The 140,606-nt window shown below is 50.6% G+C and overlaps 5 protein-coding genes across 7 annotated transcripts in view; 3 read left to right on the forward strand and 2 right to left on the reverse strand.

Annotated features, from left to right (window-relative positions):
* The first annotated feature begins 18,457 nt into the window (after nt 1-18,457).
* Nucleotides 18,458-31,285, forward strand: EEF2KMT (eukaryotic elongation factor 2 lysine methyltransferase). Its single transcript, XM_010353874.2, has 8 exons — nt 18,458-18,615; nt 20,739-20,801; nt 22,661-22,741; nt 24,338-24,439; nt 25,507-25,640; nt 25,723-25,988; nt 26,816-26,965; nt 30,276-31,285. The coding sequence occupies exons 1-8, from the start codon at nt 18,520-18,522 to the stop codon at nt 30,374-30,376; spliced, it is 993 nt and encodes a 330-aa protein (XP_010352176.2). The 5' UTR covers nt 18,458-18,519; the 3' UTR covers nt 30,377-31,285.
* ALG1 (ALG1 chitobiosyldiphosphodolichol beta-mannosyltransferase) lies at nt 28,632-43,606 on the reverse strand. Of its 2 annotated transcripts, XM_010353873.2 has the most exons (13): nt 43,364-43,606; nt 42,400-42,477; nt 42,171-42,274; nt 40,230-40,378; nt 38,568-38,657; nt 38,073-38,183; nt 37,215-37,336; nt 36,991-37,029; nt 36,285-36,344; nt 35,029-35,139; nt 33,359-33,473; nt 32,271-32,346; nt 28,632-31,253 (listed from the first exon to the last, which is right to left on the reverse strand). In XM_010353873.2, exons 1-13 carry the CDS (start codon nt 43,569-43,571, stop codon nt 31,122-31,124), a joined length of 1,395 nt encoding a protein of 464 aa, XP_010352175.2. In that variant the 5' UTR covers nt 43,572-43,606; the 3' UTR covers nt 28,632-31,121. The 2 variants fall into 2 exon arrangements, with proteins under 2 accessions (XP_010352175.2, XP_030780527.1); XM_030924667.1 differs by lacking the exon at nt 32,271-32,346 and having other exon boundaries at nt 31,145-31,253.
* A 3,900-nt stretch (nt 43,607-47,506) lies between these two features.
* C20H16orf89 (chromosome 20 C16orf89 homolog) lies at nt 47,507-70,992 on the forward strand. The gene is made up of 8 exons (XM_010353875.2): nt 47,507-47,951; nt 50,118-50,267; nt 52,282-52,432; nt 54,093-54,210; nt 56,845-56,980; nt 57,652-57,756; nt 66,839-66,925; nt 70,641-70,992. The coding sequence occupies exons 1-8, from the start codon at nt 47,744-47,746 to the stop codon at nt 70,769-70,771; spliced, it is 1,086 nt and encodes a 361-aa protein (XP_010352177.2). The 5' UTR covers nt 47,507-47,743; the 3' UTR covers nt 70,772-70,992.
* A 9,762-nt stretch (nt 70,993-80,754) lies between these two features.
* NAGPA (N-acetylglucosamine-1-phosphodiester alpha-N-acetylglucosaminidase) lies at nt 80,755-89,694 on the forward strand. The gene is made up of 10 exons (XM_010353876.2): nt 80,755-80,861; nt 80,962-81,417; nt 82,335-82,474; nt 84,060-84,168; nt 85,529-85,657; nt 86,360-86,565; nt 86,652-86,699; nt 87,138-87,239; nt 87,320-87,383; nt 88,832-89,694. Exons 1-10 carry the CDS (start codon nt 80,776-80,778, stop codon nt 89,037-89,039), a joined length of 1,548 nt encoding a protein of 515 aa, XP_010352178.2. The 5' UTR covers nt 80,755-80,775; the 3' UTR covers nt 89,040-89,694.
* Nucleotides 89,695-95,831: 6,137 nt separating this feature from the next.
* SEC14L5 (SEC14 like lipid binding 5) overlaps nt 95,832-140,606 on the reverse strand; it is a 63,189-nt gene continuing 18,414 nt past the window's right edge. Inside the window, exons 3-16 of one of the 2 annotated variants that reach the window (XM_030925296.1) lie at nt 127,535-127,684; nt 126,948-127,079; nt 124,317-124,445; nt 123,204-123,396; nt 118,369-118,481; nt 117,766-117,955; nt 114,357-114,445; nt 114,177-114,247; nt 111,634-111,805; nt 109,126-109,257; nt 107,710-107,844; nt 106,640-106,867; nt 104,037-104,215; nt 95,832-100,137 (exon numbers count right to left, since the gene is read on the reverse strand). In XM_030925296.1, coding sequence (XP_030781156.1) covers nt 100,026-100,137; nt 104,037-104,215; nt 106,640-106,867; nt 107,710-107,844; nt 109,126-109,257; nt 111,634-111,805; nt 114,177-114,247; nt 114,357-114,445; nt 117,766-117,955; nt 118,369-118,481; nt 123,204-123,396; nt 124,317-124,445; nt 126,948-127,079; nt 127,535-127,684 — 2,025 coding nt within the window. In that variant the 3' untranslated portion in view covers nt 95,832-100,025. Of the gene's footprint in view, nt 100,138-104,036; nt 104,216-106,639; nt 106,868-107,709; nt 107,845-109,122; nt 109,258-111,633; nt 111,806-114,176; nt 114,248-114,356; nt 114,446-117,765; nt 117,956-118,368; nt 118,482-123,203; nt 123,397-124,316; nt 124,446-126,947; nt 127,080-127,534; nt 127,685-140,606 lie in introns of both variants that reach the window. The other variant, XM_010353877.2, reaches the window with a different exon arrangement.

Here is a 140,606-nt window from a genome sequence, read left to right on the forward strand (position 1 = left end):
AGCGGGAGGATCACAAGGTCAGGAGTTCGAGACCAGCCTAACCAACATGGTGAAGCCCCATCTCTACTAAAAATACAAAAAAATTAGTCGGGCGTGGTGGCACGTGCCTGTAATCCCAGCTGCGCAGAAGCTGAGGCAGGAGAATTGCTTTAACCCAGGAGGCGGAAGTTGCAGAGCTGAGATCGCACCACTGCACTCCAGCCTGGGTGACAGATCATGGATCCGTCTTGAAAAAAAAAGAAAGAAAGAAAGTTAATCAGGAGTGAGAGTAGGATGAGTTTTTCACCCACAAAAGGAGATGAGATTCATGCATTCATTCCACATGCATCCCATCAATGGTGAGCACCTGCTCTGAGCTAGGCCTGTTCTAGGTCCCAGGAAATGGGTGATCAACTAGACATGGCCCCTGATTTGGAGCTCACATTTTACAGCAGCTAAATGGACAATAAACAAGTAAGCAAATTAGGATCATCTTAAATTGGGGGAAGTTCTTTAGAGAAGCACTTCCACAAAGTTGAATCGCATCATAGAATATGACTGACAGGTGGTAGGGAAGGTAATATCTCACCTGCCTGTGGATAGCAGAGCCTCTGAGGCCTTGCAAAGTATTTAGTATTAAGATTTCTGCCCGGGCGCGGTGGCTCAAGCCTGTAATCCCAGCACTTTGGGAGGCCGAGACAGGCGGATCACGAGGCCAGGAGATCGAGACCATCCTGTCTAACATGGTGAAACCCCGTCTCAACTAAAAAAATACAAAAAAACTAGCCGGGCATGGTGGCAGGCACCTGTAGTTCCAGCTACTCAGGAGGCTGAGGCAGGAGAATGGCGTGAACCCAGGAGGCAGAGCTTGCAGTGAGCGGAGATCCGGCCACTACACTCCAGCCTGGGCGACAGAGCGAGACTCTATCTCAAAAAAAAAAAAAAAAAAGATTTTTGTCTTAGGTCAAGTTCCCTAAAAGCAGAGCCTGAGGCAGGGATTGAGTGCAGGTAATTCATTCAGGAAGAACTCTCAGGAGACAGGAGTAAGGAAAACAGTATATGGTAGGGAAGGAGCTAAGTGAGATGTGGTCTCAGCTGGAGACCAGCTCCAGTCGGATCCCACAGGGAGCTCCAGAAGATGAACTGAACCCCCGTGTTATCCCAGCCTAAGGTCTTTTGTCTTCCTGTGTCAGCCAGTCCCTGGCCAAGGGCTGCAGACTCTCTAGGGGCCCCATCAGCCTGGAGGAGAAGGAGCATGGTCTGTGGTCTGCTCTTTGGTGCACACCCACCCACCTCTTCCCCAGCTGACACTGCTGGAGGAGAAAGAGAGGGAAGAGATGTCATCTCCTCCTATGGCAACCTGTGGGATGGCAATGGCCCTTTTCCTGTTGGGTGTAATCTGCTGCCATCTCTTGCTGTCTGCAGCCTGACACAGAAGGGTGAAGGTCACCAGGTTCTACTGACAGGGGTCTTTGTCTCAAGCAGCAACCCTAGGACCATGGGTCCCTTGCCAGATTCAGCCACATTTCATGACTGTCTGCAACACACCTCATGCCTCTGATGGAAGGAACCCAATGCCCCATGCTGCAGCCATTTCTGCCAGGACTGGGGTCCCTGATCTCAATTTCCCTCTGCAGTCCCCAACTCTGGGGTCTGCAGACACATTTCAGATCCATCCTTAGTACCTCCCAGGAGGCAGACGACAGAGGAAATAATCCTTGACCCAATGCACCTGACCATGCCACCTCACTCCATGCTCTTTCTCCCTCTCCAGGAAAAATAAAGCTTGTTGAATACTTACCAATGTGCCCACATGCATTTGGTCCTCACAACCACTTCATGGGGTAGCATTATCATCCTCAAGTTACAGACGAGGAAACTGAGGAGAGCATTTATATAACATGCATCTAAGTGGTGGACAAAGGATCTAACCAGCGAGTGCGGCACCAGAGCACACTTTTTTGTTGTTTAATTAGAGAGATGGGGTCTCTGTCACGCAAACTGGAGTACAGTGGCCCGATCACAGCTCACTGCAGCCTTGAACTCCTGGGCTCCAGCAGTCTTCTCACCTCAGCCTCCCAACTAGTTGGGACTACAGGCATTCACCACCAACCCAGCTACTTTTTTTTTAATAAGGAAAAGAGGTTTAATTGGCTTATGGTTCTGTAGGCTGTACAAGCATGGTGCCAGCACCTGCTCACTTTCTAGGGGGGCTTCAGGGAGCTTTTACTCATGGTGGAAAACAAAGCGGGAGTGGTCATGTCACATGGTGAAAGTAGGAGCAAAAGAGAGAAGGGGAGGCGCCACACACTCGTAACCAGATCTTGTGAAGACTCACTACCGCAAAACAGTACCAAGAGGATGGTGCGGAACCATTCATGTGAAATCCACCCTGGTGATACAATCACCTGCCATGAGGCCCCCAACTTTCACATGAGTGATTACATTTCCACAGGAGACCTGGGCAGCTAATTTTTAAAAAACATTTTTATAGAGATAGGGTCTGGTTCCAAACTCCTGACTTCAAGCAATCCTCCTGCCTCAACCTCTGAAAGTGCTGGGATGACGGTCGTGAGCCCCCGTGCCCAGCCCAGAGCATACTTTTAACCACCATATCATTCTGCCTCCGGGTAGGTTAGTCAAGCTCTGTAGCTGATCAGATGTCTGTAGAGAGAATGAGACGTCGGTCTCCCCTTCTTCCAAACACCCCCAAATTTTACGAGTGGTTTTCTCAGGTCCCTCAGCATCAGGAATGGGGATGAGCAGGGCAGCCTGCTCTTTCCAACAACCCAGATGGACCAGGGGATCTCGTTGACATCGGGTCTCTGCTTCACGGTGGTCATCCCATGGTGTCCTGTGATGATGACGTTGAGGTGCTCTGTCAGGCTGTGCTTCTCAGTGGCGCCCACCAGGTACCCGATGGTCCTGTCCATTTGCTGAATCATCAACTTCCTGTTCTCTGCCTCAGGCCCAAATAGATATCCCTTTCCAACAACCCAGCAGGTATCTCAAGATCACATCTCATTGGCTCTGACTAGGACATGAGCCCAAAGATGAGCCAGTTGCTGCCATGGGACGCGGCATCCTCAGTCCTCTGGCCAGGCCAGAGCCACATCGCACCTCTGGATCTTCAGGGGAGTCAGTACATCGTGAACCAGGAGTGGGCTGAAGCTCCAGGGGAGTCAGAGTGTGACCCAGCCCACCAGGAAGTGAGTGCTGAGCAGGCAAGCATTCATCACCCACTGCACACACCCGGGAAGCCTTGTGGTAGCTCAGTCCTGTCTGGGGTCTAAGAAAAGAGTGCCTGCTGCATGCCAAAATGTGATGCCCAACACTTTATTTTAAAGCTAGCTGGCTTTGTAATCCCAGCTACTTGGGAGGCTGAGGCAGGAGAATCACTTGAATCCAGGAGGCGGAGGTTGCAGTAAGCCAAGATCTCACCATTGCATTCCAGTCTGGGTGACAAGAGCGAAATTCTGCCTCTAATAGAAAAAAGAGGAAAAAAAAAAGCTAGCCAGCTTAATCCTCACAAAGATGCCATCTACTTTTTGTCATTCTACAGGTAGAAACACTGAGACATTAGGAGATTTTAAAACTCACCACTAGCAGGGTGTGGTGGCTCAAGCCTGTAATCCCAGCACTTTGAGAGGCTGAGGCAGGAGAATCGCTTGAACACAGGGGTTCAAGACCAGCCTAGGTAACAAAGCAAGATCTCATCTCTACAAATATTAAAAAAAAAAAAAAAATTAGGGCTAGGCACAGTGGCTCACACCTGTAATCCCAGCACTTTGGGAGGCCAAGGCAGGTGGATCACTTCAGCCCAGTAGTTTGAAACCAGCCTGGCCAACACGACAAAACTCTATCTCCACTAAAGATACAAAACTTAGCTGGGCATAGTGGCACGTGTCTATAATCCCAGCTACTTGGGAGGCTGAGGCATGAGAATTGCTTGAACCCAGGAGGCAGAAGTTGCAGTGAGTTGAGATCGTGCCACCACACTCCAGCCTAGGTGACAGAGTGAGACCCTATCTCAAAAAAAAAAAAAAGTCAGGTATGGTGGCACATGCCTGTGGCCCCAGCTACTCAAGAGGCTGAGGTGGGAGGCTCGCTTAAGCCCAGGAGTTCAAGGGTGCAATGAGCTATGACTGTACCACTGTACCTGTATGTATATATGTGTATATATACATATATATTTATATGTGTGTGTATATACATATATATATACACACAAAACACACACACACACAGACTCACCACCAACAACTCAGAAATTACCATATCCCTCTATTCTAAGGAATTATTTTTCATTTTGCCATCTCTGAAGTTGGAATACACCTTACAACCACTGGAATGTCACGGTCTTGTTGGAAGCATTTTTCTGCTTAGTAGCCCATAAAATAACAGCACATCTTGTAACTAACAGTGTTGTAGATGCTATGAAATCCTGGGGAAGCCCAGAATCTAACTCCACCCTGTCTGACTCCAAAGACCACATATTTTCTATGCCTTCAGACTGGAGCACAGATGTAGACAACTGGAGCTTTGCTGATTGTGAGAAAGGGATGAGAAAAGGCCCTGATGGAATTTTCTTCTTGCACTTGCAGGGGAAAAAAGCGGCATCGTTCCACTACCCCAGGGGAGGTGCTAAATACAAGGGTGAGGGTGTCCAGCGGTCCCTGGTGGAGCCCTACACTCACCCAAACAGCAACGAGACAGAGCAGAGGGAGAACATAGACACCGTCATGAACTGGTTCACCAAGGAAGACTCTGACTTTGTGACTCTGTACTACGGCAGCCAGATAACATGGGACATCGATTTGGGCCAGACGCAGAGAACAAGAAGTTGATGATTCAGCAAATGGACAGGACCATCGGGTACCTGGTGGGAGCCACTGAGAAGCACAGCCTGACAGAGCACCTCAACGTCATCATCACAGGACACCATGGGATGACCACCGTGAAGCAGAGACCCGATGTCAACGAGATCCCCTTGTCCCTCTACATCAAGTTCAGGGACTTGGTCAAGGTTGATATTGTGGACTGCGGTGGCTTTGGGATACCCCTGACCAAACTGGGGCAAGAGGAGGAAGCCCTTCACCAGGCACTGAAGAATGCATACTCTCACCTCCACGTCTACAAGAAGGAGGAGTTTCCAGAACACTTCCATCTTGCTAAACACGACCGGGTTCTGCCAATCGTGCTGTATGCCAACTCTGGTTATGGTATCAATGGGGTCAGTTCATTCTAAAATGAATAAAGTCACCTTGGATCTAGGAGACAACCACTAGGGAAGGGTGGTTCTGCAAAAATCAAACATAAGCGCACAGCCGGGCATGGTGGCTCACGCCCATAATCCCAGCACTTTGGGGAGGCCGAGGTAGGTGGATCATCTGAGGTTGGGAATTTGAGACCAGCCTGGCCAACATGGTGAAACCCCATCTGTACTAAATATACAAAAATTACCCCGGGTGTGGTAGCGTGCATCTGTAGTTCCAGCTACTCTGGAGGCTGAGGCATGAGAATCACTTGAACCTGGGAGGCGGAGGTTGCAGTGAGCCAAGATCGCGCCACTGCACTCCAGTCTGGGCAACAGAGTGAGACCCTGACTCAGAAAAATAAAATAAAATAAAACAAAACAAAATGAAATAAGTGCACACACTATGAGTAGCAGCACACAGGGTCCTAAATGTTCCCCACCCCCTGCCCAACCAATGCTGCCCCAAATTACCGTTATACAAGAATAATGACCAATTCAACTTGTCAAGGCTGATTTAAAAATAAAAATAAAGCTGGGCATGGTGGCTCACATCTGTAATCTCAGTAATTTGGGAGGCCAAGAGAAGAGGATTGCTTAAGGCCAGGAGTTCAAGACCAGCCCTGGCAACATAAGGAGACCCCCATCTCTACCAAAAAAAGAAAAACAAATAAATAAACAAATAGCCAGAAGTGGGGATGCATGCCTGTAGTCCCAGCTACTCAGGAGGCTGAGGTGGGAGGATCTCTTGAGCCCAGGAGGTCAAGGTTGCAGCAAGCTGTGATTGCACCACTGCACTCCAGCTTGAGCAACAGAGCAAGACCCAGTCTCTAAAAAATAAACAAATAATAAAAAAGAATAAACACCAATTTCATTACTCAAAATTGTGCCTAGCGCTTCACTAAACATTGAATAACAGTTCTTTCATTTTTGCCTTCCAACAACCCTATAAAATAGATGCTCTTAGTTCCACTATTTTAAAGAAGAAACCAAAACCTAGAGAGAAGTGACTTGAGATTAAAAATGTAAGGTTGGGCTGAGTGCAGTGGCTCACACCTGTAATCTCAGCACTTTAGAAGGGTGAGGTAGGTAGATTGCTTGAGCCCAGGAGTTTGAGACCACGCTGGGCAGCATAGTGAAACCCCATTTCTACAAAAAATGCAAAAAAAAACGTAGCTGGGCGTAGTGGCACGTGCCTGTGGTCTCAGCAACTCAGGAGGCTGAGGTGGGAGGATTGCTTGAGCCCGGGTGGGGGTTGAGGCTGCAGTGAGCCATGATCACACCACTGTGAGATAGGAGACAGGACCTGACTCCAGAGGCAGGGCTTCAACACCAGACCAAATTGAGGACTAGCTAAAACAGGGCTGGGGCGGAAGCAGCTTTCCATCAGACATGCCCCCAAGTGTGCCATGTGAGTTTACCATTGCCATGGCAACACCCAGGAGTTACTGCCCCTTTCCATGGTGATGACCCAGTGACTCAAAAGTTACTACCCATTTTCTAGAAATTCCTGCATAAACTGCCCTTTAATCTGGATGCAATTAAAAGTGGGTAGAAATGTGATTGCAAACTCTCTGCCGCTACCCTCTGCCTCCAGGGTAGCCCTGACTTGCAGGAGCGGTCACACGGCTCTAACACTGCCTCCTCAATAAAGCTGTTTTCTTCTACACCTCCGGCTTGCCCTTGAATTCTTCCCTGGGCAAAGCCAAGAACCCTCAGGTGCTATGCTACACATCGGGGCTCCCCTGCCCTGTGTCAACTGCACTCTGGCCTGGGTGGCAGAGAGAGACCCTATCTTAAAAAAAAAAGGAAAGAAATGTAAAGTTAAGGGCTGCCCCCAAGCCTGCTGACTGATCATTATACACAATATACACAGATCACCAAAAAATTCACCACAAAGGCCCCCCACCACTGGTTCTCATTTGCCCATATCAAAAAATATGCAAGCCTATTCATACAAAGACACACAGATGCTCGTAGCAAAATTATTCATAATTGTCAAAAGGTGGCAACAAATGCTCATCAACAAGTCTGGTCTACCCGTGTGACGGAACATTAATCAACCAGAATATGGAGAGAAAGGCTGATTCCTGCTACAACCTGGACACACCTTGAGACCATTAGGCTAAATGAAAGACGCCAGACGCCAAAGGACAAATACTAGATGATTCTATTTATATATAAATGCCCAGAATATGAAAATCCAAAGAAACAGAAAGTAGATGAGTGGTTGCCAGGAGCCGGGGTGGGGGTAGTCAGGGGGAAATGAGGGGTGACTGCTGATGGATACAGGATTTCTTTCGGGGTAACGAAAATTTCTAAAATTGGTGGTGGTGATGGCTGCACAACTCTGTGAATATATTAAAAACCACTGAATTATACAGTTTATTTATTTATTTATTTATTTATTTATTTATTTATTTAGAGACAGGGACTGGTTCTGTTGCCCAGGCTGGAGTGCAGTGGCACAATGTCAACTCACTGCACCCTCCACCTCCTGGGCTCAAACCATCCTCCCACTTCAGCCTCCTGAGGAGCTGGGACTACAGACATACACCACTATGCCCAGCTAATTTTTTTGTATTTTTGGTCGAGACAGGGTTTTGCCATGTTGCTGGTCTCAAACACTTGGGTTCAAGCAATCCTCCCACCTCAGCCTCCCAAAGTGCTGGGATTACAAGTATGAGCCACCACGCCGGACCAAACTGTACAATTTCAATGCGTAAATTTATGGTATGTGAATCAGCTTTCAATAAAAGCTGTTATTAAAAAGCAACTTTAAGGGCCAGGCATAAGGGCCATGTCTGTAATCCCAGTACTTTGAGAGGCCAAGGCAGAAGGATCACTTGAGCCCAGGAGTTCAAGACCCGCCTAGACAACATGGCAAAACGCGGTCTCAACAAAAAATTTAAAAATTAGGCTTGGTGTGGTGGCTCACGCCTGTAATCCCAGCAGTTTGGGAGGTCAAGGTGGGTGGATCACTTGAGGTCAGGAGTTCAAGACCAGCCTGGCCAACATGGTGAAACCCTGTCGCTACTAAAAATATTTTTAAAACCTTAGGCGGGCACGGGGGTGGGTGCCGAGGCTGAGGCAGGAGAATCGCTTGAACCTGAGAGGTGGAGGTTGCAGTGAGTCGAGATTACGCCACTGCACTCCAACCTGCTGGGCGACAGAGTGAAATTCCAACTCAAAAAAAGAAAATTAATTAATTACAAAATTAAAACTTAGCCAGCTGTGGTGGCTCGTGTTTGCAGTCCCAGCCACTGAGGAGGCTAAAGTGGGAGGACTGCTTGAGCCCAGGAGGTTGAGGCTGCAGTGAGCCAAGACTATATCACTGCACTCTGGCCTGAGCAACAGAACAAGATCCTGTTTCACAATTTTAAAATCAATTTAAAAAGAAGCATAAGAAAACACAAAAACCAACGCTAACTGTGAGACATAAATGAGGTGGTCTATTTTTTGTTAACTACCAACTAACAATTCATGGCAGAAACAAAGTTTAAATGATGCTACAGCCGGGCGCAGTGGCTCACGCCAGTAATCCCAACACTTTGGGAGGCCGAGGCGGGTGAATTACCTGAGGTCAGGAGTTTGAGACCAGCCTGGTCAACATTGTGAAACCCCATCTCTACTTAAAAAGCCAGGCATGGTGGCGGGTGCCTGTAATCCCAGCTACTCGGGAGGCTGAGGCAGGAGAATTGCTTGAACCCGGCAGGTGGAGGTTGCAGTGAGTCAAGATCGCGCCATTGCACTCCAGCGTCGGCGACAGAGCAAAACTCCATCTCAAAAAATAAATGAATAAATAATTAAATAAATGACATTATGAACCTCGTGTGAGGGCAAACTGCCCCAGGTACAGCCTGAAGAACGCTTGCTGTGAACAGGAGCCATATGTGATAATTATGTTTGCAACTTGCTTCACCTTAGCTTGTTGCAACTCCACAGTGTAACAGGTATGAGAAAACTCATGGGGTTACTGTTTAATGTTGGTGGAAATATTCACAATAAACTATAACAATTTATCACCTAAGGTATATTTTATCCCTCAAGTGGCCCAGAACACTGTAATTAACGCAGACCAATCGCACGCCCACAGCTAAGGCCTTGCCAAGGAGAAATTCCACAGTCACCTGGCCTATTTGTAAACCTGGTTTATGACCTTTTGTAACAGGACAGCTTAACAGTAGCATGAGGACATTTAATGAGACAAGAACATTCCCCACTGACCAACCAGATAGTTTCAGGGAACAGGATGCTGTGCTCAGTTTAATTTTCTGCTGAACCGACCATTAGGCAGAAAATCCTTTGGGTCAGTGCCTCTCACTGAATCCACTTCTCAGATTTCTGTGTACCTGTCTGCTTTGCAGTGCAGAGTAAAGTGAGCCTTCCTTGTCTCTCTTCAGGGACCGAGGTGCTTGAGGCCATCATGAGGACATGCATTCTTTTTTTTTTTTTTTTTTTTTTTTCTGAGATAGTCTCACTCTTTCGCCCAGGCTGGAATGCAGCGGTGCAATCTCCGATCACTGCAACCTCCACCTACCCAGTTCAAGCGAGTCTCCCACCTCAGCCTCCCGAGTAGCTGGGATTACAGGCACGTGCCCAGCTAATTTTTCTATTTCTTGTAGAGACAGGGTTTCACCATGTTGGCCATGCTGGTCTCAAACTCCTGACCTCAAGCGATCTGCCTGCCTCAGTCTCCTACAGTGCTGGGATCACAGGTGTGAGCCACCGTGCCTGGCCGAGGGCATTCATTCTTGACGGACTGCCCCACAGCCTCAGAGACAGTCGGACTGGTTTCTTCAACCAGAGCTGAGCAGACAGGCAATTTCTGTATCCACCAGGGCAAATATTAGACCAACTCTTCAATGTACAGAGAGCATCACATTTCTTATATGCTAGAATATCTGTTGGTCTAAAATATAAATAAATAGTACTGTAGCTGGCCACAGTGGCTCACGCCTATGATCTCAGAGCTCTGTGGGGCTGAGGCAGGAGGTTCACTTGAGGTCAAGAGTTCGAGATCAGCCCGGGCAACATAGCGAGACCCCCACCACCACCTGCCATCTCTACAAAAAAATAAAATAACTCACTGAGCAGAGTAGTGCAGGCCTGTACTCCCAACTACTTGGGAGGCTGATATAGGTGGATTGCTTGAGCCCAGGAGTTTGAGGCTGCAGTGAGCTATGACTATATCACTGTACTCCAGCCAGACATTGGCTCTTAAAAAAAAAAAAAAAAAGTGTTGCAATTGACATTACTTTATCACTTGAAAAGAGGGACAGACAAGAAAGGTATTTGGCATTTACCAAGCAATTACCCAGAATCCTCATCCCATCCTACCCCCATTCTCCCCCTAAAAATGTATGTATATCTTTTTATACCATAAAAATGCATCTATTTGGCTCTGGAACAACATTACCTGCATTGTTACCTGATCTAGCATTTGTTCCCGATGACTCAGTGCAGACAAGCTCTGTGACTCAGTTTCCCCAGCTGCAAAATGAGGAATGGCGCCCTTACTGGGCTGCCATGAGGGTAAAGGAGTTCACATATATTTATAAAGCATTCAGAACAATTCATGATACATAGTAAGCTCTATATGTTTGAGCTTATTATTACTGTCAGTACAATTATCATCATCTTGCTGTTTCCAATGGGTACACTTTCTACATTCTCTTTCTTAAAGACCTTTAAATCCTTGGTATTCTCTCCACCACCACAGAGAGCAGTGTCTTTGTAGTTTAAATTTTCAAAGACTTCCTGGATCCAACAAGCATGGTATTAACTAAGGACAGTTTTCTTTCAGGGAATTGGAATCTAAAATGGCTTTTTTATTGTTATTATTTTTCAGAGAATGTATTTCAACAAAGGCAGCCATGGCTTTGATAATGTCCTCATGGATATGAAGACCATATTCAGAATTGTCGGGCCAGATTTCAAGAAGAAACGCCTGGCCAAGCCTTTTAACAGCATCCACATCTACCCATTCATGTGTAAGCTCCTGGGAGTCACCCCCAAACCCACAACGGCTCCCTGGCGGTCACCCAGGAAATGCTTGTGAACTCTTACAACCAGCAGCCAGGTGAGATACAGAAGCAACCACCAGAAAACTGTCAGCATAGTCTGCTCTGTCCTGAGATAGAAAATAATCAAAAAGGGGTCTCCTGGTGGGCAGGAGGGAATTCAAGCAGAACAATCCTGTTTACCAGCAGCTTTGGAGCCCCAGGAACAAGAAGCCAACAGCTCCAGACAGCAGCGGAGGTAGGGAATCCCTCAACCTGCTGGTAACATTTTACATAGCGCCTTTTAGGCAAAGGGAAGGCGCTCTATAGAGAAAGTCGGGCTGTAATCCTTCCGGTCCTCAGAAAATCACTGTGTACAATCTGCCCCCAAGACGCCCCTTTCAGATACAGAAACCAGCCCTCCTTCAGTAGCACAGAAAGCTGTTCACAGGGGAGGAGCAAAACCCTGCTGTTCAACTTGATGCTGAAAAAAGGAGAGGGGAAAGTCTGAAACGAGACTGCAAATTCTTAAGACTTCAAACCCTTTCAATCTGGGTGATATAAAGGAGAATAAAATCATCTCTGAGAATTTGCTGTTGCCTTCTTTTGTGGGTTGTTTACAAACACTGGCTATCTTTCCTTTTGCCAGGAGAGGCTTGGATACTGTCTGGTGATCTAACCAGTGCTTAAAGCAATTACATACAAAAAGGTGTAATGGGCTGGGCACAGCGGCTCATACTTATAATCCCAGGACTTTGGGAAGACGAGGTAGGAGGATCACTTGGGGCCAGGAGCTTGAGGCCAGCCTGGACAACACAATGAGACCCTGTCTCTACAAAAAATTAGCTGGGTGTAGTGTCACACGCCTGTAGTCCCAGCTACTGGGGAGGCTGGGGCGGGAGGATCGCTTGAACCCAGGAGTTTGAGGCTGTAGTGAGCTATGATTGCACTATTGCACTCCAATTCCTGCCTCTAAAAAACAAAGGAAAAGAGAGGAGGGCAGGGGTGACATTCATCCTTTCTCTTCTTGTAAGCCACTGCCCATGATCTCCTTGTGAACATACAGGAAGCAGTCCCTTTTGTAGAAAACTAATTAAATGAATGACCAATTCACCCAATTATGGAGGATTTTTCTTCTTTTTAGGTTTTGGAGTTTTGCCACAACTGTTTTGTAGCCCCTCCCCTGTCCCACATCCCATTGGGAGCCTGGGACAAGCTGCGTCTGACTGTCAGTTACTGATAAGCAGGACATCCCACAAACCGATTTTCAGCGAATTGGCTTTTAGCAAATTGATCATTTGGCAAAGTGGTCATTAGGCAAATGGGTCATTTGGCGAAGCGGTCATTTAGTAAATCGGCTTTCAACGACTTGCCCTATGAGATTTCTCTACAGTGTGCATTTTCTTGGTTTAAATGTACATTTCATTTCCATAATTAATACACACTAGCGGCTAGATGGGAAACTTCCCAGGGAACCAGGAGCAGCCAGAACAGCTTCTTAATAATCAGGCAATTAAAAACCTTCTGGTTTCTCAACAGGGGCGGAAGTATTGAGGGCATCTGCTCTGCAAGGCACAGTGATCGGGCTCAGCATTATCACAGGAGCTCTTGCGGTTCTGTTTGTCGCTAGTGTGACATACACAGTCATTCGTCGGAAAAAGGAGTGAGTGGTCTCTTTGGATCTCCTGTAGTTGATCATCATATGTCGTGATAACCCATGACAACTCCTTTCCACATGCCACGGGAGGTCCAGCACTCCAAGAACCCAGCAGCCAGGGCCGGCTTCATGGGCTTACAACCTGGACAGTCCCACAAGGATGCAGAAGAGTCCTCATTGTGGTTTAATAATCTGCCATTGCCATCTTGAAATTCTTTATTTTTTAACAAGGGTTGCCAGGGATAGTGGCTCATGCCTATAATCCTAGCACTTTGGGACGCCAAGGCGGGCAGATGACTTGAGCCCAAGGAGTTTGAGACCAGGCTGGGCAACATAGCAAGACCCCATCTCTACAGAAAATATAAAAATTAGCCAAGCATGTAGTCCCAGTTACTCGGGAGGCTGAGATGGGAAAATCACCTGACCCCAAGGAGGTCAAGGCTGCAGGAGCTGAGACTGTACCACTGCACTCCAGCCTGGATGACAGAGAGGGATCTTGTCTAAAAAAATAACCACAAGGCTGGGCACGGTGGCTCACACCTGTAATCCTAGCACTTTGGGAGGCCGGTGGGCGGGCGGTTGGATCACTTGAGGTCAGGAGTTTGAGACCAGCCCAGCCAACATGGTGAAACTCCACCTCTACCAAAAATACAAAAATTAGGGTGAGGTGGTACATGCCTGTAATCCCAGCTACTCCAGAGGCTGAGGCAGAAGAATCGCTTGAACCTAGGAGGCAGAGGTTGTAGTGAGCCGAGATAGCCGTCGCACTCCAGCCTGGGGGACAAGAGTGAAACTCCATCTCCAAAAAAAAAAAAAAAAAAAAAAACCAACCACAACAACAGCAACAAGGGCCCCGCATGTGGCTGAAAACAACAGAAATGTGTTGTCTTGCAGGCCTGGATGCTGCAAAGTCCAAAATCAAGGTGTCGGCCAGACTTCGCTCCGGATGAAACATGTAAGAGAGAATCCTTCCTTGCCTCTTCTGGCTTCCGGTGGCGCCGGGCAATGCTTGGTGTTTCTTGTAAATGCAGCACTCCAATCTCTCTTCCCTCATCACATGGCTGCCTTCTCCCTGTGTCTCTGTCTTCACCTGACATTCTCCTCTTTTATTTTTTTGGAGATGGACTTTCCCTCTGTCACCCAGGCTGGAGTGCAGTGGCACAATCTTGGCTCACTGCAACCTCCGCTTCCCAGGTTCAAGTGATTCTCCCACCTCAGCCTCCCGAGTAGCTGGGATTACAGGTGCCCACCACCATGCCTGGCTAATTTTGTATTTTTAGTAGAGATGGAGTTTCACCACGTTGGCCAGGCTGGTCTCGAACTCCTGACCTCAAGTGATCTGCCTGCCTCAGCCTCCCAAAGTGCTGGGATTACAGGCATGAGCCACCATGCCCGGCCCTCATTCTCTTCTTTTATCAGGACACCAGTCATTGCATTTGTCCCCTCACCAGCCCCCAATCCAGTACGACCCATCATTACTTGATGACATCTACAAAGACCCTATTTCCAAATAAGGTCATATTCCTAGGTATCGAGGATCAAGATTTCCAATTTATGTTTTTAGAGGATACACTTTTTTTTGAGTCAGGGCCTCACTCTGTCACGCAGGCTGCAGTACAGTAAGTGATTATTGCTCACTGCAGCCTCAAACTCCTGGGCTCAAGGGATCCCCTGACCTCAGCCTCCCAAGTGGCTGAGACTACAGGCACACACCAGTATGCCCAACTAATTTTTTTAATTTTTTTTTTTTTTTTTTTTTTTTTTTTTTTTTTCACAGATGAGGTCTCACTCTGTTGACCAGGCTGGTCTCCTGACCTCAAGCGATCCTCTTGCCTTGGCCTCCCAAAGCACTGGGATTACAGGCATTATCCCACGCCTGGCCCTGTTTCTACATCTCAATCACTGTGTGATTAGCCTGAGCTGCCCGTATTTCTTATTCCGCCCATTCCTGACCAATCTCCTCCTTGAACATAGCTTCCATCTCGATATCATGGGGCCTGCTAGCCACTGCAAACAGCCTAAGGAAAGTGGAAACTTTACTTAACCTTAAATTCTATTACAAAGTCCACATTGAACGTAATTTATATTTGAACTATAAAAATTTTCTGTAAGTTGAAACATGACCTATAAAGGTCTTTACACCCTGAAGCAACGTTTTAGAAAGAAATCAATTGGTCCTTTTCTGCAGAAACCATTAACCATAAGAGAGACAAAGGAAAAACTTCAATGTGCTGATTGAACTGCCATGCCCACAGCTTAATTTCTAAAGGCAACCATTCCATACTGTTCCAATGCCTTAGGTTATTCTTACTATTATTAAAGAGAGCCTCAGAGCCAGAAGTTGGATCTTGACTGTAGTTCTGGCACGTACACACATACTCTTGCAACAGAAACCACTCAGATTGTCCTAATGCTGCTCTCCATAGCAACACCACCTGGAATTTTACTTTTGGTTTTAAGCATCAGTCCTAATCCTCACTTGCACCTGAACACACCACACCTGTGAGATCCACGTGACATTAAAAATCCCTTCAGTGAGGCCGGGCGTGGTGGCTCAAGCCTGTATTCCCAGTACTTTGGGAAACCAAGGCAGGCAGATCATGAGGTCAAGAGATCGAGACCATCCTGGCCAACATGGTAAAACGCCCATCTCTACTAAAAATACAAAACTTAGCTGAGCATGGTGATGCGTGCCTGTAGTCCCAGTTACTCAGGAGGCTGAGGCTGGAGAATCGCTGGGGAGCCTGGGAGGCAGAGGTTGCAGTGAGCTGAGATCGTGCCGCTGAGATCGTGCCACTGCCCTCCAGCCTGGCAACAGAGGGAGACTCTGTCTCAAACAAACAAAAAAATCCCTTCAGTGCCTTGATCCTTCCAGATTCAGATCCAAGATAGATGACATTTGTACCTCACCACAGCCCACACACCAAGATAAAGATTTCTTCTGGCCAGGCGCGGTGGCTTACACCTGTAATCCCAGCACTTTGGGAAGCCAAGGCGGGCAGATCACCTGAGGTCAGGAATTTGAGACCAGCCTGGCCAATATGTTAAAATCCCGTCTTTACCAAAAATACAAAAATGGCCCAGCATGGTGGCTCACGCCTGTAATCCCAGTCACTCAGGAGGCTGAGGCAAGAAAATTGCTTGAACGTGGGAGGTGGAGGTTGCAGTGAGCCGAGATCGCGCCATTGCACTCCAGCCTGGGCAACAAGAGCGAAACTCCGTCTCAAAAAAAAAAAGAGAGATGTCTTCTGTGTGCATGGCTCAGCTCTGTGGTCCGCTAGAGTCCTTCCTCAATCTGCTTCCAACCTATCGAATCAGGAAAGACTGAACCAACCTAGATTTATTAATAGTTTAGTATAACATAATACAGTGTTACTTACTATGGCATTGACCGTATATCCCCTTTTGCTCCTTGGAGGAAAGGCAATTAATAGCTATTATGTGAGTTAATAAAATAAGCCCAGGATTTATGAGTGTAACTAATCTGTTCCTGTTGGTTTTCTTTGTCTCCTGCAGACGGAGAGCTGATCAAAACAGCAAAGCAGTGCCCCTCGCCCACTTCCGAAGCCAACTTTCCTGAATCGCCCAGACCCATCCCTGGTTAGGACTTGCTGTGGATTCTCAGGGGACTCCATCTCAGGATACAGGGATTGAGAGGGTGTATGCAACAACATCTCAGACCCAGAAACCGTTAATTTTGTCTAAAACCACGGCAATAACCACATCCCACCCTCTTGATTTAAATGAAAGTGTTTGGAGGAATAAAAGATGAACCTTTTTTTTTTTTTGTCAGATCTTGCGCTCATTTGGTTCTGGTGGGGAACAACAGCCATGAGAGAACACGTGTATTCAATTAGAATTAATTCCCCTCTCATTCTCATAGCTGAGCAGGGCTCAAGTGCCTCTCATCTGAAAGTGGTAATAAGATTTAATCTGTCTCCTCATCTACCTTCTGCAAGCATACTTAACAAATTAGCTCTCGGGACTCTTCCCAATGGAGTTTTATGAGGGATTTGCTAAGGTAAATGTTTCAGACTTTGAACACAGTTCAGATTTCAGGGGCAGTACTGAAATTTGAACTGTGTTGCTAACTGCCCTGCCTTTCATCTCAAGACACAATAACTTTGAACTAAAATAATTATGTTTTTCTTGTTGTTTTCCACTCTGTCCCCACGTCTATATCACCATTACCCCCATCCCACGCCGCGGGGGTTAACTCCTCCTTCCTGTCCCTGCAAGATCAAAACTCCTCCTGGAAGCCCCGCTAGCTCTGTGTGCTCGCCTCCGTGGCAGATATCGCTATTGTACTTTTATACTTATTTGTATGATAGTTACTTCAATGTCCACTTCTTCCACGAGCCCCTGATCTCCTAGAGGGCCTGGACCACACCTAGTTTTTCTCACTGTTACATCTCCCTTGCCAGGCACATCGTAGGCGCGTAATAAGTATTTGGTGAACGAATGGCTTGTTCGGTGACAGTCCAAAGGCTGGGGGACAGGGGAAAAGCTCCTTCCTGCCGGGGCCCAGAGGGGTGGCGCTGATGGAAAAGAGGGTAGGAATAAGGCCTCCCGGAACGAAGCGCGCACCCGTAAGGCCCCTGCCAAAAAGACCTTCCTGAAGGCGCCGGAACTGCGAGAGCGCCAATGTTGGCCCAAGGCCTGACCTGACGATCCCAGGGACCCTCGCCCTAACCGGCCCCGCCTCCTGGGCCCCAACCCCAGACTCGGCCCCGCCCGAAGCTCCGAAACCTGGAGCCGGCCCCTGGCCCCGCCTCGGCCGACCATGGCCCCGCTCCTGGGCCTGCCTCAAACCCTCCCCAGGTAACGCCTCCCGAACTTAAGCCACATTCCGACCCCGTCCTCAAACTCCTCCCCGCTGCCCACACCCTGAACCCCTCGCTCCGTCTCGGGTTCGCCCCAAGCCCAGCTCCGTCTTGGCGCCTGAGCCTGGCCCTGACCCGCCTCCCAAGCCCTGGCTCCCTCCCCATACCGGCCCCTCCCTAAGCTCCGCCTCCCAGGGCCCGAGCAGCGCCTGGCCACGCCCCAGGGCCCGCCTCCTGAGCGCAGCCCACAATCGGGACTCGGCACCGCCTCCCGGAACCCGGGCCCTGGCGATGTACTACGACAGAGTCAACGCCCCGTCCCGGCCCCGCCTCCGGAGTCCTTCTCTTGGTCTGGCCTTAGCCCCGCCCTAAGACCTGTCCACTGGGCTCTGCTCCGAGTCCCACCTCCTGAACCCAATCATCGTTTAGCCCCGCCCTAATGCCCGCCTTCAGGACTCATCCTGCCCCCACGCAAGGCCCCGCCTCCAGGGCGCCACCAACCTGGACGCTTCCGAAGCCCCGCTTCCAGGATCGCCCTATCCTGGCCCCGCCCCAGGACCTGCCCCAGCGACGCTTATCCTAGCCCTACCCCAGGCCTCGCCCTCTTGGCACTCATCCGGGCCCCGCCCTCATAACGCTCATGTTGGCCCCGCCCCGGGGTCCGCCCCCACCGACGCTCCTCCTGGCCCTACCCCGGGCCTCGCCCCCTCTCTGCCCCGACGCACTGCCTCGGGCCTGCCCCTTCTTCAGTCCAGGCCCGGCTTCCGCCGGGTCTCCCGGCGACACTGCGGCCCCGCCCACGTCATGGCGCCGGAGGAGGATGCGGGGACCGAACTCTTGCTGCAGAGTTTCGAGCGCCGCTTCCTGGCGGCGCGCGCGCTGCGTTCCTTCCCCTGGCAGGTGGGCGGCGGGGAGCGCGGAGAGGCCCACGGGGCGCGGGGGAGTCCAGGGGCAGACGGGACGGGTCTCCGTGCTGAAGCCCCCGGCGCTCCCGCCACGTGAGTGCCTGGGCTCCCGACAGTCAGGGCCGCGCGTCCCGGTCCCCGTCCCCGGGGCCTGGCCAGAGTCGCTCGCACCCCTCCTGCCCCGCAGGCTAGCGGCGGAGGCTGGGGGCGGCTCCACGGTCTGCTGGGGGCCGACGCGCGCTGGGTGTGGGGTACAGTTCACGATCGTTTTCACGACTTTTTAAAGGCAGTAATCGTTCTGGTCGCTGGGACACAGCTGCCCTCGCCCATTCTAAAAAGTCAGCGCCCTCAGGACCGCGGGTAACCACGTTCTCCCGAGCGCGGTGACCAGGTCACAGGCTGTCCCTCGTGGCTCAGTGTTCTCATCTGTACATCGAGCAGTGCACAGAATCGGCTCATGCGCTGAGGCTCTCACGCCTGTGATGGAAGAGACAGAGAAGGGAGGAGGTGGCCTCTCGTCGCCCTGGGGACCTGCCATCCACAGCACAGGCGCATGGCAGGCAGCAACCTCCCTTCTGCCAGCAGAGGGGCTTCATGCACCCGGCCCCATTTGTAATTCATGTGTGGTGAGCTCACTGGGATGAGGCAGTTTGGATATCTATTCCTCCCTGAGTCTGCCCCATTTTATGGGTTGGTGCTTAATCATTTGCGTTATTCCATTGACATAAAATATTTAGCACTCAGAGATCATTTCTGGTCTGGAGAAATTTGTGCATTTTTAACCCAAAATAGAAACCTTCATAAAAGCATCATAGGTCTCCATTCAGTATTGACTATAATTGTTCACATGCCCATGCTGAATGCTAATGGGCTCACCCTGAACACCCACGAGGTGGGTACTATTATTATCATTCACATTTGACCAGAGGGATTGTTTGATTCCGGTGCAGTAGTTGAGAGTTCAGACCCAGGAGACAGCCTGCCTGCTTCGAATCCCAGCCGAATCCCTGGCCCTGTGTGACCTTGGGCAAGTGACTGCATCTCTCTGTGCTATTGTTTTCTTATTAATAAAATGGGGGATATCATGACACTACCTCTCAGGGTTGAGTACAAAAGCCTGTGGAGCAGTGCCTAGCTCATGGGAAATGCATGCTGGTGTTAACTAGTGTTTTTATTCAGTCTCCAAATGTCTAATAAATGCCTTCCGTGAGCCAGGCACCATGGATCAGCAGTACCCATGACAGATGAGGCTCTGCTGGCATGGGAGAGCCAGAGAATAAACAAATAAATGAATAAACAAGACAAGACCAGAAGTGGCTTTAAAGCCAATAAAACAGGGAAATGGTGAATGGAGCAACTGGGGAGAAGAGTCACCAAAGGGCATCAGGGAAGCCTTCCCCAAAGAGGTGGCATTTGAACTGGGGCCTGAGTGGTGAAGCAGCCAGGCATGGGAAGGGTTTGGGGAACAGGATATGCAAAGGCCCTGCAAGCCAGCGGTGGTTGAGGAACAACAGCGAGGCAGCCAGTGTGGCTGGAGTGGAGTGAGCAGGGTGGGCCAGGGGTGAGGGAGAACAGGCCAGAGAGAGGGATTAGGACCAGGTCTTGTAGGGCCTTTTACAGCATGGAAGGAGCTCTGAAGCAATGAAGTACCTTGCCCTGTGTCACATATGAGCCAAGACAGTCTGCCTAACTCGGGAGCCAAAGCTGACTGCTGGGCTTGAGGCCGCTGTTAAGAGGACAACATAATCCAGGCTGATATAGGCACATTCTGCATTTCCACTTTAACTCAGGTGGCAAGCCCATCGAACCTTGGTGCCATGGCTGCCCTGGTAATTCCTGGCCGACCCGTGCAACCAGGGAGGTGGCCCATGACCCAGGTGGCAGCTAAGTAGCTAGGACTAATGTGGCCAAGAGTCAGTCTTCTAGCCTTCTTCCTGTGACTCATCCATGTGCACCCTGTGACATCTGAAGGTCAGGCTTTCAGCCACTGTGGCTTCCACTTTCAACTGGCTCCACGTCCCCAGGGAGAGATCACACAACGCTTTGCCAACACATTCTATTGCGTGTTTAATGTTCCTATGAATGCGCCCTTGAGATTTCTCTCTCCGCTCCACACAGAGCTTAGAAGCAAAGCTAAGAGACTCATCAGATTCTGAGCTGCTGCGGGATATTTTGCAGAAGGTAAGAATCCCAGAGTCCCTGGGACTCATGACCCTGCCTCCTGAATCTCTCCGGAAGACCTGATAGAAGAACCACAGGTATGCTTGTACCCTTTAAAAACACCTCTGTTCAAAGAACAAAACCATTGAGTCACCACTGCAGGTGGGTGTCAGCACCTCCGACAGCTCTAGCTCTTTCGTTTTCTAAGACTTAGACATCAGAATATACAAAAATCTGCATGAGAGGGGGGAATCTAGGGAATGTTTTTTAAACTATACACAGCAAAAACAGAGATGACAGGTGCAAAACAGCTTCTAGCATTTGGGAGATGCTCAGAGACTTTCTTTTTTTGCATACATGAGACCTGTCCTGCCCACTCCTGTCTCTTCTAGACATAAATGGGCCCTTGCTTTACCCAGGGTGGGGTTTGGACTCAAGTGCATCTGCATGCAGGTGAGAGGCAGGATCACCACCTGGCCCAGCCACAGCCTGACCCTGGCCTTGTGAGCCAAGTGCAGATCACCCTGCATCCTGGGTCTTCACCTTCGAAGGGCCATGAGCCCTTCTGAAAAGACGAAGCAATAGACTCCCTCCCAGAAAGAAGCTCACCAGAAGAATACGTTTTCCGTACAAACTCAGGGGAGGCAGACATCCTCCACCCCCACCCGCCCAGCCCATCCTGGGAGCCCTGGTTAAGAATTCCTGTGCTAGAAGTGAACCAAGATCAGCCACATGGAAAAGATACAGCCACAGCAGGGAAGACTTTCAGAGCGATACAGGCACCCTGCTCTGAGTTTCACCCTGAACCTCACCCTCGTAGGTGGTGAAGCATGAAATGCAGGGAGAGCTGCTTTAAAACCCAGCAAAAGGCTGGGCACAGTGGCTCACACCTGTAATCCCAGCACTTTGGGAGGCTGAGGTGGACAGATCACCTAAGGTCAGGAGTTCGAGACCACCCTGGCCAACATGGCAAAAGCCTATCTCTACTAAAAATACAAAAATTAGCTGGGTGTGGTGGTGCACGCCTATAGTCCCAGCTACTGGGGAAGCTGAGGCAGGAGAATCACTTGAACCCGGGAGGCAGAGGCTGCAGTGAGCCAAGATCGTGCCACTGCACTCCAGCCTGCGCAACAGAGCAAGACTCTGTGTCAAAAAAAAAAAAAAAAAAAAAATGAAAAACCAGCACCAGCCTGAAGGGCCTGTGTGTTGTGTGGGGTACTTTGCTGCCCTTGGGCAGAATCTGCGTCCCTCCCAGCCAGCAGGCACTTTGGACCATCTCCTCCCTCCCTGCAGGCTCCTGTTTTCCTACCATCCCCACTCCTGCTGCACCAGTCCCTCTGCCCTCCTTCCCAAGTGCCAGGCCATGGCCACCTCGGAGCTTGCACCGGCTATTCCCACTGCCTGGAACTTGCTCGTCCTGCACTTGGCTTCTCTTGGATTTAGGTGGAGTGTCACCCTGAGAGTCCCCTCTCCCTCCATCCTGTCCCCAGGGACACACGCTCCAAGAGAGCAGGTGCTGAGTGGGCCTTCCCGCCTCTTTCATAGAGCCAGACAGTTGGCGATTGTCCTTACTGCAAACCCTGGTTCACATTGGCTCCCCTGGGAGGGAGGTGGTTAGGGCCCACATGCCCTGTGTTCCTGCTCAGAATGGGTATTAGAACCAGGCCATGGCCTGTGCTACTGCAGCAGGAGCATTTTTAGGAAACGGCTTATATCTTAAGACAAACTTAAGATGCATGGGGCCAGAACGGTGTGTCCATTTACATCTTTGCTGAGGGATTGGGTAGCCCAGAGTTTGCCCTCTGCTGTGTTGGCTTGAAGCTCATAGGAGACTTAAGACGGGGTCTCCCCAGCAACCAATGTTCTGTCCTTTGCTGTAGACTGTGAAGCATCCTGTGTGTGTGAAGCACCCGCCGTCAGTCAAGTATGTCCGGTGCTTTCTCTCAGAACTCATCAAAAAGGTCAGTTATTGGCAGTGTCCGCCCAGTAGCCCGACAGCATAGCCACCTGCGTGCTGGAGTCCCCATCCTTCCTGGGCCCTAGGCCTGCTTTGCAGACCCCAGCATGGCAGGCGCCTCCCAGGCAACCGGCTGCAGCTGGGTGTGACCCATGGGAGACAGTGCAGGGTGGGAATAAGGGGAGACCAGCGTCTCTCCCTCACTCTGCTTCCTGGCGTCTCCGCAGCAGCTGCTTCTCTGGGGCCCCAGCTCCTAGCATATGGATTCTCATTCCTACCAGGCTGGCCCAGCCCACAGCACTGGAACCCTCGCCCACACCCTCTGTCCTGCCCGCAGAAGGGTTTGGAGTTTCCTGTTCTTGTCCATCTCTGGGCTGCGCCACGGGCCCCTGTTGGAAGGCTTAGCTCGTCATACCTTTGGAACTAGTTCCCCTGGTGAATTATCCGCAATGATCCTGCTGGAATCAGCTCTTTCCTGACTGATACAGGATGGATTTTATTTTTTACGTATTTATTTATTTATTTATTTGAGACAGAGCCCCACAGTGTTGCCAGGGCTGGAGTACCGAGGCACAATCTTGGCTTACTGAAACCTCTGCCTCCTGGGTTCAAGCAATTCTCGTGCCTAGCCTCCCAAGAAGCTGGGACTACAGGCACATGCCACCACGCCTGGCTAATTTTTGTATTTTTAGTAGAGACAGAGCTTCAACCGTGTTGACTAGGCTGGTCTCGAACTCCTGACCTCAAGTGATCCGCCCACCTCGGCCTCCCAAAGTACAGCGATTACAGGCATGAGCCACTGCGCCTGGCCTAGGATGGATTTTAAAGATGGGCCCGAACATGCAGGGTTTGACATGAGGGAGGATGTCAGAGAGGCCATTCCTCAGTAGGCAGTAGCAGACCTGCTGAGTAAAAGGGCCACACTTTTGGCAAATAAACAATCCCCTGCTTCTCCAATACCCGCTTTCTCCCTAATCCTTCCCAAGGGTACATCTGTGGTCACCAGCAGGTCTGCCCTGTGCCACCAGCAGAGGGCAGCAGTCACCCAGTGTACCCTGCTGCTGCCCTGTGAATCCTAGGCTGGGGCCAGCCGTGGAGAAGCCGCCTGCTGACAGCCACAGCCTGCAGCATGGGCCGCCCTCCCACCTCTGCCTGGGCGCACTTAACAGCACCTTTGGTATTCCTCCTCTCTGTGTTTGATCCAAACACAGAGCTCTGTCATGGTCACACGACAGCTCTCACAGAATCCTTGTCTCCTGCCCTACACTACCCTAACCCTACCCTCTCAACACCTCTTGCTGAAGGCCCTTCCATCCAGGTTTCCCTACCTAGTGAATTATTTTTTTTTAGAGACAAGGTCTCTGTTGCTCAAGCTGTCCTCAAACTCCTGGGCTCAAGCAGTCCTCCCATGTCAGCCTCTAGAGTAGCTGGGACTATCGGCACACACCACCACACCCAGCAAAGTGAATATTTTATATGCCACCTGGCCAGTATTACACCATTCCGTCCCAAATCTCCCCTCCAAACTTGGTGAAAATCATCTGGCCATTTTTACAGATTAGAACGAAAGCAAACAAGCTCTCCCTCTGTCTGCCCCCAGCACGAGGCTGTCCACACGGAGCCTTTGGACGAGCTGTACGAGGCGCTGGCGGAGACCCTGATGGCCAAGGAGTCCACCCAGGGCCACCGGAGCTATTTGCTGGTATGAGAAGGGTACCCGCCTCCCCCTCACAGCCCAGATACCCTTTCTGCACAAAATGAAAACACGGGTGTGGGTTCAAATCCTGACTCACCCATTCTGCAGTCTTAGACATGAGGTCTGTTAACCTCCTTTCCTCAGTTTCCCTGTCTGTAAATCAAGCACTTCAACAACAGCATGGGGTTGTTGGGCATTTGTCCAGTAGGTAACACACACTACCTGCTTCACAAGGACCTGATGCCCAGTCCTCAAAGAATACTTGACAGGGCCGGGCACGGTGGCTCATGCCTGTAATCCCAGCACTTTGGGAGGCCAAGGCGGGTGGATCACCTGACGTCAGGAGTTCGAGACCAGCCTGCCCAAAATGGTGAAACCCTGTCTCTACTAAAAATAGAAAAATTAGGCCGGCGCGGTGGCTCATGCCTGTAATCCCAGCACTTTGGGAGGCTGAGGCGGGCAGATCACCTGAGGTCAGGAGTTTTGAGACCACCCTGGTCAACATGGTGAAACTCCATCTCTACTAAAAATACAAAAATTAGCAGGGCATGGTAGCAGGTGCCTGTAATCCCAGCTACTTGGGAAGCTGAGGCAGGAGAATTGCTTGAACCCAGCAGGCAGAGTTTGCAGTGAGCCAAGATCGTGCCACTGACTGCAGCCTGGGTGACAGATCGAGAATCCATCTCAAAAAAAAATAAGATAAAACATAGATACAGAAAACCACAAAGGAAAAACATAGCACACTGAATCATCACAAGGCAGCCGCCCCTTCATAGCCATACCTGGCCCCTCCCTGGCCACCACTGACCTGTGCTCCATCACCAGAATTCCATCGTCTCAGGAATGTTCGATGAATGGAATCCTGTGTGGCCTGAGATGAGCATCTTTCACGCCACGTGATACCCTTGAGGCCTGTGCAAGCTGTTGGCATGTCAACAATTAGCTGCTTCTCATTGCTGAGTGGTGATTGGTCCTGTCATGGTTTATTCAGTCATGGGGTGGATGGCTACTTGTCTTCTAAGCCCCTTGTCCTCTGATCGCTAGACTGATTCTCTCGCCCTCTCTCGGCGCAGCCCTCGGGAGGCTCGGTCACGCTCTCCGAGAGCACAGCCATCATCTCCCACGGCACCACGGGCCTGGTCACATGGGACGCTGCCCTCTACCTTGCAGAATGGGCCATTGAGAACCCGGAAGCCTTCACTGACAGGTGACCTCGGGGCACAGGGCGGGGCACCGAGGCAGGCTTACCCTGGTGCAGTCGCAGACATGGTCCGCTTTCCTTCTTCCAGGACTGTCCTAGAGCTTGGCAGTGGCGCCGGCCTCACAGGTCTGGCCATCTGCAAGATGTGCCACCCCCGGGCATACATCTTCAGCGATTGTCACAGCCGGGTCCTCAAGCAGCTCCGAGGGAATGTCCTTCTCAATGGCCTCTCGTTAGAGGCAGACATCACTGCCAACTTAGACAGTCCCAGGGTGACAGTGGCCCAGCTGGACTGGGACGTCGCGACAGTCTGTCAGCTCTCTGCCTTCCAGCCAGATGTTGTCATCGCGGCAGGTAATGCCCAGCCCCGGGCACCCTGCGCAGGCGGTGTCCTTGCAGCTCCACCCAGCTCTTAGCTCTGGGAGAAGGGAACAAGGGACGCTGTCGGGCATGGACATGATGGGGCTTCCAGAAGAGTTACTCTGGGCCTCCAGGGTGACAACAAAGGACAGGGGTGCCTCTTAAGGTGACCTTGAAGCCACAGCCCTCTTGTTGGGGACAGGCATACTCCCGTTACAGTCATCACCACATGGCTGTGTCCCAGAGCCATGCCCTGTGTCCTTCAGAGACCACAGGAGGAAAACAGCCACTTCTGGGACAAGGACAGGGCCCTTGAGAGAAGGTGGTGTTTGGCTGGGCCATCGGAAACCCCTCGCCCCTGCCGGCACACTCAGTCCCCTCTCTGGTCGAACAGAGCTCTGCCTGTGATCCTGGGTCCCAGCCCTGAAAACCACAGGCCCAGCGGTGGCCAGGGACACAGGCCCCCCGCTGCAAGCCAGCAAACAAATCGGCAGACGCCTGAAACAACGAGTTCACACGAGGGTCATGCTTTGTGTCATTCAAAGCCCTCTAGACAGGCTGAGAACCAGAGCTGTTTTTCCAAGGAGCGCCAGTGAGTCTGGAGACTTTTTTCTTTTGCTTTGGTCTTTTGCAGCTTTCTCTACTAAGGGTTCTCCTTTTTCACCCGAGTAATTGCGTTTCCATCTAATGGCACAAATGGTCAAATGGCATCTAATAGTCTCATATGACCGCTGCCTCTCTGGCCTCGCCCTGCTGCTGAGGTCAGCGTGACCTGGAACTTTCCGCTGGTCCCTTTCAGTAACCTGAAGCTTTCACTGTAGATGTGCTGTATTGTCCAGAAGCCATCATGTCGCTGGTCGGGGTCCTGCGGAGGCTGGCTGCCTGCCGGGAGCACCAGCGGGCTCCTGAGGTCTACGTGGCCTTCACCGTCCGCAACCCAGGGACATGCCAGCTGTTCACCACCGAACTAGGTGAGCCCCCACGCCCTCATGGGCCTGCAGGGTCCCCACGCTGTCCCTGCAAGACTCCAGTGGAAGTGAAAGAACTTGGCACCAGGGAAAAGCTAGGATGCCCCACACCCCCACGCCATGCGGGGAACTTGGGCAGAGGCTGGCGAGCAGAGTGGGCTCAGGGCATGGAGGCGCTTGGGGCAGGAGGAGGGCAGCTCAGCACAGGGAGGGAGGGTCTGAGCCCAGCAGCCCTACTGTGTGCTTCGGAGCAGCGTTCCCTAAGCCTTTGGGCCTCGGTTTCCTCATCTATAAAATGGAGGTGGCGGGAGAGGCAGTCGGGGTCAGGGCTGGACACAGCTGTGGCCTGCAGGACACTGGAGCACAGGCTATACAGGCAGATCCACCACGCCACTGTCCTGAGCACCCAGTCAGTGGAGGACGAGCAGGGTGACTATAGAGAAGGGGAACTGGCCCCACAGTGGAGCAGCCCCCAGCACCTGTGAGGGTGTGCTGTCATTGTCCCATCTCTCTAACAAAGACACTAGGGCACACGGAGGCCAAGCGACCCCCGAGCTCCCGCAGACTGCAGCCCAGCCGCCTGGCTCTCGCACCTCCACACTACACCCATGACCCCCAGTGCCACCAGCCTTTGCCCCAGCTCCCTCTGAGCAGAGCCCCTCCTGGCAACCGTGTGCACAGATGCACCCGCAGCAGCCTCTGCCTGCACACAGAGACACAGACGACCCAATGCCTGTCCACATGGGGCAGCCTGTTAACTACAGAGCCAACAAACAAGCCAGCACACGAAGGCACACTGGGTTCCATGAGAGTCCCGCACAACCTCGCACAGGAGGCTGGCCAGGCACAGGGCTCAGGCCTGTCATCCCAGCACTTTAGGAGGCTAAGGCAGGAGGACTACCTGGACCCCAGGAGTTCAAGACCAACCTGGGCAACATAGTGGGACCCCATCTCCACAAAACATACCAAAACTAGCCGGGCATGGTTGCACACGCCTGTGGTCCCAGCTACTCGGGAGGCTGAGGTGAGAGGGTGGCTTGAGCCCGGGAGGTGGAGGCTGCAGTGAGCCGTGATCTCACCACTGCACTCCAGCCTGGGCAACAGAGCAACACCCTGTCTCAAAAAAGCAAAAAAAAGGAAGTCTTTCTTCAGATACTTACGTGAAAAAATACCTGCAATATAGTGAAAAAAGCAGTGCCAAACAGCACATATAGTATAAGCCCCCACTCACCTTTTTTTTTTTTTTGAGACAGAGTCTGGCTTTGTATTGCCCAGGCTAGAGTGCAGTGGTGCCATCTCGGCCCACTGGAACCTCCCACCTCCCAGGTACAAGCTATCCTCCCATCTCAGCCTCCTAAGCAGCTGGGACTACAGGCGCGTGCTACCACGCCCAGCTAATTTTTGTATTTTTTTGTAGAGTCGAGGTTTTGCCATGTTGGCCAGGCTGGTCTCGAACTCTTGACCTCAAGTGATCTGCCACCTCAGCCTCCCAAAGTGTTAGGATTACAGGCATGAGCCACTGCGCCCAGCCCCATATTTGTTTAAAAAAATAATAATGATCACCCACACATGGTTGTGAGTACCTATATTCCCAACTACTCAGGAGGCTGAGGCAGGAGGATGGCTTAAGCCCAGGAGTTTGTGGCCACCTTGAGCAACATAGCAAGACTTCATCTCGACAAAACATTTATCATAATAATCATTTTCACATTAGTAGGCCTATAGGGGAAAACCTAGAATATATATATAGCAGGCTTGTCCAACCTGCAGCCCAAAACAAATCTGTAATCTTTCTTAAAACAGTATGAGGTTTTTTTGTGATTTTTTTTTTTCTTTTAGTTCATTAGCTATTGCTAGCGTTAGTGTATTTCACGTGTGGCCCAAGGCAATTCTTCGTCTTCCAGTGTGGCCCAGGGAGGCCAAAAGATTGGACATCCCTGATCTACACGTTAACATCCTTGGATGGCAGGATGATAGAGACTTCTACACGTTCATGTCTGTACTACTTTATTTTTATAAATACACATTTTCCACTCGTAACAAAAAACTGTAAATGAAAATCATCCCGGGTCACAGCGTCTCACGCCTGTAATCCCAACACTGTAAGAGGCTGAGGCTTTGGGAGGCTGAGGTGGGCGGATCACCTGAGGTCAAGAGTTCAAGACCAGCCTGCCCAACACAGTGAAACCCCATCTCTACTAAAAACACAAAAATTAGCCAGGCATGGTGGCGCACGCCTATAATCCCAGCTACTCAGGAGGCTGAGGCAGGAGAATCACTTGAACCTGGGAGGCGGAGGTTGCAGTGAGCTGAGATTGCGCCACTGCACTCCAGCCTGGGGAACAGAGTAAAACTCCGTCTCAAAAAAATAAAAGAGGCTGAGGCAGGAGCATCACTTGTGGCCATGCGTTCAGGACCCCATCTCTACAAACTAAAAAAACTACTGGCATGGCAGCACGCACCTGTCATCCCAGCTACTTGGGAGGTGGGAGGATTGCTAGAGCCCAGGAGTCGAGGCTGTGGTGAGCGATGACCGTGCCACTGCACTCCGGCCTGGGTGACAGAACAAGATCGTATCACTCTGGCTAACGGCTCTTCAGGCATCTGTGCTTATCAGAACACCAGCCCCTTCTAAGCGTTTTGTGTGTGTGTGTGTGGTTTTGTGTTTGGGGTTGTTTGTTTGTTTTTTTGTTTTCTTGAGATGGAGGCTCGCTCTGTCACTCAGGTTGGAGAGCAGTGGCACAATCTCGGCTCACTGCAACCTCCGCCTCCTGGGTTCAAGTGATTCTCCCGCCTCAGCCTCCTGAGTAACTGGGATTGCAGGCACCCGCCATCGTACCTGGCTGATTTTTGTATTTTTGTAGATGGGGTTTCACCATGTTGGCCAGGCTGGTCTCGAACTCCTGACCTCAAGTGATCCACCTGCCTCAGCCTCCCAAAGTGTTGAGATTACAGGCGTGAGCCACTGTGCCCGGCTGCTTTGTAAGCTTTGTGAAGAGTGGATTGACTGAGCAGCCAGGTAGATGTGGATTCAGATCTCTGCTTCTGTCTCACTGTGCCAAGTGCTGGAGCAGACACGGGCAGAGCGTGGAGAGCGGCACGGTGCCTGCTGCTAGCCACTTCTATGCAAAACCAGATTTCTGGTCCCATCCTGGAGGCCAATTCTAGGTACCTGGATGGGCCTGGGAACTTGTGAACCAAGTAAACTGACTTGGACACCCCCCCGCCCTGCCAGGCCTGTCCTAGCAGCCCCACACAATAAGCTAATGTCCCCAAACACCGCCATCCTGAAACACATGTGCTCTGTTTCCAGGCCGGGCTGGGATCAAATGGGAAGCCGAACCTCGTCATGACCAGAAACTGTTTCCCTACGAAGAGCACTTGGAAATGGCAATTCTGAACCTCACACTGTAGGCCTCACACACGCCTTCCAACATGACTGTGAGAATCAAGTCATTATCGTGGGAAGAATTTTTATATGGGAAAGCGGATAAAACTTTCATTGGACTAGAATGTTTGAAGAATGTTAAATTCCAAACCAGGAACCAGAAACTGCCCTCTAATAAGACATTGGCCGTCTAAGCGTGGGGGTGCCCCCTTTCTGCCAGCAGTTCTAGTTCTTAAGAAAATCACCATAAATCAGACATGAAAATTCTGGCTCCAAAAATAGCATTTTCTTTGCGCAAATAAAAACGTGTGTATCAAATATGCTGTTCCCCCAACGTGGACACACTCGGTTCCTCACAAAGCCAAGCCCGCTGCAGCTGCCACATACCTGGGCTTACGATGCAGCAGGTGCTGTTTTTCAAGACAGGAATCAAAACGTTAGGAACACGGCAGAAAGGCGACACCTGGAGTAAGGACACAGGCTAAGGAGTCCTGCAGAGGTCATGGGGAAGTCACAGGACAGTAATATGCTAGCAGGGGCATGGGGCGTGAAGAACAGAAGAGAGGAAATGTTTCTGAGCCTCCAAAGAAGAAATCAGGGCCAACCACAGCTTCCGGGGTCCCAACCAATTCATTCCCCAGGCGGCACCACTGCCGTCATTTCAGCTACTGGCCACTGGGAGGCGCTGCTTGAAAGGGTTTGCCCTGAGACTTCCAAGAAGCTGTAGGGAGGGCAGCAGGGGTCCTGGGGTTTTAGCCTCTGGCCCAGGAGTCATGTGTCCATAACCAAAGGGAGCACAGTCTGCACCCAGCTCTCATCCCATCGGAGCTGCTCCGACTCCCGCAGGTTCTTCCGGAACTGGTTTAGCTTGCCCGCAGGATCGGGAAAGTTTGAGAAAAGCGTCTGGGAAAAAATAAAGAGCAGAGCTTACCTCATTGCCTGTCCCCACCCCATCCCAGGTCCCTGACCCAGCAACACCCCTTCCCAAGTCCCTAACTCCCTCACTTGGACTCGAGAGCCTTCACGCCCCAGCAGCGCTTTGCCTCCCACTTGACATCACGCTTTCTGGAAACTTCCCTACATATCCCACTTTCCCACACTTGGTGCCCTGGAGCACCTCCTGGCCTCTACATGCTGTGCCTTCCCCTGGAGCACCCTCCTCTCGGTCTCTGGCCAACACAGTCCCACGCATCTGTGCGTAACAAGGGGGTGTCGGTGTTCTTTTCAGCCTTGCTAAACTGTCTGAATCCAGCCCACAGCCTGTTTGTAAGTCAAGTTTTATTGGAACAAAGCCACACCCCTTCATCTACAGATGATCTGTGGCTACTTTCACACCACAGCACCAGCCTGTTTGTAAGTCAAGTTTTATTGGAACAAAGCCACACCCCTTCATCTACAGATGATCTGTGGCTACTTTCACACCACAGCAGAGTCCCATGGTTCTGACAGAGACTGGGAGACCCAGTCTAAATGACTTCCGACCTAGACCTTTACTGAAAATCCTGCCAATCATTCTGTTGGCAAGAATGATGTGTTACTTTTTGCAACAAGAAACAAGTAACCTTTGCAGAACTCCACTCATCTTTCAAGGCTGGTCCTAGAAGCTCCCTTTACCCGCCTACCTGATCCTGATCACTTCCTGAACTGCAGCCCGGCCCACCGGCTCCAGCATCATTTGTGGAGTGTCAGCTCCATAAATCCAGAGGGCAGGTGGGGGTATGTCCTAACTTTCCCCAGCCGGGACGTACCGAAACGGGATAGCAGAGTAGGCCGGCCTCTGTGACCGCTGCTCCCTCCCTAGCTTTTCCGCCAGACCCCACATGGTCCCACCCTGGCTGTGGGTGGCAGGAATCAGGGAGCGGGGCTCGGTGCCAGTCTCCAGAACCCTCCCCGCCCTGTCGTGGTGGCAGACGTGGCTACCTGCAGCTGAGCTGCCAGTTCCTCTGAGTCCTCAAAGACTAGGCCGTTTTCTTCATGTTTCACCAGCTCATGTAAACTGCAGGGAGAACCAAGGGAGCCTCAGAGCTGCCTGGAGGAGACACCAGACCCCTGGGGTGCCCACCTAGGCTACCACCCAGGCTACCACCCCACCCCATGCTCAGGCCAGGCTGGCGTTGTGGCTTCCAGGAGCTAGTTCTGAGATTTGGCATCCGAAGGGTAAAAAGACCTGGGAGGGTTGCACATCAAAATGGCCAAACCGATTTAAGGAGGGAGCCGTAAGGAGGGTTTGTACCTTCTGTGCTGGATGCTCTTCACGGACTGAAGAATTATTTTTGCCTGCTTTTCTTAACTCCATGGCCATGGAACAAGTAAAGGCAACCCCCTGGGGACTGGCTCAGCACGTAAAAGATGACTTTTCTAGGGCACCAGCTATGATCCCCACATTTCCCTGAGCTCAGCTTACACGAGGGGCGCATATCCCTGAATCCCACCGAGAGGCCGGCTCCTGAGCAGGGGCCAAGGACTCAGCTTACGCCGGGGCTACTACTTCTAGAATCTCTTCTAATGCCGCCCTTCCAAACACCCGTCTGTGCTGGTGGAGTGAGGCCAGAGCATGACACTCATTTAGCTGATTCAAACCCACCATGAGCTTGGCCAAAAGGGACATGGCGGAAGAGAAAGGAACAAAGAAAACCATGTAAGCCTGCAGGCAATTCCTGCCAATTCTACTCTACTCTAGGAGCAAAAGCCCCAAATGGAGTTCTAGTATTTAAGATGCTTTTTTTTCATATTAGGTTGGTGCAAAAGTAATTGCCATTTTTAGTGGCAAAAACCGTGATTACTTTTGCATCAACCTAAATGTAACACGAGCTCTAAATGGAAGCCACTGACTTCAGGGAGGCTCAAGCCCAGCCACAGTAACCTCAGGGCTCCTCCTAGTGGCCTCCAGTGTGTGCTGGACTGACCGAGGGGCAGGGCCTCACTGTGGGCAGCTCGCTCTGCACTGCGTCCCCCTCAGCGGTGGATCTGCGAAGCTATCCCCAGAAAGATTCAGGTTCTGCTCCTACCACTTGAAGTTCACGGCACACACAGGCAAACAGCACCCGAACATGTCCACCACCTTCATGGGCAGGTCCAGGCCACTGGAGGACGTGTGCAGACAGACACCCAGGTCTGCCGACCCTGCTAGGCAAGAGGGGTGCGGTCAGAGCGCTGGCCTCTGCCCTGGGAACACAGATCCTCCCAGCACAGTGAGGCAGCACCCCCCAAGGGGAGTGAAAAACGGAAAAGGCCCCCGACAGCCCCAAACACAAGTGGCTTAAGCTGGCCAAGCAGCCACACGGCCCGGCTGGGACATCTGAAAATGGAAGTTGACACTTTTTCTACGTAACCACAATTTGGTTTTTTTGTTGTTGTTTTGTTTTGTTTTGAGACAGTCTCACTCTGTCACCCAGGCTGGAGTGCAGTGGCCCTATCTCGGCTCACTGCAACCTCCACCTCCCAGGTTCACCTCCCACCTGTAATCCCAGCATTTTGGGAGGCCAAGGCGGGCAGATCACCTGAGGTCAGGAGTACAAGACCAGCCTGGCCAACATGGTGAAACCCCATCTCTACTAAAAAAAACACAAAATTAGCCGAGCGTCGTGGCAGGTGCCTGTAATCCCAGCTACTCGGGAGGCTGAGGCAGGAGAATCACTTGAACCCGGGAAGGCGGAGGTAGAGATGAGCCAAGATCGCACCATTGCACTCCAGCCTGGGCTATGACAGTGAAACTCCGTCTCAAAATAATAATAATAATAATAATAATAATAATAAACCACAGCACACCCACCACAAACCAGCTGTCACCGTGAAAATAAAGCAAAATAGCTTAACATTTCTAAAGACGAGCCAGGGCCAGGCGTGATGGGTCACGCCTGGAATCCCAGCACTTAGGGAGGCCAAGGCAGGAGGATCACTTGAGGTCAGGAGTTCGAGACCAGTGTGGCCAACATGGTGAAACCCTGTCTCGACTAAAAATACAAAAATAAGCCAGGTGTTGTGGCAGGCTCCTGTAATCCTATAATCTACTCAGGAGGCTGAGTTGGGAGAATCGCTTGAACCCAGGAGGCGGAGGTTGCATGAACTGAGATCGTGCACTCCAGCATAGGCGACGGAGCGAATCTGTCTAAAAAAGAGACTAGCTAGAGAGTCCTGCCAGGAAAAGGCCCTCAGCCTCCAACTGCTCAGCTCACTCGCTCACTCAAGGCTGGCAGATGCGGCTCTAGAGACACACCAAGACCAAGCCGACTCCCCACTTGGAGAAATCAACGGGAAAGAGACGGAGGCGAGGGAGAACCATCTCACTGGCAGAGGCGACGCTGTTTGACACGTCGTCCCTGTACCTCCCAAAGCCACTGCCCTCCCACACCTGGGCAACAGTGGCCCCAACCCCAGGCCCAGCCCTCCTGCGGGAAGGAAGAGGACTGAATGGAGGGCGTGGCAGGCTGAAAGGACGTGGCCTCCTCAAACCCCTTAGTAAACAGCCTCTGGGGTCACCTAGCAGGGAGGGGCTGGCACACCAGGAAGCAGCCTCCTCCTGGGAGTTCAGCCAGAGGTGTCGGCAGCAGGCCAGGCCCTGTCCCTTTTGTCCCCAAGTGGCCTCCAGAGCCACCTTTTCAGAAAAATTCCATTCCACCCACCTGTTTCCCCCACTGAAGGCCCCGCGTCCTCCCTGAGCCTCCTGCCAGCCTCTCACCTAGAAGGAGGGGGTAGTCCTCAGCCTCCAGCCAGGGTGTGCAGACCTGGACGTGCTGGAAACACTTCTGCTGGATGAGGCGGCTGTAATACTCCCTCAGAGGCCCTTTGCCTTCACAGAGAAGAGCAGACACTGCCATGGACCCATCTCTGTCCCTGTCACATGGCCCCAGGCCCAAGACTCCCCCCTAGGAGGGATCCCTTTTCCAGAAGCCCCACCCCTCGGCAGCTCCAGCCAGGCCCCATCCGGGTCGTTCCAGAAGCAACCCAGGCGCCCCAAGCCCTGCAGGGGTGTGCACCCTGACCCGAGGCACAGCCCTGCACCTGCAGCCAGCTGCCTCGGGCTGCAAACACAGCGGGGTAAGCACTGGCCTGGCACCTGACCGCCCACTAGATGGACCCAGCCTTTTGTCTGTGTTGTGCACAGGGGACACGAGGACTCTCCCTGCCCTGCCACAGCCCCCAGAGCTCATAGCGTGGGTTCCAAGCTACTCCTGGGAGCCTAGAGGTCAGAGGAGGGAGGAGAGCAGGACCAGTAGCTGGCCCGGACCCTGCCTCTTCCCACACCGCTTCTGCTTTTCTCCTTCTTCACTGAATCACCTCGAAAGTGCTCAGAAGCAGTAACTGTGGGACAGGGGCTCTTCCGTTTGAAAAATTAAAAGAGGCTTGGTTAAGGCACCAGTGACGAGGCCGGGCACTGGTTCGTGCCTGTAATTCCAGCACTTTGGGAGGCCAAGGCGGGTGGATCACCTGAGGTCAGGAGTCCGAGGCCAGCCTGGCCAACTTGGTGAAACCTCGTCTCTACTAAAAATACAAAAATTAGCCGGGTGTGGTGGAGGGCGCCTGTAATCCCAGCTACTCGGGAGGCTGAGGCAGGAGAATTGCTGGAACACGGGAGGCGGAGGTTGCAGTGAGCCGAGATTGCGCCACTGCACTCCAGCCTGGGCGACAGAGACTCTGTCTCAAAAAAAAAAAAAAAAAAAGACACCAGTGATGTAACAACGACAACAAAGAGATGCTTGAAAACTACTGAGAGTAAAAGCCTGGCATCTGCAGATTCAAATCTGGGCTCCCTGCCTGGCGATGAAACCCTCTGAGCCTCAGTTTCCCCCATGCCAAGCGGTATAAGACCCTATGGCAGAGAGCTGCAGCGAGGATTACGGAGACAAGATCATGGGAAGCACAGGATAAAGGCTGCATGCCCCTCCCCCTCCGCCATCCCCCAGCCAAACAGACACCCAGGGCCCCAGGCGGTACCTGTTATCACACAGACGAGAGAAGGAAGGTTGTGTCCATCAAGAATCAGTTGTTCAAACTCTGTGTTTAAAAAAAGAAACAAGTCTACATGGAATTTGTGATAGAATTTTTTTTTTTTTTCTGACAGAGTCTCGCTCTGTCACCTAGGCGGGAATGCAGTAGCACGATCCCAGCTCACTGCAACCTCTGCCTCCCGAGTTCAAGTAATTCTCCTGCCTCAGCCTCCCGAGTAGCTGGGATTACAGGCGCCCGCCACCATACCTGGCTAATTTTTGTATTTTCAGTAGAGACAGGGTTTCGCCATGTTGGCCAGGTTGGTCTCGAACGCCTGACCTCGGGTGATCTGCCTGCCTCGGCCTCCCAGAGTTCTAGGATTACAGGTGTGAGCCACCACGCCCATTCAGAAAAAAATTTTTAAATAAACAATAGCCAGAGTCACCTGGTCAGGCAGAGAAAGGGCACTGCTCCGGCGGGGAGGCCACCAGGCTCTGTGAGACACTCTCCTGGAGGGGGCATTTCAGCCTGAGAGCCTGGTCACTCAGTGACCCAATGGGGATTCATAGCAGCCCACCTCCAGCACCCCTGCTGTCCCCAGGCTGCCCCACCCAGTGGACAGGGACAGGAACGTGCTGCAGGCAAGGCAAGCAGCTCACAGCCCAGGGGCCCCCAACAAAGCCAGAGCTCCTCACCGCAGCCACACACCTACTTTCTAAAGCTGCCAGCAGGATGGAGAAGTCTTCATCCTCTACAAGAAGAGAACTGAATGTCAGGGGCCTGTTTCTAGACACCCCTCTTCCAGCTCACATGCCCTCCCCTTCTCACTGAGACCGTGGTGGGATGGGGGCATGCAGGACTGGCAGGGGTGAGGAGAACACAGGTTGGCCAGGTGCCCGTCACACCAACCCCAAGTGCCCCAGGGGTCGTGCAGACCTGTCCAGCTTGTGCTGCTGACCAGCAGGGCTGGCCGCTCACGGAGACGCGTCACCAGCCCGCTCCCAGCGTACCGCTCCGTGAAGGCCGACCGTTCCGTGGCTGGGTCCTCAGGTTCTAAGCTGAAGAAGCAGAAAAAAAGCCTGTGAGAGGCCACAGAGCAGGCCCAGGACCCAGGATGGGCATCTCCTGCTGTGGTGAGGCCTGCAGGCTCCGAAAGGTTGGGGTGCCCGGCCGCATCAGCTGTACCAGGCCACCCCTGCCATCCGAGGCCTGGGCTTGCTTTCTCTAATATTGATGCTGGGTGCTAAGGTTACAACAGCAAACAAGACTAACTCATTCCTTTCCTCCACGGGACTTACTGTCTTATCCCCTGGACTCAAGATGAGGGTGCTAGGGTGCCCTCCCACACCACCCCAGCTTACCGAGGGCACACCTCAGGGTGTGTGGACCTGCACAAAGATTCCCTCCTCAGCCCCATGAGACACCCCAAGGGACACACAGGTCCACAGATCCTGCCACAGGCCTGGGAACCCACCAGCAGGAGAGTAAGACAGCACTGGGGTCCACAAACATTTCTTAAAGGGCCAGAGAGTAAATACTTCAGGCTTTGTGGGCCACAGGTTCTCTGTTGCAAAACACAGTTCTGCTGCTGTAGTTCAAAGGCGGCAGCAGACAACTCAGAAGGGAATGAGTGTGTTGTGTCCCAGTGAAACTTGATTTACAAAAGCAGGAGACTGGCCTGTGGCCTTAGTTTGCCAACCCCTGGATGAGTGGGTTCCCAGGTCTTCAGTGAGAAGGGGAGAGGCCAGGGCAGTAGCAAGCAGGAGAGAAGGCAGCTGAGGATGGGAGACCTACCGGGCCCTGAACGGAGAGTGCATGCCGCCCAGCTTCATGAAGAGCCGGTGCTGCATATCCAGAGGTGTCTCTTTAAAGAAAGATGCCGGCTTGTCGTAGACAGTCACAGCCCTGCAATGAAATCATGGCAGGGCTATTGGGAGGGCTGAAGAAAGGCCTCAGGAATAGAGGACTCAGAGGCTCTAGGAAAAGAAGGATGCTTGGGGAATCCAAGTCTCAGACGATGACAAGAAGCCTTCCAATTACTTGGGAATGCACAGAGATGTCCTAGGACCAAAACTGCCTGGACCCCCTGGCTGGATGGGAAAGAAACTCTGCCCCTTCCTCCCCCGGCTTCCCCAAACCAGGGACCACCTCCCAGGCCCTCAGTATTTCAAACTGCCTCGCCAGCACGGCCACAGCAGGCAAGGCAGCTCTCATTGCAGCCAATCAGGGGCCCTGTGCCTCTCACAGGCCACGGTAGTCCCAGGCCGCCGTAGTCCCAGGCCTTGGTACCTGATGCGCCAGTTCTCCGCCAGGTCTTCCCGCATGGCATTGGTAACACATAGGTTCAGGTGGGACAGGCGCCCAAAGAACCTCTCATACCTGAAAAGACGGATTAGCAGTCAGCAGAGCCCTAGACAGGCCTCCGCTACCACCACCACGTGACTCGACATCCCTCAGCAGAGAAAAGGCCGCAGAGCTGGGAAAGTCCATACTCCCTGAGCCCCACCTTTGCCAGTGCTCTTTCTTTATGCTGTACACACCTTTCTTTATGTTGTGTCATTTGTTGGCTTAAATGCAATCACTTTGAAAGGAAACTGCGCTCCAACCTGGGCAGCAGAGTGAGACTCTGCCTCAAATAAATACATACAAATTAAAAAAATCAATAAAAGGACACTGTGTATCACTGCCAAGGTGGACATCCTCTCTCTTGCTATAAAAGGCCTCACTAGCAGATCTCAGCCACCCTGTGCTACCACTGCAAAGGCTGTAAGGCCACGGCTTGCTCTCAACGTGGGGAAAAGGGATTCAGTGAATGCTGTACACGTTCTCTCCTAATGGAGACTGAGCCCTGATCACAGGGGAGAGCCGGAACAGGGCATGAGCGATATCGCCGCCAGGGTATCATGGCCTGTTCCTCTCTCAAGATGCAGAGAAAGCTCGGAAATGGGGTTGCCTGGGACGACATTTTGGTCCTCACACTTAGCTGTGTGGCAAGAGGGTAATTGTTCTGAGCCTCAGTTTCCTAACTTGTAAAAGGTACACCCTCCTGAGGTGCATGGAGATTGAACGAGGTAAAATACAAAAAGGTCTTGGCCGGAGGACTGGCATGCAGCAGGTGCTCACCATTAAGCATTTTGCTCAGTTTGCTCAATTGAGCTGTTTGCTGCTGCTGTCACCACTGGCAGTGAACAAACTCATCAGGGCAAAGGTCACAGCCAGCCAGTGGCCCAAGGCTGGAAGTACACACAGAGGCTGGACGTGCACACAGAGGCTGGATGTGCACATGAAGGCTGGCTGTGCAGAGTGTAACAGACATGTTATAGTCAGGCTCAGAGTACAGCAGACGACCTTCCCAGGTCCACGTCCCACTGCTACCACTGGTCCTTCTTCCCTCCCTGTCTCATCAGCTACAGCAACTATGGCCCACTTCTCCAGCTCCCAACAGCAGCCCTGGATTTCAGTTTGGGAATCTGTCCTCACACACCCTCTGTCCATGGGATATGGATGCTCCTGAGACCCAGCTCTTCTGCTGGAGCACTTGCCCCCTGGCCTCAATAGGCAGATCAGAGGAAGGCAGGTAACCAACATGAGCCAATCAGAGAGGGCTGCCCTCCCCACAGAGCCTAGGTGGGGACGAGAGCTAGGAGAGCGCCGGGAACCACCACCAGAAGGGCGTGTGGAGACAGACAGGAGCTGGGTCCCAGTGACACTGCTGAGCTCGAAACCAACCATTTCCCCAGACACTTCCATTTCATGGGCCAAAAAATGTGGTCCTTTGCTGAGGGCTGTTCCTATCACTTGGAACCAGCATTTGGCCTGATTCACCAGCCTCACCCCGCCTCCTGCAGAGCACACAGGGAACCAGCTTCCAGAGGCCCACCATGGCCCTTCTTCTCACTCATCCTTGAGTGGTTTGGGGCACGGTATTTTACCCTCTTCCCAGACTCTCACCACTTGGCCAGCAGAACGAGGGGGTGGTTGGGGCCATGCACCAGACCCATGATGGAGTAGCCATAGTTGTGCCAGTCAATGACGAGCTTGCTTCCACAAAGGCAGCCCACGAACCAGCAGACAGCAATGCTAGGCAGACCTGGGGGGTTCTAGGGAAGATAGAGACTTGAAGAGGAGGAAACCCAAACTATGCTCGGCAATAAACCAAGTAAAAATAGTCACAACACACATGGTGATGAGTCTATTTCCTTCACAGAGCTCTTGATAATAAGCAGAAGAAAGACCCTCTCCACCACCAAAATAGGTGTAAAAACTCATAAAAGAAACAGAATGGGCCAGGTGCAGTGGTTGATGCCTGTAATCCCAACACTTTGGGAGGCCAGGGCATGAGGATCATTTGAGCCCAGGAGTTCAAGACCGGCCTAGGAAACACAGTGAGACCCCATCTCTACAAAAAATTTAAAAATTAGCCAGGTGTGGTGGGACACGCCTGTAGCCCCAACTACTCAGGAGGCTGAGGAGGTAGGATCACTTGAGCCCAGGAGGATGAGGCTACAGTTAAGCTATGATTATGCCATGGCACTCCAGCCTGGGCAACAGAGCTAGACTCTGTCTCTAAAACAAACAAACAAATAAAGCCAAACAAACAGAACCAACATGAAAAGTCCAAGATCATCAATAATCAAGGAGGCAAAAAACAGAACAAAGAGATGGCATTTTTCACCTGTCAGAATGCAAATTCTAAAAAAGTCTAACAACAGCTGGTGACGGTAAGCATGGGGGAGAAGAAGCACCTCCAACTCAGCAGTGGTCAAACTGGCCCAACCTTACTCTAAAGCTATCCAGTAACATACACATCTTTAAAATGCATCAACTTTGACTACACAATTCCATTACTAGGAATTTATCCTAAGAAAGAAACTGGACTTATGCAAAAGGCATATGCTCACTGTGCTTGGAGCTGCACTATTTGTAAAAGTAAAAACAAAATCAGGAAAAATCTGAGTATCCATTAACATGAGACTAAATACATGTAGTATGGTACATCACATATTGGAATTCAAGGCTGCCTATTAAAAGAGGAAGGTGTGGGGCGCAGTGGTTCATGCCTGTAATTCCAGCACTCTGGGAGGCTGAGGCAGGTGGACCACCTGGGGTCAGGAGTTCAAGACCAGCCTGGCCAACATGGCGACACTCCATCTCTACTAAAAATACAAAAATTAGCTGGGCGTGGTGGTGGACACCTGTAATCCCAGCTACTCAGGAGGCTGAGGCAGGAGAATAGCTTGAACCCAGGAGGCGGAGGTTGCAGTAAGCCGAGATCACGCCACTGCACTCCAGCCTGGGCGACAAGAGTGAAACTCTGTCTCAAAAAAATATATGTGTGTGTGTGTGTATGTGTCTGTGTATACATATATGTGTGTATATATATATACTACAGAACCAGACTGACTACCTACGTTCAAATCCCCTGATTCCACCACTTCCTAGCTGTATGGCGATGGCCTACTTACAGAGTCTTTCTGGGTCTAGGTTTTCTCACCTAAATGAGAACAACCTTAAGAAACAGGTTCTTATATTACCTAAATATAATACTTCTTAGGGTTACTGTGAGGACTAAATGAGTTAATACATGGAAAACACTTAGATACACAGTCAGTACAATGTAAGACTATCTGTAATGACACAGCATGGATAGGTGCCATAAATAGACACATACCATAGGCTCCTACTCATGTCTTTAAACGCCTATACACACAACACACACACACATATGAATATGCAATTTATTACCAATTTGTGCATGTTTAAAGACTCACATCTTTAAACTTTTATACACACAACACACACACATATGAATATGCAATATATTACTAATTTGTGCTGGAAAATAAACTGTTAACATGGTTCTCACAGAGGGAGGCAGAGGCTGATACACACCTGGAGAAAGATATAGTCACCTGGCTCCCTCCACATCAACTTCCACAGCAAGTACATAGCCTGAAATACAACTTTGACTCCGTACTGGAAAACTCGGGGCCCAACTGCAAGTCAGAAAACACCTGTGACTACCAAAGGAGCGTCTGGCAATCTGCAAGGCTTTTCAAACAAACACCCCCTGCCCCCAGCCCATGGATTCAGAGGATTCTGGAGTTGACTGCATCCTTACCTGCAAGACTCTGAAGTTCTGTCAACCCCACAATCTGAATTCTGTTGTTCTGCAGGAGCTCATCATGGGGTTTGGAGTCTGAAAATGAGAATGATCCCTTTAATGTACCAGCAGCAGCAATCTAAAGTCAGATAATCTCCCAACTCGGGCTGAATCACGAAGACTGTTTTGGAAAGTAAAATATTTCAAAACCCCTCTCTGTTCCTCACTAGCCAGAACAGAGAAAGCGGCCAATTCTTGTTCAGATTCCTCTAGATAGCCCACAGAGAGAGGGCCTGAATCTTACCTACGTTCACTTAACACGATGCCTGGCAAACAGTACGTGCTCAATTAAACGAATCTAGATTCTCTGGATAGTGGAATTTTCCCACCACAGAGCCATCCCTAGGAAGTCCCACTCTACCCCATCACCCTAGCAGACTCTAAACAGGGATTAACGGCAACTAGTGCTGTTCCCACTTCTCCCTGAGATGGGGTTGAGCTACCCTCTCAAGATACCAACGTGGAGAATAATGAAGGAGCAGACACCGCTGCCCTGCACACTGTGGGTAAAAGATGGACATGAAGAACAAATGAAACATTTGTCTGCAGAGCGCTGCGTTGAGAGATGAGGAATGAGATATCCTGTCAACTCAGACATAGCTTGACAAGGGTAGCTGCACACAGACGTAGCTACCAGCACTAGCCCTGGAGTCCCATGCACCTGGGTTCCACTTACTAGGAGAATTACGTGAGACCACGCAATGGATTCACTTAACACAGTTCTGACACGTGGCAAGATTAACGCCGGCTATACCTACTGATCCACCCAGGAAAGGCTGGGCAGAACCCGCTCCTCCAATCTCGGAGATCTGCCCAAAGGCGGCGACAAAAGGAGCACTTCCGCCTCAACTCCCCAGGGCGGTTAGAACCAAGGATCAAAGGATGAGAGAGCATCTTCCCTCCCAGACCCTTGGCCACTCACTGCAGAACCCCAGGAGGGTCACCGAGAAGCCGTGCATGGCCAAAGACAGTGCGTGGTACTGCATACGGGGGCTGCGGCCCACGTCGCCCAGCACCACGGCTACTACATGCCGGGCCGCTCGCCTCCGCCGCCAGCGCTTCCATCCTCCCAGCAGCAGCAGGGGCAACAGCAGACACAGCGCCAGCAAGACCAACCAGGACGCCGCCATCTTGGCGGGCCCGCAACAGTCACGTGACCGCGCTTCCGCGCACTGTGCGCAGCCGCAGACCGAGCCTCCGAAGTGGGCCGAGAGAGGGCGAGATGGGGACGCGGTTCCCCAAGACGGGGCCAGGGAACCCCCCAGGAGCCCCTGGGGCCAAGATTTATTAGTTGTAGTAGTACACACGCACATACACCAGATTCCCTACACAACAGTGTATTTCCTCGACTAAAGTAAAGCTGTTACTGTATTGGGACATACGGATAAGTCACTCAATCTCCCTTGAAGCCTCAGTTTTTGTTCAGGATGGTTGGCACCCGCTTGAGGGGTTGTCAAGGATTAGCAGAAGTAATGACAATGACAAGCTTCCCCTGGAACCTGGGTTCCCAGCGGTGCTCCCAAGGGGGTAGAAATGGTTCTTGGGGAGCAAAACATCCTTACCCTTTTTATGTATAAAGCACAGATATTGATACAATACACAAGCCTGCAGTATATCTGCAGTATTAACATTTCATGAATGCGCTGAAAGCAGTGGCTTACGCCTGTAATCCCAGCACTTTGGGAAGCTGAGGCAGAAGGATCACTTGAGCCCAGGAGTTCAAGACCAGCCTGGGCACCATAGTGAAACCCCATCTCTACAAAGAATACCAAACAAAATGGTGGTGGCGTGTGCTACTCGGGAGACTGAGCTGGGAGGATCACCTGAGCCCAGGGAGGTCGAGGCTGTGGTAAACTATGATCACACCACTGCACTCCAGCCTAAGTGACAAAGCGAGACCCTGTCTCAAAAAAATAAATAAGTAAAATAAAATTTCATGGGACAGTACATGAGGAACCCTCATCTTCGGCCATTGGGAATGTAAATGGCCCAGCCACTGTAGAAAACAGTTGGTGGTCCCTCATTAGGTTCAACATAGAATTACCACATAACCCAGCAATGGCATTCTCAGGTATACACCCAGGAGAATGAAAAACAAGTTTCCAAACAAAAACTTGTAAACAAGTATCAGCACTGTCCACAAGAATCAAATCGTGGAAACCACCCAAAGGCTCATCAGCGGATGAGTGATGAATGGAGTGCGGTCTGTCCACACCTCCCGCAGCCTCCCACCCAAGGTTTCCCAGTGTCTCCTTTTTCGTTTGTTAGTTTGTTTGTTTGTTTTGAGATGGAGTCTCACTCTGTCGCCCAGGCTGGAGTGCAGGGGTGCAGTCTCGGCTCACTGCAACCTCTGCCTCCCAGGTTCAAGTGATTCTCTTGCCTCAGCCTCCCAAGTAGCTGGGATCACAGTTGCGTGCCACCACACCCAACTAATTTTTGTATTTTTAGTAGAGATGGGGTTTCACCGTGTTGGCCAGGCTGGTCTTGAACTCCTGACCTCAAGTGATCTGCCCACCTCGGCCTCTCAAAGTGCTGGGATTACAGGCGTAAGCCACCACACCTGGCTTAGCTGTCTACTTTTGGTTTGTCATCTCCATAGTCCTCATCCTCTTGGCTCATCAGAGCAGGAGGGGCTTCCCTAGGAGGCGATGTTATTCATCCATAAAAAAGAATAAAGTACTGACATGTGCTGCAACAAAGATGAGCCTTGAAAACATCACGCTGAGTGAGAGAAGCCAGACACAAAAGACCACACATTGTATGATTCCATTTATATGAAATATCCACAATAGGTCAAACCATAGACACAGAAAGTTGATTCATGGTTGCCAGGGGCTGGGGAGGGGGGAATAGGGAGTTTCTGCGAATGGGTGTGGGATTTCTTTTCGGGGTGGCAAAACCATTCTGGAGGTAGACAGGGATGGCTGCACAACTTTGTGAATATACGGAAAACCACTGTGAAACTGTACACATTTAAAAGATGAATTTTATGGTACGTGAATAGTATCTCAATAAGCCTCTTATTAAAGATTTTTCAGGATTAAAATGTCTAAAAACACTCCAGGGGTAGAAAAAAGAGCAATGATGACACGAAAAGGTGGAGAAACCCTAACCTAGCACCTGCACATAGGGAGCATCAAATACACACTTTAGTGGTGTTCTTTTCATTATTATTACAGATCTGTAACCTCTTAACTGAAGCCCTTGGGACCAAGTATGTTTCTGAATTCAAAATTGTTTGGCTTTTAGAAAGATAATGTGGTGTGCATACATATAACATCCCCAGCAAGGTTTGGGACAGCGCCCAGGAAACCAACACGAAAATTTCTGCAAGGAAACAGATGCACGTTCACAATGAGTGAAACAAATAAGGAAGCTAGGTCCTCACTCTCTGCTGTGGTTTGAGTGTGTGCCCTAAAGTTCGTATGTTGGAACCTTAATTCTCCATGCAACAGTGTTGAGAGATGGAATCTTTCCTGAGGCCTCTGCCCTCATGAATGGATTCATGCTGTTATTGCAAAATAGTGTTCCTGATAAAGGAATGAGTTTAGCTTCTTTCTCTTCTCTCTCTCTAGCTCTCTTGACCTTCTGCCCTCCACCGTGGGATGATACAGCAAGAAGACCCCCACCAGATGCAGCCCCTTGAACTGGACTTCCCAGCCTCCAGAACTATGAGCCAAATGAATTTCTTTTCTTTATAAATTCCTCAGTCTCAGGTATTCTGTTGTAGTAGCACAAAACTAAGACACTGCCCAGTATACCAGCTACATGTGACTATCAAGCCCTTGAAACGTGGATAGTCTGAAATGAAATGTGCTCAGCCTGGCATGGTGGCTTACACCTGTAGTGCCATCTACTTGGGAGGCTAAAGCAGAGGGTCCCTTGAGCCCAGGAGCTCGAGACCGCAGTGAACTATGACCACGCCACTGCATTCCAGCTTGGGCAATAGAGTGAGACCCTGTGTCTTAAAAACAAAATAATAAAGGCTGGCACCTGTAATCCCAGCACTTTGGGAGGCCAAGGCAGGCGGATCATGAGGTCAGGAGATCAAGACCATCCTAGCTAACACGGTGAAACCCCATCTCTACTAAAAATACAAAAAATTAGCCGGGGGTGGTGGCGGGCGCCTGTAGTCCCAGCTACTCAGGAGGCTGAGGCAGGAAAATGGCGTGAATCCAGGAGACGGAGCTTGCAGTGAGCTGAGATTGCACCACTGCACTCCAGCCCAGGCGACAGAGCGAGACTCCATCTCAAAAATAAATAAATAAATAAAATAAAATAAAAAATAAAATAATAGTGTTGTGAACGTAAACTACTCATCAATTTCAAAGACTTAGTATGAGAAAAATAAAAATAAATCATTTCTATATTGATTACAGATGTAATTATAATATTTTAAATCTTGGGTCAAATAAACTAGATCGCTAAAATTAGCTTTGCCCGCTTCTTGCCGCTTTCTTGGATGTGGCTACTAGGAAATGTTGAAATGCACACATGGCTCACCTTTGTAGCTTCAATTCTATTTCAGTTGGACGGTGCCCCTCTAAGGAAGTTTGCCTCAGCTCAAGGCAGATGTGTCCTCAGATGACTTTGTTTCAAATTTATTTAAAACAAAGGCTGGGTGTGGTGGCTCATGCCTGTAATTCCAGCACTTTGGGAGCCCGAGGAGGATGGATCACTTGAGCCCATGAGTTCAAGACCAGCCTGAGCAACATAGTGAGACCCTGTCTCTATAAAAAAATTAAAAAATTAGCCAGCCAAGGTGGCACATGCCTCTAGTCCCAGCTATTCAGGAGGCTGAGGCAAGAGGATCTATTCAGCCCAGGAGGTCAAGGCTGCAGTGAGCTGTGATCAAACCACTGCACTCCAGCCTGGGCAAGAGACTGAGACCCTATTTCGAAAAACAAAGAAAGAAAAAAAATTTGTTTTTTGCTTTCAGAGCTTTTGGATTTCAGGGTTGAATTGCAATTGCTAGATCAAAGACCTAGCCTGTGAGCCTGGAGAATCAGGGCCAAGAAGGACAGGGCGGGCACCCCTCTCCCCAGCACCCCGCGGACAGCAGGCTCTACGCCCAGGACTGGTCTAACCGCCACTGCCTCGCGGTCATCCCCCTGCAGCCACCCTTCCCAGAGTCCTTTGCCTAGGCCACCCCAGGCTTTTTGGCAGCCCTGCTGGGCCACTTGTCTTCAGGTCTGCCAGGGGGAGGTAGGGAGGAGGTGGGAGGAGGGCGTGCAGAGGCGGCCTGGGCTGGGCCAGAGCTCGGGGTGCTGAGCGTGTGACCAGCTGTGAGCAGAGGCCAGCCATGGCCAGCCCGGGGCTGCTGCTCCTGCTCTTACTGATGGCACTGCTACCGCTGGAGTCCTATTTGCTGCCTGGACTGGACACTGCCGAAAGTAAAGCCACCATTGCGGACCTGATCCTGTCTGCGCTGGAGAGAGCCACCATCTTCCTAGAACAGAGGCTGCCCGAAATCAACTTGGATGGCATGGTGGGGGTCCGGGTGCTGGAAGGTAAGTGAGCCCCAGTTCCCCTGGCTGGACACTGGGAAGCTAGCTCTCAGCTTTGTCCTCTGCCCTGCTCTGTACGCCTGGGACCCGGCAGCCTCCTGGCCCCAGAATAGCCTGCCTCGGCTATAAGGAGAGAAGAGGCCAGGGGCTGGCTCTTACTGGGGGCTGTGGCCCAGCTAAGTGTAACGCAATTTTTTAGAAGTAGAAAAGATTTAAAGGCAACATGGGAAGGGATTTGGGAATTATCTTTTTCTCAGATATGATATGATATGTCAAATGATCCATTTGACAGCCCCTCCTGACTCACCACGAACAAGGGGAGCAGGGAGAGTGCTCCGCAAACAGATATTTGTGATGCGCATGTTTGTGTGCGTGCATGCGTGTTTGTGTGTGTGTGATGTGCGTGTGTGTGTGTGCATGCATGCTTGTGTGTGTGTGTTTGCCTTGGCCTGTCTCCAGCCCCCTTCTTGGGGATCTTATAGCTCTCAAAGCTAAACAAACACTTGACTGTTTTTGCAGAACCTTCAGGAGACTTTGGCTCCTCCCCTTGAGGGAGGTGGCTGTGGACAAAACTTAGGACCCTCAAGATCCAATTCCAACCCGGCTTCCTCCACTTCCAGCCAAAGTCTCTAATTTTTTTTGTATTTTTAGTAGAGACGGGTTTTCACCGTGTTAGCCAGGATGGTCTGGATCTCCTGACCTCGTGATCCGCCCGCCTCCGCCTCCCAAAGTGCTGGAATTATAGGCGTCAGCCACCGCGCCCAGCCAAGATGCGGTTTTACCATGTTGGCCAGGCTGGTCTTGAACTCCTGGCCTCAAGTGATCCACCTGCCTCGGCCTCCCAAAGTGCTGGGATTATAGGCATGAGCCACCATGTCCGGCCCACTTTCTGTTTATTGTTATTACGTTATAATACATAATTATACAACTCACCATAATGTAGAATCAGTGGAAACCCTGAGACTATTTTCCTGCAACTAGATAATCCCATCTGGGGGTGATGGGAGACAGTGACAGATCATCGGGCATTAGATCCTCATAATCTAATATGTGCAACCTAGATCCCTCATATGTGCAGTTCACAACAGGGTTCGCACTCCTGTGAGAATCTAATGCAGCCACTGATCTGACAGGAGGCAGAGTTCAGGCGGTAAGGAGAGGGAATGATGGGGAGTGGCTGTAAATTACAGATGAAGCTTTCCTCACTCACCCACCACTCACCTCCTGCTGTGCGGCCCCATTCCTAACAGGCCATAGACCAGTACTGAACTGGGGGTTGGGGACCCCTGTCCTGTTGGACTTTGTAAACCCAGTGCAATCACAGGAGGAGACACTCTGACACACGGGGAACCTCTCCCTGTTAGCACTCCCAAGTCTGTACTTCTTCCCTGTGGGTTTGCCCACAGAGGGGACTGAGCACAGGGGGCGTGACAGAGCTGGTTGCCCTGGAGGACATCCTTAGCATCCTTCTTAACCTAGCCCATCCTCCCTAACAAGGTTCCTACCTGACGGCAGCTGCCCTACTTCATCCCTCGCCCTCTCAGCCCTGTATGGATGCTCTCACTCACATCGCCCCAGTTTCTGGCCATCTCTGGATCTTCACCATTCTCTCCCACCCCAACAAAGCCACTGCTAGCCCACAGGATACCCCTGTGGGAATTAGAAAAAGGCACTTCCTTCCTGAAGTCACTTGACAGCCATCTGCTGGGAAATTGTCTTACTACATATACAAACCCACGATCCGAATGTGTGTTGCCCTTGTGCAGTGCACAATCTGCTCAACTGTACACAGTGGTTCTCTACCCTGCAACCTTTCTCTGGCCATCCAACAAGAAAGTATCTGAGTCAAGGATGTGAGGATTTGAACCTCAAGTATCAAGGATTTGAACCTAGGCCCGCCTCCAGAAACCAAGCTCTCAGCCACCACCTTCTACCACTCTGACACCCATTCTCATTGCCCAGATCACCCCCACTCTGGCCTCATTTCCAGTCAGCTCAGTAAATCCTTCCCCTCTGAGTGCTGGAGAAGCCAGAGAGGTTCCCAGGAAGCATTAGACTTTGGGGCAATTTTTTTTTTCCCTATTCCAAGGCAAAAAAAAAAAAAAAAAAAAAAAAAAAAAAAAGTCCCAATTCCAAATAGTAGAATGAATTAACTCCGATCCCTTCCAGAGCAGCTAAAAAGCGTTCAGGAGAAGTGGGCCCAGGAGCCCCTGCTGCAGCCGCTGAGCCTGCGCGTGGGGACGCTGGGGGAGAAGCTGGAGGCTGCTATCCAGAGATCCCTCCTCTACCTCAAGCTGAGTGACCCCAAGTACCTAAGAGGTGAGCACACGTGGGGTGTCCCATTCCCTCAGGAATAGTGCCTCTGGGGATATTGACTGAAATAACCCAGTGTGGGCTCTCCTGGGGCTAGGCTGGGCTGGGAAAGTCCGTAACCAACTTCGACCTGTCTGCCGAACAAGCCACAGACAAGCCCTGGGGACGTGCGGTCATCCTTGACTTCAGACTCTCATGGGCTCTCCCACCCACACAGAGGGGTGTGGAGTAGGCACGGTGTCTACTCTCAAGCATTCAGTGCATGCGCAAGCTGGAGGTCCCAGTCCTGGACCAGAGCGGAGGGGCTGGGCTGTCCCAGAGGGGAGAGTGTCCAAAAGGCAATGCGACCCTTTGCATAGCAAACAGTAGTGTCCCATATCACCAAATTATATTAATCCACTTCATTAAATGTCAGTAAAAATTCCTGAAGTTGTCCACACTCTATTTTTCAAAACAGTGGGGTTTATCTCTCTCATGCCTTATGAGCACTGAGAGTCTGTCCTCACTAGCTCAGAGTGACTCTGCAAAAGGTCCCATCTAATAAGTCTGGCTGAGTTGTTCCTGGATGGCAAGGGTGGGACACAAATAACCAGCCCGTCATGCTGCTCCAACCCTGTCTCCCCTGCTCCCCGCTCCCATCAGATGTGTGGGGGTCAGCGGGCAGGTAGCCAGGCCATGCTTCACGCTCACATGGCAGTCCAGCAGCGGGCAGGTAGCCAGGCCATGCTTCACGCTCATATGGCAGTCCAGCCACAGAGACCATAGCCCAGGCTGACCTTTCCAGTGTTGAGGTCCCCACCCTCTCCCAGGCCTGGTCCCTAACACTGTCCCCACCTCTGTCGTCTTAAAGATGCCTATGACTGGGCACCTGTTTAGTTAAGAGCTCCACTTTCTCACCAAACCGAAGGGGTCTACTAATATCACCTCTCCGCTAATCCCACCTTCCCACTTGTTGTTGTTGTTGTTGTTTTGAGACACAGTCTCACCCTGTTGCCCAGGCTGGAGTGCAGTGGTGCAGTCTCAGCTCACTGCAACCTCTGCCTCCTGGGTTCAAGTGATTCTCCTGCCTTAGCCTCTCAAGTAGCTGGGACTACAGGCACCCGCCACTATGCCCAGCTAATTCTTTTTCTTTTTCTTTTTTTTTTTTTTTTGAGAAGGAGTCTTGGTCTGTTGCCCAGGCTGGAGTACAGTGGCGCAATCTCAGCTCACTGCAAGCTCCACCTCCCGGGTTCACACCATTCTCCTGCCTCAGCCTCCTGAGTAGCTCCTTCTCCAAACCCCCAGGGCTGAAGCCAGGGGTTTGTGCAGACCCAGGTGCAGCTCCCCAGAAATTAGCCGGTGGCACCCACCACCACGCCCGGCTAATTTTTTATATTTTTAGTAGAGACGGGATTTCACTGTGTTAGCCAGGTTGGTCTTGAAATCCTGACCTCAAGTGATTTGCCCGCCTCGGCCTCCCAAAGTGCTGGAATTATAGGCGTGAGCCCTATCGCAAAAAAAAAAAAAAAAAAAGCCGATCATAGCTCACTGCATTCTCCAACTTCTAGACACAAGCAACCTTCCTGCCTCAGCTGGGACTACAGGTGCACACCACCACAACTGGCTACTTTTTTCATTTTTGTGGAGACAGAGTCTTGCTATGTTACCTAGGCAGGTCTTGAACTTTGGGCCTCAGGCGATCTTCCTTCCTTAGCCTCCCCCAGTGCTGGGATGACAGGTGTGAGCCCTGTGCCTGGGAAACTACCCCTTTTCTTTATCTGGGTCTTCCATGGGATGCAGTGGGTTTAGTCAAATCCCGTCCCAACACTGTTCCTATTGATTAGGGGAAAAAATGGTTTTATAAGAGAAAGGAGCTTTCTTGAGTGTTTCAAACCCAGTCTGGAGCCAGGAGACAGGGCTTAGAGCCCTGAACTGCACCTGCCAGGGGGCAGAGCTGCCGGAGGGGGTGGGGACACCAGGGTGGCCCACTGCTCCTGGATCACCCCCACAGCCTGCCCCACCTATCTGTCCTCTCTGCCAGAGTTCCAGCTGACCCTCCAGCCCGGGTTTTGGAAGCTCCCACATGCCTGGATCCACACCATCGCCTCCTTGGTCTACCCCACGTTCGAGCCCCAGGACTCGTTCTCAGAGGAGAGCAGCGACACGTGCCTGGTGCAGCTGCTGGGAACCGGGTGGGCCCTGCACTTGCCCTATTTGCTGGAAACCCAAACGCACTCATTCTCAGCTGGCCCTGTCCCGCTCCTCCTTCTCCAGGGCTGAAGCCAGGGGTTTGTGCAGACCCAGGTGCAGCTCCCCAAAGCTGCCGGGCTCTGCCCTCTCCCACTCTCGCAGGGTGCCCCTTGCTCCAGCCGCCCACTGGCCTCCCACGCCACAGCGGGTCTTCCAGCAGCCACAGCTGAACACACCACCTCCAGGTCCCAGGACAAATTCCAAATTCCCCTCCACCCTTCCAAGTCCCCAGGCCCCTAGACGCCTCTTTTCAGACTCTCCAAGGCTCCCTCCCACTTCAAAGACTTTGCTCCCCCACCCCACCCACCCCACCCCTTGGGCCTCAGGAAGTCTGCCCATCCCCCAGGGTTGGCGCCAGCATCCTACCTCCAAACCCCATCCTACCTCCGAACCCAGCACACAGCAGACCTCCCGTGAGAGGTCTTACAGCCACAGATGCAATTTACATTTGTATTATGGGCCTGTCCCCATCCCCAGTGAGGATGCAGGTCCGGAAAGGCAGGACTGAGCCTAGTTGAGCTCCTCATTTTATCCTGGTACTTGGTGGGCTTGGAGCAACACCCCAGGGCAGCCCTGGGCACAGGTGCCCATGGGCAAAGTGGGCAGCAGGTGCCCAGGCCGCATCCTCTCAGCATCCTTCAGAGCAGTGCTTGGGCCAGGACACAGCTGAGCTCACGGAGGCATTAGGCCCCAGCCAAGGACTCCTGCTTTTTTAAAAATTTTTATTTAATTTTTTTTTGAGACAGAGTCTCACTCTGTCATCCAGGCTGGAGTGCAGTGGTGTGTTCTTTCTCGGCTCACTGCAACCTCTACCTTCCAGGTTCAAGCAATTCTCGTGCCTCAGCCTCCTGAGTAGCTGGGATTACAGACGTGCACCACCACACCTGGCTAATTTTTGTAGTTGCATGTGTATTTTTTCTTTTCTTTTCATTTATTTATTTTTTATTTATTTTGAGATGGAGTCTCACTCTGTCTCCCAGCCTGGAGTGCAGTGATGCGATCTCAGCTCACTGCAACCTCTGCCTCCCAGATTCAAGTGATTCTCAAGTGATTCTACCTCAGCCTCCCGAGTAGCTGGGATTACAGGTGTGTGTCACCATGTCCAGCTAATTTTTGTATTTTTAGTAGAGACAGGGTTTCACCATGTTGGCCAGGCTGGTCTTGAACTCCTGACCTCAGGTGACCTGCCTGCCTCAGCCTCCCAAAGTGCTGGGATTATAGGTGTGAGCCTCCGCGCCCGGCTGGTGCAGGAGGAATAAGCATGTTGGGCCCAGATTCCAAGTGGTCTGGATTCAAGGACCCACTGTTTAGGGCTGGAAAAGATGTGATTTGTCCCAGGGAGCAAGAGGAAGTTTCAGCCTTGGCAGCTTCCTCAACCCCGGGATAGCTCTAGCATCATCTTTCCTGTGCTAGGGCAGCCAGATTTAGCAAATGAAGATGCAGAACTGCTGTATTTTCTCTGGCAACCCCCATGCCCAGCTGGGTGTCTGGAATCTACCGGGAGTTCCAACAACTACAACTGGGGGGCTGGATCGCAACCTGGGAAGACACAGGGTGGGGTCAGTGCTCCATCCTTAACAGCTTGGAACCACTTTCCCCCAGGACGGACAGCAGCGAGCCCTGCGGCCTCTCGGACCTCTGCAGGAGCCTCATGACCAAGCCTGGCTGCTCGGGCTACTGCCTGTCCCACCAAATGCTCTTCTTCCTCTGGGCCAGAATGGTGAGTACCCAGGGAGCCCCGCCATGCCAGGGGAAGGGGAAGGAAAAAGGAAAAGGGGCGGCCAGACGTGGTGGCTCACGCCTGTAATCCCAGCACTTTAGGAGGCCGAGGCGGGCAGATCACTTGAGGCCAGGAGTTCAAGACCAACTGGGCTTGGCCGGGCGCGGTGGCTCAAGCCTGTAATCCCAGCACTTTGGGAAGCCGAGACGGGCGGATCACAAGGTCAGGAGATCGAGACCATCCTGGCTAACACGGTGAAACTCTGTCTCTACTAAAAAAATACAAAAAACTAGCCGGGCGAGGTGGTGGGCGCCTGTAGTCCCAGCTACTCGGGAGGCTGAGGCAGGAGAATGGCATGAATCCGGGAGGCGGAGCTTGCAGTGAGCTGAGATCCGGCCACTGCACTCCAGCCTGGGCGACAGAGCGAGACTCTGTCTCAAAAAAAAAAAAAAAAGACCAACTGGGCCAACATGGTGAAACCCATTTTATATTAAAAATACAAAAATTAATTAGCTGGGCGTGGTGGTGCACACCTGTAATCTCAGCTACAAGGGGAGGCTGAGGCAGGAGAATCGCTGGAACCCGGGAGGTGGAGGTTGCAGTGAGCGAGATCACGCCATTGCACTCCAGCCTGGGCAATAGAGCAAGACTATCTCAAAAAAAAAAAAAAGAAAAGGAAAAGAAAAAAGAAAGAAAGAAATGAAAAGGGGCTTGTGGCAATGTAATTTTGTCTGCTACATACCAGGAAAATAAGCAGAGTTTTGGATTTGTACTTGGGACTTCAGGAGGCAGAAGTAGGGCCCCTGCCATACTTCTGCTGTGTAACTGAGCCGATTTGGGGTCTGACATTTGGGGTTCTGTTGGGCCGGTGAAACAGATAGCTTTGCCTGCTGAACTGGACTGCAGGGCATCAGAAAAACGCAATGAGAGAAACAAAGAGAGAATAAAAGAGAATCATCAGAAAGAACTCTGCAAACAAAAACGAATGAGGCTAGGCACCGTGGCTCACGCCTGTAATCCCAGCACTTGGGGAGGCCGAGGTGGGTGGATCACTTGAGATTAGGAGTTCAAGCCCAGCCTGACCAACAAGGTGAAATCCCGTCTCTACTAAAAATACAAAAATTAGTTGGGCGTGGTGGTGTGCACCTGTAATCCCAGCTACTCAGGAGGCTAAGGCAGGAGTATCACTTGAACCAGGGAGGCAGAGGCTGTAGTGGCTGACATCATGCCACTACATTATTCTCATATATATATATACACACACACACATATATGTGTATATAAGCCACTATATATACAAATGCTACTTTCTATATATACACATATTAAAAATATAAAATAAAGAACTATATATATAGTGGCACATATATAGTGGCATATATGTGTGTGTGGCATATATATATAAATATATATGCCACTATATATTTTTTTCTTTATATATATACCACCATATATACACACACACCACTATATATATATATACACACACACCACTCTCTCTCTCTATATATATATATATGCCACTATATATTTTTTCTTTTTTCTTTTTTTTTTTTTTTTTTTGAGACAGAATCTCACTCTGTTGCCCAGGCTGGAGTGCAGTGATGTAATCTTGGCTCACTGCAACCTCTGCCTCCTGGATTTAAGCAATTATCTGCCTCAGCCTTCCAAGTAGTTGGGATTACAGGCACGTGCCACCATGCCCAGCTAATTTTTGTACTTTTAGTGGAGATGCGATTTCACCATGTTGGCCAGGCTGGTCTTGAAATCCTGACCTCGTGATCCACCCGCCTCAGCCTCCCAACGTGCTGGGATTACAGGCATGAGCCACCACGCCTGGCCATATAAATTTCTTCATACAGAAAAGTAGGGTTCATTGTCTTTATTTTTTAAAAAAATGTGATTCAGTGTCCAGAAATTCTTAGCTGAGGGGACACTCTCTTTTTTTTTTTTTCCAACAGAATTTAAAAATGATTATTTCTCTGCAAGCTGTGACAGACCAATATTTTTATAAATACAATAAAAACCATATTACAAGGGAATGATTTTGATCATCAGATTCAACAGGTGGAAAGTCACTCTGACCACTGCTGCAGAAGTGTCTAAAGTCTGCCGTCGACTCCTATTCTTTTCTCCCAGTGTAGGGAGTGACCAGCCCGGTTCTTGGCCCACGCTTTGAGTAGCACTGAAGCTGCCCGCGGGGTCAGGCTGGTTGTAGATGGCATTGCCTCCCCGCAATCGGTCATACAGCACCTCCTAGTGGCCCAGGCCTCACACTGGGCACTTCCCAGCTGTGTCATCCACCCACAGGAGAGCCCCTCTGGTGCAGTTTCTAGCAGCCTCACCCTTTCCTGATAAAAACTCTTGAGGCTCAGAAAGGTTGCTTTAGCAAACCAAGATCACACAGCTCCTAAGCGGCAGAGCTGGATCTCGAACCCAGCTCTCTCTGATGAAGGAGCCCCAGCAGGCTGGGGGTGTGCATGGGGAAGAAACACTGCAAAAAGGAGAAAAAGACCTGCCCTAAACACAGCCCCTTGCAAGACCGTCTCAGAACTGCAAGACTTTCCCATAGCAGGGCATGTGTCTGTCATCTGCACCACTGACTCCTTTGTCTTTGGGTGTTTGTCTCCCCAGAGGGGATGCACACAGGGACCGTTCCAACAGAGCCAGGACTATATCAACCTCTTCTGCGCCAACATGATGGACTTGAACCGCAGAGCTGAGGCCATCGGATACGCCTACCCTACCCGGGACATCTTCATGGAAAACAGTATGGCCAGCATTCTGCCCCAGGGACAAAGGAGCAGGGTGTCCCTCCGCCAACACACACACACACAGAGTTGCCAGATTAAGCAAGTAAAAATACAGAGTGCTCAGTTAAATCTGAACTTCAGATAAGCAATGAATCCATTTTTGGTATAAGTTTATCCCAAATATTTCATGGGTTATACTAATACTCAAAAATTATATTCATTGTTTATCGAAAACCCAAATATAACTGGGCATCCTGTATTTCACCTGCCACTGTGCGACAGCTTCCTGGCCCCAAAGGCTGCCCCAGTGACTAAGCTCTACACAGATGGACCAGGTGACTGGCAGATAGACCCGCAAAGTCATATGGATGAGTCAGACAGGGAGCGCTTGGGTGGCTTCTCGCTGGCTGGGGTGTCCAAACCCCTCCACTGACCCTGACTTTGGAGCAGCCCGGACCAAGACCCTCAGTGGGAGGTGGGACACAAGCGTGGGAGCCCCTAGTTGCTCAGGCAAAGGCTCAAGCTGCCTCCTTCCAGGCCCTGCATTGAACGCCCACCTCCTAGTGCTGCCTAACCCAGGCAGATGGAGGCAGGTGGTACCGTGGCAGCCCTGGGGAGTGGGAGGAGGTGGGCCTGGGGAGCGGGCCTGGGGAGCAGGTCTGCAGAGGGCCCCCGTCTTTACTTCCAGTCATGTTCTGTGGAATGGGCGGCTTCTCCGACTTCTACAAGCTCCGGTGGCTGGAGGCCATTCTCAGCTGGCAGAAACGGCGGGAAGGATGCTTCGGGGAGCCCGGTGAGCCGCGCTGCTGCCCTGGCTAAGAGCGGGGACAGTGGGGGGTCGGGGGCAGCACTGGGTTTCTAGGCCAGGTGTGGAAACAATGCATTGATGTTAAGGTTGGTGAGGGATTTGTAATCTGCAGGTGCACACACACACAGACATGTGTGCACACAAGTAGAAACAGGCTCAGAGCTTTGGAAGCCAAAATGTGGCAAGACAGGAGCCCGTCTTATTGGAAGGTGTTGGCCCCTGCAGCTGCATTAACAAGCCCATTTGTATTGTACTGTTTTTATGCTGGAGATAAAGACAAACCCAAGACTGGGTGATTTATAAAGAAAAAGAGGTTTAATGGACTCACCGTTGCACATGGTTGGGGAGGCCTCAAAATCATAGTGGAAGGCAAAAGGCACGTCTCACATAGCAGCAGACAAGAGAGAATGAGAAGCAAGCACAAAGGGAAATCCCTTATAAAACCATCAGATCTTGTGAGACTTATTCACTACCATGAGAACAGTATGGGGGAAACGGCCCCCATGATTCAATCACCTCCCACCAGGTCCCTCCCACAGCACCTGGGAATTATGGGAGCTACAATTCAAGATGAGATTTGGGTGGGGACACAGCCATACCATATCACCATTCATTCAGCAAGTACATATTGAGCACCTACTAATGTGCCAGACACCATCTAGGCTCTAGGAAAAACCAGAGCCCCGAGGAAAAGAAACATAAATCACCTGAACAAACCAAGAAGTGAAATAATTGCACATTCTAGTAAGAGCTATAAAGGAGATGACAGGGTGAGGAAGAAAAGAACTCCAGGGAAGGCTCTCCAGGTGGGTGGTCAGGGACAACTACATGGCAGGAGGTGACGGAGCAGAGGGTGGAGAGGCAGAGGATTCAGCCACTTCCTAGCCGGGTGACACTGGACAGCTGGTCCCTTTGGAATAAGCTGCTTCACCCCTCTGAGTCTCAATTTCCCTGTCTGTAAATAAATGAGCAGAGTAATCCCGACCTTCCTGAGCTGCAAGGAGAGTCGCTGTGACACATTTGAAGCCGCACAGCCTCTGCCAGGCATAGGGCAGCTCCCAGGAAATGTTAGTGTCCTCATTAGAAGCTCGGGATGCTCCAAGAAGCAAAAGCTTTTGAAATAAGATGGTGTGTTTTTAAAACGGAGTTTATACAATGAAGATTCTTAGGCCCCCAGACCTATAGCTTCGCCAGGTTGAGGATGCGGCTATGGAAGTTGCATTTTTGGCTTTACTATTATTCTCAATAGACACGTAATAATTGTAAATGTTTATAGGGTACAGAGTGATATTTCCACACATGTATACAATATGTAATGAGCAGATGCATCACCTCAAACATCTGTCATTTCTTTGTGTTGGGAATGTTCCAAATTCGCTCTTCTAGCTATTTGAAAATACACAATAGGCTCATGCCTTATAATCCCAGCACTTTGGGAGGCCAAGGCAGGTGGATGGCTTGAGCTCAGGAATTAGAAACCAGCCTGGCCAACATGGCAAAACCCCATCTGTACTAAAAATATCAAAAAAATTAGCCGGGTGTGGTGGCGCACGCCTATGCTCCTGGCTACTTGGGAGACTGAGGTGGGAGAATCACTTGAGCCCCAGGAGGTCGAGGGGTGCTGTAAGCCATGACTGCACCACTGCACTTCAGCCTGGGTGACAGAGCGAGATACTGTCTTAAAAAAAAAAAAAAAAAAAAAAAAAAAAAAAAAAAAACCATGCCACAAATTGTTGTTATTTGCAATCACCCTATAGTGCTATGAAACGGTACCACTTATTCCTCCTCCTGGCCATACTAGTGCATCGTCTAACCAACCTCTGGTTATCTCTTCTCCCCTATCCCCCTCCCCACCTCTAGTAATCACTATTCAACACTGCCCTTCTTTTTTTTTTTAGAGATGGAGTTTCGCTCTGTCACCTAGGCTAGAGTGCAGTGGCGCTATCTCAGCTCACTGCAAACTCCACCTCCCAGGTTCAAGCCATTCTCCTGCCTCAGCCTCCCGAGTAGCTGGGACTACAGGTGTATGCCACCATGCCCAGCTAATTTTCGTATTTTTAGTAGAGACAGGGTTTCACCATGTTGGCCAGGCTGGTCAGGATCTCCTGACCTCAAGTGATCCACCTGCCTCAGCCTCCCAAAGTGCTGGGATTACAGGTGCCCTGACTCAACACTCCACTTCTATGAGATCAATTTTTGTAGCTTCCACATACGAGGAAGGACATGCAACATTTATCTTTCCATGCCTGGCCTACTTCAATTAATATAATGTCCTCCACGTTCATCGATGTTGCTATGAATGAAATAATTTGGTTATTTTTATGGCTAAATAGTATTTCATTAGGTCTGTATACCACATTTTCTCTGTCCATTCATCTGCTGATAGATACTCACGTTGCTGCATCTTGGCTACTGTGAATAGTGCTGCAATAAACACGGAGGTGCAGATGTCTCTTCAACATACCAATTTCCTTTCCTTTGGATAAATACCCAGTAGTGGTATTTATCCAAGTCCTAGTTTTAGCTTTTTGAGAAGTCTCCATATTGCTTTCCATAATGTCTGTACTAATTTACATTCCCATCAAGAGTGTGTAAGAGTTCTCCTTTCTCTACATCTTTGCCAGCATTTGTTATTTGTTTTTTGTTTTTTGTTTTCTTGTTAGACACGGTCTCACTGTCACCCAGGCTGGAGTGCAGTGGTGCAATCTCAGCTCACTGCAACCTCTGCCTCCCGGGTTCAAGAGATTCTCCAGCCTCAGCCTCCTGAATAGCTGAGACTACAGTGGGAGCCACCAACACCTGGCTAATTTTTGTATTTTTTATAGAGACGAAGTTTCACCATGTTGCCAAGGCTGATCCCTAACTCCTGAGCTCAAAGTGATCCACCAGCCACGGCCTCCTAAAGTGCTGGGATTAGAGGCGTGAGGCACCGCACTTGGCCATTTTTTTGTCTTTTTGATAGTAGTCATTTTAACAGGTGTGAGATGCTATCTCATTGTGATTTGATTTGCATTTCCCTGATGATTAAGGATGCTGAGCATTTTTCAGACCTGTTGGCCATTTGTATGCCTTCTTTTGAGATGTCTATGCAGCTTATTTGCCTTTTTCCTTTTTTTTTTTTTTTTTTTTTTTCAGACAGTCTCGTTCTGTCACCCAGGATGGTGTGCAGTAGGACAATTTCGGCTCACTGCAACCTCCACCTCCCGGGTTCAAGTGCTTCTCCTGCCTCAGCCTCCCGAGTAGCTGGGATTACAGGCACCCACCACCACCATGCCCAGCTAATATTTGTATTTTCAGTAGAGACAGGGTTTCTCCATGTTGGCGAAGCTGGTCTTGAGCTCTTGGTCTCAAGTGATCTGCTCACCTCGACCCCCCAAAGTCCTGGGATTACAGGAGTGAGCCGCCGCACCTGACCTTGTTTTGTTTACTATAGCCTTGAAGCATATTTTGAAGTCCAGTAATAATATTCCTCCAGCTTTGTTCTTTTTCCTTAGGATTGCTTTGGCTATTTGGGGTCTTTTGTGGTTCTATATAAATTTTAGGATTTTTTTTTTCTATTTCTGTGAAGAATGTCATTGGTATTTTGATTCAATCTGTAGATCACTTTGGTAGTATGGATATTTCCACAATATTAAGTCTTCCAATCCATAAACACGGGAAGTCTTTTCATTTTTTGTGTGCTCTCTTTAATTTCTTTTATCAGTGTCTTTTACAGTTTTCCTTGTAGAGATCTTTCACCTCCTTGGTTAAATTTATTCCTGGGTATTTTGTTTTTAGCTCTTATAAATAGGATTACATTCTTGATTTCTTCTTCTGCTAGTTCATTATAGGTGTATAGAAATGCGGCCGGGTGTGGTGGCTCAAGCCTGTAATCCCAGCACTTTGGGAGGCCGAGACAGGCGGATCACGAGGTCAGGAGATCGAGACCATCCTGGCTAACACGGTGAAACCCCGTCTCTACTAAAAAATGCAAAAAACTAGCCGGGCGAGGTGGCGGGCGCCTGTAGTCCCAGCTACTCGGGAGGCTGAGGCAGGAGAATGGCGTAAACCCAGGAGGCGGAGCTTGCAGTGAGCTGAGATCCAGCCACTGCACTCCAGCCTGGGCGATGGACCAAGACTCTGTTTTTTTTTTTTTTTTTTTTTTTTTTTTTTTTTTTTTTTTTTTTTTTTTTTGAGACGGAGTCTTGCTCTGCCACCCAGGCTGGAGTGCAGTGGCCGGATCTCAGCTCACTGCAAGCTCCGCCTCCCGGGTTCACGCCATTCTCCTGTCTCAGCCTCCCGAGTAGCTGGGACTACAGGCGCCCGCCTCATCGCCCGGCTAGTTTTTTGTATTTTTTAGTAGAGACGGGGTTTCACCGTATTAGCCAGGATGGTCTCGATCTCCTGACCTCATGATCCACCCGTCTCGGCCTCCCAAAGTGCTGGGATTACAGGCTTGAGCCACCGCGCCCGGCCGACTCTGTTTTTTTTTAAAAGAAAAAAAAAAGACATGCTACTGATTTTTTGTATGATTGTTCTGTATTCTGCAACTTTGTTGAATTCATTTATCAGTTCTAAGAGTTTTTTTGGTGGAGCTTTTAGGGTTTCCTGTCTATCAGATCATGTCACCTGCAAACAGGGATAATTTGACTTCCTTTTTCATTTAGATGCCCTTTTTTGTTTCTCTTGCTTAACTGCTCTGGCTAGGATTTCTAGTACTATGTTGAATAAAAATGGTGAAAGTAGGTGCTCTTGTGTTGTTCCACTTCTTAGAGGAAAAGCTTTCATCTTTTCCTCATTCAGTGTAATGTTGGCTGTGGGTTTGTCATATATGACCTTTATTATATTGAGGTACATTCCTTCTACACCTAACATATTGAGAGATTTATCATGAAGGGATGTTAAATTTCATCACATGCATTTTCCTGCATCTATTAAGATGATCATATGATTTTTGTTTTTCATTCTATTGGTGTAATGTGTCATATTTATTGATTTACATATGTTGAACAATCCTTGCATCCCTGCAGTAAAGTTCCCTTGTTCATGATGAATGATTTTTTTTTTTTTAATGCAAAACATTCAATTACTTACTGGAAGTGGTCAAAGTAGGAAAGCCATGAATGATTTTTAATGTTTTGCTGGGTTTGTTTTGCTAGTATTTTGTTAAGGATTTTTGCAGCTAGGTTCACCAGGGAAATGGGCCTATAGTGTTGTTGTTGTTGTTGTGTCCTTGTTTGCTTTTAGTGTTGGGGTAATGCTGAACTTGTAGAATGAGTTTGGAAAAATTTCCTCCCCTTCAATTTTCTGGAAGAGACTGAAAAGAATTGGTATTTGTTCTTTAAATATTCGGTAAAATTCATCAGTGAAACTGTCGGGTCCTGGGCTTTTTGTTTTGGGGAGACTTTTTATTACACATTCAATCTCATTACTCATAACTGGTCTGTTCAGGTTTTTTTTTTTTTTTTTTGAGACGGAGTCTTGCTCTGTCGCCCAGGCTGGAGAGCAGTGGCCGGATCTCAGCTCACTGCAAGCTCCGCCTTCCAGGTTTACGCCATTCTCCTGCCTCAGCCTCCCGAGTAGCTGGGACTACAGGCGCCCACCACCTCGCCCGGCTAGTTTTTTGTATGTCTTTAGTAGAGACGGGGTTTCACCGTGTTAGCCAGGATGGTCTCGATCTCCTGACCTCGTGATCCACCCGTCTCGGCCTCCCAAAGTGCTGGGATTACAGGCTTGAGCCACCGCACCCGGCCAGTCTGTTCAGGTTTTCTATTTCTTCTTGGTTCAATCTTGGTATGTTGTATGTGTCCAGGAATTTATCAATTTCCACTAGGTTTTCTTTTGTTTGGAGACAAAGTCTCGCTCTGTTGCTCAGGCTGGAGTGCAGTGGCGCAATCTCAGCTCACTGCAACCTCCGCCTCCCAGGTTCAAGTGATTCTCCTGCCTCAGCCTCCCAAGTAGCTGGGATTACAGGCGCCCACCACCACACCTGGCTAATTTTTGTATTTTTAGTAGAGACAGGGTTTCACCATATTGACCAGGCTGGTCTCGAACTCCTGACCTCAAGTGATATACCCACCTCAGCCTCCCAAAGTGCTGGGATTACAGGCATGAGCCACCATGCCCGGCACACTCCACTAGGTTTTCTGATTTGTTGTTTATAATAGCCTCTAATGATCCTTTGTATTTCAGTGGGTATCAGTTGTAATATTTCCTTTTTCTTTCTGATTTTATTTACTTGAGTCTTTTTTTTTCTTAGTCTAGTTAATAATTTATCTATTTGTTGATCTTTCTTAAAAACCAACTTTTTGTTTCATTGATCTTTTGTATTGTTTCTTTAGTCTCTTATTTATTTCTGCTCTGATCTTTACAATTTATTTCCTTCTACTAGTTTGGGGCTTGATTTGGTCTTAATTTTCTAGTTCCTTGAGATGTATTGTTGGTTCGTTATTTGAAATCTTTCTGCTTTTCTGATGTAGGCATTTATTGAAGTAAATTTCCCTCTGAATACTGCTTTTGCTATATATCCCATAGGTTTTGGCATATTGTGTTTCTTCTTTTTTTTTTTTTTTGAGACAGAGTCTCGCTCTGTCGCCCAGGCTGGAGTGCAGTGGCGCGATCTCGGCTCACTGCAAGCTCCGCCTCCTGAGTTTATGCCATTCTCCTGCCTCAGCCTCCCGAGTAGCTGGGACTACAGGCGCCCACCACCTCGCCTGGCTAGTTTTTTGTATTTTTTAAGTAGAGACAGGGTTTCACCGTGTTCACCAGGATGGTCTCGATCTCCTGACCTCGTGATCCACCCGTCTCGGCCTCCCGAAGTGCTGGGATTACAGGCTTGAGCCACCGCGCCCGGCCGGGATATTGTGTTTCTATTTTCACTTGTGTTAAGAAATTTTTAAGTGTTCTTCCTAATTTCTTCATTTGCTCATTGGTCATTCAGGAACATGTTGTTTAATTTCCCTGTATTTGCACAATTTTGAAAGTTCCTCTTGTTATTGATTTCTAGTTTTATTCCATTGTGGTCAGGAAGATACTTGCTATGATTCAAATTCTTTTAAATTTGCTGAGACTTGTTTTTTGGCCTAACATATGGTCTATTTTGGAGACTGTTCCATGTGCTGATGAGAATATATATTCTGCAGCAGTTAGAGAAAATGTTCTGTAAATGTCTGTTAGATTCATTTGGCCTCAAGTGCAGTTTAAATTCAGTGTTTTGTTGAGTTTCTGTCTAGATGATCTGTCCAATGCTGACAGCAAGGTGTCGATGTCCTCAGCTATTATTGTACTGGAGTCTATCTCTCCCTTTATATCTAATAACATTTGCTTTAGGGTTCTCCAGTGTTTAATACATGTATTTTTAGAATTGTTATGTCCTCTTGCTAAATTAATTCTTTTAACATTATATAATGACCTCCTTTGTCTCTGTTTACAGTTTTTGACTTCAAGTCTGTTTTATCTAAGTATAGCTACTCCTTCTCCCTTCTGGCTTCCACTTATGTGGAAGATCTTTTCTCACCCTTTCACTTTCATCCCATAGTGTCTTTACCAGTGAAGTGAGTTTCTTGTAGGCAGCACACAGTCGGGTCATGTTCTTTTCATTCATTCAGCCAGTCTATGTATCCTTTCAGTAGGGGGTTGAATCAATTTGCATTCAAGGTTATTATTGGCTTGTGAGGAATTACTCCTATCATTTCATTAATTGTTTTCTGGTTATCTTCTATATCCTTTGATTTTCTTCTTCCTTTCTTCTTGTTATCACTGCTATTTGGTGCTTTTCTCTAGTGATAGTTTTGCTTCTTTTCTCTTTCTCCTTTCTGTTTCTCCTCTACCAGTAACTTTTACACCTTTCCATGTTTTCATGTTAGTGATTATTGTCTTTTTCTTTTCAGATGTAGGATTCCCTTGAGTACTTCTTCTAAGGCCAGTCTAGTGGTGATGAATTCCCTCAGTTTTTGCTTGTCTTGGAGGGACTTACATTTTTTTTTTTTTTTTTTTTTTTTTTTTTTGAGGCGGAGTCTCGCTCTGTCACCCGGACTGGAGTGCAGTGGCCGGATCTCAGCTCACTGCAAGCTCCGCCTCCCGGGTTTACGCCATTCTCCTGCCTCAGCCTCCCGAGTAGCTGGGACTACAGGCGCCCGCCACCTCGCCCGGCTAGTTTTTGTATTTTTAGTAGAGTTTCTAAACTCTACTAAAATAGAGTTTTTAGTAGAGTTTAAAATATTTCCTTTTTAATATGCTCCTTTAATATGCCCCAGTTTACACCTGTTGTCTTGGAGCCACTATGAAGAGTGCCCTCTTTCCTCCAAAGCATCCTGGTTATGACAACCAGGATGGAGCTTGAGCCACCGCGCCCGGCCAGGGACTTACATTTTTAACAAGCACCTCCAGTGGTTCTGTTGGTGGGTGTCTGGGGAACCACTAAGTTTGGGAAACCATCAGTAGATGACAAGTTTAGGCTTGAGCCACCGCGCCCGGCCAGGGACTTACATTTTTAACAAGCACCTCCAGTGGTTCTGTTGGTGGGTGTCTGGGGAACCACTAAGTTTGGGAAACCATCAGTAGATGACAAGTTTAGGCTATGCAAAAGGATCTGCAGACAGGTACAGATGGAAACTTCTGGAATAGCCTCAAGTTTCAAGAGAAGACCTAATTTCCTTGAAATGTTATTGGGGCAGGAGGTTTAGTGAGTAACATTTAAAAATTCACCTTGAGACCAGTTGCAGTGGGTCACACATATAATCCAGTACTTTGGGAGGCCAAGGCTGGAGGCTCACTTGAGCCCAGGAGTTCAAGGCCAGCCTGGGCAACATAGCGAGATCCCATCTCTACCAAAACAAAAAAAAATTTTTTTAATAGCTGGACATGGTAGTTCATGCCTGTAGTCCCAGCTACTTGGTAGGCTGAGGCAGCAAGGATTGTGTGAGCTCAGGAGTTTGAGGCTGCGGTGAGCTATGACTTTGCCACTGTACCCGGCCTGGCCAATAGCATGAGACCCTGTCTCTAAAATAAAATAAAAGAAATAAAAAGAAATAAAAACATAAAAAATAAAAATCTCTCTTGAGAAGTTCAACTTTTGCTCTTCTCCCAGATGCCGAAGATGAAGAATTATCTAAAGCTATCCAATATCAACAGCATTTTTTGAGGAGAGTGAAGAGGCGAGAAAAACAATTTTCAGGTAATGAAAATACCCAAGGGAGTTTCTTGACATGAAACTGAGATATCCTAGCAAAACAGAGGCCTGTATTTATTCTCTGCTATGGAAGAAAAGCACTTGGCATCATCAAAGGGGCACTAATCAGAGGGCCTTCATGTTTGGGAGGTGGAAGGGAGGCTGGGGGTCACTGATGGCCTCCTCTTAGAAAGGAGGGAGACAGGCCGAGTGCGGTGGCTCACGCCTGTAATCCCAGCACTGTGGGAGGCCAAGGCGGGTGGATCACCACCTGAGGTCGGGAGTTCAAGACCAGCCTGACCAACATTGAGAAACCCTGTCTCTACTAAAAATATAAAAATTAGCCAGGCATGGTGGCGCATGTCTGTAATCCCAGCTACTCAAGAGGCTGAGGCAGGAGAATCGCTTCAACCTGGGAGGCGGAGGTTGCGGTGAGCTGAGATCGCGCCATTGCACTCCAGCCTGGGCAAAAAGAGCAAAACTCTGTCTCGAAAAAAAAAAAAAAAAAAGAAAGTGGGGAGACAGCCTGGGCAACATGACAAAACCCTGTCTCTACTAAAAATACAAAACTTAGCCGGGAATGGTGGCACACACCTGTAGTCCCAACTACTCAGGAGGCTGAGGCATGAGAATTACTTAAACCCAGGAGGTAGAGGCTTCAGTGAGCTGAGATCGCACCACCGCACTCCAGCCTAGGTGACAGAGCAAGACCCTGTCTCAAAAAAAAAAAAAAGAAAGAAAGTGGGGAGTCCAGAGATACTGTCTTTGGTTAAAGGAGCATACAAGAGAAGTTTCCATTGTTAAAAATCACAATAGTAACCCTTCTAAGTCAAGATCTGGTCAGGAAAATAGAACCTGCATCAGGAACTTCAACAGAGGGAATTTACTAGAGGAAACTCATCTCAGAGGTGTTGTAAGAGCTGAAAACAGAAAAGGGGGAAAAACCCAGAGATTTTACTGTTGCAGGAAGCCACTACCCTCCCTAGAGCTGGAGAATGGCAGGAAGAGGCCGTGTTAACAGAGCCTGCAGGGGCTGAACAAGGAGGAGACAGAGAGAGGAAGGGAGAAATAGTCTGGCTTCTCCCCTCATTCCACCTGCACCTCCTGTTGGTTGAAACCAGTAGGCAAGGCATCCTGGGAAATGTGGTTTAGAGGGGTCTGTGTGCTGGAGTTTGCAATAAGGAAAGGCAGAGAAAGGACCCAAAAGCCAATGAATGGGCAAGTGACCAGAACAGTTTTGGTGGCCACACAGCCTAGTGCTCCCAGAGCTGCCCCAGTTTACACCTGTTGTCTTGGAGCCACTATGAAGAGTGCCCTCTTTCCTCCAAAGCATCCTGGTTATGACAATAAACTGTATGGTCAGTTTGCCAATGTAGAGAAAGTGAGAACTACTGAGACTCTGACTGCTGGGAAGGGAAGAAAGGCAAGAAATAACATGGAAGAAAGGGAAGGAGGGAGGGACATAGGAAGGGAGGAACCAAGAAGAAAGAGAGGATTTTGATTTCAATTTTTCATTAATAAAAAATAAATAAGCCAGGCACGGTGGCTCACGCCTGTAATCCTAGCACTTTGGGAGGCCAAGGCAGGTGGATCACCTGACGTCACAAGTTCGAGACCAGCCTGGCCAACATGGTGAAATCCCATCTCTACCAAAAAACCAAAAATTAACCAGGCGTAGTGGCGCATGCCTGTAGTCCCAGCTACTTGGGAGGCTGAGACAGGAGAATCGCTTGAACCCAGGAGACGGAGGTTGCAGTGAGCTGAGATTGTGCCACTGCACACTACCCTGGGTGACAGAGTGAGACTCTGTCTCAAAAATAATAATAAAAAAATAAAATAAAGTAAAAATTAAATAACCACGGGCAAAAGCAGGAAGGGATATGGAATAGCCAGTTCACAGAGTAGATGTCCAACATATGTGGGTATATGATTCCAGTAACTAAACGTCTCTCCATCAACCCCACTACGGCCTGATCATCCGCCTACAGGTGGACAGGACAGAGGAGTGAAAGCAGAAATCCAGTGAGTCAGTTTCGCAGCTGCCACCAAAGCTCAGGCACAAGGGAGAAAAGTTCCCAGGAGACTTCCAGAGGCCTCTACCCTAGCTAGGCTTTCCTGACACAGAGGGGCTGGGGCTGCCTATGGCTGGGGTGGTAGGGGCCTGCTGTGTACTACCTGGTCAGCTGCCTGTCCCCAGAGTCAGACAGCCTAACACGAGAACTGTCCCAGGGACTGGAGCGGAAGACGCAGAAATTCCAGAGTCCAAGGCCTTTCCTGAGGCACCTCCAGGTTGACCAGCAGCCTAGAAAACTGCCCGGCAGGGGTGTGCTCATTCTTGCACTTATGACACAAGCCCATGCAGCAGGAGGCAGCTGGTGTAGAGACTAGGAGCACAGGGTTTGAGGTCAGGTTGTGTGGGTTCGAGTTCCGCTTCTGCCTCTTACTTGCTGTGAAAGTCACACAACCTCTCTGAGCCTCATTTTCCTCATCTGTAAAATGGGCACCAAACTGTTGGGGGCTAATAACTGATCATCATGCAAAGCCCTCCCCATTGTATGTGGCATACAGTAGGCCACCAAGAGGCATGAACTGCCAGGGTTAGTCATTCAGCACCTTGAAATCTGCATTCTCCCTCCCTTCAAGGGACCTGGCTGGGGTCCCCTCCCCTTCCCAAAGTCTCTGGGTAGGGAAGAAAGAATTCCTGGGTCCCTCCCACAAGCGGATAGATTGTGAGACTAGAGGAGTGCAGCCCACTTTGAGCTCAAAGAACTAACTATATCTAAGGGTTATTATCTCAGGCAAGTGCTCAGGCCTGAGACGCTTGACTCCATGAACCGTGAGGTCACATGGGACCAGGCAGTCACAGGCAACTAAGAGGAAGACGGTTGGGGTCAGAAAATGAGCTGTGGAGTCACCAGGGCCGGAGGCTCAGCTCGGCTACCCGAGCCTCAGTTTCCCCATCTCAGAAGGTCTTACACAGGACCTGGGACAGGATTCTGGTGCCTGTGCTTTATTGAGATAGGTAAGTCAGGGAAGCAGGCCAAGCCAGGCAGGAGCTGGACAGGATGCGGTCTCAAGTCAGATCCCCCCTCAGGGATGGGAGGGGAGCCTTGGAGCATAAATTGCACCACAGAGGCATCCCCCTGGGACAAGGTGGCAGGCTTTTGTATCCCTGTATTGGTAAGTTATTTGGGAGGGACATACCTCCCAGAAAAGGGAGCCCTTAGTGGCTGGTGGAAGGGCACCCGGCCCAGCAAAAGGGGCCTAAGGGAGCACAGAAGCACCCACTCAGTGTCTTGCAAGTTGCCTGAAACGGTATCTGCAAAGCACTTTTTTTTTTTTTTTTTTTTTTTTTGAGACAGAGTCTCGCTCTGTTGCCCAGGCTGGAGTGCAGTGGCGCGATCTCGGCTCACTGCAACCTCTGCCTCCTGGGTTCAAGTCATTCTCTTGCCTCACCCTCCGAAGTAGCTGAGACTATAGGTGCTTGCCACCATACCTGGGTAATTTTTGTATTTTTTTAGTAAAGACAGGGTTTCATCATGTTGCTCATGCTGGTCTCGAACTCCTGATCTCAAGTGATACGCCCACCTCAGGCTCCCAAACTGCAGGATTACAGGCGTGAGCCACCGCGCCTGGCTGAAACGCACTTTCAATGGGACTGTGTTGATTAAAAGGCCAACGTTCTTGCCACCCAGCACTCACAGGCATTCTCTTCCCACAGATGGCTGCTCCTCCCACAACACAGCCACAGCGGTGGCAGCGCTGGGTGGCTTCCTATACATCCTGGCAGAATACCCCCCGGCAAACAGAGAGCCACACCCATCCACACCGCCACCACCAAGCAGCCCCTGAGACGGATGTTTCCACGCCTGCTGCCTGGAGGAGGAACAGACCCCTTCAGTCCTCATCCCTTAGATCCTGGAGGGCATGGCTCACATCCTGGGAAGCAGACATCTGGAAGCAAAGCCACCCTGACACCCCATCTTGGAAGCCCTGAGTACGCAGGACCAGGGTAGGTGGGGGCCGGGAGGGACTCAGGTGTGAATAGATGAATAAAGTTTGACTGCAACTGACCTAGGGTTGAGTCGTTTCTCAGCCTTGAGGACAACCTTGGACAACCTCTTGGTCTGTTTCAACTTTCCAGTCCCACTCAACACAAATTCTTTTTTCTTTGCTTTCTTTATTTTTTTTTAATTAATAGATAGGTCTCACTCTGTCACCCAGGCTCACTGCAGCCTTGAACTCCTGGGCTCAAGCCATCTTCCCATCTCGCCTCCTGAGTAGCTGGGACAACAGGTGTGTGCCACCATGCCAAGCTAATTTTTAAATTTTTTGTAGAGATGGGGTCTCACTATATGGACCTGGCTGGTCTCGAACTCCCGGCCTCAAGCGATCCTCTTGCCTTGTCCTCCCAAAGTGCTGGGATTACAGGCATGAGCCACTGCACCCAGCCACAAATTCTAAAAAGACCCATAAACTGGTATCTTAAAGGCTATTTGTTCAGGTATCAAATATGGTATCTTTCCTAGTGGGAGAAGGAAGGGTCTTGGAAAAGAATAGTTCAGGTCATGAGCCAGAACTCAAGAGATGACCATGAAAGGCAGCACATACTCATTTTTACATCCTGAGCACAAAACTCTGCCGTATCATTACACTGCCTCATGAGGCCATCATGTCATTTTACAAAACACAGTATAGCGTAGCGGTTGATGGTGGGGTTCTGTGGCCAGGCTGCCTGAATTCAAGTCCCAGCTGTGTGTGTCCTTGAGCAAAGTCACCAACTTCTCTGGGACTCAGTTTTCTCATCAGTAAAATTGGGATAATAATAACAACTACCGTGGCGGGGCACAGTGGCTCGCCCCTATAATCCCAGCACTTTGGGAGGCTGAGGTGGGAGGATCACTTGGATCCAGAAGCTTGAGACCAGCCTGGGCAACATAACGAGACACCTCCCCACAAACCCTCACCGGGTGCAAGAGTGAACAGCTGTAGTCCCAGCTACTCGGGAGGCTGAGGAGGGAGGATCACTTGAGCCCAGGAGTTCAAGGCTGCAGTGAGCTATGATTGTGCCACTGCACTGCAGCCTGGACGACAGAGTGGGAGTCAAAAAAAAAAAAAAAACCCAGCCCCTACCTCAATGTAACCTCCACTGCTGTGAGTATTGTGTTTGTAGGATACTGGGAACAGTGCTTGTAACACACTAAGTGCCAGGTAAAAGTTACCTGCTGCCTCAAGTGATGATGTCACATTAACTGGGGGCTCCTCCGGAAGCTGCCAGAAGATGCCGCTGCCTTGTCATCGGTTCTCGCATTCCCAGCTTACAGCTCTTCCCTCGAGCTCTGACTCAGTGTGACTATATCTGAATGTGTTCCCTGGAGCTCTGACACTAATTTAGCAATAAAACCTTCTGGAACGTTATTACGGGTTCTGGGGCCGTCTGTGGTGCTGATGACACAGCCTGCATGCCTTAGACTCTGGGGTAGAAAAACCAGCTGAAAACCCGGTCCTGGGGATGCAAACCTCTTTACATGCATTGTCCTGCTTTACCTCAAGGTGGAAAATCGCTGCGAATCATCCTCATGTGGCAACTGAATCATATGTGAGCATCTGAATTAAAATATCCCCGGCTGCTTCTGTGCCCGGCTGAGCAGCCCAGGTGGTAGTGGGGGGCATGGTTCTTCTCGATCTTTCCTTTAGGAGATAGGCTCCCTCGACCTGATCCTCTGATGCGAACCTCTGAATGCCTTCCCATGATTGCTCTTAAGTTGTCAGGCCTCGAGGAACATCCCTGGATTCTGCTGACAAGTTTGACTTGCTTTCTGGAGGTTGCTGTTTTCTTGGGGGAACCAAGAACCAGAATGTCATATCCACCTGGCACTCCGTGAGCTTTAAGGATTTCTTTCACATTGCCTTGCAAACAGAAGTTTTCCGAAACAGGCACACAACCTTAAGAGAAGTCGGCTGCACGTAAACAAATCAGGGGAATTATGCTCCACCTCTATGCTTCCTGAATTGGGGATGGAGTCCTCACGGGGGCCTGACACTGGTTCATTTCAGAAGGTTTCAGTTACCAAACCAGGGAGAGGGTGAAATGACTGCAGCGGAAAGCGGAGCGTTATCAGTCATTTTCAAGGAAAGGGAATCCTTAGCTCACGCCTATGATCCCGGCACTCCTGAACTGTGAGACCATAAATTTCGGTGGTTTAAGCCCCTAGTCGATGGTACCTCGCTACAGCAGCCCCAGAAACGAACGCAGCACCTGCCTCAACGAGCCGCTTCTAGTCTCAGCAACAAGGTCCCTGCAGCCCAGCCACACCCGTGGGGAAGCAGATGACCTGTCCTGATGACTCGGTCACAGCCTGGTCCTCTATGTAAAGGTCTGATGTGAAACCAAAAATTAAAAAGAACTTTCTCAAGGCGGGCGGATCACTTGAGGCCAGGAGTTCAAGACCAGCCTGGCTAACATGGTGAAGCCCCATTTCTACTGAAAATATAAAAATGAGCCAGGCATGGTGGCTCTTGCCTGTAATCCCAGCTACTCAGGAGACTAAGGCAGGAGAATAGCTTGCACCTTGGAGGCAGAGATTGCAGTGAGCCAAGATCACGCCACTCCATTCCAGCCTGGGTGACAGAGCAAGACTCCATCTCAAAAAAACAAAAACAAATAAACAAAAAAAGAACTTTCTCAGGAGCAAGCCACAGCCAAACTGTAGTCCAAAAGCTCCCAGGAATTTATCCACTCAACAGATATATCCAGCCCACACGGAGCTCACGTTCCTTGCAAGACTCTCCTGTCTTTCCAAATACTTTTTCCCTGACATCCACATAACTCACACTCCACCTTGCCCCAGTCTCTGCTCAAATGCCCATTCATATGACCGGGTACGGTGGCTCACAACTGGAATCCCAGTATTTTGGGAGACCAAGGTGAGGGGATTGCTTGAGCTCAGGATTTGGAAACCAGCCTGGGCAACATGACAAAATTCCACATCCATAAAAAATCACAAAAATCAGCTGGGCATGGTGACCTGTGCCTGTGGTCCCAGCTACTTGGGAGGCTGAGGCAGGAGGATCACTTGAGTCTTGGGAGGTTAAGGCTGCAGTGAGCTATGAGCATGCCATGGCATCCCAGCCTGGCTGACAGTGCAAGAACTTGTCTCAAAAGAAAAAAGAGGGAACCCTCCAAAGGGCTAGAAACAAAACTCGAGGTCAAGACAAGGAGCACCCCACAAATGAGTCACTGGTTCTCCTCGTTGGAGCAGAATAGCTCCTGACAGCCTCCTGTTCAAGTAGCAAAGAGAGCGGAAAAACCAGTCACAGGCAGATTGTCTGGAGTGGGTGGGAGGAAGACAGGGAGAGAAGGAGGCTTGGGACTTGAAGTTAAATGAGAGAGGGATGGAAACGCAGGTCCCCCAGCACAAACCCCACCTCAGGGCTTCATCAAGGCCTTCTTTCCTTGCCCTCCAAATACACAGCCCAAGAGAGAGGCCCTCATTGGTGGGAGCACCCGGCCCATGGTGGCTCTATGTGCCCCTGCCACAATCCTTGGTCAGTCCTTGCATTCCTTCCGGCTCCCAGCTCAAGGTATAAAATCCCACTGTAAACAAGTAATTCCATTAAGTCATCATGTTCTTAAAGCTTTTCCTTTTTTTTTTTTTTTTTTTTTTTTTTTTGAGACAGAGTCTCACTCTGTCACCCAGGCTGGAGTACAGTGGCATGATCTCAGATCACTACAACCTCCACCTCCTGGGTCCAAGCAGTTCTCCTGCCTCAGCCTCTTGAGTAGCTGGGATTACAAGCACATGCCACCACACCCAGCTAATTTTTGTATTTTTAGTAGAGACGGTGTTTCCCCATTTGGCCAGGCTGGTCTCGAACTCCTGACCTCAGGTGATCTGCCCGCCTTGGTCTCCCAAATTGCTGAGTCAGCAAATAGGCATGAGCCAGCATGCCTGGCCCCTCTTTTTTTTTTTTTTTCTTTTTTTTAAGATGAGGGTCTTGCTGTGTTGCCCAGGCTGACCTGGAATTCCTGGGCTCAAGCAATCCTCCTGCCTCTGCTGGGATTACAGCCATGAGCCACCATGTCTGGTTGAAAGTGTTTCCTCTGAAGACGTAAATACACACAGGAAAAGGAATCAGTTAAGACTTTCTCCATCATGTCACTTCAGTGTGAAGCAGTTGTGAGAACAGTGTCTGCAGAACCATTGCTTGGAATGAGGTCTGAGAGAGCAAGAGAGGGTGGGAAGGGATTAGTGAGAGCTGGGGCAAGTTCAAGCCATCCTTTCATGCCTGCTTACCCACTCCCGTCTCTCAGCGGCTAAGTCTCTGCCCCCCTCGCCCACCAGAGCCAGGAAGACTGACTTGGGCAACGTCCCCCCAGTATCCCTGCTTTTTCCGGGTTTACACCTATTCTCTATTTTTTATTTCCATAGGTTTCTGGGGAATAGGTGTTATTCGGTTACATGAGTGGTGATTTGAGAGATTCTGGTACACCCATCACCTGAGCAGTATACACTGAAACCAATTTGTAGTCTTTTATCCCTCACCTCCTTCCCACTCTTTCCCACCCAAGTCCCCAAATTCCATTGTAACTTTTTTTCTTTTTTTGAGGCCGAAGTGCAGTGGCGGGCGATCTCGGCTCACTGCAACCTCTGCCTCCTGGGTTCAACTGATTCTTGTGCTGAGGCCTCCTGAGTACCTGGGGATTACAGGCACGCACCACCACACCTGGCTAATTTTGGGGTTTGTTTGTTTGTTGTTTGAGACGGGGTCTTGCTCTGTCCCCCAGGCTGGAGTGCAGTGGCGTGATCTAGGCTCACTGAAACCTCCGCCTCCTGGGTTCAGACAATTCTCCTGCCTCAGCCTCCCGAGTAGCTGTGACTACAGGTGCACACCGCCACGCCTGGCTAATTTTTTGTGCTTTAGTAGAGACAGAGTTTCACCGTATTGCCCAGACTAGCCTCGAACTCCTGAACTCAGGCAATCCACCTGACTGAGCATCCCAAAGTGCTGGGATTACAGGCACCTGCCAACGCGCCCAGCCTAATTTTTGTATTTTTAATAGACACGGCATTGGCCAAACCGGTCTTGAACTCCTGACTTCAGGTGATCCACCCACCTCGGCTTCCCAAAATGCTAGGATTACAGACGTGTGAGCCACCGCATCCGGCACCATTGTATCATTCTTATGCCTTTGCATCCTCATAGTTTGGCTCCCCACTTATAAGTGAAAATATACGATGTTTGGTCTTCCATTCCTGAGTTACTTCACTTAGAATAATAGTCTCCAATCCCATCCAGGTGGTTGCGAATGCCATTAATTCATTTCTTTTTATGGCTGAGTAGTATTCCATCATATATATATGATGTTTATCCACTTGTTGATTGATGGGCATTTGGGCTGGCTCCACATTTTTGCAATTGCGAATCTGCCCCCACCCCGAATCTGGTTAAATTTTATTTGTCCCTTAAGATTCCCCGAGGTTGGCCGGGTGCAGTGGCTCAAGCCTGTAATCCTAGCACTTTGGGAGGCCAAGGCAGGCGGATCACAAGGTCAAGAGATCGAGACCATCCTGGCCAACCAATATGGTGAAACCACATCTCTACTAAAATACAAAAATTAGCTGAGCGTAGTGGCGCACACCTATAGTCCCAGCTACTCAGGAGGCTGAGGCGGGAGGATTGCTTGAGCCCAAGAAGTCGAGGCTGCAGTGAGCCATGATTGCACCACTGTACTCCAGCCTGGGCAACAGAACGAGATCCTGTCTCTAAATAATAGAATTACGGCCGGGCGCAGTGGCTCAAGCCTGTAATCCCAGCACTTTGGGAGGCCGAGACGGGCAGATCACGAGGTCAGGAGATCGAGACCATCCTGGCTAACACGGTGAAACCCCGTCTCTACTAAAAAATACAAAAAACTAGCCGGGAGAGGTGGCGGGCGCCTGTAGTCCCAGCCACTAGGGAGGCTGAGGCAGGAGAATGGCGTGAACCCGGGAGGCGGAGCTTGCAGTGAGCTGAGATCCGGCCACTGCACTCCAGCCTGGGCAACAGAGCGAGACTCCGTCTCAAAAATAATAGTAATAATAATAATAGAATTACATGACAGAACTTTTTTGGGTGATAAAAAAAAAATCCTAAAACTGGATAATGGTGATGCTGGAATATCGATGTATATTCACTAAAAATCATTGCATTGTACACTTAAAGCAGAAGAATTTTACAGTATGTAAATTATATCTTAATAAAGTTTTTAAAAAACCTTCCAATGGCTATTTCACTTTGGCTGAAATCCATACTCATTTCACTGGATCCCTGCATGTAGGATCTGGCCTTGGCCTGGCCCTCCCACCTCAACCCTGCTCACCACCTCCAGCCCCTCCCCCATGGCCCTCCTCTCCCACCAGGTGGATCTTCCTGCTGCACCTGCCAAGCTGTTTCCCACCTCAGGCTCTGGCCCTGATCTGCCCACAGCTGCACCTTCTTTTCTTTCCTTCAAACCAGTCTAAATGGGCTTGGAGAGGCTTCCCTGCCACACCTGCAACCTCCTTCTCTCGGGGTCCTGCCCTTTGCTTCTTGCATTCATCTCATAACTGTTTCATGTCTGTTTCCCCCTGAAAATCTAAGCCCCATGAAGGCAGGGATCATCAGCAATGGAGCATATACGAGGTGCTCAGCCTGTTGAACACACAAATGATGGTGGAACTCAGACGAGGATGCTACGAGGGGACAAAAGTATTCCAGGCTGAAAAACAAAAAAGAAAACCCTTGGCTTTGTTAGCAGCTGTGGCGAGAACTGTGGATGTGGGCTGCTCTGTTCAAATGCAGAATTTCTGTGGCACCCATTATGTGCTTAGAAAAACTTGGCAAAGGAGTCGCAAGCCTCAAAGTAGGGAGAAAACCGAAGTCAGAACTTGCCAAAGACTGCCTGTTCCTGCAACTCCTCACTGAGGCAGAAAAAAGAGCGCTTCCAGAGGCAGGGAGTAGGCGTCAGGCCTGGGTTCCTCTGCTGGTTATTTTTAGTGGCCCAATGCAAAGATCAGAAAGATATACTCCCTTCACATCAATATATTTGCGTCAGGCCAGGTCATTTAAGCCTCTGGGAGGAGCAATCATTTTGTACGTGGTTAAAGAAAGTGAACTAGGAGCGTCAGAGCTGCCCCCGGGACCCCTTTGAGGTCCCTGAATTATATTAGTTTCCAAAAGCACGACATCAGTATGACCATGTTCTCTGTCAAAGTTCAAGAGTCTGTCCCACGCCTCTCTCCTAGCTCTTGGTGGCTGCTAGCAATCTTTGCATTCTTTGACTTATGACTGCATCACTCCAATCTCTGCCTGTGTTCATAGGACCTTTCCTCTGTGTCCATTTGTGTCTTTTACAAGAACACCGTTCAGATTGGATTCAGGGCCCACCCTACTCCAGTATGACCTCATCTTAACTAACTACATGTGCAAAGACCCAGGTTCCAAATACATTCACATTCTGAGGTTCTGGTAAGGACATGAGTTTGGGGGGGACACTCTCTGAATTCAGTAACCCTCACCGTCCACTGGCTCAAAGGAGCAGTGGCTCGAAGAGGGGCCTGAGATCAAGCACAGAAGCGCTGACTGCGGATGAAAAGGGGCTGGCCTGGCCCCTATACCTGTGTGCCCCTATACCTGTGGTAGTGAGGGAGAAGGAAAAGAAAAATCCGTTAGGGGAAATTCCCACCTCAGAAGTGGCCTGCCTGAAAAGTCACAGCAACTGGCAAAAATAAAACAACCTGGGAAAAAACTCAGGCTGGACCTGCACACAGATAAGCAAACAGGGTCCAGCGCAAAAGCCCTCTGTTCTTTGTATAATTAGCAGGCTCCCGGGAAAAAGTTTCCTCCCTTTTTCAGGCATATACACTGTGGGCTCCATGGAAACGGGCACAGGGAGGAGGGGGCCTTATCTAAAACAAACCCACAGTTACACAAGAGAAGCAGTGATTTGCACTTGCCTAGAGACATACCCACAGCTGCATAAGATAAGGGGACTTGCACCGGCAGCTTTACTGATAAGAAGTTACTAAGTTTGGTCAGACGCGGTGGCTCAAGCCTGTAATCCCAGCACTTTGGGAGGCCGAGGCGGACGGATCACGAGGTCAGGAGATCGAGACCATCCTGGCTAACACGGTGAAACCCCGTCTCTACTAAAAATACAAGAAAATTAGCCAGGCGTGGTGGCGGACGCCTGTAGTCCCAGCTACACAGGAGGCTGAGGCAAGAGAATGGTGTGAACCCTGGGGGCGGAGCTTGCAGTGAGCCGAGATTGCGCCACTGCACTCCAGTCTGGGGCACAGAGCAAGACTCCGTCTCAAAAAAAAAAAAAAAAAAGTTACTAAGCTTTACCGGAAGGAGAGCAGTGTCTTATAGAAGTTTTTTGCGGCCAGGCACAGTGGCTCACGCCTGTAATCCCAGCACTTTGGGAGGCCAAGGGAGGCGGATCACCTGAGGTCAGGAGTTTGAGACCAGCCTGGCCAACATGGTAAAACTTCGTCTCTACCCAAAATACAAAAATCAGCCGGGCATGGTGGCGCATGTCTATAATTCCAGCTACTCGAGAGGCTGAGGCAGGAGAATCATTTGAACCAAGGAGGCGGAGGTTGTGGAGGTTGCAGTGAGCCAAGATCGCAGCACTGCACTCCAGCCTGGGCGACAAGAGCAAAACTCTGTCTTTAAAAAAAAAAAAAAAACAAGCTTTTCGCATTCAGCTGTAACCCGGCAATCCACTCGGACTCCCCTCTCCACTGCGGAGGACTTTCTTCTTTCCCTTATTAAACGTTCACTGCAACCCCACCTTTGTGTCCACACTCCTTAGTTTTCTTGGAGGTAGGACAAAGAACCCCTGGTACTAGTTCAGACAAGTAGAAACTGCTACATTAAGGTGCATTGGCAAGACTGCAACAGTATCAAGCCAACTAGACTTGCTGTGGCTCCTGGAGTGGCCCATGCACTGCACTGGCACCAAGACATCACCCAACCCTGGATACAAGAGGGCTGAAGAGACGAATCCTCTCAAAGGAAGCTTGAAGCACATGCTACAAAATAAACTGGCTTCTATACTCAGTGTCAGCTTCATGGCCTCACTCAGAAGGACCCTGGCTTGCTGCAACCATTTGCTCTATCTTGAAATTCTTAATAGTTTTCTGGGTTTTTTTGGCAAGTGTCCCCACGTTTTCATTTCGCACTGAGTCACACAAATTATGTAGCTGGGCTGTCTTCAAAAATGCCAAGGTCGCAAAAGACAAAAGGCTGAGGAGCCTTCCAGAATAAGAGATCAAAGTGACATGACAACTAAAAGCAACTCCTGGATTACAGGCTCAGGGGTAGCCAAAAAGAAAAAAAAAAAAAGAAGAAGAAAAGAAAAAAGACATTAGAGGGACAACTGAGAGGGACAACTGAAGGTTAGCTGTGGATAAGATCACAGAACTGTGTCAGTGGGGGTTGTCCTAATGATATTTGCCCTGTGGTTTAAAAAAAGCCCTTGTTCTTAGGAGATGCATAGGGAGGTATGGGGTAAAGGATTATGATGTCTGCAATTTGGTTGCAATTGGTTCAGGGAAAAAAAACGAAGTACAAATGATTGCGTAAATCAGGCAAGCCTAAACAACTGCTAAACAAGAATAAAAGTTCTACGAGAGTTCTTTATGCTTGTAACTTCTTTATCCTTGTAACTTCCTGTAGATTTGAGATAACATGGAGATAAAAAGTTACCATCACTAGCACCGCCCGACCTCCCCGGAAGAGCACAGATAATTTAGTCCAAGCTAAAAGCGGCCAGCCCGGGACTTGAGTCACGTGAGGCCACCCCACGTGACCTGAGGCCCCGGTTCAACATGGCGGCCTCCACGGGTCGTTGGCTTCTCCTCCGGCTTGCGCTACTCGGCTTCCTCTGGGAAGCGTCCGGCGGCCTCGACTCGGGGTGAGTGCAGCTCCCGGGGCGAGCCTGGTTCGGGGGCCCCCGCCCGTCCTCAGAGCTCACGAGGACAGCCCCCCAAACTCACGGCCGCCCGTCCCCGCAGGGCCTCCCGCGACGACGACCTGCTGCTGCCCTATCCACGCGCGCGCGCGCGCCTCCCCCGGGACTGCACACGGGTGCGCGCCGGCCGCCGCGAGCACGAGAGTTGGCCTCCGACCCCCGCGACCCCCGGCGCCGACGGTCTGGCCGTGCGAAGCTTCGTGTCACACTTTAGGGACCGCGCGGTGGCCGGCCACCTGACGCGGGCCGTTGCGCCCCTGCTCACCTTCTCGGTACTAGAGCCCGGTGGGCCCGGCGGCTGCGCGGCGAGACGACGCGCCACCGTGGAGGAGACGGCGCGGGCGGCCGGCTGCCGCGTCGCCCAGAACGGCGGCTTCTTCCGCATGAACACGGGCGAGTGCCTGGGGAACGTGGTGAGCGACGAGCGGCGGGTGAGCAGCTCCGGGGGGCTGCAGAACGCGCAGTTCGGGATCCGCCGCGACGGGACCCTGGTCGTCGGGTGAGGAGGCAGGGAGCCCCGTGCTGTCGAGGGCAGAGGGGTTGAGATTTGGGTTATAGCCGTGCCTCCATGTTCAAGTCATTTAACCAAGTTGAGCCTCTGTTTCCTCATCTGCAGAATGGGTATAGGAATCGCTTCCTTGCAGAGTTTATTCATCATTCAGTATCATTGAGCACTTGCTTGTATCAGGCAATGTGCTGCGCCCTGGTGAGATAACCCTGAACAACACAGTCTTTGCCTTAACAGACCTCCCACATTACTAGAAAAATCAACCAAATCCGGGTAAATAGCTAACATACATTCTGATTGCTGTGTATGCAGCAAAGCAACCAACGGGGTGAACCGGTTGTAAATACAGTGTTGATTTTAGGGAGGGTGATCTGGAACAGGCTTCTCCAAGGTGACCTTTGAGTCAAGGACAGAACTGGAGGAGGGGAGGAAGAGCATTTCAGTCCAAAGGAACCCCGAGCACAAAGGTCGGAGGCTCGGGGGCTTGTGTGTGAGAGGGACTGAAAAAGGAGTGGGGTGTCAGAAACATCAACTCATCAAGACTGATGATTTTGTGGTTTTTTTCTTTTTGAGACAGAGTCTTGCTCTGTCGCCCAGGCTGGAGTGCAGTGGCACCATCTTGGCTCACTGCAACCTCCGCCTCCCAGGTTCAAGCAATTCTTCTGCCTCCGCCTCTGGAATAGCTGGGACTATAGTCGTGTACCACCACGCCCAGCTAATTTTTGTATTTTTAGTAGAGACGGGTTTTCACCATATTGGCGGGGCTGGTCTCAAACTCCTGACCTCAAGTGATCCGCCCCAGCAGGTTCCTGGGGCACGAGGAGGAATGTAGCAGCCAGAGAGAAACAGCCTGACTCTCTGCAGTTGCTCCTGCTGGTGAGTGAGCTTCCCACCTTCCCCGGATCCAGGTACCTGTCTGAGGAGGAGGTGCTGGACACTGAGAACCCATTTGTGCAGCTGCTGAGTGGGGTCGTGTGGCTGATTCGTAATGGAAGCATCTACATCAACGAGAGCCAAGCCACAGAGTGCGACGAGACACAGGAGACAGGTTGGATGGGGAGGCTGTTGACAACAGCTATCTTGAAAACCAGGACCAGTGGGCTGGGCGGAGCTGTTCTTAAGTCTTTCAAGTATTGAGCAGCTACTTTGTGCCCAGCACTACTCTGGGTACTGGGGATTCATGGGGATGAAGATAGGCTTCTATTCAATATATAAGACAGAAAACAGTTATAGAATGTGCTGAAAACAATTGGTAAGTGCTCAGAAACAAAAATAAAGTTGGGGGAAAGGGGAGAGATGGGGACAGGAGCCATGGGTACAGGAAGAGAAAAGTGAAGAGAAAAAAATCTTCATGGACCTGCAACATCAGCGTGGCCCAGGAGCTTGTTCCAAAGCCCCACCCACCTCAGACCTGCAGAATCAGAGGCAAGGCCCAAGAGTCTGTGTTTTAACGGGCCTCCGTGGTGATTCTGACCAACACTCAAGGTTGAGAACCACTGGGATGCGGAATACTGGGGTAGGGACAGGATACCATAGCCCTGATGTGGGCATGGGCTGTTTTAGAGTGGGCAGTAAGCTAGGTGTGGTGGCTAACACCTGTAATCCCAGCACTTTGGGAGGCCAAGGCAGGAGGAGTGCTTGAGCCCAGGAGTTCAAGACCTGCCTGGGCAACATAGTGAGACCTATCTCTACAAAAAAAACACAAAAATTAGCCAGGCGTGGTGTTGTGTGCCAGCTACTTGGGAGGCTGAAGCAAGAGAATTGCTTGAACCTGGGAGGCGGAGGTTGCAGTGAGCTGAGATCCCGCCACTGCACTCCAGCCTGGGCAAGGCAGCGAGACTCTTTGTCTCAAAAAAAAAAAAATAAGAGTAGGCTGTCAAGGAAGGCCTCACTAACTAGGTGATCTGACGAAGGAGCAAGCTAGAGAAAAGCAGTTCTCAGCCAGAGGGAACAGGAAGTGCAAAGTGGCTGCAGGGTGGTGAGGGGACGCCCCGGAGCTGAGGCAGGAGGAGGAGGAGGCTGGGGAGGGCATGCTGGCTCTTTGGATCTTGTTCTAAGAACAGGGGAAACCATGGCCGGGCGCGGTGGCTCAAGCCTGTAATCCCAGCACTTTGGGAGGCCAAGACAGGCAGATCATGAGGTCACAAGATCGAGACCATCCTGGCTAACACGGTGAAACCCCGTCTCTACTAAAAAATACAAAAAACTAGCCGGGCGAGGTGGCAGACGCCTGTAGTCCCAGCTACTCGGGAGGCTGAGGCAGGAGAATGGCGTGAACCTGGGAGGCGGAGCTTGCAGTGAGCTGAGATCCGGCCACTGCACTCCAGCCTGGGCGACAGAACGAGACTCCGTCTCAAAAAAAAAATAAAAATAAAAAAGAAATAAAAGAACAGGGAAACCATTAGAGGGTCTTCACCTGGAGGCTGGCATAGCTTGGTTTACCTGCAAGAAGAGCCCCCCTGGCTGTCCTAGGGAGACCGGGATATGCAGAGGGGAGGCAGCGAGATGAGCCAGGAGGCTGCTATGCCTCCCAGGGAAGTAGCGGGTACCTCAGACCAGTGGGAAGTGGAGTTAGGCAAGAAGCAGGAGGCCTCCCAAGGGGCCGGTGATCAGCCAGGCTGCTTCTCCTTCAGGTTCCTTTAGCAAATTTGTGAATGTGATATCAGCCAGGACGGCCATTGGCCACGACCGGAAAGGGCAACTGGTGCTCTTTCATGCAGACGGCCAAACGGAGCAGCGTGGGTGAGTCCTGGGAGCTGAGGCCCCCTGGCTGGGGCTCAGTCCTGCTGGGAGGAACGTTGACCCAATGACAGCCAGACGTTGACCCTCTGACTCGACCTGCTTTCTGCGATGTTCATACCTATCTGACCCCCCTCCCAGGGCCCCCCCACCTACCCTCCCACAGGATGAGGGTCCTGAGATCTTTCCCGATTCCAAGAATTCATCATCTCCAGCTTTAGGCCTCACCTTTCCTGAACCCTAGTTAGGATACAAGGAAATGGTCACAAAGTTAGCAGGGAGAAGGCCTTGGTTCCAACCCCAGCTCAACCATCCTATGCCATAGACAAGTCACTCAGCCTCCCTCAGCCGCATTTCTATCCCCTGTAAAGAGAGTGTATTGGTTTGCTCTGGCTGCATAACTAGCACAAGTTTAGCAACACTCAACAGGGAACGTTCTTTTGTTTGTTTATTTGAGGCAGGGTCTTACTCCATCGCCCAGGCTGGAGTGCAGTGGTGCAGTTTCAGCTCACTGTAACCTCTACCTCTCGGGTTCAAGTGATCCTCCCACCTCAGCCTCCCGAGTAGCTGGGATTACAGGCACCCGCCACCACGCCCGGCTCATTTTTATATTTTTAGTACAGATGGGGTTTCATCATGTTGGCCAGGCTGGTCTCGAACTCCTGACCTAAGGTGATCCATCTACCTCAGCCTTCCAAAGTGCTAGAATTGCAGACATGAGTCACCGCATCTGGCTAATTTTTGTATTTTTAGTAGACACAGGATTTTATCATGTTGGCCAGGCTGGTCGACTTAGAATGTTCTATGTTCAGGGTATCCCATGGACAAACCCAAGATGCTGGTCAGGCAGGGCTCTCTGATCTGGAAAGAATCCTCTTGTTTAGGTTATTGGCAGAATCCACGTCCCCTCAGTTGTGGGACTGAGGTCTTAGTTTCCCTGCTAGCCGCAGTCTGGGGCCTCAGGTCTTTCAAGCTGTCCAGGTTCCTTCCCACGTGTGTCCCCTCCCCCAGTCGTCCAGCCCACCCTCTCCCCCTCGTATTTCAAATCTCACTTCCTTTTCTGCCACCAGCCAGAGAAGGTTCTCTGCGTTGAACGGCTCCTGTGATTCCAGTGGCCCCACCCAGATCTTCCAGCCCGTTTCCCCTCCCTTAAGGATGCTTATGCCATGTAACAGCACAGGCATGGGTGTGATCTCACGTGTTCACAGCTTCTGGGGGCTAAGACAAGACATGCTTGAGGATGGGGGCCGCTTAGAAATGTGCCTGCACTGTGGGCGTGACGCTGTGCACTGTGGAAGGAAAAGGAGTTAAATCGGAAACGATGGTGGGCGCTGAGCCTGAACAATGACACTTTGTGCTGCAGCATCAACCTGTGGGAAATGGCGGAGTTCCTGCTGAAACAGGACGTGGTCAACGCCATCAACCTGGATGGGGGTGGCTCTGCCACCTTCGTGCTCAATGGGACCTTGGCCAGTTACCCGTCAGATCACTGGTAAGCACGTGAAAGCCGCCATCATGAGGGCTGCAGTCCAGGTCTGCCCCAGACTGTCTCATTCAGCCAATAGTGAGTGCCTGCTGTGTGCCAGGCCCTGGGGGTTCAAGAGTGAGTAGAAATTGCTACAGTCCCTCCCCCAAGATGCCAGTACTACCCCGGCCTAGGAACAGGGGTCAGTCGGCCAACAAAGACCTCCCTGAGGATAACAGAATAAGAACAGATTTGAAGGAGGTAGTAGTGGGGTGGGGGTGGGAGACTCTTCCGGGCAGACGGCATCACATGTGAAAGGCCTAGGGCTGGGAGGGATTGTAGGAAGCAGAGGAACCTATAAAAGGCTGGAGAGGGGCTGGGCACAGGGGCTCTCGCCTGGAATCCCAGTGCTTTGGGAGGACGAGGTGGGAGGATTGCTTGAGCCCAAGAGTTCAAGACCAGCCTGGGCAACATAGTGAGACCCCATCTCTACAAAGAATAAAAAAAATTAGCTGGGTGTGATGGCGCCCATCTTATGGTTACAGCTGCTCAGGAGGTTCAGGTGGAAGGATCACAGTAGCTCATCTCAGAAATAAATAGACCCCATCTCATAGGTAGGGAGGCAGACAGACAAGAATGGAGAGAGGGGCGGTGGAGGCTGCCCTGGAGGGAGTTAAAGAAAGGGCCGTCTGGGCGTGGCCTCTCCTCACACATCACATCCCTCTACAGCCAGGACAACATGTGGCGCTGTCCCCGCCAAGTGTCCACCGTGGTGTGTGTGCACGAACCCCGCTGCCAGCCGCCTGACTGCCACGGCCACGGGACCTGCGTGGACGGGCACTGCCAGTGCACCGGGCACTTCTGGCGGGGTCCCAGCTGCGGCGAGCTGGACTGTGGCCCCTCTAACTGCAGCCAGCACGGGCTGTGCACAGAGAGTGAGTGGGGGTTCTGGGGAGGGGTCTCTGCCCGGCCCTGCCTTGCCCTGGGCCCTCACCTGGCCTCCCCGGTCTTATCTCGGCAGCTGGCTGCCGCTGCGATGCCGGCTGGACCGGGTCCAACTGCAGTGAAGGTAGGAGCCGCCACGCCACTGGCGGGTGGGGGGACGGTGGCCCTGGCAGCCCCACTAGCCCTCTGCTGCCTCTGTCCCCAACTTCTGGTCTGAGAACAGCTTGCCTCTTGTCTTCTGCCCCTGCCTCACCTACAAGCCACTGCATGATTCCCTGTGGCTGCTGTGGCCCATTCCACAAAGGGCTCGGGCTCCAGTGCCCACCTTAAATCCGGGATGATCTCATCTTGAGATCCTAACTGAAGTACCTCTGCAGAGATTCTGATTCCAAATAAGGTCACATTCAGGGGCTAGCCCAGGGAGAGCAGGGGATGCTTCGCCTTTAGCCCAGCTCTGTACACATGGGGCAGGGCAGGTATCCTGTCCTGTCAAGAAAGGCTATGACATGGGAGGCCCCAACCTCTGTCCTCTCTCCTCCCTTCTCCCATCTCCTTTCCATAGAGTGTCCCCTTGGCTGGCACGGGCCGGGCTGCCAGAGGCCTTGTGAGTGTGAGCACCATTGTCCCTGTGACCCCAAGACTGGCAACTGCAGCATCTCTGGAGGTACCTGCCCCTCCGAGGGGAGGGGGTATGGGCAGACGCTCCTGCTGCGGCCCCTTCAGTCTGTCTCTGGTATGTTACAGTAAAGCAGTGTCTCCAGCCATCTGAAGCCACCCTGAGGGCGGGAGAACTCTCCTTTTTCAGCAGGTAGGTGCTTCTGTGGGCACTGGGGCCAAGATGGGAGGAATCCCCCTTCTCTCCTGCACCCGTCCCCTGTGAGGTCCATCTTCACCCTTGTCCCCTGCCAGCTCCCTGCCTTAGAGGAGGGGGAACCAGCTCTCCCCACTATCTGCTTTGGGGACTCTGGAGCAGAGCCCAGGGCCTCTGAGTGCCCAGCCTCTATTGTCAGCATCTCCCTTGGAGCTCAGAATGCAAACTGGGCTAGATGAGATCTCAGGGTGGGGGCAGGGCGTTTCCTCATTCTGTCGTCCAGGCGGAAGTGCCGTGGTACAGTCAGCTCACTGCGATCCTCCCGCCTGGGCTTCCCAAGTAGCTAGGACGACAGGCACATACCCCCACACCCAGCTAATTTTATTTTTTACTGTTTTTTAGAGATAGGATCTCACTGTGTTGCACAGATGAGGTGCACAGTCCTGGGCTCAAGTGATCCTCTCACCTTGGCCTCCCAGCCCCCATGCCAAGCCTCCAGTTGTGTTTTATTTGGCTTACACAATTTTTAAAAATTTAAAATATATTAGCAGCATCTGAAAAGCAGTAACATTCACATGTTTTTAAACTTTTTTTTTTTTTTTGAGATGAAGTCTCACTCTGTCACCCAGGCTGGAGTACAGTGGTGTGATCTCAGCTCACCACAACCTCCGCCTCCTGGGTTCAGGCGATTCTTCTGCCTCAGTCTCCTTAGTAGCTGGGATTACAGGTGCCCGGCTAATTTTCATATTTTTAGTAGAGACGGGATTTCACAATGTTGCCCAGGCTGGTCTTGAACTCCTGACCTCAAGTGATCCACCCGCCTCAGCCTCCCAAAGTGCTGGGATTGCAGGCGTGAGCACCACGCCCAGCCTTAAAAACTTCTTTAGTGGCTTCTCTTAAAATATCAGGCCAGGTGTGGTGGCTCACACCTGTAATCCTAGCACTTTGAGAGGCTGAGGTGGGTGGATCACTTGAGGTCAGGAGTTCAAGACCAGCCTGGCCAACATGGTGAAACCTGGTCTCTACTAAAATTATGAAAATTAGCCGGGCATGGTCATTCAAGCCTGTAGTCCTAGCTGCTCGGGACGCTGAGGCAGGGGAATCGTTTGAACCCGGGAGGCGGAGCTTGCAGTGAGCCGAGATCGCGCCACTGCACTCCAGCCTGGGCAACAGAATGAGACTCTACCTCAAAAAAAAAAAAAAAATCAGGAGATGGGGCAGCATGGACCTGCATTGCATGTCATGACTGCCTCTGCTGTTCCCTACACGTCTTAAACGTTGCCCCAACCCCACCTCGTCCATTTTGCTCAAAACATTCCCTGTGTGGTCCCTGGAGGCATCTGATTGAGTGCTGTCTCTACTGGTAGAGGAAAGCCCCTCCAGTGCTTCCCCAGCCCCGAGTCCACCCAGCAGTCCCCCACTGGGGGCTTCTCTCCTGTCTGCAGGACCGCCTGGCTAGCCCTCACCCTGGCGCTGGCCTTCCTCCTGCTGCTCAGCATCTCAGCGAACCTGTCCTTGCTCCTGTCCAGAGCAGAGAGGAACCGGCACCTGCGTGGGGACTATGCCTACCACCCACTGCAGGAGATGAACGGGGAGCTTCTGGCCATAGAGAAGGAGCAGCCAGGGGGCGCCCACAACCCCTTCAAGGACTGAAGCCTTGAGCTACCCGGGGTGGCATGTCCCGAAAGCTTGTTTCCCCACCGTCTGGCTTCTGCAGGGGAAATTTCAAGGCCACTGGTGTGGACCATCTGGGTGTCCTCAGCCCCTGTGGGGCAGCCAAGTTCCTGATAGCACTTGTGCCTCAGCCCCTCACCTGGCCACCTGCCAGGGCAGCTGTGACCCTAGCAATACCGTGCTCCCTGGAAAGACTCAGCCGCCTGCTTCCTGCCTGCCTGTGTCTGCTGCTGAGAAGCCTGTGCCCGCTGCTGAGAAGCCTGTGCCCCCGGGAGGGCTGCTGCACTGCCAAAGAGTCTCCCACCTCCTGGGGAAGGGGGAGGGGCTGCCAATGAACCAAGCCCAGTGACCACGTCACGACAAAACAGCACATCCCGGCCAGCGCGCCGGCTGGGGTGGGTTAAAGGGACGAGTCTGCCTTCCCGGCGGTGACACAGGACCCCTTTTCTACACACCTCATCACAGGACTTGCCAACTAGAATTCGATTTCCTGTCAGAGGAAACTCCTTGGAAGAAGGACGGGGGATGAAATCATGTTTACAGACCTATTTTGTCATCCTGCTGCCAAGAAGTTTTTTTAATCACTTGAATAAATTGATATAATACAAGGAGCCAGCAGGTGGTGTCTGGATTCGGAATCATGGACTTCAGGGCGCACTGGGGCTTAGCAGGTGTAGCTTATCCCGAAACAAGTCACAGTGGTGTCCCGGAGCCAAGTCCCCTTCCCTGCTTGTTTAATCCAGTGCTTTTCAAACTTGAATATGCACAGGTCACAAGGAGATGTTGTTAAAATGCAGATTTGGGCCTGGGGTGAGGCAAGCAATTCTGCATTTCCAACAAGCTTGCAGGCGATGTTGATGCTTCAGGTCCCCAGACCACACTTCTTGTCTTTCTTAGAAACAGGGTCTCTCTCTGTTGCCCTGGCTGGAGTGCAATGGCACTATGTCGGCTCACTGCAACCTCGACCTCCTGGGCTCAAGTGATTCTCCCACCTCAGCCTCAAGTAGCTAGGACTATAGGCACATGCCACCATGCCCAGCTAATTTTTTTTTTTTTTTTTTTTTTTTTTTTTTTTTTTTTTTGAGACAGAGTCTCCCTCTGTTGCTCAGGCTGGAGTGCGGTGGCTGGATCTCAGCTCACTGCAAGCTCTGCCTCCTGGGTTCACGCCATTCTCCTGCCTCAGCCTCCCCAGTAACTGGGACTACAGGCGCCCGCCACCTCGCCTGGATAGTTTTTTGTATTTTTTGGTAGAGACGGGGTTTCACCATGTTAGCCAGGATGGTCTCGATCTCCTCACCTCGTGATCTGCCTGTGTTGGCCTCCCAAAGTGCTGGGATTACAGGCTTGAGCCACCGCGCCCGGCCACCCAGCTAATTTTTAAAAATTTTTTGCGGAGAAGGGGTCTCACTGTGTTGCCCAGGCTCCTGGCCTCAAGTGAATCTCCTGCCTTTTCCTCCCAAAGTGCTGAGACTACAGGTTCGAGCCACTGCGCCCAGCCCCTGACCATACTTTGAATGACCAGGGCTTAGGTTTTCCTCACAGTATTTTTATAGAATTCAAATTAGTTACCCATGTTTAAAAGTCAAGAGATTTCAAAATAAATAAGGGCCGGGTGCAGTGGCTCATGCTTGTAATCTCAGCACTTTGGGAGGTGGAGGCGGATGAATCAGCTGAGGTCGGGAGTTCAAGACTAGCCTGGCCAACATGGCAAAACCCCGTCTCTACTAAAAATACAAAAATTAGGCTTGGTGGTGGGAGCCTGTAATCCCAGTTACTCAGGAGGCTGAGTCAGGAGAATTGCTTGAACCCGGGAGGTGGAGGTTGTAGTGAGCCAAGATCGCACCACCGCACTCCAGCCTGGGTGACAGAGCGAGACTCCATCTCAAAAAAAAAAAAAACATCCAGAGATTAACAAAAATTCCAGATTGCTGGTTTCTCTTTAAAGATCTAGCAGCTCTGGTGGGCACTTGCACAAGTCACCAGGCCAGCCCAGATTCAGGGGGAAGGGAAACGGGCTCTACCTCTTTAGGAGGAGCTGCAAAGTCAGGTACCTTAGTCGCTGAGGCGTATTCCGAAGAGCAGCTCCCAAGCCTGGCTGCAGATCTGGAATCTACAGGGATCACTCTCAGTCTGAGGTCATGGCCACCATGATGGCCGTGATGGCCATCCTGAAATGACCCTTGGCCTGAGAACCATGACCTCTGAGGGGATATCTCTGTCCTCTGTTGTGCCGACAGCTGAGTTGGAAAAAAGACATTACTGTGCACTGGAATCCAGTGGAATCCAGGCCCAGAGGCAGCAGTACCTGAAGAGGGCCTGTCACAGCAGGCTAGAGGGGTCCCAGGTCAGGTGACAAACATGATGAGTGGTGTGAGTCCTGTGGCCCCTGGAATTTTTTTTTTTTTTTTTTTTTAGACAGTCTCACTCTGTCCCCCAGGCTGGAGTGCAGTGGTGCAACCTTGGCTCACTGCAAGCTCTGCCTCCTGGGTTCAAGCGTTTCTCATGTCTCAGCCTCCCAAGTGCTGGGATTTCAGACATGCACCACCATGCCTGGCTAATTTTTGTATTTTTAGTTGAGGCAGGGTTTCGCCACGTTGGCCAGGCTGGTCTTGAACTCTTGGCCTCAAGTGATCCACCCGCCTGGGCCTCCCAAAGTGCTGGGATTACAGGCATGAGCCTCTAATTTCTTTTTTTTTTTTTTTCTTTTTTTGAGACGGAGTCTTGCTCTGTCGCCCAGGCTGGAGTGCAGTGGCAGGATCTCAGCTCACTGCAAGCTCCGCCTCCCGGGTTCACGCCATTCTCCTGCCTCAGCCTCCCGAGTAGCTGGGACTACAGGTGCCCGCCACCATGTCCGGCTAGTTTTTTTGTATTTTTTTTAGTAGAGACGGGGTTTCACCGTGTTAGCCAGGATGGTCTCGATCTGACCTCGTGATCCACCCGTCTCGGCCTCCCAAAGTGCTGGGATTACAGGCTTGAGCCACCGCATCCGGCCTCTAATTTCTTTTTAATTTGTCATCGTGATACTGATTTTGCCTGCCCAACATCCAGTCTCTCTTCTAGCAACAGTCCTGTCTTAGGCTGGGATTCCCCAGATGCAGAAACTAAGACAAGGAGGTGAAAGCAAGTAGTTTTATTGGGGAGGTGGCCCCAGGAAGCACTGGTAGAGGACAGGGAGGGAAGTCAACCTGTGCAGGGTGCAGGAGTGAGTAGGTCTATACTGTAGGCAACAGGAGCTCAATCCTGCTGGGGGCCTCTGGGAGAGTTGGTAGAACAGGTCTCGGTTGTACCTTTCAAGGACAAGGAAGCTGGCATATTTATCAGCCAACACCCATTCATCATTGGTTGAGGGCTGCTCCTGGGGTTTGACTCCCTGGCCGTGCCAGCCTGCCCTACCCAGAGACCGAGCGTGCCCTGGCAACCACAGGGAGCTATGGGAAAGTTGCAGCATCTTGCAACATGAAGTCTTCCATGGTAATGAGAGTGCCCAGGGAGGTGGCCACGTCTGCCTCCTGCTCCATGTCCTATCTAAGGTCTGCAGTCCAAAATCTAAATGCCTGAGCCCCAAAATGTGCCTCTCGTATAATAGTACAAGTGTCACATGTTTGGGGTTGCTGGAGACCCCAAAACCCAGGAGTCCTGGCTGTGAACCTCTAGCGTGTTGCTTTCAGGGTAGTACCTGTCCCCCATTCTCCATCCAGGTAGTTTGGGTGGCACTGTCTTCTCACCCCAAGTTGCAGGTGGGCCTCACAGATGGGTCCAGAGTTAGGCACTTGCCCCGGGTCAGCCAGTCAGAGTCCACCCTGGAACTTCTGCTGCAGATGAAAGAAGAAACTCTCTCTGCTGGGACTAACTTCCCAGGTTAGACACAAGGAAGGCCACAAGGTGGGCCCAAGGTGGGCCACAAGGAGGAGGAATGGAAACCAGCTCTTCTCCAATGTGGGGAAGACCTGATCGGAACCAGGAGATGGAGCGGGTGAGCCGGTGTGGAAAAGGACTAAACTCAGGGTGGGGGAGGAGACATGATTTGAATGCCTGGATCCAGCTGTACCTGAAGTGAGCTCATTCTTGGACTTCCCAATTACATGAACCCATAAATTCCCATTTTTTGCTTGAGGCAATTTGTATTGGGTTTTGGGGTCTCCTGCAACCCAAAACGTGTGACACTTGTTACAGGAGAGGCACATCTGGGGGCTCACGCATTTAGATTTTGGACTACAGACCTTAGATAGGACATGGAGCAGGAGGCAGAAGTGTCTGAGATTCCAGTACCTACCTATGGTGGTGGTGGGGACACAAATGTACAAGAGCTAAAGTCATCAAGCTGCAGGCGAGCTGGCTGGGGATGCATGAGCTCCAATCCTGGCACTGCAAGGGTCTCCCCTGCTCCGATCTCAGCAAAGCAAGGGTCCCCTCCCCCACCCACAGTAGTGACTCAAGACCCCCAGGCACACGAGTCTTGGACGGCAGACTGAAGACTCTGCAGCCCCACTGGGAACCCTGAGAGTTCCACGTGCTGGGCCGTCGCCATGGTGACACGTCTCAGCTGCTGGGGTGCTCTGCACAGGACTTTAGTATTCAGAAAGACCCCAGAAAGGATCTCATCCTGGTGTCAATGGGTGGGCTTTCAAAGACTCTTTGGGGTCCCACAGCGAACGCCATTCGTGTGTGTGTCCTGAGTTCTCACGGGATTCTCCAAGGAGTCTGTGTCTGAAAAATAAAATTCTGGCTCAGAGGTTTCAAATGGTGCTTTTTGCCAGCTTGGGCAACATGGCCTCGCCGCTACAAAAATACAAAAATTAGGCACGGTGGTGCACACCTGTGGTTCCAGCTACTTGGGGCTGAGGTGGGAGGGTCGCTTGAGCCCAGGAGGTTGAGGCCACAGTGAACCATGATCGCGCCACCGCACTCCAATCTGGGTGACAGAGTGAGACCCTGTCTCAAAAAAAAAATGTGATTTTTGGGAACCCGCATGCCTCCAAAATGCCTTGTGGGGGGCTGAGCACCAAGGGAGGCAGGGAAGTGAGCTGGAGAAGTTGGCAGCCACAGCCTCTGACATGCCCGAAGGCCCTGACTCCCTTCCTCCCAGGCCCTGCCCCAGCTCCCACGGCAGCTGCTTGCGTCCAACCTGGCTCCGCAGAGGTCCCAGGGATCTGTGCCCCAAGAACCGATCCCAGAGGCAGCCTCTGGGCCACAGGGAGCCATGGGCATGTTTGGCCTGCTCTGGGTCCAGGCCCCAGGAGGTCTTCAGGGCAGCGCTGTGGCTGAGACAGGCATCAGCAGGGCCCCGCAGCTCAGGCCTGATCCCAGCTCCCGCCCACCCTACGGAGCTCCGTCCTCCCCCACAGGGCTGTTCTTTCTCACCCGCCGCACCCACGAGTCAGCTGGCTGTTCCTTTGAAACCCGCCACCCACAGTTCCAGAGAAATCCACGGAAGAGTCACCGCCAATGAACACACGCAAGTGCAAGCCGCCTCCTCTCCCCTGATGAGCTGTGCTGGGCAGGGCTGGGGAGCAGAAACTAGATGGACAGATGAGCCTCGTGCCATCACACAAAACACCACACCTGCTCTGCTTTCACAAGTGACAACCCCAGCCACCAGCTCCAAAATGAGGAAGGCTTTTCAGAGTCCCAGGATCTGTGTGGCAGCCAGCTCCGCTCTCCGTGCCCCGAGAGAGCTCACGGGAAGGACAGGTGGCACCCTGGACAGGGTCCATCACACCCTTCTGATGTCAGGACTGTGGCTGTCTTGGGATGCAGCTCTCCAGGATACCAGGTCTGGCACTTTGGTAAAACCCCAGGGGGAGGGCAGAGCAGCCCAGGAGAGATGGACGCCAGGGCCCTCACTTTCACCTGGGTACCTGACCGGTAAAATTCCAGCAGTACTGGGTGGCACAGAGGTTTTCACATCTGTTCAATGCAGATATAACTGTGTATCTGGTTATCTATTGTATGCATACATAGTAAGTTGAGTCGCATGCCCCAAAATTCATGTCCATCTAGAACCTTAAAATGTGACCTCGCTTGGAAATAGGAAATAAGAGCTTTGCAGGTGTAATTAGTTAAGGATCTCAAGATGTTACACTGGACTTAGGATGGGTCCTAAATCCAGTGACTGGTGTCCCTACAAGAAGAGGAAACACAGAGAGAGAGGAAGGCCATATGATGATGGAGGCAGAGACTGGAGCGATGCGACCACAAGCCACGAGGTGCCACTAGACACTGGAAGAGGCAAGGAAGGGTCCTGCCCTACAGCCTTCAGAGGGAGCAGGGCCCTGCCTCCACGTTGATTCCGGACTTGCAGCCTCTAGAACATTCCTGTTGTTTTAAGCTACTAAGCGTGTGATATTTGTCACAGCGACCCTAGGAAACTGATACAGTATATTTCTGCTTTATATATAAAAATTGATAAAAATTGTAATCCTCCTTCACATGGCCCAATAACCAATCTTGAGATCCTTAACTAATTACATGTGCAAAAACCTTATTTCCAAATGAGGTCACATTCTAAGGTTCTAGCTGGATATGAATTTGGGGACATGCTATCCAATCCACTACATATGCATACAATATGTATAATACGCACTTATACCTGTATTAAACAGATACGCAGCCCCTTGGGGGTGATGTCACTCCCGTTTCAAATGCTGTAAAGCAAGGGGTGTCCAATCTTTTGGCTTCCCTGGGCCACACTGGAACAAGAAGCGTTGTCCTGGGCCACACATAAAATACACTAATGATAGCTGATGAGCTGAAAAGACAAACACACACACACTGAATGTTTCAAGAAAGTTGACGAACTGTGCGGGGTGCATTCAAAGCAGTCCGGGGCCGCATGCAGCCCGCAGGCCACAGGCTGAACAAGCTCGCTCTAAAGTCTTTTAAACAACAGCTGGAAAATTCTTGAACGAGTCCAGGGGAAACCTCCCGGGTTTCAGGAAGCTGACGATGCAAGCTTATCCAAATGGAAAACGTTTAACGCTGCTGGTTGGAGCAAACGATCAGGCAAACAAAAAACAGCCATCGCGTTTCACTGGCTCAAAGAGACTTTGTTGAAAAGAATTACACTATTCTCAGTGAACAATTAATTTTACAGTGGGGAGGGGGAATTCCAGAGAGTGCAGGGTAGAAAAAAAGAATCTCAAACTCTCCATTTGCAACCTCTGGGAAAAAACATTTTCTAATTGCCAAGGGAAATACCACTCAGAATACACTCCTTCAGATGAGTGGATTTGCACAGAAAACACAAGCAGATTCTTTCTTTTCTTTTCTTTTCTTTCTTTTTTTTTTTTTGAGACAGGGTCTTGCTTTGTCACCCAGGATGGAGTACAGTGGTGGGATCATGGCTCACTCCAGCCTTGACCTCCAAGCAATCCTCCTGCCTCAGCCTCCTAAGCAGCTGAGACTATAGGTGCGCACCACCACACCTGGCTCATTTTTTTAATTTTTTGTAGAGACAGGGTCTCACTAGGTTGCCCAGGCTGGTCTTGAACTGCACTCAAGCGATCTGCCGGCCTCCGCCTCCCAAAGTGCTGGGATTATAGACATGAGCCACCGCGCCCGGCCCACACAAGCGGTTTCTAAAAGAGAGAGACTGCACACCCAACTCAGAGGGCAATAGTTCTTGACATCTACTTTTCTCTGGGTGCAATCATGAAAAACAGTGATAGGGAACCTCAGGAAGAAAATTGGAGTCTTTGGACGAGAAGCATGAAGTAATCAGAATGACCACTGACATTAATGGAGCACTTTCTGTGTTCTGGCAGCTGTGCTAAAAGCTTTACAGCTACTCCTTCATTTCTTCCCACTAGAACCTATTGAGGTAGGCACTGCTATCCTCACTTTACAGATGAGGAAACTGAGGCACAGAGAGGTTAAGTCACCTGGTCAAGGTTACACAGCTAGTGAAAGGAAGGCTAGGGTTTGAGTCCTGGCCTAAGTTCAAGACTCAGGTGCCCAAACACCAACAGTCATGCTGTCTGTGGGTTGCTTCTGTCCTGGTCACAATGGATTAATAAACTAATGATGTAAGAAGCCCAAGCCAAGGCACTTCCAGCCTTTAGCTCAGGGCAAATTCAAAAGCCAAAAGCTTGGCAATCCCTTCCTTGGATTATGTTTAATTCCAGGCCTCCCAAAGGCAAGAAGAATGACCTTGATGATGCTTGAAGGTGGGTCCCCAAGACCTCCACGTGGGAGGAGCGCCGGCCGTAGCAGATGCCTCCATAGATACCTGCTGGCTCTGTAGTCCAGCTTCTCTTGTCCATTGGGGTACTGGCCCTCCGCAATCCTGCTGCTGCTTCTGGAGGGAATGTCAATCACAGGACCCTAGTTCCTCGCCAGTGTGGCCCATGGGAATGAGCATGTGACTCAAGCTGGGCCCATCAGAGCCTTCCATGAGATTTGAGACGGAAAAGCGTCCCTTAGAGAGTGTGAATCCTGAAGTTATAGGCTCAGGACTGCTGGCAGCCATCTTTCCCACCAGGTGGAAGAAAGAATGAGGTCAGCATGCAAAGAGATGCAGAGTCAAGAGGCCTGGGTGCAGCTGAGAGGCCTGAGGACATTAAGCTCCTGGATCCAGCCATACCTGAAGCAGCAGCCACCTTCAGCCATCCCCAATACAGGACTCAGGGAATTTGCTTTGTTGTTTAAGCCAGTTTGGGCTGGTTTTTCCCTAGGGAGAGAGCACTCTCAAGGCAGAACTGAAAGGGCCTGAGGTTCCTCACCCCCACTGTTAAGGGTGGACAGCTGGTGGCAGACACCCCCTGCCTCTGGAACAGGCAGCTCCAGCTTCCTCCAGTAAAAGTCTTCTGCGTCCTTCTCTGGGGCTATACAATAAATGTATGAAGACTGCCAGGGCAGCTTATCCCAGCATACTTGTAGATAACACCTAGTTTTTAAGAGAAAAGCTGGAAAATGCACTTAAAGACAGTTGAAAATATTGCAAGTTGCTCTCAGCAATAAATGCCCAGTGACATGGGAGCAATTAGTTTTGAGAACGTCTCCTTCCAATCAGTCGGTCTCTTATGCACACATGTGCACACACACCTTGACGCAAGGTGCAAAGCAATCTATTTTGTTCAGATACCTGAGAAGCAGACAGAGAGCCAAAAGGAAGGTGGGCAAGGCTCTCTCCCAGCAGGAAGAAGGATGTGTCTGAAAAGATGACCCTTTCTCTCTGCCCTGGGTTTGGGGTTGAGGCTGGCATGGATATAAGTCTCCTGGCCCTGCATGCTGAGCCTCCATAAAGATGATTCTTGTGGCCACAAAACCACCCCTTGGCTCAGTTACTCCGTCAGAGACGACTGCCAACTCTAAGCAAGGCCAGGACACAAGGGTACCAGCCACTGCTGACAGAGCCATGTCAGTGAGGCTCCTGTCACACAGGTCATGAGGATGTGTAATGTGGGCTGGGTGCAAGTTGATGGGGTAGGGACTAGAGTGGCCCGATCCAGGGGCGCAGAGGTGTTGCCTTCATCCAACAATAGTGACCCTATTCTACCGGTGCTCCCAAATGCCTAAGGGAAGCCAGAAATCCTGATTTTGATGTGAAATGCCCCAATTTTTAAACCATTCTAAAGGCAAAAAAGCAACACTAAAAGCAGGCCAGATCAGGCTTCAAGTTGGTGACCCCTGACTGGCTGCCTTTTGGGGAGCCCAGGAAAGGAAAGGAGAAATGTCCTCAGGCCCCAAGGAGACCCAAGACGCTCCTGTGTAGTAAAACTAGGGAAAGTCATGTCAATATTGAACCTAGTTCCAGAGTCATATCTGCCCCAGAGCAGACGCAACAGCCTCCACTCCCAGGGAGAGTCGGGACCCTTTGTTGAGACCCTGGATCTAGCCTTACCTGAAGCAAGCCCTCCTAGACTGGCCAGTTCTATGCACCCATGAATGGTCACCCTTTTGTGTTTAAGCACCTGGGCACGGGTCTCTGTGGCTTACAACCAAAAACAGTCATAATTAACAGTTCCCTAGGAGCAAAAGGCATCTCAGTGGGGTATACAGACAGCCTCAGTCACCCCATCGCTGTCTGGAACTTAGCAGAAACCCAGGGTTCTCCCACCCTCTCCAATCAGGGATGGTCAGGGTTAGGCCATGCTGGCCACGTGCAGGGGACATGCATTTTCGGTTCGGGATGTGCTGTTCCCCGCAAAGAGCAGTGCCTGTAACTCACTGAACTGCTCACCAAGCACATCTTGATACTGCATAACAGAACGTTATGCAACCAGATACCAAGGTGAACACCCTACATTTCTGCCTCCCCAGCATCCTTCCCCCTTCTTCTTAGGGGGAACCCCAATACTCCTTGAGACACCCATTAGCCCTTTTCAGAGCAAGAGGTTGGTTCCAGAGATGTGCATGTGATCCAGGCTGGCCAATCACTGCACCTCACTGCAACCCTGGATCACAGTGATTGGTCCAGATTGGGCATGACCCTGCTGGCCAATCAGCATTCTCCAGTGTCCCTGACAACTGTGATTGGTTCAGGAAGTGATCTGGGAACCGCCCCCCCTTCCAGGCTAAGACTTAACTCTGGGAAGTGGGTTGGAGCCTTTGGTAGGAAGAGGATCCCTTATGCAGGCGAGCTGCGGGGAGGAGAAGGGCACCTAATAGTGATGGTCCCCTGCATGGCAAAAGCAGAGTAAGAGGTGGACAGAGGGGAGATGGGCCTGGCTGACATCGCTAAGCCTGGATGTCCCAGAGATGTGGTATGGTAGACATAGACACCCTGGCGTTGGCTTGGTCTTCCTTCCACGAAGCCAGAAGGAGATGGTTCTGTCCTTGCAACTTCAAGAGCCCTGACACCACACATGGGCCAGGCCTGGATCCTTGCCATCCGCTCCAGACACCCCAATTTGGGCAGCATCTAGGCCTGGGGCTCTAGCCCACATGGTTCCAGGCCCTGCAGTTAGCTGGCTTCTCATTCTGGACACTGGAGGTGAGCGGGCGGCCCTGAAACACTGGGCCTGGCTATCTGGAGACCAGGGAGCTGCTATGAGACTGGCCTGAGGAGGAGGACGAGGTGGTTGCGCTGAGCTGGGAGAAGCCGCTGGTGCAGGATTCCAGGCTGGACATGGAGCCTCTAGGGAGGAAGGACGTGGCACAAGTTACCCTCTTGCATTAACAAGGCCCCTGGGCTGACATACAGCAGTGGAAAAGCTGTTGATCCTACAAATCAGGCACCAGGGCCCCAGGTCAATGCAGAAGGAAAAGCAAGTGACACCATGAAGAGAAAAGCGCTACCCAATTCCCCACACCCCCATCTCCCCAGACGGAGCCCAGCCTGCCACAGACCCATCACGGGCTCCCCTGACCTGAGGCCCTTGCATGGCCCTAAGGCTGCCACAGCCTGGGGAGTCCCTGGCCCTGTCTCCCGTCTCACTCCTTCCTTGCTCTTTGCACGCAAACTCCGTAGTCCTCCTCCTAGCTCTTACAGTGGCCTTCGTGTGCACCGAGCCTGAGGCAGAAGCCCCTTCTCTCCTCCCCAAGCTGTCTGGTTAACTCCAAACCTCAGGGCAGTGCCATCCTTGAGAACTTTCTTTTCTTGTATAGAGTCGGGGCTGTCACTATGCTGCCCAGCCTGGTCTCGAACTCCTGGGCCAAGCGATCCTCGGGCCTCGGCCTCCCAAAGCACTTGGATTACAGGCGTGAAGCACCATGCCCAGCCTCCAAGAACTTTCTGCAATGAATGTGCTCTACGTCTGCACAGTCCAACACACCGACCACTGGCCACATGCGCTGCTGGTCACCGGAAATGTGGCCCATGCGACTGAGGCACTAAATTGTTCCTTTTATTTCATTCTGCTTGCTAAGTTAAATTGCTGCAGGTGGCTAGCAGCGACCAGATGGGACAGTGCAGCTTTAGGGCCTTGCTTCTCAAAGCATGGTCTGGGAACTGGCAGCACCAGCAGTGCCCGGTGCTTGTTAGAGATGCAGAACCTTGCCAGGTGCCATGGCTCATGCCTGTCATCCCAGCACTTTGAGAGGCTGAGGTCGGGGCATTGCTTGAGGCCAGGAGTTTGAGACCAGCCTGGGCAACATAGTGAGACCCCATCTCTACAAAAAATTTAAAGATCGACCAGGTGCGGTGACTCATGCCTGTAATCCTAACACTTTAGGAGGCCGAAGCAGGCAATTTGCTTGAGGCCAAGAGTTCGAGACCAGCCTGGCTAACATGGTGAAACTGGTCTCCACTAAAAATATACACATTAGCTGGGCGTAGTGGTACGCACCTGTAATCCCAGCTACTCAGGAGGCTGAGGCATGAGAAATGCTTGAACCTAGGAGGTAGAGGCTGCAGTGAGTAGAGATTGTGCCACTGCACTCCAGCCTGGGTGACAGAGTGAAACTCTGTCTCAAACAAAAAAAAATAGCCAGGCATGGTAGCACACGCCTATAGTCCCAGCTACTTGGGAAGCTGAGGTTGGAGGATTGCTTGAGCTCAGGAGTTCAAGGCTACAGTAAGCTAGGATTGCACCCCTGCACTCCAGCCTGGGTAACAGAGTGAGACTGTTTCTAAAAATAAATAAATAAAAAGACCCCCTGGTGACTTGTGTGACCACCACACCACTTAGATCTCACTCCAGTGTCATGTTCCATATTTCTTCCCCCACTCCCTCTCCCAACCCTAGGCCAGGCCCCTGTCCTGTGCTAAGGCTCTAGGTTATGTCCCTGAGCACCTCCTGGCTGGGCGGCTGATGCGGTTTGGCTCTACGGCCCACCCAAATCTCATCTCAAATTGTAATCCCCACATGTTGAGGGAGGGACCTGGTGGGAGGTGATTGCCTGGTGGGAGGAAACTGCATGCCACAGCAGAAATGAAGGAGGAGGTCTGGAGGAGGAGCAGGCAATTTCTTCAAGGTTTTGCATCTTTTTTTTTTTTTTTTTGAGACGGAGTCTCACTCTGTCCCCCAGGCTAGAGTGCAGTGGCCGGATCTCAGCTCACTGCAAGCTCCGCCTCCCAGGTTTACACCGTTCTCCTGCCTCAGCCTCCGGGTAGCGGGGACTACAGGCACCCACCACCGCGCCCGGCTAGTTTAAGGTTTTGCATCTTATAAAAGCGCATATGATTTTGCACGGGGGGGAAAACAGCAGTTTCCCCCATGCTGTTCTGGCGATAGTGAATGAGTTCTCATGAGGTCTGATGGTGTAAAAGTGTGTGGCTTCCTTTGCACTCTTCTCTCCTGCCTCTTTGCCTTCCGCCATGATTGTAAGTTTCCTGAGGCCTCCCCAGTCATAGGGAACTGTGAGTCAATTAAACCTCCTTTCTTTATAAATTACCCAGTCTTAGTAGTTCTTCTTTTTTCTCTCTCTCTCTCTTTTTCTTTTCGAGACAGAGTCTCGCTCTGTCGCCAAGGCTGGAGTGCAGTGGCGCGATCTCAGCTCACTGCAATCTCCACCTCCCAGGTTCAAGGCATTCTCCTGCCTCAGCCTCCTGAGTAGCTGGGATTACAGGTATGCGCCACCACACCCGGCTAATTTTTGTATTTTTAGTAGAGACGGGATTTCACCATGTTGGCCAGGCTAGTCTCTAACTCCTGACTTCAGATGATCTGCCCGCCTCGGCCTCCCAAAGTGCTAGGATTACAGGCATGAGCCAGCGCACCCGGCCTCAGGTAGTTCTTTATAGCAGTGTGGAAACGGACTAATACAGTGACCTTGGCCTGTAGGTCATCTACATCTTGGATGTAGGTCATCCATCGCTGACCATAGTTATACTTGGGTGTGAGCATTTGGTCTCTGCTTCATGATGGCAGACCCTATCTGTCTGGTCTCCCCACGATCCAAGCCGCCACCTGCCCCCTGAGGGTGACCAGGAAACGGCCTTTGAACTGATTTTCTCATGAGGCTACAGGAGGACAGGGCAGTAAGGTCCTCTCATGGTGATCACCCTAGACAGTTTGGTGTGCAGCGTCTGGTCCAGTCCACCCCTCTGGCCTCCACATGCCCAGCTTCAGAATCAGCCCTCCCAGAGACAGACCTCCAATGCCCGTGTCTATTCTACTGTGTCCCCCCGGGCCTCAGCCTCTCACCTCACACTGAGGACCGATGGCTGAAACATGCGGCTTCACAAAGAGTGAATCACCAGCCCCCCGACAAGCTATGGGATCCCTCCTTGGATAAAGACTCTGGCCCAGTGTTCCTCACTCTGGGCTGCCCATGCCCCTGGGATCCTTGGAGCTCCACCTGGAATTTGGGGCTAGACTCAGCACCCTCCTGGAGCCTCAATTTTACCCCTACAGTAAAGAATTTAAAGCATTATTCTTGGATGAAAACTAATGCAGATCCATCAAGAAGCAGGGTGCAAAATCATACGTGCTTTTATAAAATGCAAAACCTTGAAGAAACTGCCTGCTCCGCCTCCAGACCTTTTTCTTCATTTCTGCTGTGGCGTGCATACCGAATGCCCAGGTGACAGGCAGCTTCCCCCAGCCATCTCATTCTCATGATAAACCCACAAGACTGGGGCTCAAGTGGTTCCCATTTAAGGGATGAAGCACCTGAGGCTCAGAGAGGTAAAGTGATTTGCCCGAGGTCACACAGCAACCAGGAAGTACTGGAGGTCTTAACCATTACACTTCCCTGTCTCTCTGAAAGCAACAACTTGGGGAGGGTTGTCTAAAGGCACCCTTTTAGAATATTCTAAAATATTCCCATGGAATTCTAGGAGTGGGGGGAGGCCCACATGAGACGGTTTAAGACTCCCCTTCTCCTCCCCTCCAGGTGCTCCAAAAAGTTGAGCTTCTGTCCAGGGTTTCATTGGAAGGAAAAGCCCTGCTTCGGAAGTGGAGTTAGAGACGCAGAGCTGGGCACTCCTCATACCCTAGTGAGGGAACTCCAACCATGCCCATGCTGGGGCCCCACCCCCGGAGAAGCTGACCCAGCTGAGAGACAAGAGCCCAGGCATCTGCATTGTTAATCAGTCCCAGGGCCCTTCCTGCCCAGGCCCCGCCCCCCCGCCTCGCTCCCGAGCCCTCCTACCTGAAGTCCTCAGAGGCGAGCACCTCATAGTAGTAAAGAAGTTTGCACTTGGGGCCAGGGCTGTGCAGAGCCGTCAGGACATCGTCCACTCCCGGGAGGCTGCAGGCCACACCGCCAGGGGGGCTGTGCATTTGCCACTGGAGCAGGTAGACGCCGGGCCACCGGGTCACATGAGAGCCCTGAAACACAGCAGCCCCACCCTGAGGCCCTGGGTCCTTCTGAGGACAGGTCGAGGGGGCTGAGCCTTCGTGGGCTTCTCATCACCAGGCTTGGAAATTGGGGCTCTTCTCGCTCTGTCCCTTTCTCCCGTCCACCAGCAAATCCTCCTGTCAGGGCCTCTGGAAGCCATCCTTGCTATTACCCCCGTATCCCTGGGACCAGAGCCTCCCCCTTAATCTGGGAAGGAGCTGACGCCTGGCGGGGGTGCAACTTCAGGACAACAGAGGTGCTTAAACACCTGGATTTTGTGGGGTTTTTGCTCTGCTGAGTGGGATTTGCAAACCAAGGGGATTAGGAGAGGGATTTGGGCCAGGAGCTCACAGGCGCTTAGAGACAATTTGTGGAGGGGTCAGGGAGAGTGAGAAAGGGAAGTGTTTGTTTTTACAAGAAGAGCCATTTTGGGTTGCTCTGGGTTGAGAAGTTCAGTGGGACCCAGGGGTGGCCGTGAATGACATGCAGGACGGCCCTCCACCCTCTCCCCATCGGGAACTTCGGTGACATCAGCAGCGTCTGCCAGTGCTCATGGAGCTGGTGCTGCATGTGCATGTGTCATCTGGGGAGTCAGAGTGATGTTCCACCTGCAATGCTGGCCTCCTGGAGAATGTGGGGGTCAACAAGGGCAGCTCATATTCCGGTTACACATCCAAGTTCTGTTCCAAGACTATAGTTTCTTTTTTTTTTTTTTCCTGAGACAGAGTTTCACTCTGTCACCCAGGCTAGAGTGTGATGGCACAATCTCAGCTCACTGCAACGTCCACCTCCCAGGTTCAAGCGATTCTCCTGCCTTAGCCTCCCAAGTAACTGGGATTATAGGCACATGCCACCATGCCTGGCTATTTTATTTTATTTTATTTTTGTATTTTTAGTAGAGACAGGGTTTCACCATGTTGGCCAGGCTGGTCTCGAACTCCTTACTTCAGTTGATCCACCTGCCTCGGCCTCCCAGAGTGCAGGGATTACAGGCGTGAGCCACCGTGCCCTGCCCAAGACCTACAGTTTATTTTGTATCAGTTCTGAAACCACAGTGTGCATCAAAAATCTTGACTACTGACCTCAGAACCTTAGCACCTCCCCTTCCATCCAAACTAACTTCTAGCCCCTCCCCAGCACTCATGCTGCCCTCGTGTCCACCTGCCTTCTCCCAGCGGCTTCAATTTTGTTCTATTCCTTCCACCTGGAACATCATCCCCTCTCAACCCCTCCCAGATCCAGCCATAACTCAAGGTCTTCGTGCATACTGAAGCCATGTGAATGCGTGCAGGCACCCTAGACTTCAAATTTCAACATGCTCATCCTTCCCCCTGCACGAGTTAATGCAGTGGGTTGAACAGTGTACCCCCAAAATTCATGTCCAACCAGAATCTCAGAACATAATCTTATTTGGAAATAGGGTCTTTGTGGTTAAGGATTTAGGGTGAGGCCAGCCATGGTGGCTCACACCTCTAATCCCAGCACTTTGGGAGGCTGCTTGAGCTCAGGCGTTCAAGACCAGCCTGGGCAACATAGCAAGACCCCATCTCTACTAAAAATACAAAACTTAGCTGGGCATGGTGGCGGGCACCTATAGTTCCAGCAACTCAGGAGGCTGAGATGGGAGGATCGCTTGAGTCCAGGAGGTGGAGGCTGTGGTGAGCTGTGATCACACCACTGCACTCCCAGACCCACAACAGTGTCCTAATCATGGATAGAGTGAGACCCTGTCTCAAAAAAAAAAAACACCTGATTTAGAGTGGGGCCTAAACGCGATGGCTAGTGTCCTTGCAGGAGAGGAGAGATTTGAGACTCAGAAGAGAGACAGAGAGAGAAGAAACCCCTTTAAGGACAGAGGCAGAGATTGGGGTGATGCATCTACCCGCCAATGACACCCAGGATTGCCAGGGGCCACCTAAGGCTAGGACAGAGGCGTAGAATGAACCCCTCCCTAGAGCCTTCAGAGGGAGCGGGGCCCTGCCAACACCTCCCGAGGGGTTTTGGACTTGTGACCTCCCGAACTGTGAGACAATAAATTGTTGTTGTTTTCGGCCATGTAGTTTGTGCTAACTCATTACTGCAGCCCCAAGGAACAAATACAGTTAGATCCTGTTAGGAGTCCCATTTCTCAGATGGGGAAACTGAGGTTCCAGACCCTGTGCTCCTCCCCAAGACACCAGCCGCCTCTCAGCAGAGCACCCCGTTCTTTCTTGATTTTGCACGGGCTGCCGTTGGACAGGTGAGCACTTCATTTCGTGAGACCCTGTGTATCTTTCCTCTGCCCTGTCCTGCAGGGTTCCTGAGGCTGGGGACCAACAGCCCAGTTTGTCCTCCGCTGTATTCCCAGAAGCCTGGCACGCGGTGGACGCTCAGTGCTGCTTGGTGAGCGAATGAGTGGTCCAGAGAATGCAAACCTGGATGCTCTCCCCTTCCCGGCAGACGAGGGGAGCCTCCACACGACTGTAATCCCTGCCCAGGACCCAGCCTTTGTCGATCAGCTGCCCGCTGGCCCTGGTCCCTGGCTCCCGGGCGCCCGGCCTGGGCACCTTCTTCGCGTGGTACAGGCTGAACACCACGTCCCCTCGCAGGATGTCAAAGTCCCAGGTGATGACCGACTCCCCTTCCAGAATCTCCACAGCCACCTGCGTGGAGACAGGCGAGTTCTGAGAGTCACAGCCGAGACGGGAGAGCTGGGGTTGGGAAGACGGTGGCAGGAGGGACTGGGGGTGCCCCTGGGGTCTCCTTTCCCAGGCCACACGCTCGTCCCTTACAGGAATGCCCCTCCTCGCCTTCGTTTTCTCCTGAGACCTCACCCGCAACAGATCACTGGCATAAGAATCCTCATCTCGGCCAGGCTTGGTGGCTCACACCTATAATCCCAACACTTTGGGAGGCCAAGGCAGGTGGATCACTTGAAGTCAGGGGTTCGAGACCAGCCTGGCCAACATGGTGAAACCCCATCTCTACTAAAAATACAAAAAAAAACACACACAAAAAAAAACAAAAAACAGCCAGGCGTGCTGGCTGGCTCCTGTAATCCCAGCTACTCGGGAGACTGACGCAGGAGAATCACGTGAACCTGGGAGGAGAGAAAGAGAGAGAGGCCAGGTGCCGTGGCTCTCACCTATAATCCCAGCACTTTGGGAAGCCAAGGCAGGTGGATCACCTGAGGTCAGGAGTTCAAGACCAGCCTGAACATGGTGAAACCCCATCTCTACTAAAAATACAAAAATTAGCTGGACACAGTGGCATGTGCCTGTAATTCCAGCTACTTGGGAGGCTGAGGCAGGAGAATTGCTTGAACCCGGGAGGTGGAGGTTGCAGTGAGCTGAGATCGTGCCATTGCACTCCAGCCTGGACAACAGGGCAAGAGTCCATCTCAAAAAAAAAAAAGAATCCTCATCTCAAGCTGTGTTTTGGGGTCACCTGACCTAAGATGACAGACACCCAGCCCAGCGGGCCCTCCCCGGCCAGGCCCAGGCACCTCATGGGGGGCTCCGCGGAGCACACTGGCTGAATGGTAGGTCTCGCTCCACTGCCACAGCTGGTCTGCGTGCTCCTGCTCCTCTTCCGTCATATAGAGGGACTTGGGGACCAGCCCTCCCTCGGGGACATTACACTGCAGGTCAGAGATAAAGGGCAGTGGATCAAGGCCAGACGAGGTCTGGCTGGCCTGACCCACAGGAGGGTGCTGCGTGACCCCCAAAGCCAACCATAACAGCCACCTCTTACTGAGTGGGCTGTGGGCTTTCATGACCCCATTTAATCCCCAGGTCCACCCGTGCAGTGGAGACTATTATTCTTCCCGTTTCACAGAGGAAGGAATGGAGGCGTGGGCAAGTCACGCCACAGTGAGTGCGCCAGGGCACAAACCCACATTCGTCACAGCCCCATGCTCATGTCCCTTTACCCTGTGCTGGACTGACAGCCAGGCTGGGGGCCTCTGCACACCGCAGCCCATAGTAGCTGCCTCTCCCCCTCAGAAGCGGGGGTGGAGCAGTCACTGCACTGAAATCGACAGATTTCCCCAAACCAAAGGCCCCCTGGATGGGCAGGCCTTGGCAGACCCACCTGCCACCACCAAACAATGATTCCCTCCACCCCGTTTCACTTGTAGAAACACTGGGATTAGCAAGCAAGGCCACTGTTCAGTGTCCTTCCGTAAGCCACTCTCAGATGTGCAGAACCGTTTGCTAAAAATAAGCCGTGTGTGCCATGTATCACAAATGGAGAGAACAGGCAAGCCTGGAAAAATTCCTAGGAAAAGACTTTTTTAAAATCCAGCAATGATGCAAGTTCACTGTTTGGTATTTCTGTTAGAAACGAAGAAGGCCCGGGCCACTGGGGGCCATATGAGACGACGGGGTTGTGACCTAGGGTCACCCCAGCCTGTCATTTCATCTCCAGGGGAGGCAATAGAGGGGGCTTGGACACTGCCTCCCTTGAAGGGGGATCCTGATCGTCTCAGGCTGTGTGACTGTGGGTTGCAGACTAGTCCCAGCTCCAGGGTCCAGAGCTGCAGAGACCTTTGAGTCACCTCCCCTGCAGTGAGTGAGCAGGTAAACTTGTTGCTGCTTGGCAATGTCTTTGATGGGAATACAGAATGGATAAGCCTTTGACTGGCCTAGTCTTTAGGCTTCCAGAAACTTCTATCTCATTCACTATGTTTGGAGGACCCAAAGTAAGGCCCAACCTCAAAACAGCACCACCTCTCTTTGAAGCAGCTTCTAAAGCAAGCCCTGTGGCTGCTGAGAGCCAGCAAGACCCTCCCCAGGCAGAGCGCACATGCCTCACCCAGCCCCCTCCACCTCCCAGCCCCACTCCAGGAATCCCAGCCTCCCAGCCAGCCGTGCCACCTCCTCGAGCCCAGCTCTGGCTGCGGATATGGAAGCCTCACCACGCTCTCTCCCCCAAGGAAGTCAGGGATCACTTCTCTATCCAGATAGTCCACAAGACCTCCGGGTCCCTGGTAGTTGCTGCCACTGTAGATGAGGAACTTCCGCCGGGTGTTCTCGTTGATGAAGGGGCTGATCTGAAACCAGGACATAAGGCAAGATGGATATTTTTTTTTATTGAGATATAATTCATACAACATAGAATCATTGTAAAGCGCCCAGTTCAGTGGCTTTCAGTGCACTCACTACATTGTACAGCCAGCACCACTACCTAGACATGTTCATCACCCCAGAAGGAAACCCCATTCCCACCCCACAGTCACTTCCCATCTCCCCTCCCCCAGCCCGGGGCGACCACCCATCTACGCTCTGTTTCTGTGAATTTGCCTATTCTGCGCGTTTTTTGTTTTTGTTTTTGTTTTGGAGACACAGTCTCGCTCTGTCGCCCAGGCTGGAGTACAATGGCGCGATCTTGGCTCACTGCAACCTCCGCCTCCCAGGTTCAAGCGATTCTCCTGCCTCAGTCTCCCGAGTAGCTGGGATTACAGGCTCCCACCACCACGCCTGGCTAATTTTTGTATTTTGATTTTGTACTTTTGTATTTTCACCATGTTGGCCAGGCTGGTCTCAAACTCCTGAACTCAGGTGATCCGCCCACCTCAGCCTCCCAAAGTACTAGGATTACAGGTGTGAGCCACTGCACCCGTGCCTATTCTGTACATTTCATATAAAGGAGATTACACAGTACCTGGACTTTCCTGTCTGGCCCCTTTCACTGAGCATCATGTTTTCAAGGTCCCTCTGTGCTGCAGCATGGATCACTGCTTCCTTCCTTTTTTTTTTGAGATGGAGTCTCGCTCTGTTGCCCAGGTTGGAGTGCAATGGCATGACCTCGGCTCACTGCAAGCTCCGCCTCCCGAGTTCATGCCATTCTCCTGCCTCAGGCTCCTGAGTAGCTGGGAGTACAGGCACCCGCCACCACGCCCGTTTTTTTTTTTGTTTGTTTTTTTTTTTGTATTTTTAGTAGAGACGGGATTTCACCATGTTAGTCAGGATGGTCTTGATCTCCTGACCTCGTGATCCACCCGCCTCGGCCTCCTAAAGTGCTGTGATTACAGGCATGAGCCACCACGCCTGGCCGCTTCCTTCTTATGGATGAATGCTATTCCATTACATGGATGGAACAGTATTCCACAGTTTGTTTATTCCAGCTGGAATCCATTTTAACAGTGAGCTCTAAGCCACATGTTGATAAAGAAGGAAGGAAGTGGGAGAGAGAGAAGGAAGAAAGGAGCCCTTGGCATGGCAGGAAACAGGCCAGTTCTACAGGGAATGTCACAAGCAAGAGATGGATGAGGAACCTACAATCCTCCCGTGTGGGGTCCTCTCCTGTCCCCAGCCCCACTGCAGTCTGTGCTGGGCCCTCTACTGTCCCCAGCCCCACTGCCCCCTGTGCTGTGCTGGGCCCCAGGAGGCTGAGGCTGACCCCCCAGTAGCTCCCTGCCCCCACCCCCAGCCCACCTTGCCCCAGGATTCTGCAAGGACATTCCCTCCTCTTGGGGGTGGCCAGGCTTACAGCAGTCACTGGTGCTTGGGGTCTTGCCTTCCCCTGCCCACACCTCTGCAAGGAACCCCTTCAGAACACCCCTCATTTGAACCATCTGGGTGAGGTCCACATCCAGCCAGGACCCCGGCTGATGCGCTCGCACTCCCAAAACCACCCCAAACAGCAGGTGAACTTAATTTTCCCGGAGATTAGGACAATTAGGGATAAAAAGCTTCAGAAGCAGCTCCTGCCTCCTAGCCTCACCTGAACAGAGCCTTGAAGCACCCACAAAAGCTAGACAACTTCCTGGTCTCCACCCTCCCCTGCTACTGAACGCTCCATGGGTCCGTACTGCCCCGGGACAAGGTCCCATCTTCACCACGGGCCCCTGTACATCTTCCAGCCTCCTCAGGTGCCATCATCCCTTTCACTCCTCTTTGCTCAGTCACCCTGGACTGTTTCTTCGATTCCTCCAAAACATTAAGCTGCATCCAGCCTCCAGGTCTTTGCCCACGCTGTGCAGCGGCTGGCTGCACCCTTCTCTTGTGTATGTGTGCACGTGCACACGTGCATGCACGTGTGTACCCACCGGGTTACAATATAAAGTATATTTCAGGTCAGGCTTAGTGGCTCACACCTATAATACGAACACTTTGGGAAGCCAAGGCAAGTGGACTGCTTGAGTCCAGGAATTGGAGACCCACGCTAATGGGCATGGGGGTTCTTTCTGGGGCGACAAATGTTCTGGGATTGGCTAGTGGTGACAGTTGCTTAACTCAGTGAATACACTAAAAACCACTGGGGTCTATACTTTAAAAGTGTGAGCTTTGTGCTTTGTGAGTTTCATCTCCAAAAAGTTATTAAATGAAATGAAACAGGAAAAGAGCAGAGCCGCTTGCAGAGGGGCCCCTTCCCATCCCACCCACCCCTCCCCGGGGCAGGGCCTGGCCCAGGTTCCAGCTCTTACCAGCGTCCAGAGCACGGGGAAGACTCGGGGGGCTCGCACGATGAGCAGCCGACCCAGGGTCTCCGGGTAATTGTCCTCAACCACCTCAATCATCCGCAGCAGGGCCTTCACCCCCGGCCGCCACAGGTGCCGCATGTTGAGTCCCTCCAGGTCCAGCAGGCAGGTCCAGGAGCTGTGCAGAAACGGCCCCAGCTCCACTTGGCTCTGCTGCCTCCCAAGGCCACCAACACCCTCCCCATGGGGGATGAACAGGGAGGCTCTGAGAGTCAGGGCTGTGAGCAGAGGGGGGGCTTCTGCCCCAGTAGGGAGCTCATGCGGTGAAGAGGGTCAGAGTGTGGACTTCAGGGCTGAGCGCCCAAATTCAAGTCTCACCTCCACCCCTGAGGGTTCTGGGTCAGGGCCACAGACCCACTTCCTCACAGGACAGTGGCAAAGGTAGTAACAGTCCCCATCTGAAACAACTGCTGTTAGGATCGAGTGAGATGGTATATACAAAGCTGTCTGCAAGGACGGGCACACCGCATTCCCTCAATTAAAACTGATTATCACAGGTGGCCATTTAGGCCTAGCGTTCCACTATTGGAACGCTAAGCGTGTGGGAGTTATTTCTATCCTACTGTTCACCAAGGTATGATGGCAAAAATTCAAAACATTGCAACCTCAGGCATAAATGAGTTAATTGTTGAAAAGATGCTAACTACTAAATAGAGCAGAGGTGCCGAGAACATGCACTCCACAGTCAGATGGCCAGGGTTCAAATCCCAGTTCTGCCACTTGCTGTGTGAGCTTGGTCAAGTCCTGAACCTCTCTGTGCCTCCGTTTCATTAGTACTCATTCATTAGGAAAATAACTGTTTGACTGCAGTGGCTAGTGCCTGGGAACCTTTCCCTCCCAGATTGTTTCCTTAAACCTGTACATACCTCTTCAAAGCATCCCTTCATGACATCCCCTCATTTGAGCCATCTGGGATGAATTATGCTTCCAGCCAGGACACTAATGGATTGATTCCCAGTCCCACCCCAACATATGTGTCCTTAGAAAATCTCGAGAGATAGGCCAGGTGCGGTGGCTCACACCTGTAATCCCAGCACTTTGGGAGGCTGAGGCGGGTGGATCACAAGGTCAGGAGATCAAGACCATCCTGGCTAACATGGTGAAACCCTGTCTCTACTAAAAATAGAAAAATTAGCCGGGCGTGGTGGCGTGTGCCTGTAGTCCCAGCTACTTGGGAGGCTGAGGCGGAGCTTACAGTGAGCCGAGATTGTGCGACTGCACTCCAGCCTGGATGACAGAGACTGCATCTCAAAAAAAAAGAAAAAAAGAAAAAATCTCTGGAGACCAGCCTGGCCAACGTGGTGAAACCCCATCTCTACTAAAAATACAAAAATCAGCCAGGCGTGGCAGCGGGCACCTATAATCCCAGCTACTTGGGAGGCTGAGGCATGAGAATCACTTGAACCCAGGAGGTGAAGGTTGGAGTGAGCCTGGGTAACAGAATGAGACTCTGTCAAAAAAAAAAAAAAAAAAAAAAAAAAAAAAAAAAAAAAAAATCTCCAAACGGCAAAGGAACTTTAATTTTCACAAAGATCTGGATACTGGGGGCTGAAAAGCTGGAACAGCAGGTCCTGCCCGCCTGTGTCTCACAGGGCTGTTTAGGAGGAGGAACTAAATCAAGGTGCTTAGAAGGGCACCTGCTACACAGCAAGTGCAAGATCCATGTTCGCATTATTTTTAAACCGTTATTATTTTTGAGAATCAATTTTTAAAAGCCACTTTACAGGCCGGGAGCAGAAGCTGACGCCTATAATCCCAACACGTTGGAAACAAAAATCAAAAATTAGCTGGGCATGGTGGTGCACACTTGCAGTCCCAGATACTTGGGAGTCTGAGGTGGGAGGATTGCTTGAGCCCAGCGGGTCAAGGCCGCAGTGAGCTGTGATTGCACCACTGCACTCCAGCTTGGGTGACATAGTGATAGCCTGTCTGAAAAAAAAAAAAAAAAAAAAAAAGTCACTTTTACAGAAGAGGAAGCTGCTGCTCAGAAAGGTTTGCCGCCTTTGGGGGCGATGCCACCATAAGTACTGGCTCCAGGAAACAGCTCAGGAACAGAAATGTGGGGGAGTCAGAGGACAGTGGGTGCCTGCAGAGGACAGTGGGTTCCTGGATGTGCCATGACAGAGCCAAGGCAGAACTCGTGGTGGAGAGCTGATCTCAAAAAGCAAAGTCAAAGAGACTGTTGAGCAGAGTGGGAGGATAAAGTCTTCGAGCCGGAAGCCGGACAAGACCCCAGGCTCAAATCCAGCTCTGTCCTGGCCGGTTCACAAGCTTCTGTGGGGGCCACCGTTCTGAGTCTCAGTTTCCTCATGCATAAGAAATGGGGATGCTTATGGGCCCTGCCTCAAGACCCAGAAGACCACTGTAGAAACTGGGGGAGAATGAAGGCCCTGGCACGCTGCCTGGCATAGTACACACGCACGGTGGACCCCTCTTCATCCCCCGTCTTTGCTGTTTAGGGGGGATTTGTCCCCAGCCCAGGTTCTTGCCTGATGGGACGGCCCAGCTGCCTTGTGCTCCCCTCACACCGCTTCTGTCCTTCCTCATTGACGGAGAGAACCTGGAAGGGAGACAGTGCTCCTGAACACCCACCTCGCTGCTCCACCCCGTGCAGCCCTTCCCAGGCCCGGCTCCGGCCACAGGGTCCAGGAACGAGACCCCTGACTCACGTGCCGCAGCAGCACCTCCTCCCCAACAGCCTTCATCAAGCCTTTGGTGTCCATCTGGCCCAAGCGGAGGATGTAGAGGGGGCGGCCGTCTTTGTGGATGGGGCCGAGCAAAAAGAAGAGCCCATTATTTAGAGGACTGCTTACGAGGGGGCAGGTGACAGCTTCAGGTGAGGGCTTTACCTCCTCAGGCTGCAACCCGCCAAGGCCCAATCCAGCCTTCACTTACTAGCACCCTGCCTGCTTCCAAGAGAGGCTGACGCCACTTATTATGAAAGGCAGAAAAACACAAGTGTTACAAGGAGGATAAGGGCCAGCACAGTGACTCACACCTATAATCCCAGCATTTTGGGGGGCTGAGGCAGGAGGATTGCTTGAACTCAGGAGTTTGAGACCAGCCTGGGCAACATAGTGAGATCCCTTCTCTACAAAAGATTTTCATTTATTTATTTGTTTATTTATTTAAGACAGAGTCTTGCTCTGTCGCGCAGACCGGAGTGCAGTGGTGCGATCTCGGCTCACTGCAACTTCCGCCTCCAAAGAAAAGCCCAAAAATGCAAGGTTCAAGTGATTCTCCTACCTCAGCCTTCTGAGTAGTTGGGATTACATGCGCTCACCACCACGCCTGACTAATTTTTGTATTTTTAGTAGAGATGAGGTTTCACCATCTTGGCCAGGCTGGTCTCAAACTCCTGACATCAGGTGATACACCCACCTCAGCCTCCCAAAGTGTTGGGATCACAGGCATGAGCCACCGCACCCGACCCCATAATACTTTTTGTCAACCAATCAATACATAACCTTGTTTTATGTGGGGTTTTTTGTTTGTTGGTTGATTTGTTGGTTTTTGAGACACTCTCACTGTATCACACAGGCTGGAGTTCAATGGAGCAATCTAAGCTCCCTGCAACCTCTGCCTCCCAGGTTCAAGCAATTCTCACACCTTGGCCTCCCGAGTAGCTGGGACTACAGGCATGCACCACCACACTTGGCTAATTTTTTGTATTTTTAGTAGAGACAGGGTTTCACCATGTTGGCCAGGCTGGTCTCGACCCCCTGGCTTCAAGTGATCTGCCACCTCAGCCTTCCAAAGTGCTGGGATTACAGACATGAGCCCACCATGCCTGGCCTCTTTGTTCTTTGAGACAGGGTCTCACTCTGTCACCCAGGCTGGAGTGCAGTGGCATGATCTCGACTCACTGCAGCCTCATCCTCCCTGACTTAAACAATCCTCCTGCCTCAGCCTCCCGAGTAGCTGGGACCACAGACATGCAGCACCATGCCCAGATAATTTTTTTGTATTTTTTGTGGAGATGTGGGTTGGGGGGGGTGGGGGGGGGGTCTCACTATGTTGCCCAGGCTGGTCTCGAACTCCTGGGCTTAAGAGACCCTCCAGCTTTGGCCTCCCAAAGAGCTGTGATTACAGGTGTGAACCACTGCACCCAGCTTCTGTTTCTATTTAAGGACACTTGAATGTATGTTGCTGATCTATCAGCGTTGAACTCACGGCCAGCAGCCCTGTCGCTGGTGCCTATCTGAAGCTAGTGGAGCACTCTGGGTGTTTTCTGCATGGAGCACGTGGCCACTTGCTCATCCTCAGGTGAAGCTAGGCGCACTTCTGCACTACATGAGGGGGCATTTTAAACAGCAAAGTCACCAAAGAAAAGCCCAAAAATATAAGAATGTGGCATTACATAGGCCACAAGAAGGACGCTGTTTAGGGTGTGAGAACTGAGACAAGAAGACAGGAGCCGCGTCATTCACCTTCAGCGGACAACGTGTGTGACAAGCGACTCCAATACTTTGCCACGCTGAATATGTCTGAGCGTGACTGAAAAGGTTCTGTGAATACAGATTTGGGGGTTACAAGTACATTTCAGCAATAAAGGGAGTTCATAAATATGGATTCCATAAATAAGGAAGATTGATCGTGCATTAACAGAAACCATGCCGGCCGGTTCTTTAGGAGAGTCAAGCGTTTACCCTACTTGATATAGAGGAATGTTTAGATAAAGGACATTGGAAAGTGGGGTAGGCACAGGTTTCAGTGGCAATTTAACTTAAAAATCCAGAAACTATATTTGTAATGGGTTGAATCATGTCCCCAAAACTCATATCCATGGGGACATTAAAATGTGACCCATGCCTGGGTGCAGTGGCTCACTCCTATAATCTCAGCACTTTAGGAGGCCAAGGCGGGCGGATCACTTGAGGTCAGGAGTTCCAAGACCAGCCTGGCCAACATGGTGAAACCCCATCTCTACTAAAAGTACAAAAATCAGCCAAGCATGGTGGTGCACACCTGTAGTCCCACCTACTCAGGAGGCTGAGGCAGGAGAATCGCTTCAACCCCGGGGGGCGGAGTTGCAGTGAGCTGAGATCACGCCATTGCACTCCAGCCTCGGTGACAGAGACAGACTCTGTCTCAAAAAAAGAAAAAAAAAGGGACTCTGCTTGGAAATAGTCTGTGCAGGTGTAATCAGTTAAGGATCTCAAGATAAAATCACACGGATTTGGGGTTAGCCCTAAATCCAATGTCCTAGGGTCCTTATGAGAAGAGCTGTGGACACAGAGACACAGAGGGGAAGGCCATGGGAAGAGAGAGGCAGAGACTGGAGTGAAGCTGCCACCAGCCGAGGAACACGTGGGGCCACCAGAAGCTGGAAAAAGCAGGGAAGGATTCTCCCCTAGAAATTTCAGAGGGAGCACAGCCCTGCTGATACCTTGATTCCAGACTTCTGGCCTCGAGAACTGTAAAAGAACACATTTCTACTGTTTTAAGCCACCAAGTTTGTGTTAATTTGCTACAGCTGCCCTTGGAAATCATACAAAATTTCTGCACCTGTTACGTATACAATCGCAATTATTGTGAGTAACGGTGGGCTCGCTCAACCCAGGGGAGAAATGCCTCTTCCTCAAGCCCCAGAGCTTTCCAGCTCTGATACTTCCTAGCTAGGTTATCACTTCAAAGCATTTCTAGATGCCTGGAAGAGTCAAAAGGAAAAATAATAAGATGTTAGCATGACTCATGGCCTTTAAAGTGCGTTTGGGCCAAGTGTGGTGGCTCATGCCTGTAATCCCAACACTTTGGGAGGCTGAGGCAGGCAGATCACTTGAGATCAGAAGTTTAGGACCAGCCTGGCCAACATGGTGAAACCCGCCTCGACTAAAAATACAAAAAAATTAGTCAGGTATGGTAGCAGGTGCCTGTAATCCCAGCTGCTGGGGAGGCCGAGGCAGGAGAATCACTTGAACCCGAGAAGCGGAGGTTGCAGTGAGGCGAGATGGCACCACTGCACTCCAGCCTGGGTGACAGAGTGAGACTCCATCTCAAAATAATAAATAAATAAAGTAAGTGCATTTGGCAGTGCCCAAAGTATGCCCTATACATGATGTGGGTGGAGGCACACACCTATGTCCTGGTAATGCCAGCCCCCTGCATAGAACTCCTCCAGCAGGGCAGGGGGTTGCCAGGTCTGAAGGAGGAGATCCACCTGGTGCTGCTTCCGCCAACTCAAGGACTGGCACAGCATTTCCCGGGCCTTGTCCAGGTGGAAGTCACGCGCCCGCAGGAACCGCAGGATATGCTCGTCTTTGGGAATCTGAGAGAAAAAGAAGTAAAAAGCCCACAGAACAGTATCCCCTGACCCAGCAGATAAAATTGCAGAACCAGCTGGGGCAACATGGTGAGACCCCATCTCTACAAAAAGTACAGAAATTAGCTGGTTGTGGTGGTGCACGCCTGTAATCCCAGCTACTCAGGAGGCTAAGGCAGGAGAATCGCTTGAACCCAGGAGGCAAAGGCTGCAGTGAGGATCACACACTGCACTCCAGCCTGGGTGAGAGTGAGACTTTGTCTCAAATAAATACATAAATAAATAAGCAAGAGATAATGTGTCAGCATTATCCTCTCGCCTTCTCATCACACTTCATTTCGCCTTTCCTTCCCGCACATGGGGGCTGAGTACCAGTCCTTGCCCTTTCATCCGCTGCTCCAGGGTACTCCTGCACCCACCTTGCCTTTGTGGGTCTCCTGTAACCAATGCCGAAGCTGGATCAGGCAGCTCTCCTGCATGGGCGTGAGGTGGCCCAGGCACCTCTCAATGTAGTCCGCGTCCAACTTGTCCCCTTGGAGAAGAAGGGGGAACTTCAGGACAAGAGGGAGACGCCGCGTCTCTTTACCAAGTGGTCTGTCTGTCATTCCTTACTGGCTGCCTCACTGACCCTAAAATGTGGTTCCAAGCCAGGCTGAGTCCCCACCCCAGACAGCAGCTGCAGGGACTGAATGCATTCATTTCTCCAGCCCACATCCAAGGGCGTTCTGAAAACACATCATCGGGCAAACCTCGATCTCACTATAAGACGGGATTTCTCCTCTTTGACCCTGGGAATTGAAGACAATTCCCACCCTCTGGGGTTGTTCTAAGGATTCTTCACAATATGGGCTCACACTCGCTGCATGCTCAGAAGCCACCTGGTCTCAGTGAGCTCTCCCCACATCCCTGTGAGGCAGGCGTCACTATTATCCCCACTTTAGAGAAGATAAAACTGCCTGGCGTGGTGGCTCACGTCTGCAATCCCAACACTTAGGGAGTCTAAGGCAGACGGATCACTTGAGGTCAGGATTTTGGGACCAGCCTGGCCAACAAGGTGAAACCCGGTCTCTATTAAAATACAAAAATGAGCCAGGTGTGGTGGCGCACACCTGTAATCCCAGCTACTCAGGAGGCTGAGTCAGGAGAATCGCTTGAAGATGGGACATGGAGGTTGCAGTGAGCCAAGATTGCACCACTGCACCCCAGCCTGGGCAACAGAGTGAGACTTTGTCTTTAAAAAGAAAAAAAAAAAAGGGAGAGAGAGAGAAAGAGAGAGAAGATAAAACTGAGGCCTACATGGCACAAGTATACATACGTAACAAACCTGCACGTTGCACACATGTGCCCTAGAACTTAAAGTATAATCAAAAAAGAAGAAAATGTAACATAGAACACTTTTTAAAAAATGGCAATATACCTAAAAAAAAAACAGGCCTAGAGAGGTGGAGGAACTCGAATGAGTAAATGCATGCTGTGTGCCCAGCATAAAGGAGGTGGTCGGTCGATAAACGCCAGTTCTCTTTGCTTTCTGCCTGCCCAGGTCCCATTGTGGGGTTTTGACAGAGCCTGGACCTTGCAACACAGCCATGCTGTCTCTTTAGCAGCCTGGGAACCACAGGGAACATTCCCACTTGTCCCCCACAACTGGGCGGTTGCAGTCGGAACGTTGCCAGTGTGCAGGGGCCAGGCCCCAAGCCTGAGTCCTGTTGCCCGACTCTTAGCCATGAGGGTGGCAGATGCTGGCATGCAGTGACCTCTCGGCATCTCAGCAGTGGGCGGAGACGTCACACAAAGCAGCAGTCTCCATGGGCAGAGCCAGTTCTTTGTGGACAGGCGGCTAAACAAGAAAACAGGCTGAATGAATAGCCAGCAGCACCCCTAAAACAGAAAAGCCCACAGTGGGGGTCACGCCAACTACTGTGCCAGGAGGCACCTGGGTAAACAGAGGCAGGAGAATGTTGGCAGAGAGGTGAATTGTTCAGACCTTGTGTGGTCAGAGGCCGAGATGCTGGAATCAGGGACAGAGTGGGGATGGGATGAGGGAGAAACACAAGGGAGCCCAGAGCTCCCAGCATCCTTCCGGCCGCGGGCAGATGTGAAGGTTTTTCTACTTCTGAGCACAAAGAGTCAGTGATTCAGGAGAGGGCAGAAGGGGCGGAGGATGTCCTCTGCCAGCCACCCTGAGTGCCTGCGCTGCTGGCAGTACAGCACAGATGGAGAAGGAAGGATGGACCTGTGCAAAATGGGGAAGGTACAGGGGACAAGGCCACAGACAGTGTGCACAGGACGGGGCAGAAGGCACTGTTGTTTAAAAAAAAAAAAAAAATGTGCATGTACAACAGCAGCCAGCCAGCACACACAGCCAGTGCAGGATAAATACTTGTTGCATGTAATTCCAGCACGTTGGGAGACCAAGGCAGAAGGATCACTTGAGGTCAGGAGTTTGAGACCGGCAGGGCCAACATGGTGAAACCCCATCTATACTAAAAATACAAAAATTAGCCAGGCGTGATGGCGCGCGCCTGTAGTCTCTCAGCTCCTCGGGAGGCTGAGGCAGGAGAAGCATTTCAACCCGGGAGACGGAGGTTGCAGTGAGCCAAGATCGTGCCACTGCACTCCAGCCTGGGTGACAGAAAAAAAAAAAAAAGAATAAATACTTGTTGCATGAATGAACTCCGTTCTTCCTAAACAGAGCCCCAGATGTATTGTTAGTTCCATGGCACCCAAGTATGTCTTTCAGAGAAGTCCTTGCACGGCAGTGGCCCTAAAGGAAAAACGTCATCAACATGAGTACACATCTTACACATGGCTAGAACTGGATTCGTGGTGTGCATGCAGTTTGCATCCTAGGATTTTTCCTTTTAACATTATATTGTGAGGCCGGGCACGGTGGCTCAAGCCTGTAATCCCAGCACTTTAGGAGGCCGAGACGGGCGGATCACGAGGTCAGGAGATCGAGACCATCCTGGCTAACACGGTGAAACCCCGTCTCTACTAAAAAATACAAAAAAGTAGCCGGGCGAGGTGGCGGGCGCCTGTAGTCCCAGCCACTTGGGAGGCTGAGGCAGGAGAATGGCGTAAACCCGGGAGGCGGAGCTTGCAGTGAGCTGAGATCCGGCCACTGCACCCCAGTCTGGGTGACAGAACAAGACTTCGTCTCAAAAAACAAACAAACAAACAAACAAACAAAAACATTATATTGTGAACATTTTCCATGTCCATAAAAGCCTGAACTGTGACAAAAGGCTAGTTGCTTTCATATACAAAGAGCTCTTACAAACCAATAAGAAAGCAATGGGCAAATAAGAAAATGGACAAAGGACAAGAACAAGTATTCATTATTTAAAAAAAAAAAAAAAAAAGGAAAACGGTCGCTAAACACGAAAAATCTGGTCACTAATCAACCAGTGACCACTTTTATTGCCTTTCAGAAGTTTGAAATGTTTACTAAGAGTTTTCTGGGGAGCTGGGGTGAAGTCAGGAATAGACGCAATTACACACTTTCGCTGGGAACAATGATTAGTACAACCTCATTGGAAGCCTAATGGTTACATCTACCAAAATTTTACTTGCATGTAAACTTTGAACCAGCAATTCCACTTTTAAAGTGTTAGCCTTTGTATATACTTACATACTTCTGATAAATTCTTAAGTACTCACATGTACCATGCTATTTGTATTTTAAAAAACTGAAACAACCTCAGTAGGGTTGTTTCCTTCAATAGGGAACTAGCTAAATAGACTAATTCAAAATAATCAAGGCCAGGTGCAGTGGCTCACGTATAATTCCAGCACTGTGGGAGGCCAAGGCAGGTGGATCACCTGAGGTCAGGAGTTCAAGACCAGCCTGGTCAACATGGTGAAACCCCCGTCTCTACTAAAGACATAAAAATTAGCCAGGCATGGTGGCACATGCCTGTAATCCCAGCTACTCAGAAGGCTGAGGCAGGAGAATCGCTTGAACCCAGGAGGCGGAGGTTGCATTGAGCAGAGATCCTGCCATTACACTCCAGCCTGCGTGACAGAGTGAGACTCTGCTTCAAAAATAATTAATTAAAAACAAAATAAAAGTAAAAATAAATTATCTAGACATGGTGACCTGTGCCTATATAGTCCCAGTTACTCAGGAAGCTGGGGCAGGAGGATCATTTGAGCCCAGGATTTCAAGGTTACAGAGAGACATGACTGCACCACTGCACACCAGCCTGGGAAACAGAGCAAGACCCTGTGTGTAAATAAATAATTAATATTTATTAATAAATAAGTTATGGTGCAACCACACCATACTATGAAGTATGAAAAGAAGACATAAGCACTGATACAGAAAGTTTTTCAGGCAACATTACTAAGTGGTAAAAAAGCAAAATATCAAATGGAATGTATATGTTCTCATGTATTCAACATAAGACACACATGTATGTATGCAAGTATACACATATGTGTGTGGCCATATACACATATTATGTCCATATATACACCTAAACAGTTCCAGGACATAGAAACACAAAACCATTGTTAGCCTCTAGCGAGAGGAAAAGAATCTTACTTCTTACACCTTCCAAGCAGTTTAAATTTTCTTCTACCATGATCATGCATTACTCATATACTTTAAAATAGCAATAGCAATCGTAATAATTAGTAAATTCATAATAATTGGTAAGTTAGTAAATAGTAAAACCAGAGAAAGAGGCAATGTCAAGGCACCAGAGGTTAATTCCTGATCTAGAAATAAATCCTTTTTTGCCAGGTGCAATGGCTTATGCCTGTAATCCCAGCACTTTGGGAGGTCAAGGCAGGCGGATCACTTGAACTCAGGAATTTGAGACCAGCCTGGCCAACATGGTGAAATCCCATCTCTACTAAAAATACAAAAAATTGGCTGAGCATGGTGGCGGATGCCTGTAACCCCAGCTACTTGGGAGGCTGAGGCAGAAGAATGGTTTGAACCCAGGAGGCAGAGGTTGCAGTGAACCCAGATCGCGCCACTGCACTCCAGCCTGGGCGACAGAGGGGGATTCTGTTTCAAAAAACAAACAAACAAACAAAGAAAAGACACAAATGGGTTCTGCTCTTGGACCAGGATGGAGAGAGGGAGAAGCAGTCAGTGGAGGCAGGAGGCTGTGCTGTTCCAAGATCCAGACCCATTCCCAGGGGAATGGGAAGCAATTCTCCCCAACATGCCCCAGAGCCGCCATGGAGCAAAAGGACCTGCAGCAGCCTCCTAGGGCTGACTGGCCTGGGCTGCACCACCTACCGTCCATACTGACCGCCTCCAGAGCGGGGCCCAGGGCGCTACTGGGCCCGTGGGCCTCCAGGGAGCCAGGGTCCCTCGGTCCAGCCTGGTTGCGGGCATCCTCCTCACGGACCGGGGCAGGCGTCCAGCGGGGAATGTGCGAGGTACCCTGGGAGATGAGCTCATTCAGGTAATGTTCAATCACCTCCTTCCCCTGGAAGCCAGAGAGACCCAAGACACATGAGCACAGGGCAGGATGGAGGCGGGTCACCGCAGGGAGTCACCCCCAGCTGGCTCAGGTCCCAGCCCTGACACGTGGCTATTGAGCAGCTGGATGTGTCCAGTTGGGATGGAAAAATGCTGCGAGTGTCCAACACCCACCTGATTTCCAAGGCTTGGTACCAAACAAAGAATGCAAAATAGCTCAGTAATCAGTTTTTCTGGTTGGGGGTTGTTTTTGTTTATTTTTTTTTTTTTGAGACAGTGTCTTGCTGTGTTGCCCAGGCTGGAGTGCAGTGGTACCATCTCAGCACACTGCAGCCTCAACCTCCCAGGATCAAGAGATTCTCCTGCTTCAGCCTCCTGAGCAGCTGGGACTATAGGCACTCACCACCACATCCAGCTAATTTATTTTATTTTATTTTTTTAGAGATGGGGTCCACTATATTTCCTAGACTGCTCTGAAATTCCTGGGCTCAATTGATCCTCCCACCTCGGAGTAATATGTTTTATAGCGGTAACACATTGGATAAATTTTTTTATTAAAGTTAATTTCATCTGTTTTATCACAAGAACAGGTCTTTACTCAGGGATGGATTGAGGTCTTTAAAGCAAGCAATGATCATTTTATCTAAAAAAAAAAAAAAGCACCACAGAGTTATCTGGTGTTCAGAAAATTCACCACATAATCCTGGATGTCTCATGGTGCCAGAGAAAGGATTAGGGTGCCCCTGTTACAAACCAGTTACTTTCCATCCATCACCTTGTGGTGATTTGGTCATTACTAGAGTACCCATTTAACAGATAAGCCTGAGGCCCAGGAAGGATAAGGGTCTTGCCAGGTGTCATGCGGCTGGTGATGGCAGAGCAGGTGTGTGCACCTTCCTCCAGTAACTAACGCAACCCACCCCTTACCCTCTTGACGTTGGCGGTGTACTGCTTCATGGCGATCTTCTCCAAGGCATTTTCAAAGCCAAAGAAGGACCGGATGTCCAGTGAGGCAGACTGCTCGAAGCAAGTCCAGTCTTCATTCTCAGGGTGGACCTGAAAGCCAGGCAGGGGCCATGCCAGGGACTCAGTGTTGGGGGCACCCTGACCTCCCCTAGGGCTCTCCTGCTGACCTGGGCCCAGGCAGAGCCTGCAGTGGACAGCAGATCAAGCCTGGCAACCCTGGAGGGGGTAGCAGGACCAAGGGGCCCCCACCCAGAGAAGGATGCAAAGTTCAAACTGTCAGGGAACAAAAAGCCTTCTCATGGGAAGCCGGGAGAATGTGGGTCTCCAATCTGCAGCCCTGCCCTTTCAATATTATACACATACATAGAAAATTAGTTAGAAATACATATGTTTAGGTCGGGCGTGGTGGCTCACACCTGTAATCCCAGCACTTTGGGAGCTCAAGGTGGGTGAATCAGTTGAGGTCAGGAGTTTGAGACCAGTCTGGCCAACATGGTGAAACTCCGTCTCTACTAAAAATCCAAAAATAAGGTGGACATGGTGGTGGGTGCCTGTAATCCCAGCTACTCGGGAGGCCGAAGCAGGAGAATCGCTTGAACCTGGGAGGTGGAGGTTGCAGTGAGCTGAGATCATGCCACTGCACTCCAATCTGGGTAATAGAGCAAGACTCCCTCTCCAAAAAATAATAATAATGATAAAATAAAATAAATACACTTGTTCAGTGTATCATTTATATAATCCATAAATATATAAATTATATATCAATATACACAAAATTTAGATTTTAAAAATAGTTATATATTATGTTATCTATATAAAGATATATTACACATCCTTATATATCAATAAATATTTATAGATCTGTATGTTTGCAAAAAGAAAACTTCATTGGCAGAGCTCCTTTATGGACCCAGACCTAGTCCTCCTCAAACGTCTGTGGGCAGAAACATTACCAGGGAGTCTGTTACAATATGCAGATTCCTGCACCTGCCCCTAGACACTTCCAGGTTGGGGCCCAGGAATCTGCATTTCACAAGCAGCCCGGGTGCTGCTGACTCAGCTACTGATAGAACTCATTCTGAGAAACACCACACACGCTAAGAGGAGTTTCAACAACTGTTGCTCGCCCCTCCCCAGTGGATCTAAACACCCTGAGCCCAAGCTCCTGGAGGACCCAAGTGGAGCTGGAGGCATAGAAAGAAAAGGCAATGGGGCCGGGCACGGTGGCTCATGTCTGTAATCCCAGCACTTTGGGAGGCCAAGGTGGGTGGATCACTTGAGGCCAGGAGTTTGAGAATAGCCTGGCCAACACGGAGAAACCCTATCTCTGCTAAAAACATAAAAATTTGCCGGATGTGGTGACGCATGCCTGTAATCTCACCTACATGGGAATCTGAGGCACGAGAATCCTTTTAACAAGGAGGCGGAGGTTGCAGTGAGCCAAGATTGTGCCAATGCACTCCAGCCTGGGCCACAGAGCGAGACTCTTTCTCAAAAAAAAAAAAAAAAGAAAGAAAGAAAAAGAAAAAACCACGTACAGTGGTCTATCATTGCTATCCTGGAGTTATCATTGTGGAAACGACCCAACAAGGCAGGATCTGCCAATGTCCCCATTTTACAGATACAGACGGTGTAGCCCATTGTCACTCAGCAAGAAAGTGGCAGAGCTGGGTCCCATCAGTGAATGCCTGCAGGTGCCTCATTCCAGCCTCTAAAATCATCAAGATCTAGCCCCCATGACCTCACCTTGGCAGACCTCACTCATGCTGTTCTCACCCCCAAAATGCTGTTCCCAGCCCTCCATAGGCAGCTTCTCTCATCCTTTAGCACTCAGCTTCAGTGCCCCCCCCACCTCCTCTGACTCCCACACATCTCCCTGCTGGATCTAGCCTCAGCTGTGACAAATGCATACACACTGATTCCGTTTTGTTCCACTGGAGTGGACCCTCCATGAGGGCAGTGGTCAGGCAGCCTGGTCCACTGCTGCATGTTCAGCACTTGGCAGGGTGCCTGGCACACAGTAGGTGCTCGACCAATATCTATTAGAGAATAATAATTATTATTATTAATTATGTTTAAAGGTAAAATTTACATAGAACTTAATATGTGCCAGGCACTGGTCTAAAGGGTTTGTGTATTTTCATTCATTTAATCCTACATCAACCTATGTAGTAGGAACGATTATTAAGCCCATTTCACACTTAAGGAAACTTAGGCATAGTTTCATGAAAGGAGGAAGGAAAGGAGGGAGGGGATAGAGTTGTCAGATTTAGCAGATAAAACGCAGGATGTCCAGTCACGTTTGAATTTCAGATAAACAACAAATAACATTTGAGTATAAGTATATCCCAAGCAATATTTGAGACATACTAAAAAAATTTATGGGTTGTTCATCCGAACTGCAAAGGCAACCAAGCATCCTGCATCTTACCTGACAATGCGGCAGGACGGATGGCTGGGCAGAGGCTCAAGGAATGTGAGGACACAGCTCTGGGCACAGGTGGGTGCAGGGGGCAGGTGGGTCCCAGGGGCAAATGAGTGTTGGACGCAGGTGGGTTCTGGGCGTGGGCACTGAGGGCGGCCTGGGCTCACCGTGTAGCTGCAGTGCTCGTTCACCACCACGCGGTTGGCAAAGGTCTCATTGTGCGCTTCGATGAGGAGGGTCCTCTCCTTCCAGTTCAAGACGTTTGTCTGCACGAAGACCACGTGCTCAACACCTGCGATCTGCAAAGGAAGGGGCGGGGAGGCGGAGGTGGGTGGGGGCATGAAGCACACAGGAATGGACAGAGAGTCCGGCGGGCCGGCCCCAGTCACCCCCTGCCCTGAGGCCCAGGTCCCTTGCGCCACCGCCCACCCAGCTCGGACCCAGGACCCCAACCCCCGACTTCCACCCTGCCGCCCACCTATCTCCACCACCCAGCTCCGGCCCTGGGCCCGCGAACCCCGCCCAGTTCCCCCTACTCCCCAGCCCAGCCTTCCAGCCCTCGCCCCTCCTGGGCCCTGGTCCCCCGACCAGGGCTCCGCCACCCTCATCCTGGAACCTCCATCCGAACATCAACTCACACACCCTCACTCCACCTCCTGGCCCCCGCCGCCCTGGTCCCCAGCTCCTGCGCCCAGCCTTCCCGTACCCCCGCGACAGGTCCCCTCCTCCGCCCCACAGCCCCAGGACCGCCCACCTTCCGCAGCAGCCGCGGGGCGTCCACGCGCAGCCGGCAGCTCCGCTCCACCACGTGCACAGCCCCGTCCGGGCTGCGGGACTCGCGCAGGACCTCGCTGCCCAGGAAGACTGGGATCTGCGGGCAGGTGGGGAAGCGCTTCTCGTAGGCCTGGGGGCAGAGCGGCAGTGAGCGCTGGGGGGCAGTGAGCGGCAGTGAACGCCTGCGGTGGGGGGCAGAGGGACTCCCCCACCCAGTGCGACCTCCTTATCTGCTGTGTTACTTATCAGACGTGAAAGGCAGCCCTGGCCGCTGGAAGGGGCAGGGATTTTGCAGTCGTTACCAACACTCATTCCACCAGCTAGCACCTGTTAGAGCCCGACACAGCAGAGCCTGGACAATGATTTGGCAAATAAGTTTTTGCCTCTGCATTTGAGTTTTTGCCCTCAGAAGGAAGCACAGGGACTCCGGGGACATTTTAAAATAAGGTATTTCTCAGGAAAAGCATTTGAGAAAAATCCAGCACCCCTTCATGATAAAAAAAAAAAAAAAATCAATAAACTAGGAATAGAAGGGCACTTCCTCCGCCTGGTAAAGCCATCTGCTAAAAGCCACAGTTAACATCCCTGGTGAAAGACTGAGTGCTTTCCCCCAAAATTAGGAACAAGGTAGGAATGTGCATTCTTCGTGTCTGTTCGACCTTGTGCTGGAGGTTCTAGATAAGTAAAAGAAATAAAAGCCATCCAGTTGGAAAGGAAGAAGTAAAACCATCTGTATTTGCAGATGATAGGATTATTTATAAAGAAAATCCTAAAGCATCCACACAGCACACACGAAAAGATTGGAACTAATCAATGAGTTCAGCAAGGTTTCAGGATATAAAACCAATGTAGAAAATTCAGTTGTATTTCTATGTACTAACAATGAGTATTTCTATGTACTAACTGAGAATAAAATGAAAAAATTCTATTTACAACCACATCAAAAAGAATAAAATACTTAGGAATATATGTAACAAAAAGAAATGTAAAATGTATACTCTGAACACTACAAAACATTGCTGAAAAAAATTAAAGACCTAAATAAATGGAAAGGCATCCCATATTCATGAAACAGAAGACTCAATATTGTTAAGATGGCAATATTCCCCAACTGGTCTACAAATTCAACACAATATCCACATCCCTGCTGACTTCTTTACAGAAATTGACAAGCTTATCCTAAAATTCATATGGAAATGCAACAGACCAAAGATAACCAAAAGCAATCTTGAAAAAGAGCAAAGGCCAGGCGCGGTGGCTCATGTCTGTAATCCCAGCACTTTGGGAGGCGGAGACGGGCGGATCACGAGGTCAGGGGATCGAGACCATCCTGGCTAACACGGTAAAACTCCATCTCTATTTAAAAAATACAAAAAACTAGCCGGGCGTGGCGGTGGGCACCTGTAGTCCCAGCTACTCGGGAGGCTGAGGCAGAAGAATGGCGTAAACCCAGGAGGCGGAGCTTGCAGTGAGCTGAGATCCAGCCACTGCACTCCAGCCTGGGCGAAAGAGCGAGACTCTGTCTCAAAAAAAAAAAAAAAAGAAAAGAAAAGAAAAAATAAAAGACACTATTTAAAAAAAAAAAGAAAGAAAAAGAGCAAAATTAGAGAAATCGTATTTCCTGATTTACTTTAAAAGACATGGTAGCAGGCTAAGTGTGGTGGCTCACATGTGTAATCCCAGCACTTTGGGAGGCCAAGGCAGGTGGATCACCTAAGGTCAGGAGTTCGAGACCAGCCTGGCCAACATAGTGAAACCCCATCTCTACTAAAAATACAAAAAGTAGCTGGGCGTGGTGGCAGGCGCCTGTAATCCCAGCTACTTGGGAAGCTGAGGCAGGAGAATTGCTTGAACCCAGGAAGCAGAGGTTTCAGTGAGCCGAGATCACACCATTGCACTCCAGTCTGGACGACAAGAGTGAAACTCTTTCTCAAAAAAAAAAGACATAACAGCACATGTTGCTGAGGATGTGGAGAAACTGAAACCCCCAAACTCCGTCATGTGAATGTGATATGGTACAACCCCTTTGGAAAATGACTTGGCAGTTCTTCAAACAGTTAAACATAGAATTACTTACGATCCAGCAATTCCAATCCTAGGTATATACCCAAGATAAATGAAAACATAAGTCCACACACAAAAATTATATACAAATATTTATAGCAACATCTAGCTATTCAACAATAAAAGAAAAAATAATACATTTTTATAGACTGTGCACATATCTATCTACACACAATGTAAATATAGAGCGTTTCTATATAATTTTATAAATATAGATAGTATGTATATAAATATATATATCATATCTAGATATAGATATCATGTCAGGCTACGGTAATCAAAACAGTGTGATACTGGCATAAGGGTAGACATACAGCTCAATGGAAAAGAATTTAGCATCCAGAAATAAGCCCTTACATTTATCATCAACTGATTTTTTACAAAGGTGTCAAGACAACCTGATGAGGAAAGAATAATCTCTTCAGCAAATGGTGCCGGGACAATCGAATATACACATGCAACAGGGTGAAGTTGGAGCCGGGCGTGGTGGCTCACGCCTGTCATCCCAGAATCTTGCAGGGTCGAGGCGGGTGGATCGCCGGAGGTCAAGAGTTAGAGACCAGCCTGGTCAATATGGTGAAACCCCGTCTCTACTAAAAATACAAAAAAATTAGCTGGGCGTAGTAGCATTCACCTGTAATCCCAGCTACTTGGGAGGCTGAGGCAAGAGAATTGCTTGAACCCGGGAGGTGGAGGTTGCAGTGAGCCAAGATTGTGCCAATGCACTCCAGCCTGGGTGACAGGGCAAAACTCCATCTCAAAAAAAATATACAAGTAAAATAATAATAATAGGCCGGGCGTGGTGGCTCAAGCCTGTAATCCCAGCACTTTGGGAGGCCGAGACGGGCAGATCACGAGGTCAGGAGATCGAGACCATCCTGGCTAACACAGTGAAACCCCGTCTCTACTAAAAAAATACAAAAAACTAGCCGGGCGAGGTGGCGGGCGCCTATAGTCCCAGCTACTCGGAAGGCAGAGGCAGGAGAATGGCGTAAACCTGGGAGGCAGAGCTTGCAGTGAGCTGAGATCCGGCCACTGCACTCCAGCCTGGGCGACAGAGCGAGACTCTGTCTCAAAAAAAAAAAAAAAAAATAATAATAATAATAATAATAATAATAATAATAATTTTTTGTTTGTTTTATTTATTTATTATTTTTTGAGACGGAGTCTTGCTCTATGGCCCAGGCTGGACTGCAGTGGCCACAACTCAGCTCACTGCAAGCTCCACCTCCCGGGTTCACGACATTCTCCTGCCTCAGCCTCCCTAGTAGCTGGGACTACAGGCGCCCGCCACCTCGCCCGGCTAGTTTTTTGTATTTTTAAGTAGAGACAGGGTTTCACCGTGTTAGCCAGGGTGGTCTCGATCTCCTGACCTCGTGATCCGCCCGTCTTGGCCTCCCAAAGTGCTGGGATTACAGGCTTGAGCCACCACGCCCGGCCAGCAATGGTTTCTTACTTATGGCACCAAAAGCACGAACAATAAAAGAAAAAATAAACTGGATATCATCAAATTTTAAAATTTTTGTGTTTCAAAGGATACAAGCAAGAAAGTGAAATGGTAGCCCTGAGAACGGGAGAAAATTTTTGCAAATTATACACACATACATATGTGTGCTTGTGTGTGTAGAAGATGGGGGACTTGCATCTAGAATATATAAACAAGTGTTAGAATTCAACAATAAAGAGATGACTCCATTTTAAAATGGCAGAAGATCTGAACAGACTTTTCCCCAAGGAAAATATACCAACACAAAAAAGCAAATGAAACTGTGTTCAACATCATTAGTCACTAAGGAAATGCAAATCAAAACCACAATGAAATACCACTTCACATCAACTAGGATGACTATAATAACTTTTAAAAGACATAATAATAGGCAGTGCTGGTGAGGATGTGGAGAACTGAAGCCTCCAAACCCTCCCATGTGTATGTAATATGGTACAACCCCTTTGGAAAATAGTTCGGCAGTTCTTCAAACAATTAAACACAGAGTTACCATATGATCCAGCAATTCCACTCATAGGTATATACCCAAGAGAAATGAAAACATAAGTCCACACACAAAATAAATACAACTATGTATAGCAACATTATTCATAATACGCAAAGTGGAAATAACTCAAATGTCCATCAATGAATGAGTGAATAAATCAATGGTGGTCTAGCCATAAAATGGAATATTATACAGCCTTAAAAAGGAGTAAGGTACTGATTAATGCTACAACATGGGTGAACTTGGAAAACATTATGCTGAGTGCAAGTAGCCAATCACAAAAGACCATATATTGCATGAATCCATTTATATGAAATGTCCAGAATGGGCAAATAGAGAGACACAGAAAATAGATTAATGGCTGCCAGGGGCCAGGAGTGGTGAGGAAAGAGATGGTGGGGGTGTTGAGGGTTGACGGTTTAGGCAGACAGAGCTTCTTTTTGAGGTAATGAGAGTATTCTAAAGCTGATTGTGGTGAAGTTTGCACAAAACTATGAATCTACTGAAAGCCACTGAATTGTGTGCTGCAAATGGATGAGTTGTATGACATGTGAATTGTATCTTAACAAAACTGTTTATTTAAAAAAGGTGTCTTTCTCTCTCCACGTGTATGTGTTTATATATACACATACACACATATGAATCCACATGTATACATATACTATTTATTTATTTATTGAGATGGAGTTTCACTTTTGTCACCCAGGCTGGAGTGCAATGGCGTGATCTCGGCTCACTGCAACCTCTGCCTCCCAGGTTCAAGTGGTTATCCTGCCTCAGCCTCCCAAGTAGCTGGGATTACAGGCACATGCCATCAAACCCTAGTAGAGATGGGGTTTCACCATGTTGGTCAGGCTGGTCTGGAACTCCTGACTTCAGGTGATCCACCCACCTCGGCCTCCCAAAGCTCTGGGATTACAGGTATGAGCCACCGCGCCTGGCCACATGAATACATATATTATTTAAATGTATATATAAAGATATGTGAATATGTGTTAATATAAATATAAACAATTATTTAGTGTGCATATCTTTCTACACACAATGTAAATACAGAGTGTTTTATACAATATATTATATAATTTTATAAATATAGATAGTATATATAGATCATATCTATACATATCTATAAATATATAATGTATATATAAATGTACACATGTAAATATATTATTTTATATATGGATACATAATATACGCCATATATAAATATATGGGTATGCCAGGCACGGTGGCTCACGCCTGTAATCCCAACACTTTGGGAGGCCAAGGCAGGCAGATCATTTGAGGTCAGGAGTTTGAGACCAGCCTGGCTAACATGATGAAACCCTGTCTCCATTAAAAAATAGCAAAAAAAAAAAAAGTTAACTGGGCATGATGGCACATGCTTCTAATCACAGCTACTCAGGAGGCTGAGGCAGGAGAATCTTTTGAATTCAGGAGGTGGAGGTTACAGTAAGTCGAGATAGAGCCACTGAACTCCAGCCTGGGCAACAGAGCCAGCCTCCGTCTCAAAATAAAAATAAATAAATAAATATATGGATGGTTTAAATAAGGAGCTTATTTTATATATGAATATATCTACTATGTGATTTTTTTATGTATATGTTAACGTAAATATTCAGCAATGTCCTTCCTATGAGCTGTTAGACGGTCTCACCCTGACTGACAGCACAGACTCAAGCCCTGCCTGGGTGCAAATCCCAGCTCTACCACTTACAAGCTGTGTGACTCTGGGTGGGTTCCTTAACCTCTCAGTGCCCTGTTGCACAGAGACGTCCTGAGAACTGAGCAAACTGCTGTGGGTGCTGGAGAAGGGATGTCCGGGATTATTTCCTCCACAGCCTCTCCGAGTGTCTCAGACAGGATTTGGTCACCAGCACAGGAGGTTAAGCTGGATTCCATGCCACTGTGCCCTCCAAAGGGAAGGGCCCCTCACTGTCCTGGGAGCCACTTCAGGTCAGCCCCAGCCTCTGTGCGGGGGCTGCTTGCTTCTGTGTGGGCGGAGGTCCTGCCAGGCGGGGGTGCAGAGCTGGGTGAAAGTACCTGGGAGGGGCCCCCAAGCCCATGAACCTGTGCTCAGGGAGGGCAAGAGTCTGTGCCCAGTTCTAGAAGGGCCAGGGTCAGGGTGGTGGGGGCATATCCCGGCATCTGTGGCTGACCTTATTCCTTATTCCAGCGGGGTCTGCTCCTAGCGCCTGTCACAGCCCACGTGCCCCGGAATTGGGATCAACGCAGGCTCCAAAAATAGTGCCGGCATCTGAGGACAGACATCTCCTCCCCCTTCCCTCCTGGCTCCCAGGAAGAGAAGCAGGGGGAGGGGGGCCGAGGAAGAAACGGACACATGCCCAGGAGCCCTTGGTGTCACCCCAGGCCGGGCTAGGCCAGCCAGCCTGTCCTCCACCAGCGGCCAGGAGGACAGAGCTGCCTCCTGCCGTATCTCCAAGTCAGTTGCTGGGACAAACACGTCAGCGTTGGAATCGGGAGGCCTCATTCGCCCAGAGAATGCACGATGGGGATCCTGGGGTCTGGGCTCAGCGAGCTGGCGAGGGAGGCCCCCTGAGAACTGTGTCTGCCCTATAGATCTCAGCCACGCTGGACCCACTTTCAAAGGAAATCATCTCCCCACAGAGGACAGAGCGCAGAGTAAAGCCAGTGGAGGCTGGAGGGGTTCAGGCCGCCTGATTGGAAGCCCAGCTCCACTTCCTTCCAACCAGGCAAGCCCCTTCCTTTCTCTGGGCCTGTTTCATCGTTTGGAAAATGCGTATATGTGTCATGTACTTGCCCAGAGAGGCTCACTCATTTACCCAAAGTCACACAGCATGGGATGGTGAACCTGGATTTGAATCCCATTTGGGCCCAGCCCCCACTCCCTCCAGGAACCGTTTGCTCAGCAGCGGGGCTTGTTCTCATGGGCAGCTCAGAAACAGAGCCAGGCACTGTCCCCCCGGACCAAGCAGTCGCATCTCCCTTTTCCACCCTCTGTCCTTCATAATCCTGCCAGGCAGCAGCCACACCACCCCTGAGCTTCTCCCCTTCCTTCTACTGCAGTCTCCCTCCTGTTCCCCAAACGAAATGGTTTCAGGGGAGGATATACTCAGAACAGGCCTTGAAGAGGCCAGGCGAGGTGGTCACCTCTGTAATCCCAGCACTTTGGGAGGCCGAGGTGGATGGACCATTTGAGATCAGGAGTTCAAGACCAGCCTGGTCAACATGGTGAAACTCCATCTCTTCTAAAAATACAAAAAAAAAAAAAAAAAAAAAAAGTAGCCAGGCGTGCTGGTGCATGCCTGTAATCCCAGCTACTAGGGAGGCTGAAGTGGGAGGATTGCTTGAACCCTGGAGGCGGAGATTGCAGTAAGGAGAGATCGCACCACTGCACTCCAACGTGGGCGGCAGAGCGAGACTCCATCTCAAAAAAAAAAAAAAAAAAAAAGATATTAAAAAAAAAGATATTAAACCCTGCACTCTTTATGATGGTCCTCAGGCCCTGTGTGACTGCCCTACCCACCCATCTCCCATCCCAACCCCCTTATCTGGCTCCAGCCACGCCAGCCTTGCTGCGTTTAGAACAATAATGCATCAAGCGTGTCCCTGCCCTGGGAACTTTGCACTTGCTGTTCCAGAAGCTTGGAACGCTGATCAATTTCCTTGACAGTGAAGGGGACGGGAGGCATGAGTCATGGGGCTTTCTGGAGGGGTAGGAGGCCTAGATTTGGGCCAAGGAGACATTCAGGCTTCAGGCCCTCATCCATGCTGGTCCTTCTTCCTAGGACACCCTCCCTGCCCCTCCAATGCACGACTGCCTCTTCCTCGGTTCTCCTTCCTTTTACCCTTTATTTCTTTGAGAGCGTTTATCGTGCCTTGTAACAGGAAACTTGTGAAGGAGGATCACCTGCTTTTCCAAAGCACAACCTCATACCTGTGCCGAGCTTGGTCCTCGGCATACCCTCGGGGCTAACAGTGCTAACCAGCAAAGAAGAAAATAGCATGCACTTGGCCCAAACAGCCCCAAGGAGGGTGTCAGGGAGGGGATAAAGCCATAGACTCAGTACACGCAGCCAATCAAGGGCCAGAGTTCCTGACTCACTTCCCATCCTAACAAACCTCTTGTTAGAAAGGCCTGGTCTGGAGCCCCCAGATAACAGGCGCAGAGGGGGAGGCTGGTCTGCTTGGGCACGACTTTCTCTGACTTCGAAAGGGAAGGAAGTACTTTTCCCAGTATCCAGTGACAGAACCACATATTGTGGGGGGACACCCGAGCTGAGGCTCCCTCTGGAGAGCATTCATCCCAGAGCCAGTTGTCCAGCATCAGAGGACTTTCACGATTGTTGGACACTGTTGTTAAGGACTTGATAAAGTGTTAACTGCCTCGCTTCATCCTCACAAGGCCCTGGTGAGATGGGAACTAGTATTTGCCCATTTTACAGATGAGCAAGTTGAGGCTCAGGAAGACAGAGTGACTCGCCCAGCACAGCACATGGCTGGAGAGTGGTGGGACTGGTGCGTGAGCCTGTCTGACCCAGACGCCAACCCTGAACCACCCTTTCCTGCCTCAGAATCTCTGGCTATGTCACAACCATCGGTAGTTTGGAAATGCTGAGTCCCGCTGACCTGCAACTTGCAAAGCAGGGGACCTGGAGAAGTGAGGATCGGGGTGGGCTGAGGATGGGGCTGGTGGGGCATGAGAAGGAGGTTCACCACCCTGGATGGCAGAGAAGGGGATGCAGGGAAGGGGATGGAGGGAACTTGGCAGAAACCACCCTCACATTCTGCCTGCTGCTTCCAAACCTCATCCTCCTGTTGCAGGGAAAATGACCACAAGAGCAAGAAAAGCAGCTCCTCCCAGCGCAAAGGCTGTCCAGGGACAATCAATGCCTCATCTACAGGCGTCTCCAGGCCCCGGGAGAACTGCCTTGCCTTCTCCTGGGGTGAATGTTTATAGTGGGTGGCTGGTCAGGCAGAAAACTTTCCTTTAATTTTGGATGACCACAAGGTGCCTACGAGTACCAAAAGGACACATTTGGACAATTTTCAGCTGCCCAAACCTAATCATCATTGCAGTGACAGCAATAGCCGAGGCATACACTGGGCTCACTGCATACCGTGTGCTGCTCCCGAAGAAGTAGGTAGTGCTCATCCTCCCCATCTGACAGATGTAGAAGCCAAAACTCAGAGAGTTTAAGTCACTTGCCCATAGTCATACAGCTTGTGAGGGATCAAGCTGCGATTGGACGCCCTTGCAGTCAGACCATGGGGTTGGCGCATTGTATTGCTTCTAGAACCAAATAGTGCTTTGATCTCTGAAGGACAGCCCTACACTCAAGACACTCCCACACAGGACGGAAGCCTGGTGCATATCCTCAGTTCACGCTCAACCTAGTTCTGACCCTCCTCTGCCCTTGTTCCTTGGACAGTCCCCCATGTATTTGAAAATGTGTCTGTCTCCCCAGCTTGACCGTGGGCACCTCTGAGGGTCCAGCCTCTTTGCCCGGAGATTCCCTTCCTGCATCTGACTTGGAGACGATATTAAAATACACTGGCTGAGGTCAGGTGCAGTGGCTCACACCTATAATCCCAGCACTTTGGGATGCCAAGGCAGGAGGATTATTTGATCCCAAGAGTTCGAGGCCAGCCTGAGCAAAATAGTGAGACCTCATCTCTACATAAAATAAGAAAATTAGCCAGACGCAGTGGCTCACGCCTGTAATCCCAGCACTTTGGGAGGCCGAGGCGGGCGGATCACGAGGTCAGGAGATCGAGACCATCCTGGCTAACACAGTGAAACCCCGTCTCTACTAAAAATACAAAAAACTAGCTGGGCATGGTGGCGGGCACCTGTAGTCCCAGCTACTCGGGAAGCTGAGGCAGGAAAATGGCCTGAACCCCGGAGGTGGAGCTTACAGTGAGCCAAGACTGCGCCACTGCACTCCAGCCTGGGCGACAGAGTGAGACTCCATCTCAAAAATAATTAAATAAATTTTAAAAATAAGAAAATGCCCAAGTGTGGTGGCACGCACCTGTAGTCCCAGCTACTCAGGCGGCTGAGGTGGGAGAATCGCTTGAGCACAGAAGGTCAAGGCTGCAGTGAGCTATGATTATGCCACTGCACTCCAGCCCGAGTGACAGAGCAAGATCTTGTTTCTTTAAAAAATAAAATAAAGGCCATGCACGGTGGCTCGCACCTATCATCCCAGCACTTTGGGAGGCCAAGGCAGGTGGATCACTTGAGGCCAGGAGTTCAAGATAAGCTTGGACAACATGATGAAACCCCATCTCTACTAAAAATACAAAAAATTAGCCGGGCGTGGTGATGTGCACCTGTAATCCCAGCTACTTAGAAGGCTGAGGCAGGAGAATGGCGTGAACCTGAGAGGAGGAGGTGGCAGTGAGCCGAGATCATGCCACTGTACTCCAGCCTGGGCAACAGAGACTCCATCTCAAAAAAAAAAATAATAATTCATAAATAAAATAAAAACACTGGCTGAATAAAATTCAAATGCCTGCCTGCCAAGTGGATAGGGATCTTACCTAGAAGGGACCAGGGAGCCCCGGAAGGTTATAGAGCACCTCTCTTCACAGGATGGTTGTGAAGCCTTCCCAGGTCCTGGGCCCTACCCGTGGCAATTGCATCACACATATTAAAATGCATCCACTTTCTGTGATTTTCATATACATGAGCTCATCACAGTTGAGGTCCAGATGACAGCCTGGCATGAAGTTGCCCTTGGTAGGCGTTGAATTCAACATTTGTTCATTTTAACTCTGCAGGTTTCTTTTTTTTGGTTTTGTTTTTGAGATGGAGTCTCACTCTTTTGCCTAGGCTTGAGGGCAATGGCACGATGTCGGCTCACTGCAACCTCCGCCTCCTGGGTTCAAGAGATTCTCCTGCCTCAGCCTCCCCAATACTTGGGATTACAGGCACCCACCAACATGCCCGATTGATTTCTGTATTTTTAGTAGAGACGGGGTTTCACCATGTTGGCCAGGCTGGTCTCGACCTCCTGATCTCAAGTGATCTGCCTGCCTCAGCCTCCCAAAGTGCTGGGATTACAGGCATGAGCCACCGTGCCTGGTGGCTTTTCGTTTCTTTTTGTATTCTGGAATTATCACGTTTATTTTCTTTCCTTATTAGACATTGCTGTGACCCTTGAGAAACTGTGGGCCTCGGGCACCCTACCCTGGGAAAGGCCCTGGCAGAGACCAAACAGGCCCTGCCCCTGTGCCTTTGGTACCTCCCAGGGTCCTAGAGCATGAAACAGCTCACAGGACCTTTCTGTGTTGGAAACCAGCTCCCACCAACCACTAGTTTTGTTCCTGCCTAAGAGCCTCAGCTGCTAACTCCTGTCCCTAAAGTTGGCTTGACCACCCACAAATGAGACCTGAGCCTCTCCCTGCTAAACAAACACATGGTTTGGCGCTCTCAGGGACACAAGGCCACAGAAGGATTCAGTTACAGCCCTTCTGCCAGGTGGCTGGAGAGGACATCCAAGCCTGCCTGCTCAGAAAAGGAAGTGGTTCAAAGCCCAGAGCCCACAGCTGCAGGGCCACGGTGGGGCAGGCAGGGACCAGTCAGGGCTGCCTCTTATGGGTCCCCACCTGCAAAATCCATATTGACACAATTAGCGTGTGGAGATGGGAGGCTCAAGCTAAATAGCCCTGAATTCCCACCCAGACTTGCCCAATTCCAGGCTGGGTAACCCCTCTCTCATCTGTAAAATGGAATAATCATAGAACCTCCCAACCAGCACTCAGGTGGCCTGTTTCACTCCTTCAAGCATCACAACTGCTGAAGTAGGGTCATCAGCTCCTGACATCCCTGAATTTGCAGTGATTTGCAAAATGCCTCGTACATAGTTGACACTCAATAGACATTTACAGGGTGAATGAATGAACAATGGCATAGCACCGCCCTTAAGAGAGTGGGCTCTGGGCTCTGGAGTGGGGTCTCTGCTCTGCCTCTCATCAGCTGTGTGACAAAGTCATCAACCTCTCAGTGCCTTAATTCGTTTGTGTATAAAAGGGGGAGTAAAAGCCGGGTGCGGTGGCTCACGCCTGTAATCCCAGCACTTTGGGAGGCCGAGACGGGCGGATCACGAGGCCAGGAAATCGGGACCATCCTGGCTAACACGGTGAAACCCGTCTCTACTAAAAAATACAAAAAAAAAAAAAAAAAAACTAGTCGGGTGAGGTGGTGGGTGCCTGTAGTCCCAGCTACTCTGGAGGCTGAGGCAGGAGAATGGCGTAAACCCGGGAGGCGGAGCTTGCAGTGAGCTGAGATCCGGCCACTGCACTCCAGTCTGGGCTACAGAGCAAGACTCTGTCTCAAAAAAAAAAGGGGGGGGGGGGAGTAAAAAAAGTAGCTACTTTGCTACTTGTTAGAGGAATAAAGGAGTCAGCTCATGTAATGTCCTTAGAGCAGTGCCTGGCACATGGTTCCTTCTACATCGCCATTTGTTAAATAAATTTAAATTTTAAAAATGAGTGAGATTCTATAAAGTACAAAAAGCTATTTCTGCTAATCACTTGACAGATGATCCCTCCTCCCCTCCTTCCTTCCTTCCTTCCTGCTCTTCCTCATCCAAATTCAAAGGAAGCTGGAATGCCACTTACCCCAAAACGTCCAGTAAGAATGCAGAAAGAATATCCCAACTGCACCAACATCTTCCAGCCCCATGCTTTCCCTTCCCTTTTCTATTCTGCAGACCTGATTTGGGGCCCTGGTCACTATGCAGCCACTAAGTAAGGTGCCCCCATCCCCTGTCATACTCTTCAGGAGTCTCCCTGTCAACCCCCTTCCTTCCCCATGCAAGTCTAGGGGACCACAGCACAGATGTGATATCAATCTACTCAACTCCCCCAACTCTTTTTTTTTTTTTTTTTTTTTTTTTTTTTGAGACGAAGTCTCGCTCTGTCACCCAGGCTGGAGTGCTGTGGCTGGATCTCAGCTCACTGCAAGCTCCGCCTCCCGGGTTCATGCCATTCTCCTGCCTC

Source organism: Rhinopithecus roxellana, chromosome 20 (assembly GCF_007565055.1).
Source record: "Rhinopithecus roxellana isolate Shanxi Qingling chromosome 20, ASM756505v1, whole genome shotgun sequence".
Taxonomy (NCBI): domain Eukaryota; kingdom Metazoa; phylum Chordata; class Mammalia; order Primates; family Cercopithecidae; genus Rhinopithecus; species Rhinopithecus roxellana.

Coding starts and splice junctions, on each gene's coding strand:
- NAGPA (XM_010353876.2), top strand. CDS start 80,776: ATGGCGGCCTCCACGGGTCGTTGGCTTCTCCTCCGGCTTGCGCTACTC. Junction 80,862..80,961: donor TCCGGCGGCCTCGACTCGGG/GTGAGTGCAGCT, acceptor CCGTCCCCGCAG/GGCCTCCCGCGACGACGACC. Junction 84,169..85,528: donor GGCCAAACGGAGCAGCGTGG/GTGAGTCCTGGG, acceptor TTTGTGCTGCAG/CATCAACCTGTGGGAAATGG.
- EEF2KMT (XM_010353874.2), top strand. CDS start 18,520: ATGGCGCCGGAGGAGGATGCGGGGACCGAACTCTTGCTGCAGAGTTTC. Junction 18,616..20,738: donor TGCGTTCCTTCCCCTGGCAG/GTGGGCGGCGGG, acceptor CGCTCCACACAG/AGCTTAGAAGCAAAGCTAAG. Junction 26,966..30,275: donor GCTGTTCACCACCGAACTAG/GTGAGCCCCCAC, acceptor CTCTGTTTCCAG/GCCGGGCTGGGATCAAATGG.
- C20H16orf89 (XM_010353875.2), top strand. CDS start 47,744: ATGGCCAGCCCGGGGCTGCTGCTCCTGCTCTTACTGATGGCACTGCTA. Junction 52,433..54,092: donor GTGCAGCTGCTGGGAACCGG/GTGGGCCCTGCA, acceptor ACTTTCCCCCAG/GACGGACAGCAGCGAGCCCT. Junction 56,981..57,651: donor GGACATCTTCATGGAAAACA/GTATGGCCAGCA, acceptor CTTTACTTCCAG/TCATGTTCTGTGGAATGGGC.
- ALG1 (XM_010353873.2), bottom strand. CDS start 43,571: ATGGCGGCGTCCTGGTTGGTCTTGCTGGCGCTGTGTCTGCTGTTGCCC. Junction 35,140..36,284: donor TCTCGTCTGTGTGATAACAG/GTACCGCCTGGG, acceptor TTCTCTGTGAAG/GCAAAGGGCCTCTGAGGGAG. Junction 31,254..32,270: donor AACTGGCAGCTCAGCTGCAG/GTAGCCACGTCT, acceptor ATTTTTTCCCAG/ACGCTTTTCTCAAACTTTCC.